This window comes from Rhinopithecus roxellana, chromosome 12 (genome assembly GCF_007565055.1).
Source record: "Rhinopithecus roxellana isolate Shanxi Qingling chromosome 12, ASM756505v1, whole genome shotgun sequence".
Taxonomy (NCBI): Eukaryota; Metazoa; Chordata; class Mammalia; order Primates; family Cercopithecidae; genus Rhinopithecus; species Rhinopithecus roxellana.
This window is the reverse complement of record NC_044560.1, coordinates 1,674,368-1,817,820: the sequence shown is the minus strand read 5'-3', so window position 1 is coordinate 1,817,820 and position 143,453 is coordinate 1,674,368. Positions and strand designations below refer to the sequence as shown.

The following is a 143,453-nucleotide window of genomic DNA, read 5'->3' as shown; positions in this document are numbered from 1 at the left end:
CTCTGTCGCCCAGGCTAGGGCGCAGTGGCACGATCTCAGCTCACTGCAAGCTCCGTCTCCTGGGTTCACGCCATTCTCCTGGGTTCACGCCATTCTCCTGGGTTCACGCCATACTCAGCCTTCCGAGTAGCTGGGACTACAGGCGCCCACCACCAAGTCCAGCTAATTTTTTGTATATTTAGTAGAGATGGGGTTTCACCGCGTTAGCCAGAATGGTCTTGATCGCCTGACCTCGTGATCCACTCTCCTCAGCCTCCCAAAGTGCTGGGATTACAGGCGTGAGCCACCGCCCCCAGCCTTCATTTATCTTTTTAAGTAGGAAGGGGTTTTATCATTTTAAGTAGGAAGGGGTTTTTCCTCAGGATCAGTTGTAGGAGCCTTTTTAGTCTGGGATGTTTCCTTCCAAAATAGGAGATGCAAGTCCTCCAGTGGTTCACAGTTGTATTGAGGCTGGTCTGGCTGATCTTGGGACTCCTGAGCTGAGGGTCCCATAGGTTCTTCAGGGGGTGTCCAAAGTTTAACTTGGCTGTGGTGAGTCCAAGATTCCACTCCTGCCACCTTAACTGAAGTAGGGGTAGAAATAATTACCAAGTATGGTCCTTCCCACAAGGAATTCATAGATGGGGAGGGAGAGGGGAGGGACTTGTCCAAGACTAGATCTCCCAGTTGGAACAACTCTGTTCCCTTGTCTCTGTGACATCCATCGGGTAGGTTTTTAAGGTTTTGTTGATATTTTGTCAAGGAAGTTATATCCTTGACCAGGTTGGCCATTTCCTGATCAAGTAGGAAGTCATTTGTGAGAAAATGTTGTCCATACAGTATTTCATATGGACCAAGTCCCATTTTGTGAGGAGAATTTTGGATTCTCAATAAGGCAGTAGGCAAGAGAGTAGGCCATGGGAGATGAGTTTCTTGTGTTAGTTTCCTTAAGTGTCTCCTGAGTGTTTCATTTGCCTTCCCGACCTTGCCTGAGGATTGTGGCCTCTCGGTGCAGTAAAGGTGATATTGTATCCCTAGCGCCCTGGAAATTCCCTGAGTTATCGTGGCTTTAAAAGCCAGATCATTGTCACTTTGGGGAAGCCCAAATCTAGGAATTATTTCATGAATTAGGACTTTAACCACTTCCTGAGCCTTCTCTGTCTTGCAGGAGAAGGCTTCTCTCCAGTTTATAGAGGTATCAACACAGACCAACAAGTGTTGAAATCCCCTTGACTTAGGCATATGCGTGAAGTCTAACAATAATAATTGAAAACTTATATACCTCTACAAGACTCTCAACTTAACCCACTCTCTGTTAAACCAATCTAACTGCCAGTCCTCTCCGGGATAGTGCCCTATTCTTTCTTCCCCCAGAGAGGCCTTATGATGGACCAAAGGATTATTCCTTCGGCACACCTCACAGGCTTTGACTACTTGTCAGATGATCTGGAGGAGATTTGGCCCTGTAAATAGGGATTTGGCCATTTGATGAGTGCTCTCAATACTCATATGAAAAGTTTGCTGGAGGGTCTTAAGTATTTTCCACTGACTGGCTTCGGGTATGAGTACCTTTCCCTCTTCTGTCATTGACCAGCCCCGAAGGAGAAAACTATGCCCCCGTGAAAGTCCTCATTCTGTTTCTGTCGGGAAATACTGGGGCTTAATCTCTTGGAGAGGGTTGTTCCATACCAAGGGTCCTTCCACAGGAATTTCTAATGGGAGGTTCCACCTGGCAGCAATTTTGGCCTCAGCGTCTGCCTGACGGTCTCCTTCTGCCTTTTCTCTTTATCTTTTTGATGGTTTCAGCAGTGTAAGACTGCCACCTCCTTGGGTTTTTGCACTGTGTGCAATAACTCCATGATTTCCTAGTGGTATTTAATCGGGGTTCCCCCAGAGGTTAGGCACTCCATTTCTTTCCATATTGCCGCATGGGCATGTAGGATTAGATAAGCATACTTGCTATCTGTATACACATTTATTATTTTTTCCTTTCCCAGTTCTAACACTCGGGTAAGTGCCACTAGTTCTGCTAAGTGGGCGCTGGTCCCTGGGGGAAGAGGCTTACTTTCAAGTACTGTTACGTCACTAACCATGGCATAACCTGCCCTTCGTATCCCATTCCCCACAAATGAGTTTTCATCAGTTTATGGGTTAAGGTCAGGATTGGCTAAGGGGACTTCTAAGAGATCCTCTCAGGCGGCATAAGTCTGGGCTACAATTTGTTTGCAGTCAGGCTAGATTGGTTCCCCATCCTCTGGGAGAAAAGTAGCAGGGTTGAGGGTCACTATGTGCATATTTGAAGCACCAGTCCGTCAAAGAGTAGCACCTGGTATCTAAGCAGGTGGTTGCCTGATAGCCATAAATTTCCTTTGGCACCTAGTATGCCATTTACATCATAAGTAGTCTAGTGAGATCCTTTCCTTGTATCATTTTGATAGCCTCTGATACTAAGATGGCCACTGCCACAATTACCCGTCAACTGTGAGGCCAGCCTTTTGCTGCTACATCAATTTCCTTACTTAGGTATGTTGCTGGTTGTGGAGTTTTCCCACAGTCTGCGTAAGGACTCCAAGAGCTATTCCCACTCTGTATGTGACATATACAGAGAAGTTTTTTTTTTTTTTTTTTTTTATACTTTAAGTTCTAGGGTACATGTGCATAACGTGCAGGTTTGTTACATATGTATACTTATGCCATGTTGGTGTGCTGCACCCATCAACTCGTCAGCACCCATCAATTCATCATTTATATCATGTATAACTCCCCAATGCAATCCCTCCCTCCTCCCCCCTCCCCCCTCCCCCCTCCCCATGATAGGCCCCAGTGCGTGATGTTCCCCTTCCCGAGTCCAAGTGATCTCATTGTTCAGTTCCCACCTATGAGTGAGAACATGCGGTGTTTGGTTTTCTGTTCTTGTGATAGTTTGCTAAGAATGATGGTTTCCAGCTGCATCCATGTCCCTACAAAGGACGCAAACTCATCCTTTTTTATGGCTGCATAGTATTCCATGGTGTATATGTGCCACATTTTCTTAATCCAGTCTGTCACAGATGGACATTTGGGTTGATTCCAAGTCTTTGCTATTGTGAATAGTGCCGCAATAAACATACGTGTACATGTGTCTTTGTAGTAGAATAATTTATAATCCTTTGGGTATATACCCAGTAGTGGGATGGCTGGGTCATATGGTACATCTAGTTCTAGATCCTTGAGGAATTGCCATACTGTTTTCCATAATGGTTGAACTAGTTTACAATCCCACCAACAGTGTAAAAGTGTTCCTATTTCTCCACATCCTCTCCAACACCTGTTGTTTCCTGACTTCTTAATGATTGCCATTCTAACTGGTGTGAGATGGTATCTCATTGTGGTTTTGATTTGCATTTCTCTGATGGCGAGTGATGATGAGCATTTTTTCATGTGTCTGTTGGCTGTATGAATATCTTCTTTTGAGAAATGTCTGTTCATATCCTTTCCCCACTTTTTGATGGGGTTGTTTGTTTTTTTCTCGTATATTTGTTTGAGTTCTTTGTAGATTCTGGATATTAGCCCTTTGTCAGATGAGTAGGTTGCAAAAATTTTCTCCCATTCTGTAGGTTGCCTGTTCACTCTGATGGTAGTTTCTTTTGCTGTGCAAAAGCTCTTTAGTTTAATTAGATCCCATTTGTCAATTTTGGCTTTTGCTGCCGTTGCTTTTGGTGTTTTAGACATGAAGTCCTTGCCCATGCCTATGTCCTGAATGGTACTACCTAGATTTTCTTCTAGGGTTTTTATGGTATTAGGTCTAACATTTAAGTCTCTAATCCATCTTGAATTAATCTTCGTATAAGGGGTAAGGAAAGGATCAGATGGATTCACAGCTGAATTCTACCAGAGGTACAAGGAGGAGCTGGTACCATTCCTTCTGAAACTATTCCAATCAATAGAAAAAGAGGGAATCCTCCCTAACTCATTTTACAGAGAAGTTTTGTCCTGTGGGAAGGCTTAAGGGTAGAACTTGTACTAGGGCCTGCTTTGAGGTTTTGAAGGCTGTTTCTGCCTCTGGTTCCCATCCTACTAGATGAGTATATAGAGGGATTACTGTCTCATTGATGGCCCTAGGTCTCCACTGACCATTTGGTTTTTACACTCCTAGAATTGGGGTGTTGCAGGGACTGCTGCATTTTCTTACTAAGCCTTGAATTTTAAAATGTCTAACAATATCCTGCAATCCTTTATGAGCTTCAGGCCTTAAGGGATATTGCCTTTGAAAAGGAAAAGTGTTGGGTTCTTTTAGCCTGATTTGGACTAGGCGGGCATTTTTCACCCTTCCAAATTGTCATTCCAATGCCCAGACTTCAGGGTTGATTCCCTCCTCAAGTAGAGGACAACAAATGGCTAACTTGTTCCCCATATTCATATAGATAATAGCTCCAGCTTTGGCTAATATGTCCCTCCCTAATAAGGGTGTGGGACTTTCAGGCATAACAAGAAAGGCATGTGAAAAGAGCAAAGTCTCCCAATTACAACTGAGGAGGCGGGAGAAATACCTGGTTACAGGTTGTCCCAGGATTCCTCGGATGGTAATGGACCCTGAGGACAGCCATCTAGGGCAGGAGATTAACATTGAGAAAGCTGTGCCAGTGTCCAGGAGGAAGTCAATTTCCTGGCCTTCAATGGTTAAACTTACCCAGGGCTTAGTGAGGGTGATGATATGAGCTGGCGTTTGCCCCAGGTGCCCTCAGTCCTATTGTTGGATCATCTGGTTGGGGGCTTCTGGCCCAGAGAACCTTTGTCCTCTGGGGCAGTGTGCCTTCCAATGATTGCCTTGGCATAGCGGACATAGGTGAGGGGGTGTCTTGTTTCTCATTGGACAAATGTCCTTGCAAACCACACTGATAAAAAGCCTTATCAGGTGATTGGTCTGCTCCATTTTCTGTCCTCTCTGAACCACCAAGGTTTGTTTGTCTGAGGACCATGACTAAGGCTATGGCCTTTCTCTTATCTTGCTTTTCCTTTTTGAACTGTTCCTCTTGGTCCCTATTATAGAACACCGAGGTTGCCAGGTTTAATAAAGCCTCCAAATTTTGTTCAGGGCCCCGGGCTAATTTTTGGAGTTTTCTCCTGATATCTGTGGCTGATTGGGTAATAAACTTAGGATCAATTGACCCTTGAGGGAGTCAGGTGACAAGGGAGTATATTTTTTTAAGGCCTCCCATAGGTGTTTGAGGAAAGTAGTAGGATTTTCTTCCTTTCCCTGAGTTATGGTGGACATCATGGAATAATTTATGGGGTTTTTCCCATTTCTCCTTAGTCCTTCTAGAACACAGGTCAACAGATGTTTGCGACTCCAGTCCCCATGATCTGAGTCGAGGTCCCAGTGGGGATCCATACTGGGGATGGCTTGCTGACCAGTAGAGAATTTGTCCCTTTCTTCAACTGTCATTCTATCATTTACTTGACTAAGAGACCAGGTATCTCCAAACTCTCAGGCTGCAGCTAAAGCCACATTTTTTTCATTAAAGGCCAGGGTTTGATCTAACAACAGCATGATATCTCTCCAAGTGAGGTCAAAGGTTTGCCCTGGACCCTGTAGGACATCTATGTACCTATCAGGAGCATCTGAAAACTTCCCCAGGTATATCTTGATCTGCTTTAAATCAGAGAGGGAGAAGGGGACATGTACCTGAATTGCCAAATTCCCCTCCCCTTACAGCTTGAGGGGGTCATAACTGATAGCCTGGGGTGGGGTGTTGTGGTCCCTTGGAGATTTCTTTGCTTGTTTCCTTCTGGGTGGGGGAGATTAGAGGAGGCTCATCATGAATAGGAAGGGGAGCTGTAGGGAGGTTAGGATATGGGAGTAAGCTGAGAGGTCCTCCTGTGGAATATAGATTGCAAGCTTTGCATAGTTGTGGATTATCTTTCAGTGAAAAGAAAGCTTGGACATAAGGTATTTCACTCCATTTGCTTTCCCTCTTACAGGACAGGTCAAGCTGCAGGATAGTATTATAATTTATGCTTCCCTCTGGTGGTCATTTTTCCCTCTCAGAGAGATAATAATGGGGCCAGGCTGTAGTGCAGAAAAAAATAAGCTGCTTCTTTTTCAGGGTTTGTAGGTCAAATTGGTCCCAATGACTTAGAATGTATTTCAAGGGTGAGCTTGTTGATGCCTGAGTGTTTCCTATCTAAAACAGAAAAAAACCACCTGCAGTTTTGGTCTATTTTTTCCCCCACCCAAGAACCCACAATGGTCCCTGAACCCTGCTGTTCGGAATAGTTGTACTCACCAAAGCAGCAGCAGAAACATCTGCTTTCCTCCTGACCACAAAGAGGACCGAGGAAGGTCAGATTTAGTGGCCTTTACCAATGCATTCTCAAATACCTGCACCCTTGCCATTCCTCTTAGACCACAAAGAGAACTGAGAAAGGTCGAATTTAGTGGCCCTTACCAACGCATTCTTGAAAACCTGCTAATTAGTCCTAAGCTTTTTCTCCTGTTGATATTGGGACCTTACCCTTGTCCTATAAAGATGATATTTCTCGAGTGGAGGACCATACCCTGAGGGAGGGAAGGGATCTCCAGGGTTGGAAAAGTGATGCCTTTTGTCCTCACTTCTCATCATATGACTAGGAAGGCTATCCCCCTCAATTTTGGAGTCTATAATTTTTTAGGCTCCCTATATCTTAGCTTCAGGAATAGCCTTTGTTAGACCTGCTAGTCTGACGAGGGATCCTAAAATTCCAGATTGTCCCCCCACAACAGGGCTTTGGGAAAAAATTGTCTTTCTGATTGGTAAGCCCAGGTGCCTAAAGAAGGGAACAGTGTCCCGAAATTTATATTAGAAATAATCCTTATAGAAGAAACTAGAAGAGCACCAGGGACAGGAAGTGGTTTCTAGATGCAGGACTAGCCTCAGAAAAAGAAGTGGGAGGAAGTTTGTCTGACAGGCATTAGGACCCAGGAGGCAAGGGTCACGATAGATAGGATAGATGGGCAAGTCTCACTTGGGCAATGCAACTTTGAGAGCTCCGCTCATGGCTTCAGGGTCAACCAACTTTTTTGTTGGGACCCTGGAGCTGAATGGCTTTCCTCTCTGTTGACCCTGGGCTCAGCCCAGAAATGCAGGAAAAGTAGAAGCTGGTTTCAGGCAAACCAGTGCTTCCAACTCCGAAGAGTCAGGAGATGTTAGAGGGCCCTTTCCCAGAAAGCCTGACACCCATGTCTTTAGTCCAGTAGCTGCACTAGTCGCTTTTAACCAGCTGATAGGTGCCCAGTGATTAGCCCTCAAATTCTAAGGAAAAATAGGACAGAATAGCAAGTAAAAGGGGTCTGATGGTACTCATCATGTGGTGAGATCCTGGACGAGCCCCCAAGATTTGTCCGTAGTTGGTTCCTGTCAGCGGGTTTGTGGTCTCACTGACTTCAAGAATGAAGCCGCAGACCTTGCAGTGGTTGTTACAGCTCTTAAAAATGGCACAGATCCAAAGAATAAGCAGTAGCAAGGTTTATTGTGAAGAACATAAAGACAGTCTCCACGGCATGGAAGGGAACCCAAGTAGATTGTTGCTGCTGGCTAGAGTAGCCAGCTTTTATTCCCTTATTGTCCTCTCCCATGTTCCATTTCTGTCCTATCAGATTGCCCTTTTTTCAATACTCTCCACTATTGGCTACTTTTAGAATCCTGCTGATCAGTGCATTTTACAATCCTCATATAAGACATGGAAGTTCCCCAAGTACCCACTCGACCCAGGAAGGCCAACTGGCCTCACCTCTCAACATGGTGAAACCCAAATCAGTTAAAAATACAAAAATTAGGCCGGGCGCGGTGGCTCAAGCCTGTAATCCCAGCACTTTGGGAGGCCGAGACGGGCGGATCACGAGGTCAGGAGATCGAGACCATCCTGGCTAACACAGTGAAACCCCGTCTCTACTAAAAATACAAAAACTAGCCGGGCGAGGTGGCGGGCGCCTGTAGTCCCAGCTACTCGGGAGGCTGAGGTGGGAGAATGGCGCAAACCCGGGAGGCGGAGCTTGCAGTGAGCTGAAATCCGGCCACTGCACTCCAGTCCGGGTGACAGAGCGAGACTCCGCCTCAAAAAAAAAAAAATACAAAAATTAGCTGGGCATGGTGGCAGACACCTGTAATCCCAGCTACTTGGGAGGTTGAGGCAGGAGAATTGCTTGAACCCAGGAGCTGGAGGTTGCAGTGAGCTGAGATTGTACCACTGCACTCCAGCCTGGGAAACAGAGGAATAATTTATCTCAAAAAAACAAACAAACAAAAAAAAAACTGGTGGAACTGGGCAGGATTCAAGGGTAAACCAGTGTGGAGAAAAGTCAGAGAGAGGGAGAAGAAGCAGGGAGGAGAGGAGCTGATATCCAGGATGTAAAGTATATGTTCAGAAGTAAGTCCTTACATTCTCAGCTTCTCTTCTATTTTTCCACAGGAGGTGGAAACTTCAAGTGCTGGATTTACAGGATGTCAGTGAGAACTTCTGGATGGTTTGGTCTGAAGTCATGGTCAGTGGGTGCTTACCAAATGATATGTGGAACAGAAAACCAGTGCAGGACTGTCCAAGGATGAGAGAACAGCAGCCCTTGACAGTATTCATAGACCTTTGCCTCAAGAACAGGGCTCTGGATGAATGCCTCACCTGCCTCTTTCTATGGGTCAAGCAGAGGGAAGGTTTACTACACCTGTGCTGTAAGAAGCTGAAAATGTTGGGAATGCCCTTCCACAATATCAGAAACATCCTGAAAACAGTCAACCTAGACTGTATCCAGGAGGTGGAAATGAATTGCAATTGGACACTACCTGTCCTGGCAGAGTTTACCCCATACCTGGGCCAGATGAGGAATCTTCACAGGCTTGTCCTCTCTGATGTGGATGTCTCTCGCTACATTTCCCCAGAGAAGAAGAAGGAGTTTGTTACCCAGTTCACTTCTCAGTTCCTCAAGCTGCGCTACCTCCAAAAGCTTTATATCAACTCTGTTTCTTTCCTTGAAGGCCACCTGGACCAGCTGCTCAGGTGAGGGAGGGTAGTGAGCTTTCTCTGCAGAACACAGCAGAGCCTTTCTTGTTAGAGTGGGCATCTACTGTGAGCCCGCCTATGAGGATGTAACAGTAAAGGGGACACTAGAATGTCAGTGCATTTCCCTGTTGGAAGCTCTGTCCTGAAATGGGTATCACACATTCATCCCAGTGAAGACAGAAGAATCAGCTGGGGTAGATGCTATAGAGAGGCTGCCATGCTAGGAAACTAGCTACTGGAGGGTTCAGATTTAGTGAGGGTGCATTTGTGAATTCTTCCTGAGGATGTGTGTCTAAGTTAAGATGACGAGAAACAGGCCAGGGATGCTGGCTCATGCCTGTAATCCTAGCACTTCGGGAATCTGAGGCAAGAGGATAATTTGAGCCCAGGAGTTTAAGACTAGTCTGGGCAACATAGCAAAGACCCCTGCTAAAAAAAGAATAACTAAAAAATACAAACAAGATAATTTTGCTTTCTCTGAGATGAAATTTCACTTTTATCGCCCAAGCTGGAGTGCAGTGGTGTCATCTCGGCTTGCTGCAACCTCCGCCTCCTGGGTTCAAGCAATTCTCCTGCCTCAGCCTCCTGAGTAGCTGGGATTACAGGTGTGGGTCACCACACCTGGCTAATTATTTTTGGTAGAGGCAGGGTTTCACTGTATTGGCCAGGCTGGTCTCAAATTCCTGACCTCAGGTGATCCACCCGCTTCGGCCTCCCAAAGTGTCAGGATTACAGGCGTGAGCCACCACACCTGACCCAAAAACAAGACAATTGTTAAGAAGATTATAGGAAGTAGGGAAGTGAAGTGGGCACTGAAGAGGGGAATGCTCAGCAAACCTGCACATTTCAGAATATAAGCTCTGTTCTCAACAGCTTGGTGAACACGAATTACCCATCTCTAATTCCCTGTCCTAATGGTTGTTTTAAGTTCCAGGTAAATTAATTACCTGAGAAATGCATGATTCTGAAACAGAGGGTCAGGGAGCAGGCACAAAGAATGACGAAAGAGATAGATGGTTTGCTGATGACACAGGCATGTCAGGGACGCCTGCAGCCTGCCCACCTCAGCTGATGTTGCATTATCCTGCCTGGATTTGTCCCTTCTGCCTGTGTCTCCACTGGGCTCCTGTAGCCCAGAGATGTGGTTTTTCTGCCTGACAGATGAGGAAAGGAAGCTTTAGGGATTCTGTGAACTTGATCCATTCCTATAAATGATGGTGAAAAGACTCAGCCTCAAATGGAATTTTTATTTCTTTTTCTTTTGAGACAGAGTCTCGCTCTGTCACTCAGGCTGGAGTGCAGTGGCATGATCTCTGCTCACTGCAACCTCCACCTCCTGGGTTCAAGCGATTCTCCTGCCTTACCCTCCCAAGTAGCTGGAATTACAGGCACCCGCCACCATGTCCAGTTAATTTTTGCATTTTTAGTAGAGACAGGGTTTTGCCATGTTGGCCAGGCTGGTCTCAAACTCCTGACCTCCAGTGATCTGCCTGTCTCAGCCTCACAAAGTTCTGGGATTACAGGCGTGAGTTACTGCTCCGGGCCTAAAATGGAATTGACCTCGGTGGCAAAGCTCTTCATCACGCAGCATCCTAAGTGTTGACCATCAGACAATCAGAATGACCCTTGGCTTGGGCAAAATGGTCTTCGTCCTTCACCTTGACATTCCCCACCACCCTCCACTCACCCCTATAATTCCCCAGAACTAACTTCTTGCTCTCTCTCTCTCCCCAGCTGTCTGAAGACTCCATTAAAGATCCTCGCAATAACTAACTGTGTGCTTTTGGAATCAGACTTGCGGCATCTGTCCCAGTGCCCGAGCATCGGTCAGCTGAAGACCCTGGACCTGACGGGCATCAGACTAGCCAATTTCAGTCTTGTGCCTCTCCAAGTTCTGCTAGAAAAAGTTGCAGGCACCCTTGAGTACCTGGATTTAGATGACTGTGGGATCGTAGACTCCCAAGTGAACACCATCCTGCCTGCCCTGAGCCGCTGCTTTGAGCTCACCACCTTCAACTTCCGTGGAAATCCCGTCTCCATGGCCACCCTGGAGAACCTGCTGTGCCACACAATCAGATTGGACAACTTATGTCTGGAGCTGTATCCTGCCCCGCGGGAGAGTTATGATGCTGGTGGTACTCTCTGCCGGAGCAGATTTGCCCAACTTGGGGCTGAGCTGATGGGGAGAGTGAGGGACTTAAGGGAGCCCAAGAGGATCTTGTTCTGTACTGACTACTGCCCTCGCTGTGGCAACAGGTCATTTTATGACCTGGAGTTAGATCAGTGCTGCTGTTGAATACCTGCCTATTTTGGTAGATATATCAAATTCATTTTTCTGGACACCTGAAAACTAAATCTAGGCCTTTTCACACCCAGGCTGGAGTTCAGTGACACAATCCCCCGCTCACTGCAACCTCTGCCTCCTGGGTTCAAGCGATTCTCTTGCCTCAGATGCACCCACAGTAATGCTGCTTAAATATTTCAATGACACATTTTAAAAGTTTCATCGGCCGGGCGCGGTGGCTCAAGCCTGTAATCCCAGCATTTTGGGAGGCCGAGAACGGCGGATCACGAGGTCAGGAGATCGAGACCATCCTGGCTAACACGGTGAAACCCCGTCTCTACTAAAAAATACAAAAATCTGCCGGGCGAGGTGGCGGGCGCCTGTAGTCCCAGCTACTCGGGAGGCTGAGGCAGGAGAATGGCGTAAACCCGGGAGGCGGAGCTTGCAGTGAGCTGACATCCGGCCACTGCAGTCCAGCCTGGGCGACAGAGCGAGACTCCGTCTCAAAAAAAAAAAAAAAAAAGTTTCATCTAGGCTGGGGACAGTGGCTCATAATGAAGCCACATAATGAAGTGCTTGTAATCCTAGCACTTCAGGAAGGCTGAGGCGGGCGACTCACAAGGTCAAGAGATGGAGACCTTCCTGACCAACATCGTGAAACCCCATCTCTACTAAATATACAAACATTAGCTGGACATGGTGGTGCACGCCTGTAGTCCCAGCTACTCAGGAGGCTGAGGCAGAAGAATCACTTGAACCTGGGAGGCGGAGGGTGCGGTGAGCCGAGATCGTGCCACTGCACTCCAGTCTGGTGACAGAGCGAGACTCTGTCTCAAAAAAATAAATACAGGCTGGGCACGGTGGCTCACGCCTGTAATCCCAGCACTTTGGGGAGGCTAAGGCAGGTGGATCACGAGGTCAGGAGATCGAGACCATCCTGGCTAACACGGCGAAACCCCGTCTCTACTAAATACACAAAAAATTAGCTGGGCGTGGTGGCGGGCGCCTGTAGTCCCAGCTACTCGGGAGGCTGAGGCAGGAGAATGGCGTGAACCCGGGAGGCAGAGCTTGCAGTGAGCCGAGATCGCACCACTGCACTCCAGCCTGGGCGACTGAGTGAGACTCCGTCTCAAGAAAAAGAAAAAAATAAATAAATACAAATAATCCATCTCAAAAAAAAAAAAAAAAACATCTTTTTGGGGAGCTGGGTCAGATCGATGAGAGATTTTCTCATAATGCCCCCCCTCTGGAGCCCTATGAAGGAAGAGCCTCTGGGAGGCGCCAGCACTTGACTTGTTCCCTGATGACTGGCAGCCCTTCTTGAATTAAACTGGTTGTAGCCAGTAAAGACAGCCACACTCCATTTAAGCAAAATATTAAAACTATACAGGCATCAAACACTTTTTAAATATTTCCATCTGACATTTAAAAAGTTTCATCTTTTTGGGGAGCTATGGCCAGATCGATGAGAGATTTTCTCATAACGCCTCCTCTCTCTCTCTCTATCAAAGAAGAGACTGGTGCAGCATGTTTTGGAATCGCACATCATCCAAGGGTGGAGAACGATCAAGTGCCTGTGGGTGATGAGTGACCTCCCTGAAGAGCCTCAGGTTCCCTGTAAAATGAGGATGATGATGTCCAACAGCTTATGGGACCCTGGTAGGATCTAATAAGATGGTTCATGTTTAGGGCTTGGCATGGGGCCTGGCATACAGTAAGATCAATACATCTTGTTCTTTTTTCTTTTCTCAGCAGAAGTCCCAGCATTTTCCATTTTTCTTTTCTTTTTCTTTTTCTTTTTTTTTTTTAAGACAGCATCGCTCTTCACCAGGCTGGAGTGCGGTGGCGTAATCTCGGCTCACTGCAATCTCCGCCTCTTGGGTTCAAGCCATTCTCCTGCCCAATGCTCCCAAGCAGCTGGGACTACAGGCGCACGCCACAATGCCCGGCTAGTATTTGCATTTTTAGTAGAGACGGAGTTTCACCATGTTGGCCAGGATGGTCTCAATTTCCTGACCTCGCGATCCGCCCCGATAGGCCTCCCAAAGTGCTGGGATTACAGACATGAGCCACCGCACCCAGCCGCATTTTTCGTCTTTCAATCTCACCTCTGATTCCTGGTAACAGGGAGGCAACAAGAACCCAGGGCATGCAGTGGGGCTCAGGTTGTAGACGCCGCCACAATTTCATCATGATTCCTCCAAACAGCAGAGCCGCTGGAGCCAGCAGGCGGCAGGGTGGGCAGTGCAGGACTGGATTCATTTCTAGTGATTGCTAAGATCAAAATTTCCAATCCATGGGTCTCGACTGCCATCTGCTGGTAGATCAGACCAGATGGTGTAATTTAGGGTTGCAAGAATTATATTTTATGGTATTTTTAAAATTTTACTATTATGTAAATACTATTTTAGTATAAATATTTGTGTTGTCATTTATGTATATTAAAGATATAGGACTTCTAAATGCAATGTAATATTTTAAGAATGGTTAACAACCGGGTGCGATGGCTCACGCCTGTAATCCCAGCACTTTGGGAGGCCAAGGCGGGTGGATCACCGGGTCAGAAATTCGAGACCAGCCCGGCCAAAATGGTGAAACCCCATCTCTACTAAAAATACAAAATATTAGCCAGGCGTGGTGGCACACACCTGTAATCCCAAGTACTCAGGAGGCTAAGGCAGGACAATCGCTTTAACCCAGGAGGCAGAAGTTGTAGTGAGCCGAGATCATGCCACTGCACTCCAGCCTGGGCGACAAGAGCAAGACTCTATCTCGGGGGAAAAAAACAGTCTGGGCGCAATGGCTCATGCCTGAAATCCCAGCACTTCGGGAGGTAGGCGGATCACCTGAGGTCAGGAGTTCGACACCAGTCTCGCTACATGGAGAAACCCTGTCTCTACTAAAAATACAAAAATTAGCCAGGGGTAGTGGCACATGCCTGTAATCCCAGCTACTCGACAGGCTGAGGCAGGAGAATCACTTGAACCCGGGAGGCGGAGGTTGCAGTGAGGTGAGATCATGCCATTGCACTCTAGCCTGGGCAACAAGAGCGAGACTCCATCTCACAAAAAACAAAAAAAAAAAGAATAAAAAAATGGTTAACTTAGTTTGCATTCTCAAAACGAAAAAGATTTTTAAAACTAATTTTAAAGACACTGAACAATAATCGTTTATTCTTTAAAATATACTTAGAATAATACAATTTTAGCACTGGAAGGAAGCATTACAGGTTTTTTTAAATATTGAGTTTATTTTATTTTATTTTGAGACCGGGTCTCACTCTGTCATCCAAGCTGAAGGGCAGTGGCATGATCACAGCTCATTGCAGACCTGACCTCCCAAGGCTCAGGTAATCTTCCTGCCTCAGCCCACCTAGTAACTGGAACAACAGGCGTGCACCATCATGCCTGGCTTATTTTTGTATTTTTAGTAGAGACCAGGTTTCACCATGTTGCCCAGGCTGGTCTTGAACTTCTGGGCTCAAGCTATCCCAAAGTGCTGGGATTACAGGTATGAGCCACTGTGCCCAGACTTCAGTTTGTTTGTTTGTTTGTTTATTTATTTATTTTATTTTATTTATGAGAATGAGTCTCCCTCTGTCGCCCAGGCTGGAGCACAGTGGCACGATCTCGGCTCACTGCAACCTCCGCCTCCAGGGTTCAAGCGATTCTACTGCCTCAGCTTCCCAACTAGTTGGGATTACAGGCATGCACCACCATACCTGGCTAAGTTTTGTATTATTATTTTTAATTTTAGTAGAGACAGGGCTTTGCCATGTTGGTCAGGCTGGTCTCGAACCCCGGACCTCAGGTGACCCACCTGCCTTGGCCTCCCAAAGTGCTAGGACTACAGGTGTGAGCCACCGTGCCCGGCCTATTATCATTTATTTATTTATTTATTTTTATATATTTATTTTGAGATGGAGTTTCACACTTGTTGCCCAGGCTATAGGCAATGGTGCTCTCTCTGCTCACTGCAACCTCTGCCTCCAGGGTTCAAGCAGTTCTCCTGCCTCAGCCCCAGAGTAGCTGGGATTAGAGGCGCCCACCACAATGCCCGGCTAATTTTTTGTATTTTTAGTAGAGACGGGGTTTCACCATGTTAGCCAGGCTGGTCTCAAACTCCTGACCTCAAGTGATCCACCTGCCTCAGCCTCCTAAATTGATGAGATTTCAGGCGTGAGCCACCACACCTGGCCTATTATTTTTTTTATAGCAGTTTTAGGTTCACAGAAAAACTAAACAGAAAGTTCTCATCTACCCTCTTCCCCCTTCAATATAGAGCATCCCCACAGGATCAACACCCACACCAGCGCAGAGCATTCGTCACAGTCAATGAGCCACATGGACACATCATTATCACCCAATGTCCACAGTTTACATGAGGGATCATTGCTGGTTTTTACATTCTATGGATTTTAATAAAGGGATAATGACATGTATCCACCATTAGAGCATCATGCAGAGTAGTTTTGTTTCCCTAAAAGTTCTCTGTCCTCTTCTCATTCATCCCACTGTGCTCCCAGCCCATGGCAACCACTGGACTTTCTACCGTCTCTATAGAAAAAGGCAAAAGTCTTTTCTGGAACATCTAACAGAATGAGTCTTTTCACATTGCCTTCTTTCACTTGTACAGTAAAATCATGCATTTAGGAAACTTTCCTTTGATTTTTTTGTTTTTTGTTTTTTGTTTTTTTTTGAGACGGAGTCTCGTTCTGTCGCCCAGGCTGGAGTGCAGTGGCCGGATCTCAGCTCACTGCAAGCTCCGTCTCCCGGGTTCACGCCATTCTCCTGCCTCAGCCTCCCGAGTAGCTGGGACTATGGGTGCCCGCCACCTCGCCCGGCTAGGTTTTTTTTGTATTTTTTAGTAGAGACGGGGTTTCACCGTGTTAGCCAGGATGGTCTCAATCTCCTGATCTCGTGATCTGCCCGTCTCGGCCTCCCAAAGTGCTGGGATTACAGGCTTGAGCCACCGCGCCCGGCCTTTTTTTTTTTTTTTAAACTCCCTTTTGCCTAATTCAGCCTATATTGTGGTGTCATCAGAGAACATTATAAAAGAGTAGGTAATGGTGGAATTTGTTTTGTTTTGTTTTTGCAGGGGCTCAAAATTGATTTTCCATGTTGTCATTTATTGGAGCTCTACTGAAGAGGATCTGGTCAGTGTGATAAGTAAGTTAACTAAGCAGTCATCTTTTCCCCCGCTTTTCATTGCTTTGTAGATGGATTTGGACAAACTCTTTCAGTTTCTCAGCAATTCTTTTTGCTAACAAATAGCTCCTTACTGGTTTCTGCTTTCTGAATAAATATGTATGCAGGCTGGTTTGTCCAAATGCACTTCAGGTCTATTTAAGGTGCTGCCTGGTCACAGATTGGGAGGAGTGTCAGAGAGAGATAAATCAAAGAGCTGTCACCTTCCACCGTAGCACATTGCAAGGGACATTAACTCACCTCCAAGCAAGACAGAGGTGGCCTGCCTATCTCTGGATAAAATCTCCCACTGCTGGAGGTTGGAGTGGGAGTTGGGACAAGGAGCTGTAATTGTCTGCATCAACCTTGGCTCTGGGAAGCTGAGAGCCAGGGAACCTCTCCTCTCTGGAGTTCTCTCCCTGCACCCTCCCTCACATTTCCTTGTACTACATTGGTTCCTTCTGGTCCTCCAGGTCTCAGCTTCGGTGCTACCTCTTCAGAGAAGCCTTCCGTGACCACCTCCACTGTTCCCACCACTCGCCCTGTTGATTTCCTCCATGGAACACAGGTGTCTCAGTTTGCCACGATGCACACTCTTTGTTTCTTCCAGATGGCCAGCTCTAGGAAGGCAGGGCTCACCCATCATATTCATCCGTGCTGACCGTCCACGCTCACGTTTCAGGAATTCGCGTGGCCCCATGGGAACAGCATCTCTGCTCCTTAATGTCTGGGGCCTCATGTGGGGAGGCCTGCACGGCTCCACTGGGGCCATTAGTGTGTGGCCTGGTCTTCTCCATGAGGTGTATACAGTGCTGGAGTGTCCAGGAGCTCCTTTGCTTACAAGTCTGGCTTCTTGGTGCCCCAGGTTTCTTCCTGTCTCTTTCCATGTGGCTTGTATCCACCAGAGTCTGCCCCACCCCCGGTGGCTGGGCTTCTCACAGCCTGGTGGTCTCAGGATAGCTGGGCTTCTGATATGATGCCAGATTTGAAGGGGCAAGAAGCAGAGCCTGCCAGGCCAGGTAGGCTCCTCCCCCAAAGCTGACCCAGCCTCACTTCTCGGTATACTATTAAAGCCGTCCCAGGGCCACCCCACACCCATAGCCCACCTGCCTCTTGATGGGGGCATGGCAGAGTCATGTTGCAGAAGGGCATGTGGGGGTGGGAACTATTACTGCAGCCATTTTTGGAAACTTCAATCTGCAACATAGAAAGTGGAGGGAAGGGGCCGGGCGTGATGGCTCACGCCTGTAATCCCAGCACTTTGGGAGGCCAAGGTGGGCGGGTCATGAAGTCAGGAGTTCGAGACCAGCCTGGCCAGCATGGTGAAACTCCGTCTCTACTAAAAAGACAAAAAATTAGCCAGGCATGGTGGTGCGCACCTGTAATCCCAGCTACTTGGGAGGCAGAGGGAGGAGAATCACTTGAACGCAGGAGGCAGAGGTTGCAGTGAGCTGAGATTGCACCACTGTACTCCACCCTGGGCAACAGAGCAAGACTCTGTCTCAAAAAAAAAAAAGAGAGAAGGGCTGGGCACGGTGGCTCACGCTTGTAATCCCAGCACACTGGGCGGCCAAGGTGGGTGGATCACCTGAGGTCAGGGGTTTGAGACCAGCCTGGCCAATGTGGTGAAACCCCTTCTCTACTAAAAAAAAAAAAAAAAAAAAAATTGGCCGGGTGTGGTGGCACATGCCTGTAATCCCAGCTACTTGGGAGGCTGAGGCAGCAGAACTGCTTAAACCTGGGAGGCAGAGGTTGTAGTGAGCTGAGATCATGCCACCGCACTCCAGCCTGGGTGACAGAGCAAGACACTGCCTCAAAAAAAAAGAAAAGTGAAGGGAAGAAATGTAAGGTACTTAGAGGAGGTAGCCTCAGTAAAGCAATAGTGTAGTAACAGGAGGTAGAGAGGTGAACACCCATGTGGCACAACGATGAATCGAAATAGGAATAATGCTTCATAAAATAAATATTATTTTTGAAGTTTGGAGGAGGTATTATCGAAACATCAGGAGTTCAGCCTAGGTTCTACTGCTCACTGCACAGAAAGTCAATCACTGAGTCAATTTTTGCCAAGGAAGAAGGCTTTAATTAGGTGCTGAAGCTGAGGAAATGGGAACTGGGTCTCAAATCCATCTCTCTGACTAAAACAAAGGGTTTATATAGCAAGGAAGAAATGTAGCAATGTGTCAGAAAACAGGAACTAGGGAGGGGCAAGGAAGCAATCATGATGAATGAGGGGTCCAGTGTCTCATTGTCTAGATTTAGTGATCTGGTGAGTTTCAGTTCTTTTATACTTCTTTTTTTTTTTTTTTTGAGAAGACTGGAGGAAAGAACTCAGATAAACCAAATGTGAGTGTCAAGCTGTAAGACCGGAAGGGTCAATTTCTATGTTTATCCAAAAAAAAAAAAAAAAAACCGATGGGACTATTGGTTTGGTTTCAGAGAAAGAGTTTACTTGTACCTAGGGGTACAGAAGGCCACTGCATTTGGTTGTACAGGTTGTGCACGGCACAACTCTTGGGGGTGGCATTTCCAGCTGCATGCAGCAAGCCCTGCAGAGGAGAATCCAGGAAACTTCATAGAAGAGGCAGCACTTGAGAGTAGGATTTCAATGGGTGAAAGAGGTTGGCAGAATGGCATTCCAGGAAGAAGGAAGAGTACAGGGAGCCCTACAGAAGGAGGGACCCTTGGGTGGCTACGGTTGTGCGAGCTCTCAGGTTTGGCAGGAATGTAGCATGGGAAAGGACAGTAAGTTGTGATAAAACTCAAAAAGGGGCTTCAGGGAAGATCACAGGAGGCCTTGAATACCAGGTTCAAACTGCAGTTTATTCTCTCGGCCTGGGGTCAGCCAATTACAGCCCATGGGCCAAATCTAGCCTGTAGCCTGTTGGAATAAGACCTGTGAACTGGCCGGGCACGGTGGCTCAAGCCTGTAATCCCAGCACTTTGGGAGGCCGAGACGGGCGGATCACAAGGTCAGGAGATTGAGACCATCCTGGCTAACACGGTGAAACCCCGTCTCTACTAAAAAATACAAAAAACTAGCCGGGCGAGGTAGCGGGCGCCTGTAGTCCCAGCTACTCGGGAGGCTGAGGCAGGAGAATGGCGTAAACCCGGGAGGCGGAGCTTGCAGTGAGCTGAGATCCGGCCACTGCACTCCAGCCTGGGTGACAGAGCGAAACTCCATCTCAAAAAAAAAAAAAAAAAAAAAAAGAGCTGTGAACTAAAGCCAGACATAGAAAGACAAATACTATATGATCTCATTTATATGTAGAATCTAAAATAGTCAAACTCATAGAAGCAGAGAGTCAAATGGTGGTTGCCATGGACCAGGGAGGAGGGGAGAGGAGGAGGTGATGGTCAAAGGGGATGAAGTTTCAATTATGCAAGACGAGTCAGTTCTGGAGACCTACTACACTGCATAGTGCCTGTAGCTAACAACGACACTGTACTGTGTCCTTAAAATGTGCTAAAGAAGGCCAGGTGAGGTGACTCACAACTGTAATCCCAGCACTTTGGGAGGCTAAGGCAGGCAGACTGTTTGAGTTCAAGAGTTTGAGGCCAGCCTGAGACATGGCGAGACCCGTCTCCACCAAACATGCAAAAATTAGCTGAGCCGGGCGTGGTGGCTTACGCCTGTAATCCCAGCACTTTGGGAGGCCGAGGAGGTAGGATGGCTTGAGGCCAGGAGTTTGAGACCAGCCTGGCCAACATGGTGAAACCCCATCTAAAAACACAAAAATTAGCTGGGCGTGGTGGTGCACACTTGTAGTCCCAGCTACTCAGGAGGCTGAGGCCCGAGAATCACTTGAACCCAGGAGGTGGAGGTTGTAGTGAGCAGTGACGGCACCACTGTACTCCAGCCCGGGTGACAGAACAAGACTCTGTCTCAAAAAAAATAAAATAAAAATAACTGGCCAGGCATGGTAGTGCACGCCTGTGGTCCCGGGAGGCTAAGGTGGGAGGTTGGCTTCAGCCTGGAAGGCAGAGATTGCAGTGAGCTGAGATAGCCCCCCGGCACTGCAGCCTGGGCTACAGAGCCAGACCCTGTCTCAAAAAATAAATAAATTGCTAAGAGGGTAAGTTCTGTGTTAAATGTTAACATACACACACACACACACACACACGTACAACCTGTACAACCTGTACATCAAATAATATATGTTATTTATATATTTATCAAATAGTAACGATAAAGGGACTGGGAGGAAACTTAGAGAGGTGACAGGAATGTCACTGACCTTGATGGTGGTGATGGTTTCACAGGTTCACACTTGTTCCCAAACTCACAAAATTGTGTGTACAGCTTTTTACATGTCCATCACACAACGATAAAGGGATTTTTTTTAAAATAAATAGTTGTAAAAACAAAATGAGAAATTATCAACAGAGATAGTAGATGGCTGACAAAGCCTAAAATATTGACCACCTGACCCTTTACAGGAAGTCTCGGAAGCTTCCACTGCTGTGTTTGACAGAGTGATTTGATGATGGATTCATCAGACACAGGAGAATAGAGGAGGCTGGGAGACCAGGTAAGATGCTGCTCTACTCCTGGTTCCAACAAGGGAGAACTTGAGCTAGGGAGGGTGATGACGGTCAGACTGCCAGACAAATGAGCCCTACCCAGGACCAGGTGCCTGTTGTCTCATTGTGGCTGATAGGATTGCTTTCTTCAACATCACCATCACACCTTACGGGGAGATGAGGGACGTGCCAGGAGGCTCCCCATTCTATTGGGTCCCCCATCTCCAATTTGCATCAAAGGTTCTTCATCAAGTTCTATTCAAGATTTTTTTTAGTGATATTTTGCTAAAACTATTTCAGTTGGAAATCATTGGCAGAAAGCCATGGTCCCCCTTTCATTTCCAGGAGCTGGAGGAGCTGTTGCTGCTGTTGTTGTTGTTGTTGTTGTTGTTGTTGTTTGAGACAGAATCTCGCTCCGTGGCCCAGGCTGAAGTACAGTGGTGAAATCTTAGCTCACTGCAACCTCTGCCTCCTGGGTTCAAGTTATTCTCCTGCCTCAGTCTCCTGAGTAGCTGGGATTCCAGGCGTGGCACTCCTGGCTAATTTTTGTGTTTTTATTAGAGTTGGGGTTTCACCATATTAGCTAGGCTGGTTTCGAACTTCTGACCTGAACTGACCTGCCCCCCTTGGCCTCCCAAAGTGCTGGGATGACAGGCATGAGCCACCACACTCAGCTGTCAGAGGAGCTGTTTCTAACAAAGGACTGCCTAGGAATTCTATCTTCCTGCCCACTCTCTCCAGAGCCCTTGGTTTCTGGGTGGTTCTAGGTGTTGATGGTGGGATAGCATGGTATAGTAGGCCTCCGAATGGATGTGTCTCACTGGGCACCCGGCTTCCCCTGTGAGCACAAGTGCTCCCCAAGGGAAAAACAGGGATAGAAGGGCTTGTCTCGGATGGAGGTTTGGAAGCTGTGTGAAAGGTACCTGGCTTGTGGCAGCAGGAGCTCACCAGGTAATTATTATTACGATTATTTTCATCTTCTTCATGGCTGACATCAGCCTAACACGTACGTCTATAGCCACATGACTTGGAGAATACCAGGGTTTAAAGAGATCTGTGCAGGCCAGGCGCGGTGGCTCACACCTATAATCCCAGCACTTTGGGAGGCCGAGGCAGGCAGATCACTTGAGGTCAGGAGTTCGAGACCAGCCTGGCCAACATGGTGAACCCGTCTCTACTAAAAATTGAAAAATTAGCCAGGCGTGGTGGCGCACACCTGTAACACCAGCTACTCGTGAGGCTGAGGCCGGAGAATCACTTGAACCCGGGAGGCAGAGGTTGCAGTGAGCCAAGATCGTGCCACTGCATTCCAGCCTAGGCGACAGAGCAAGACTGTGTCTCAAAAAATAAAAATAAATAAATACATAAATACATACAATTAAAGAGATCTGAGCAATATGAATCCCCAGGGCCTGAACCCAGCCCCATCTCCATAGTGATTTATAACAATTAGGTTGGTGCCCAGTTGGAATGGGCTGCCTCGTAAAATGTTGCAGGTGGGAGGCCGAAGTGGATGGATCACTTGAGGACAGAAGTTCGAGACCAGCCTGGGCAACATGGTGAAACCCTGTCTCTACCAAAAATACAAAAATTAAGCCAGGTGCACTCCTGTAATCCCAGCTACCGGGGAGGCTAAGGCAGGGAATTGTTTGAACCCAGGAGGCGGAGGTTGCAGTGAGTCGAGATCATGCCACTGCACTCCAGCCTGGGTGACAGAGCGAGACTCCATCTCAAATAATAATAATCATAATAATGTTGCAGGTGGTGCTCAGGCAGAAACCCTGCCACATCACCAATCATCAATGGCCAACCCCACCCAGAAATCCAGAGGGCAGAGCAGCTGGTTCCCTTTGGGAGGGTGAAATCCCATTGAGTAGGAATACTTAGAATCATTTAGAGCCATCATCTTCTGCTTGCTGACTCTGGGCTTCCCACAGCTCTTCTGATTTTGCTTCTATCTCAACGTTTCCCCCGCGTCTTCTTTTCCAGACTAAACATCATGAATTCTTTCTGCATTTGCTGTCTGCTGTTTGCATATTCTCCGGTGGTGAATATCTTTTTGTTCTTTCTGTCAGGACCTGCTTGTAAAGGGACTTGCTAGCCAGCTCCCGAGGCTGGGGGTGGGCTGCCAGCTGCTGGCTTTGTGTAAAGATGAAGGATTGCAGGACTTCTGCAAGGCACAAGGAGAAAGAGGAGACAGCAGCCATCAATTCTCGGTTATATATAACTGTCCACCCGCAGCGGAACCAGCCCTGCCAGGGCCCAGGCAGCTTTGCTCGCTTTTGCTAAGGCCCCACTCCAGAGGGTGGGGCTAGAGAGAATGGGAGACGGGGCTCTAGGTCCATGTGCTCAGCAGGGCTGAATGCTTAGCTTCTCAGAACAAAATTCTCCACCTTGCTACTTTACATCTTGTTCTTTGAATTTATCCCACCTCTTTCTTCAGCTTGGAGAGGGGCAAGGGGGAGAAGTTAGGTTGAACAGAACTGAGTTGAAGCACACTCATTGGCTGTGTGACTTTGGGGAAGACATTTAACCTCTCTGAGCTGATTTTTCCATCTGTTAAATGAGCTTAAATATTTCTCTTTCATGGGAGTATTGTAAGGATTAAATGGGTTATGTGTGTATCTGTATATGTGTACAGTCTTGCTCTCTCACCCAGGCTAGAGTGCAGTGGCGCGATCTCGGCTCACTGCAAGCTCCACCTCCTGGATTCACGCCATTCTCCTGCCTCAGCCTCCTGAGGAGCTGGGACTACAGGCACCCGCCACCATGCCCACCTAATTTTTTTTGTAGTTTTTAATAGAGACGGGGTTTCACTGTGTCAGCCAGGATGGTCTCAATCTCCTGACCTTGTGATCCACCTGCCTTGGCCTCCCAAAGTGCTGGGATTACAGGCATGAGCCACTGCACCCGGCCCAAATCATCATGTTTTATAAAGTCATCTCGAACACTGAATTATGAAATACTATACTTGTTTCCCTAGGAGAAACACAGGGCTAGGTTCTTTGAGCCTCTGGTCACATTTTTATCTATCAATACACAGCCTTGTTTTATGTATGTTACTGTTTAAAAATACCTTATTTAGTGTACATCATTGCTTCATTAACATCGAACTTCCCTACAGCACTATAACGCATGCCTGGATAAAAATTTTTTTCTCGCAACAGAGTGAGACTCCATCTCAAAAGTAAGTAAATAAATAAATAAATATAAACATGGGCTTAAGTAATCCTCCTGCCTCGACCTCCCAAAGTGTTGGGCTTACAGGCATGAGCCACCATGCCTGGCCTGGATGAAGCTTTTCTAACACACATATTTTCTCCATAAGGAACATCACAGGCTTCTTGCACTTAGGAACACTAGTCAGCACTTCACATGCGTGGGGGGCATCTTCTTTTTCTTTTTCTTTTTTTTTTTTTGAGAAAGAATCTCGCTTTGTCACCCAGGCTGGAATGCAGTGGCGCCATCTCGGCTCACTGCAACCTCCACCTCCCAGGTTCAAATAATTCTGTGCCTCAGCCTCCTGAGTAGCTGGAATTACAGGCGCACCACCACGCCTGGCTAATTTTTGTATTTTTAGTAGAGATGGGATTTCACCATATTGACCAGGCTGGTCTCAAACCAGCCTGACCTCGTGATCCGCCCGCCTCGGCCTCCCAAAATGCTGGGGTTACAGGCGTGAGCCACCGTGCCCGGCCTAACTGTGAAATTTAAATCTGCATCTTCTGTTTAGGACGCCCCAATGGGGAAGTCCAGAGGAAGCTCAGAGGCATTGAATACTGGTTTCACTGGACAGCAGTTTGGTGGAACCACCGTGAGCCCCTGAGAGCTGCCCACTCTGCTGAATGGGACAAGTTAACTTCAGGTGGGCACATTTTTGGATGGTGGGGATGAGGCTACTCAGGATATCCTCTTTTCTTTGATGAACTTCTCAGCTAACTTACTCTGAGGTTCTTCTGGTTTGGTTTTGTTTTGTTTTCTTTCATCACTCTGGAATTCTAATTCTTTCATGTAGCAAGTATTTATTGATTGCCTGTTATGTGCCAGGACTGTGCTAATCCAAATAGCACAGTAGGCTGGGTGCAGTGGCTCATGCCTATAATCCCAGCACTGTGGGAGTCCAAGACAGGTAGATTGCTTGAGCCCAGGAGTTCGAGACCAGCCTGGCCATCATAGCAAAAACCCATTTCTACTAAAAATACAAAAATTAGCCAGGCATGGTGGTGCACACCTGTAATCCCAGCTGCTTGGGAGGCTGAGGCATGAGAATCATTTGAACCCAGGAGGCGGAGGTTGTAGTTAGCCGTGATCACACCACTGCACTCCAGCCTGGGCCATGGAGTGAGACTCTGGTCTCAAAAACAAAACAAAGCCGGGTGCGGTGGCTCACGCCTGTAATCCCAGCACTTTGGGAGGCCGAGGCAGGTGGATCACCTGAGGTCAGGAGTTTGAGAACCACCTGGCCAACATGGTTCTCAAGCCTGTCTCTACTAGAAATACAAAAAAATTAGCCAGGCATGGTGGCACGCACCTATAGCCCCAGCAACTCAGGTGGCTGAGGCACCTGAATCACTTGAATCCAGGAGGTGGAGGTTACAGTGAGCTGAGATTGCACCACTGCACTCCTCCAGCCTGGGTGACAGAGCAAGACTCCATCTTAAATACAAAAAACAAACAAAAAAAAAGTCAGCACAGTGGACAAGACAGACCTAGTTCTGTCTTCAGTACTCCTCCTGCAGGGAGGAGGGATGTTCAACAAATGATATGGCATTGATTAGGCACAGTAGTGAGGTGAGTGGATCACTTGAGGTCAGGAGTTCGAGACCAACCTGGCCAACATGGCAAAACCCCGTCTCTACCCAAAATGGCCGATATTGCACCACTGCACTCCTGCCTAGGCAACAGAGCAAGACTCCGTCTCAAATATAAATAAATAAATAAATACCAAAAAAAATTGCTAATGAAAATATGTGCATCTAGGTATGTTTCTACTTCTGGGGGTCTATGTAGTCTTCACTTTTTTTTTTTTTTTTGATGGAGTTTCGCTCTTGTTACCGAGGCTGGAGTGCAGTGGTGAGATCTCGGCTCACCGCAACCTCCACCTCCCGGGTTCAAGCAGTTCTCCTGCCTCAGCCTCCCGAGTAACTGTGATTACAGGTATGTGCTACCACGCCTGGCAAGTTTTGTATTTTTAGTAGGGACAAGGTTTCTCCATGTTGGTCTGGCTGGTCTCAAACTCCCAACCTCAGGTGATCCACCCGCCTTGGCCTCCCAAAGTGCTGGGATTAGAAGTGTGAGCCACCACGCCCAGCCTAATAGTCTTCATTTTTAAATTAATTTTTTTTGAGACCATGTCTGGCTCTGTTGCCCAGGCTGGAGTGTGCAGTGGCACGATCTTGGCTTACTGCAACCTCTGTATCCTGGGTTAAAATGATTCTCCTGGCTCAGCCTCCCTAGTAGCTGGGATTACAAGTGCACACCACCACACCTGGCTAATTTTTGTTTTTTGTTTTTTGTTTTTTTTTAGTAGAGACGGGGTTTCACCATGTTGGGCAGGCTGGTCTTGAACTTCTGACCTCAAGTGATCCGTCTGCCTCAACCTCCCAAAATGTGATTACACACATTTGCGCCACCATGCCTGGCCAATGTAGTCATTTATCCTAGTTGATTAAAACTGAACCAGGGAGGTACCAGTCAGTGGCTTCATTATCATCAACTTGATGACTAAGGTCAAGCTTTTAGAATCTTCTAGAATAAATAATGTCTTACACCTCTAACCACATACACAGGTTTAAAAAAACAAATCTTTAACATAGGCTGGGCGCGGTGACTCATGCCTGTAATCCCAGCACTTTGGGAGGCCAAGACAGGCGGATCACCTGAGGTCTGGAGTTTGAGGCCAGCCTGACCAACCTGGAGAAACCCCATCTCAAAAATACAAAAATTGGGCCAGGCACTGTGGCTCACGCCTGTAATCCCAGCACTTTGGGAGGCTGAGGCGGGAGGATCACGAGGTCAGGAGATCGAGACCATCCTGGCTAATACAGTGAAACCCCATCTCTACTAAAAATACAAAAAATCAGCCGGGCGTAGTGGTGGGCGCCTGTAGTTCCAGCTACTCAGGAGGCTGAGGCAGGAGAATGGCGAGAACCCAGGAGGCGGAGCTTGCAGTGAGCCGAGATCGCGCTACTGCACTCCAGCCTGGGCGACAGAGTGAGACTCCGTCTCAAAAAAAAAAAAAAAAAAATTAGCCAGGTGTGGTGGTGCACGCCTGTAATCCCAGGTATTTGGGAGGCTGAGGCAGGAGAATCGCTTGAACCCGGGAGGCGGAAGTTGCAGTGAACTGAGATTACACCATTGCACTCCAGCCTGGGCAACAAGAGCAAAATTCCATCTCAAAAAAAAAAAAAATCTATAACATGTAGTTTCCTATAACAAACATTCCTAGGTTGTAAGTCACAGTCCTTACATCTATCATAACACATTTTCACTATTATAAGAAGGAGGCTCCTTTCTTGGTGAACAGACAACATACAGAGTACACTTAAATTTAACATAAATATGAAATGGTAACTGGAAAGCACAGACTTGCTGATCTCCACAAAAGCAAACTGTTCACTGAGTCGTTTGCATTCTCAAAATCAGAGTGTTATGTTCTCTTGAGTGTCCTGCTATAGTAACCGCTAATCATAATTTATATTCAGGCTAAATTCAAGATACATAGGGCTTGTCATGTTTAATTCTATAGTGCAAAGCACACCCCGGTTTTTTTTTGTTTTGTTTTTTTTTGAGACAGAGTCTTGCTGTGTTCCCCAGGCTGGAGTGTAGTGATGCGATCTCAGCTCACTGCAACCCCTGCCTCCCAGGTTTAAGCAATTCTCCCTGCCTCAGCCTCCCAAGTAGCTGGGATTACAGGCACCTGCCACCATGCCCAGCTAATTTTTTGTATTTTTATTAGAGATGGGGTTTTGCCATGTTGGCCAGGCTGGTCTCGAACTCCTGACCTCAGGTGATCTGCCCACCTCAGCCTCCCAAAGTGCTAGGATTACAAGTGTGAGCCACCATGCCTGGCCTTTTCTTTTTCTTTTCTTTTCTTTTTTTTTTTTTCTGAGACGAAGTCTCTCTCTGTCGCCCAGGCGGAAGTGCAGTGGCGCCATCTTGGCTCTTGGCTCACTGCAACCTCCACCTCCTGGGTTCAAGCGATTCTTCTGCCTCAGCCTCCCAAGTAACTAGGATTACAGGCGCCCGCCACCACACCTGGCTAGTTTTTGCATTTTTAGTAGAGATGGGGTTTCACCATGTTGGCCAGGCTGGTCTCTAACTCCTGACCTCGGGTGATCCACTCGCCTCGGCCTCCCAGAGTGCTGGAATTACAGGTGTGAGCCACTGCACCTGGCCCAAACTTTCTTTTTTACTAGTTTAGGCAAATGACTATTTCAAGACAGTTGCATGGTGGACATTTAATAAATATTTTGGACTAAATCAATGAGTGGTTGAATGAATGAACACATGAGAATTGAGGGGTAGTTTAGACTAAAGCTTGCAGAAGGGAATTTGAAAGCTTTTTGCAAAGAGGAAAAGGACTATTGATTTTAAGGGCTAGCCTGGTCCAATGAATACACCCCTGATCCAGCATCTTGGATTTTCGGAGCCGGGATCTCTTTTGTACAAAGCGTTTGAAGAGTATCCGGTGCCTATCACCGTTCATTCTTGTGACTGCCTTAGGTGAACATATACTTTCAAGACCTTCACTTTCATCTCAGAGCAAGATGCAGGGGTCACCCCGAGTGTCTGGGCTAGATATTGGCCCTGTATCTGCTAGGCGTCATAAATCAGAGCTCTGGTCACCCTCTGAACAGAGAGCAAAGAAGCCACTAACATCACATTTGTCACCCCGGTGCTCGGAACTGTCATAACTGCCGGCCAGCGTGACTCAGGCATGACCACATTCTCAGGTGTAACAAACCCCCAGGATGAGGCATGGCTTTCAGCAAGAGCCAGAGAAGAGGCAATGCAAAAGGAGCTACCCACAGGGCTCAAAGCCAGAGCAACAGAAGTCAGTGATCACAAAACACCCTTTGCCCTTTGACCGATTGCAAGGTTTGGACCTCTGTAGACTCTTCTGAAGATACCCTAACCCCCAAAAGGGGATTGTAGATCTGATTGTAACAATAATATTTAATATCTAAGCAGTTATTTCTTTTTTTTTCTTTTTTTTGAGACGGAATTTCACTCTTGTTGCCCAGGCTGGAGTGCAATGGTACGATCTCGGCTCACTGAAACCTCCGCCTCCCGGGTTCAAGTGATTCTCCTGCCTCAGTCTCCTGAGTAGCTGGGATCACAGGCATGTGCCACCACACCTGGCTAATTTTGTATTTTTTGTAGAGACAAGGTTTCTCCATGTTGGTCAGGCTGGACTCGAACTCCTGACCTCAGGTGATCCACCCACCTCAGCCTCCCAAAGTGCTGGGATTACAGGTGTGAGCCACCGCGTCTGGCCTCTAAACAGTTATTTCTAAGGAAGAAAGGATTTGGCATTCTTGCCTTGAGCAAGTTTCTCAACCTCTCTCTGCCTGTTTCCTCAAACAGGAAAATATGGAAAATAGAGTAATCCACTTTGTAGGGTTGTTGTGAGGATTAAATGAACAAATGTGCACACAGCACTTACAGCAATGCATGCTCAATGCACAGTAGGTGTTATCTGTTGTTGTTATTTGTGTGTGCGTAGAGAAAAAATTGGAACACAATTATTATTATGAGACAGGATATCCCTTTGACACCCAGGCTAGAGTGCAATGGCACAAACACGATTTACTGCAGTCTCAACCTCCCAGGCTCAAGCGATCCTCCTGCCTCAGCCTCCCAAGTAGCTAGGACTACAGGTGTGCCACCCTGCCTCACTCATATTATAATATTATTTCTGTTTTGAGGTTCAGGACAGAGCCTTGTGGTTCCCTATCATTTTACAGCCATCTTGCTGAGTTAGGCAGAGTGGGAAGAATGCGTGATCTTTTCTTCACAGTTGAGGAAAGTGGCTATATTGGTGTCATCGGTATCGCCTGTTCCTCCCCTCCCTGCCTCTCAAGGGGTTTGTCTGGAGCCACAGTGTCTGCAAAATTCTCTTGGTGTTCTCCCTGCTGCCGACCTCTGGGAGGCAGTGATCTCACTAAGAAGAAAAAGAAATTCAATGTCCAGCAAAGAAATCTCCAAGTTGGCTACCAAAGAACCAAAGAAAGAAATCCTAGTGCTAACGCTTTCGGGGCCAGATGGTGGTGGCAGTTTTCCAATCTGAGATTATCCAAGAGTATAAACCCCTAGGCTCCTCCAGCAACTCAGACAGGGAGCTGGCTCAGACAGTTCCTCCTATTGGCAATGTTCCTAATGAGTAAGTGTGAACTCAGTGACCTTGCCCTTACTCCACAGAATTAATGGGTGACGATTCTTTTTCTGTGCATTGACTAAGTAAGCCTTAGCTCCCATCTTTCAGATGGCCACATTGAGGCCTGGTGCGATGAAGGCCAGACAACTTTGCTTTTCTTTTTTCTTTTCTTTCCTTTTATTTTATTTTATTTTATTTTATTTTTTATTTTATTTTATTTTGAGATGGAGTCTCGCTCTGTCGCCCAGGCTGGAGTGCAGTGGTGTGATGTCTGCTCACTGCAAGCTCTGCCTCCCGGGTTCATACCATTTTCCTGCCTCAGCCTCCCCAGCAGCTGAAACTACAGGTGCCTGCCACCACGCCCAGCTAATTTTTTTTATTTTTAGTAGAGACAAGGTTTCACCATATTAGCCAGGATGGTCTCAAATCTCCTGACCTTGTGATCCGCCCGCCTCGGCCTCCCAAAGTGCTGGAATTACAGGCGTGAGCCACCGCGCCCGGCCTCATAACTTTGCTTTTCAATCTGATCAGGGTTACCAAATTCAAATTCAAAATATTACTTCCAAATTTGATTCACTTCATATCCAGTAAAGCCACAATGAGTATAAGTATGTCTTAAATTTTGGAAGAGATATACTAAAAAAGTTAGTGATTTTTTTTTTTTTTTTTTTTTTTTTTTTGAGACGGAGTCTCACGCTGTCACCCAGGCTGGAGTGCGATGGCACCATCTCAGCTCACTGCAAGCTCTGCCTCCCAGGTTCATGCCATTCTTCTGCCTCAGCCTCCCAAGTAGCTGGGACTACAGGTGTGAATCACTGCACCAGGCCAGTAATTCTTTAACTAAAATTTGAATTCCACTGAGAGTTGTGTCTTTTATCTGGAAACTCTACGTCTGCTTGTACCTCCATTAAGCTGGTTGTTTTAGGCAATAGAACAAAAAGAAAGATACTAAAAGGTGCTAGGCCAGTGTGTGAGCTCTGAGCTTAATCTACCTGGGTTTAAATTCTAGACCTATAGCTGGGGATGGTGGCTCATGCCTGTAATCCCAGCACTTTGGGAGGCTGAGGCAAGTGGATCACTTGAGGTCAGGAGTTCGAGACCAGTCCGGCCAACGTGGCAAAACCCCGCCTCTACTAAAAATACAAAATTTGGTCGGGCATGGTGGCAGGTGCCTGTAATCCCAGCTACTTGGGAGGCTGAGGCAGTAGAATCACTTGAACCTGGGAGGCAGAGATTGTAGTGAATCAAGATTGTACCCCTGTGCTCCAGCCTGGGGAACAGAGCAAGACTCTGTATCAAAAAAAAAAAAAAAAATCTAGATTTACCCTTTTCTAGCTTTGTGACACTGGATGAGCTGTGTACCCTCTCTGTGTCTCTTGTGTAAAATGGAAATAATAATTGTACTCTCAGGGCTTTGTGGCAAATTAAATAGTACCCATAATGCATATAGTAGGCACTCGACAGGTGATATTATTATTTATAGTATTGGGCAAGCTAGGATATTATGTAACTATGCCTGGGGTTCAGCTTCACTTCCAGTCTTCCCTTAGTTTTCATTGTCATTTGCTGACAATTCCAGACCCTTCACACATAGGCACAGTGGGCAGTGACCTCATTAGGACAATGTTCCATAATGTCCTAAATCAAGCTTGTCCAACTTATGGCCCACAGACCACATGGGGTTCAGGATGGCTTTGAATGTGGCCCAACACAAATTTGTAAACTTTCTTAAAATATTATGAGTTTTTTTGTGACTTTTTTTTTTTAGCTCATCAGCTATCATTAGCGTATTTAATTTAATTCAACTAATTAATTTATTTTTTTGAGACAGAGTCCCATGCTGTTGCCCAGACTGGAGTGTAGTGGCACGACCTCGGCACACTGCAACATCTGCCTCCTGGGTTCAAGCAATTTCCGGCTAATTTTTGTGTTTTTAGTAGAGATGGGGTTTCACCAGGTTGGCCAGGCTGGTCTCAAACTCCTGACCTCAAGTGATTCACTTGCCTCGGCCTCCGAAAGTGCTAGGATTACAGGCATGAGCCACTGCGCCTAGCCATTAGTGTATTTTATATGTGGCCCAAGATAATTCTTCTTCTATTGCAGCCCAAGGAAGCCAAAAGACTGAACACCTCTGTGTATAAATGCTAAACCCCATACCATCTTGGACTAACAAAAGCAGCTCGGGGCTAGCAGATGGGAGACCTCAGAAGAGAGTTCTGGATGCCTCTCAATACCCAGTCTCCCCCCTTCTCAGTTGAAAAACAACAGTAACATTTCAGCCAGTCACGTAACTCCCCAGCTAAATGACATTTCCCAGCCTCCCTTAAAGGAGTTATGGCCTGAAGGCCACGTTCAAAACAGTAAGAAACCCAGCTGTTGTGTGAGACTTTGGGGAAGTCCTCTTTCTAAAAATTTTTAATTAATTTATTTATTAATTATTATTATTTTTTAGGGGGGATGGAGTCTCACTGTGTCACCCAGGCTGGAGTGCAGTGGCGTGATCTCGGCCCGCTGCAACCCCTGCCTCCTGGGTTCAAGCGATTCTCCTGCCTCAGCCTCCCTAGTAGCTGGGATTACAGGTGCCTGCCACCATGCCCAGCTAATTTTTGTGTCTTTAATAGAGACAGGGTTTCACCATGTTGGCCAGGCTGGTCTCCAACTCCTGACCTCAGGTGATCCACCCACCTCAGCCTCCCAAAGTGCTGGGATTACAGGCGTGAGCCACTGGAGGTCCTCTTAAAAGGGAGTGGGGGTTCCCTCCCCCTCTTTCCCTTCAGTTCTTTCTTCTTGCTGACTAGAATGGTGAAGTGATGACTGTAGTACAGGCAGCCATCTTGGACCATGAGGTTCCTGGAAGCCAGAGCCACAGTGAAAAAAAGCCTGGGCTCCTGGAATTGTGGAGTGGCCAAGAAGCCCTCTACTGACCACCCAATCTGAGAGGGAAATAAGCTTCTGTCTCATTCAAGCCACTGTTACATTTTTTGTTGTTGTTTGTCTGTTACTATTTGTAGCCAGACTCAATCCTGAGTAATACACGGGGATTTTCCTCCTGCTTCACCATCAACCAGCTTTATTTATTTCTTTATTTATTTTTGAGACAAGGTCTCACTCTGTCACTCAGGCTGCAGTGCAGTGGTGCAATCTTGGCCCACTGCATCCTCTGCCTCCCGGGTTCAAGTGATTCTCCCACCTCAAGCTCCCGAGTAGCTGTGATTACAGGCACGTGCCACCACGCCCAGCTAATTTTTGTATTTTTGGTAGACACAAGGTTTCATCATGTTGGCCAGGCTGGTCTCAAACTCCCGGCCTCAAGTGATCCACCCGCTTCGGCCTCCCAAAGGGTTGGGATTACAGGCGTGAGCCACTGCACTCGGCCACCATTAACCAGCTTTATAACTTTACTGCAGTCATTTTACCTCTTTATGTTCAATGTGCACATTAGCAAAACAATGTGGGAATAAATTAGTAGAAATGAAGTAACTTTCTTGTTCTAAAATCCTAATTCCAATCAGTCTGAGACATAAGCCTTCCATAGCATGTATTCATAGGGTCATTTTCTTAAGGTAGATGGAAAGTAAGATGTGGTTGTCACGGAGATGCTCCAGGGATGTTGCTCAGTGCCAGTTGTAGCAGAGAAGATGCTCAATGCCTGTTTGCTGGACAAACGGAAGGACCTTGTGCCAGCGTGTGGTCAGAAAGCCACTAGTGGGCTTTATGATGAATCAGAAGGATGACAGCCTTTGTCCTGGCCAAAGAAAGCCATTGTTCTTGCCTCAGGAACCCAGGGATGGAGCAGGGTAACTGTTAAAAGTGAAGGTTTCTTATGCAAGAAAGCCAGAGATTGCTCAAACTAGACCACAGGCCTAGATGCCCAGAGGAGGGAGTTCCAGGACACCTTGAAAAATGGACCTTAGAGGTACAGCCCGTCCAATGCCCCCACTCCCAGCAGCAGGTGCGGCTTCCCTGATAGGGGGAGGGATGTAGCCCAGAAAGGGGTGGGGTTTCAGCTCAAGGGAAGGGCTTCCTTGCCCAGGTGACTCTAGGGCCAGGGGCTGCCTCCATCAATAGGTGTCCTCTCTGTTTTGGAAGTTCTAGCTGTTCATTTTATTTTATTTTATTTTTTGAGACGAAGTCTTACTCTGTCATCCAGGCTGGAGTGCGGTGGTGCAATCTCAGCTCACCGCAACCTCCGCCTCCCACGTTCAAGCGATTCTCCTGCCTCAGCCTCCGGAGTAGCTGGGATTACAGTCATGCCCCACTGTGCCCAGCTAATTGCTGTATTTTTTTTTTAAGAATGTTTATTCAAGACTTGGCAGGGTGAGGCGCTTATGCTTGTAATCCCAACAATTTGGGAGGTCAAGGCAGGCAGATTGCTTGAGCCCAGGAGTTCAAGACCAGCCTGAGCAACATGGCAAAACCCATCTCTACAAAATATAGAAAAAAATAGTGAGGCATGGCAGCACGTGCCTGTAGTCCCAGCTACTTGGGAGGCAGAGGTGGGAGGATCACATGAGCTCAGGAAGTGAGGGCTGCAGTGAGCTGTGATCGAGACCCTGCACTCCAGCCTGAGTGACAAAGTGAGACTCTGTCTCAAAAAAAAAAAAAAAAAAAAGAATTGCTATCTTCCCTTTCCATATGGGAATTGCATGGAACTATTGGAAACAAGACTTGGGGTTAAGCTGGCCAAGGAGATACAGAAGTGCTTCTTGTTTCTGTTTCTCTTTCTTTTCTTTAAAAACAACGTATTTCCATTCTTTTCTAGGGCAGGGGCTGCTCCCCCACTGCCTCCCCACTCTCAGCCCTAATCACCCACTGCACTATTTATAGTCCTCATGCAGGATCCCAGCAGAAAGGAGGGCAGGGCTGACAGCAGTCGACCCTGCAATTGCAACTGATCCTCTGTGTCTGCAACACCGGAGCTGAGTTCTCCTCCCAGCACCCCGACCGCTCAGGGCGATAGAGCTGCTGCCGCCTGTGAGGTCACGACCAGCACAGAGGGCCCCAGAACCTTGGGCTTTCCGACGTTCTCTCTCTCCACAAATTAAGATCTCAAGGAGATTTTTTTCAGACTCTGAGGCAGTAACTGCACAGGGAGAAATCCCAGGCTGGACAGGAAGGTCCTGGAAGACGTGCACAGTGTTCTGAATCTCAGGAAGAAAGACAGTTAGGCAGGTAGTGGTTCCTCAGGAATCTGGTGTCTATTTACCACTGAGGAAACTGAGGCCCAGAGAGATTGAGTGACCTTCTTAAGGTCAAAGAGCATTCCAGACCACTCAGCAATAAAAAGGAATGAACTGTTGATACACGCAGCAACACGGATGAATCGCAAAGTAGTCACACTGGGTGAAAGAAGTCGGCCCAAAGGGGAGAACGTACTCTATGAGTCCATTATAAAAATTTTAGAAAATACAAATCTAAAATCCCCTATAGGGACAGAAAGCAGATCAGCATTTGTCTGGGGATGGGATGGGGAAGAGGGAAGGATTCCAGGGTGGAAGGAGGAAAGCCTTTTGGATGGGGACTATGGTCATGATCTTGACTGTGGTGATGATTTCACAGGGATAGATAGATGATTGATAGATAGATAGATAGATAGATAGATAGATAGATAGATAGATAGATATAGAATTATATTCTTTAAACATTTTTACATGTCAAATATATCTTAATAAAGCTGTTAAAGGCTAGGCGAGGTGGCTCACACCTATAATCCCAGCACTTTGGGAGGCGGAGGCAGAAGGATTGCTTGTGCTCAGGAGTTTGGCACCTGCCTAGGCAACATAGCGAGACCCTATGTCTACAAAAAAATAAAATTAGCTGTGCAGCATGGTGGCATGCTCCTGTAGTTCCAGCTGCTTGGGAGGCTGAGGCAAGAGGATCACTTGAGCCCAGGAGTTCAAGGTTGCAGTGAGCTATGATCACACCTCTGCCCTCCAGCCTGGGTGATAGAGTAAGACCCTGCCTCTTAAAAAAAAAAAAAAAAAAAAAGGTTGGGCTTAGTGGCTCACACCTGTAATCCCAGCACTTTGGGAGGCCGAGGCAGATGGATCACCTGAGGTCAGGAGTTCAAGACCAGCCTGACCAACATGGAGAAACCCCATCTCTACTAAAAATACCAAATTAGCTGGGCATGGTGATAATCCCAGCTACTCAGGAGGCTGAGGCAGAAGAATTACTTGAACCCAGGAGGTGGAGGTTGTGGTGAGCCAAGATCACACCATTACACTCCAGCCTGGGCAACAAGAGCAAAACTCCGTCTCAAAAACAACAACAACAACAAAAATCTGCCCCAGTCAGTCTTCCTTAATCCACTCTCTCCTCATCCTTTCAAACAGCATTCAGAGAACAGATAATGTCTTTGATTCCAATCTCCTGATACTCACTGGCTTCTGACCAAGATGCCTTTCTCCTCCCACCCCCCTATCTATTAATGTGCTCTAATGAAATTACTACACATTTTGCAGCTTAAAAAACAACACCCACGTATCGTCTCCTGGTTTTAGAGGGTGGGGAGTCTCAGCAGAATTTAACCATGCTCTCTGCTCAAGGTCTCACCAGGCTGCAACTGAAGGGTAAGCCGGGGCTGGGATCTCATCTGAGGCTTGCAGTGGCAGAATTCACTTCCTCGAAGCTGTACAACTTAAGGCAGCTTGCTTCGTCAAGGCTAGCAGGAGACAGAGTCTCTCTTCAAGATCTTCCTTTACAGAGCTCACCCTATAGTTCAGACTCACCCAGGATAACTTCTCTTGGATTGACCCAAAGTCTTCAGCTGCAAAATCCCTTCACCTTTGGCCACATCCTGCATCCTTATCCAGAGCGTGAAATCCATCATATCGTCTGTCCCACCCACACTCAAGGGGAGGGGATTAGGCAGGGTGTACACACCAGGGGCTGAATCTTGGGGATGGTCTTAGAATTCTGCCTCCCTGTGGCGGAGCTTGCAGTGAGCCAAGATCACACCACTGCACTCCAGCCTGGGCGACAGAGCAAGACTCCTTCAAAAGAAAAAAAAAAAAGAATTATGCCTCCCTGCGATTCTAGCACTCTGTCTCTGGTAACATACAAGTAAACAAGTAAGTAAATAAAACCTTACATACACCACTTCAGAAAGAAGAGCAAAGCAGCTTGGATTCCCGCTCTGGTGGCACTGTCAACTCACTGCTTACCCTCCTTCATTTCTTTCTTGGTTCTGAGTTATAATAAGCTACAGTGTCTCCCTCACCTGTGAGTTAGCTTTCTGGGGTTCCAGTTACCCGAAGTCAACCATAGTCTGAAAATATTAAGATATTTTGAGAGGGAAGAGGCCACATTCATATGACTTTTACTATAATATATTGTTATAATTGATCTACTTTATTATCATTGTTCATCTCTTACTGTGCCTAACTTACAAATTAAACTTTATCATAGATATGTATGTGTAGGGAAAAACCTAGTATATTTAGGGTTTGGCACCATCCACAATTTTTTTTTTTTTTTTCTTTTTGAGACAGAATTTCGCTCTGTTGCCCAGGCTGGAGTGCAATGGCATGATCTAGGCTCACTGCAACCTCTGCCTCCCAGGTGCAAGCGATTCTCCTGCCTCAGCCTCCTGAGTAGCTGGGACTACAGGTGTCCGCCACCATGCCCGGCTAATTTTTTGTATTTTTAGTAGAGAAGGGATTTCATCATGTTGGCCAGGCTGGTCTCGAACTCCTGACCTCAGGTGATCCATCCGCCTCAGCCTTCCAAAGTGCTGGGATTACAGGCGTGAGCCACGGTGCCTGGCCGACTATCCACAATTTCAAGCATCCACTGGGAGTCTTGGAATGCATCCACCTTGAATAAGGGGGACCTACTGTATTGCATTAAAGAATACCCCCATCTTTTGAGGGATCTCAGGCCCCTCTGCTGGCTTGGAGTAGCCAAGAGTGCCTACCTAGACAGCAGGAGGTGACAAGACCTAGGGAACGCGTCAAAGCTGAAACCATACTGGGGAACATAGTCACTTTTCTGGAGACCAATGACACAAATGGCCAATTTTGAGGAGCCACAAGCATGGCTGGAGTTTGCAAATAAGGAGTCTTGACTGCAGCCCAGGAAACAGCATCAAGGAACTCAATTTAGAAGCAAAATGTGAAGAGTCAGTGATGAGCAGGAGGCAGCCCTTTCGCAGGGCAAGTGTACACCTTGCCAGCAGGGACTGTGAATTGGAGCAACCATTTGCTGCAACGCCTGCAGTTGGAGTTACATGCTAATGCATGCCTGTGCCATCAGGTAAGAGTATAGAAAGCCGAGGGGAAGGAGCTGCATCCCTTCCGTGGGTCTCCTGGTTGAGACCAGGCTCCCCCTTGCCCCAAGCCTTGCCCTCCTAAAAACAAGCCATCTTCACCCCAGCTGGGTCAAAGTAGGTGTTCTAAGACCTGCTTCCTTTCCCCAGGGTGCTGGCCTCCCTGTTGGGGCATGGTTCAGGACCAGACTCTCCACTAAAGAGAGGTTGTGACGATGAGGACAGGAAATGCTGCAGCCAGAAGGTTCTTTACCTGGGCCTCATTTCACCTGAAATGATTGGGCCTGTTTCACCTGAAAGAACCTGGACCCACAGCCTCACAGCTCTGGGTTACCTGCCCTGGTGAAGTGTTTCTCAGTGGTGCTTCAAGAAGAGCGGGGGTTGCAATCTGAGCCCCTGAGGTTGAGGCGGTCTCCTCAACTTATGACGTTTTCTTACCAGCCTCCAGGAGGAGCTGGAGAGGAGTCTGGTACCACTCTGTACATAAAGCCAGAAGCAGGGAGGGGTGAATGAGGATGAAGGGAAAAGTAGCCATGCGCCACTTCACACCCCCAGGATGGCTGGAGTCAAAAAGATGGACCATAGTCAATGGGGTCGAAGATGTGGAGAAACTGGAACCTTCGAATATTGCTGATGAGAATGGAAAACGGTGATGTCACTTTGGGAAACAGGTAGTTCCTCAAAGCATTAAACAGTTACCGCGTGATCCAGCAATTCCACTGCCACATGTACACCCAAGATAACTGAAAACATATGTTCATAATAACAATATGTACATAAGTGGGCCAGGTGGGGTGGCTCCCACCTGTAATCCCAGCACTTTAGGAGACTGAGGCAGGTGGATCGCTTGAGGTCAGGAGTTCAAGACCAGCCTGGACAAAATGGTGAAACCTCGACTCTACCAAAAATACAAAAATTAGCAGGGCATGGTGGGGCACACCTGTAATCCCAGCTTTTTGGGAGGCTGAGGTGGGAGGATCACTTGAGCCTGGGAGATTGGAGCTGCAGCGAGCCAAGACTATGCCACTGCACTTCAGCCTAGGTAACAGAGTGAGACCCTGTCTCAAAAATAAAAATAAATATATACAAATGTTCACAACAGCATTATTCACAAACCAAAGAGCAGAAACAATCCAAGCGCCCATCAGCTAATGAATGGGCAATCAGAATGGGGTCTATCCACACAATGGAGTATTATTCAACCATAAGAAGGCAGTGCCTATAATCCCAGCACTTTGGGAAGCCGAGGTGGGCAGATGGTTTGAGCCCAGGAGTTCAAGACCAACCTTGGCAACACAGTGAAACTCCTTTCCTAACAAAAATACAAAAATTAGCTAGTGCTATAACCCAGTCTCAAAGTAAACAAATAAAAATTTAAAAATAAATTTTGGTTAAAAGGAAGCACTGATCCATGCTGCAACATGGATAAACTTTGAAAAAGTGATGCTCATTGAAAGACGCCAGGCCGGGCGCGGTGGCTCAAGCCTGTAATCCCAGCACTTTGGGAGGCCGAGACGGGCGGATCACAAGGTCAGGAGATCGAGACCATCCTGGCTAATACGGTGAAACCCCGTCTCTACCAAAGAATACAAAAAACTAGCCGGGCGACGAGGCGGGCGCCTGTAGTCCCAGCTACTTGGGAGGCGGAGGCAGGAGAATGGCGTGAACCTGGGAGGCGGAGCTTGCAGTGAGCTGAGATCCGGCCACAGCACTCCAGCCTGGGTGACAGAGCCAGACTCCGTCTCAAAAAAAAAAAAAAAAAAAAAAAAAAAAGAAAGACGCCAGACACCCAAGGCCGTGTACTGTATGATTCCGTTCATAGATGTCCAGGATAGGCAAGTCCACAGACACAGTGGTTGCCATAGATTAGTGGCTGTCAGGGGCTGGGGAAAGCGGGGAATGGGGGTGACTGCTAACGGGTAGGAGTTTCTTTTGAGGTGATGAAATGTTCTGGAATCAGAGAGTGGTGATGGTTGCACAACCTTGTGAATACTAAGAACCATTGACTGTACACTTTAAAAGGATGAACTTTATGGTATGTGAATCATAACTAGATTTGGAGTTTTTTTAGTCTTCCTAGTGCTCCAAAGGAGTGGTTTTTGTTTGTTTGGTTGGTTGGTTGGTTGAGACAGTGTCTTGCTCCATTGCCCAGGCTGGTGTGCAGGGGCACGATCACGGTTCATTGCAGCTTCAACCTCCTGGGCTCAAGCCATCCTCCCGCCTCACCCTCCCGAATAACTGGGACTATGGGCGCATGCCACCACACCCAGCTAATTTTGGTATTTTTTGTAGAGATGGGGTTTTGCCGTGTTGCCCAGGCTGATCTCAAACTCCTGAGCTCAAGCAGTCCACCCAGCTCAGCTTTCCAAAGTTCTGGGATGACAGGTGTGACCCATCGTGCCCAGCCTAACTCTGTTTTTAAATGGGGGCTGGGGGAATGCGTCAGCAGCATCCTCGTGGATGCTGGGACAGCCCCAAAGCAGCCCCTCAGGGACAGGGCAGGGCAGGCTGACAGCCTGCTGGGTAGACCTGATCGGGAAGAGGGAAGGAGGCTGGATGGGTTGGGAGCAGCTCCAGTGAGGCCAAAGGCTCCTGACATCTCGGTGAGAGGCGGTCACTGGGGATAAAAAGGGCTAGGACAGCCTTGGGCCGACAGGGTGGACCAAAGACCTCCTCCCCTTTCTGACTCCAGCTTGTCCAAGCCTCTTTTGACTTCTCCCTTATTCTGTTTGGAACATTCTTGCCTGCCCTGCCTCTGTGCCTCACACTCACCCACGAAGCCGGACTAACTGCTGCTCAGCTTTCCAGCTTCAGACACAATGCCCCTCCCACAGCACCAAAAAGAAACAAAGCCAGGTGTGAGTTAAAGCAGTGAAAATGGATGATATCCAAACCGTGGCAGAAAGGGCTGAGCTCCATCCTGATTTGTGCAGACGGGACCCGGTGCTCCGAAGGCAGAGTGAGGGAGGGAAAGATGGGCTTAGTAGAGCCTAGAAGTAAAAAAATCACAAAAGGTTGGTCGATGTGAATGTGACAAGGCCAGTGTCTTCAGGATGGCAATGACTAAAGTCAGGATTCTAATTCCTACAGGGTCTGGGAATTGGAGGTACCATCCTTCCTGATTACATTTCAAGAAATGGCTGTAAGTCCTGGAGAAAGACACTTCTGAGTTGCAGGAGATACAAATGCATCTCAAAGGGACAAAATAAAGAGTTTATCATTAGCCCCTTTCAGTAAATGCTCTAAGAAAGGGAGGCCAGGGTCCTATGTCAGTTGCTGGACTGGCAACCCTGGGCTTTCCTAGGCAGGCATCTCAAGGAGGTGCTGGTGTCATGCCATAGTTCAGCTGTCTCTGAGTGCAGGTGTTTGGATGGAGTTGTTATGTGCCGAGAGTTCTGCAGTTCTTGCCAGGAAGCCTTTTCCTGATCCCTGACCCTGAGATGGTCCCAGTTCTAGGCTCCCCAAGCAGCCCATGTTTCCTATGGAAACTCATTACATTTGTTGTGAGCACTTGTTTATTTGTCTTCTCTGATAGAAAGATGCTTGTGGTTAGAAACTGTGTGTCCTGTTTGCTGCTCTGTGACCAGTCCCTTGCATGGGTTAATACTTAATAAATCACAAATGAATGAATGAATGAATGAGTCTCAAGTCAGAAGCATCTGGGATAAGGAGGATTTAGCCAGGACAAATGGGGGAAATGGGGGGAAAATGAAGACTCAAATAACATGGGTGCCTGTTACACCCTCCCTTGAAGCACTGGAGGGCTGGGGACAGGTACCGTGGGCATCAGGTGATGGTTTGAGGGGCAGTGGGAGCTGTGGGTTTTTTGTTTTGTTTTGTTTTGTTTTTTGAGAGAGTCTCGCTCTGTCGCCCAGGCTGGAGTACAGCGGGGCAATCTTGGCTCACTGCAATCTCCGTCTCCTGGGTTCAAGCAATTCTCCGGTCACAACCTCCCGAGTGGCGTGATTGCGGCTCACTGTAGCCTCCGCCTCCTGGGTTTAAGCAATTCTCCTGCCTCAGCCTCCCGAGTAGCTGGGATTGCAGGCGTGTGCCACCACGCCCAGCTAATTTTTGTATTTTTAGTAGAGACAGGGTTTTGCCATGTTGGCCAGACTGGTCTCGAACTCCTGACCTCAAGTGATCCACCAGCCTCCGCCCCCACAAAGTGCTGGGATTCCAGGCGTGAGCCACTGGACCTGGTAGTGGAAGCTGTAGGTTTTTATGCCACGCTTGAACTTCTGTACCGTGGGCTGGGTTGCTCCACGCTGGCCTTTCCTTGGATGTAAGAACCAGAGAGGGGACCCCAAAACAACAGAAGTGGTTAATTCCGCATGGCACAGATGACGAGGCGCATCCCCCCTCCCTCCTCCTGCTCCCACACTTGTTTCCCCCATCAGGCAATCAGTCACCAGAAGATTCAGGATTAGTCAAAGAATAAGCTCTTCAAGGGAACCTATCAGAATGACAGACGGACCTCAGTCATGGCTCAGAAGCTGAGAGAGAACAGATCGTTGGGAAATTGAATAACCTGCACCGTGTACCGCCTCCTTCCTCCAGGGACAGGTGGTGGACAAGGACAGATGAAGGACATCCCCTTCCCGCTGTCCCTGGGTTTTAAGCCCTTTTGGCACAGAAAGCCTGTCCAAGTAATTAACAGAAGTAATTAGAGGTCAGATGGTCACAAATGGAAATCACTCAGTACCCAGCCACCGATGCCAAGGCTGGCGGTGCCAAGGAGGCGGGAGGGCTCAGAAAGGAGAGGGCAGCCTGACCAGACATGGTGATCCAACTGAGGGGCTTATTTTCCCGGCCTCTCACAGGAAAGGCAGGCTGTGAAGTCTGGGGGTTTGTGTCTGTAACCAGCAGCCCAAGGTACAACAGGAATAGGCAACTGCCAAGAAAGGAAACACCACAAATGGCTCCTGCTGTTGCTACAGCCCTGGGTTCAGAACTGTGCCCTAGGGAAGATGAAGAAGAGGAATTTTTCTTTAACGAGCTCAGTATGAGTCTTGTAAATCCTTCTTTGGTCATATTTCTTATACATTATGTGTGACTTTCACATCTTTGGAAAGGATAGGACATTTATGACCTACCCATCTACCCATTCACCCATCTATCTACCCACCCACTCATCCACCCACCCACCCCTCCACAGGTCAGTCACCTACCCATCCATCCATTCATCCACGCACTCACTATCCACTTCACAAATATTAATCAGGCTCCTGCCAAGCTCAAGGCAGGTCTAGGCTCTGGGCATAGAGTAAGCAAGACATGCATGGACTCCAAAGGCCAGAGACCTGGAGTTCTGATATCTAAGAGTAGAATAAGAAGGCATCCTAGTGGCCAGGCGCAGTGGCTCACACCTGTAATCCCAGCACTTTGGGAGGCCAAGGCAGGCAGATCATGAGGTCAGGAGATCCAGACCATCCTGGCTAACACGGTGAACCCCGTCTCTACTAAAAAATACAAAAAATTAGCAGGGCGTGGTGACAGGCGCCTAGTCCCAGTAGTCCAAGTAGTCCCAGCTACTTGGGAGGCTGAGGCAGGAGAATGGTGTGAACTCAGGAGGCGGAGCTTGCAGTGAGCCGAGACTGCGCCACTGCACTCTAGCCTGGGCAACAGAGCAAGACTCTGTCTCAAAAAAAAAAAAAGCATCTTAGCTCCAGAAGCCAGAGGGAGAAGTGAATTTGCCTTTTCTCTGCCTTTTTGTCATGTCCCAGCCCTCAATTGATTGGTGGTGCCTGCCCACACTGGCTGAGGGCTGATCTTCCTTACTCAGCCCACTCACTCGAATGCCAGTCTCTCTGGAAACACCCACAGGCACACCCAGAAGTAATGCTTGACCAGCTACCAGGGTATCCCTTAATCCGGCCAAGTTGACACCTAAAATTAACCATTACAGAGAGTGGCAACAAATGAGGGTTTCTTTGGCAGGGACGGGCAGGGAAGGCCTCTTCAAGCCAAGACAGTGACCTGGAGGCCTAGAAGGAGCAAAGATCTCTGGGGAAAGCATCCCATGCAAGGGGATGTCCAGGTGCAAGGACCCTCTGGCTGGAGCAAACTAGGCCTGGGTCAGAAACCGAAGGAGGACTGAGGGGCTGAAGGACATAAGTGATGGGGACAGGGACAGGGCAGGCTGGCAAAGTCTGGGACCTCTCATGACAGCACTACAGAACCTAAGGGCCGGCTGGGTGAGCAGCGGGCTCAGCTCAGCTGCCCCCTAAATACTCAGGTAGAATGTGAATACTCTGATATTCGGCTTGAATCCTTTTAACTCTGCTATTCTAACACTTGGGTAACACTACTTCCAAATATTCTATTAGAACCACTTCAATAGTTGTGGGTTTCTGAAAAGATCAACTGCAATCAACTCTAGCTTGGGCCCCAGCTTGGACTCTGCCATGCCTCCTCAACCCACCTTGGACTTACTTCCTTAAGGCAGGCCACACGGTATGGCCCTCTGCAGGTTAGCAGCTGCGTCCGTGTTCCTCAGTTCATGCTATAATCGAGGGTTCCTGTCTGCCAAGCCTGCATCAAGGCTTGGTATTTACTGATGAGTGACACCCATTAGTCCTGACCTCATGGAGCTCACAGTGTAGGGCATCTCTGGGGACAGAGGATTCCATGGGGAGGAGGGGAGATGTCCCGTGGTGCCCCAGTCCCTGCGTTCCTCGCCGTTTCAGGCAGCAGCTCCTAAGGATGTGTGGAGTCCACGGCTTTCTGGTCACCAGCAGAAAGAACCCTGCAGCCTCCCTGGCGATCAGGAAGGAGCAGAGGTGCAGGCTCACAGCCATGCACTGTCCCACCTGAGCCTGCTCTGGAGTTAGGAAGCTGGCCAGCTGCTGTGGCTTCAGGATCTTCCCTGCCCCGGGGAACCTAATTTCTTACATTGATTAACCTGAGTGGAGGAAGCTGATGAAAGGGAGGTTTTGATGTCCAGAGAAGAGACTGGAGCGATGGGGAAACTGGGGTGATAGGAGGAAATCTGGCCCTGAGGTTGACCTAGGGAGTAGGTCTGACCTCGCGGAGGGGACACTGTCCTTGTTTCCGGGAGAAACACTGTGGTCCTGTGGGATGAGTACGAATCAAAAGGAAGGTCATTCTATGAGGGCACCTCCAGGGATTGGCAGTTTGGGATTAAACACCTGGGCAGGGGCCAGGTGCGGTGGCTCACGCTTGTAATCCCAGCACGTTGGGAGGCCAAGGCAGGTGGATCACCTGAGGTCAGGAGTTTGAGAGCAGCCTGGCCCACATGGTGAAACCCCGTCTCTACTAAAAATATAAAAATTAGCCAGGTGTGATGGCACGTGCCTGTAATCCCAGCCACTGGGGAGGCTGAGGCAGGAGAATCGCTTGGACCCGGGAGGCAGAGGTTGTAGTGAGCCGAGATTGTACCATTGCACTGCAGGCTGGGCAACAGAGCAAGACTCTGCCTCAAAAATAAATAAGTAAATAAATACCTGGGCAGGGTGGACAGTTTCAGGAAGGGGACCTCAAGAGGGCCGGTGGAGGCCATACTGCCCCAGGGTAAGGGTGAGCTCTCAGCAGATACCCTGCACACGAGTTAGGCTTGGCTTCAAGCCCAAGAAAGCCTCCCCATCCCCAGAAGTCCTTAGTGCCCACGGGCTGGAGCATGGAGCATGGGAAGGTGCACTTTCACTGGGGTGAAATCTTGCATTCAGGTGGTTGAATGACCAGGACAGCATAATTTGGACATTCATGTGGCCTCATTTGTATGCCCAGGTGAGTGGACTCTGGGGACGTGTGGGTCACATGTGTAAAAGCCGCCTCTGACATTTATGCAGATTCTCAAGCACTGAAGTGCAGCTGGGTCATTAAGCCAACAGCAGGGGGGCCTGGGGACTAATTATGAAACAGTACAAATGAGAACTAAGGTCTTCAGGCTGCTAGCTGTCCGTTCTGTTACCTGATGCTGGGATCTGGGCCTGGGCTCTGAGGCTAGGGTCCTCTTGCCACTGCATCCTCTTCCATCCACCTGTGAATTCTAAAGAGGCACCACCAGGATTCTGGAGGAGGAGAGAAGGGAACCCACGTTTGCAGGGAAGTCCCTCTCATTACCTCATTGGGCTCTCACTGACTGCCAAGCAATCAGTGTGACTGTTTACCAGAGGAGGACCTGTGGCCCTAAGAGAATCCATAGCATGTCCAAGGCCACTTGGCTGTGAGGACAGAGGGGACACTACACTGAAGGGCTCTGTAGGAGACCAGTTAACAGGCGATTGCTTCCTGCTGTGGTTATTCACAATCAGAGACTCAGACAGGGATGAGAGCTCTGTGCCGAGTGTCAAACTCTGAGAGAATGATTCTCGGAAAACCAACTCCCAGCTTGGGTTCCAGTGGAACAACAGAGAGCAAATGAGTTCATGACTACTGGTCCTGAATGTGGGTATAAAGTTTTACCCTAAAAGTACCTTGTATTTTTTTTTCCAGCTAAAATATAACTCACTGCTCCCTGGAAAGTTACGTTTATTAAAAAAAATAGATTGCATTTGCAAACAGTAGAGAACACTGCTCCTTTTTATTTAAAAAAAAAAATCTTTTCCATGTAAAAACAATGTAAAGTTTGCATGTGTGTTTATTGGTCTGGGGACTTAAAGAACAAAAAGATACCTTGTGGATTGCAGGCAAATGAAACCCACAGAGGTTTGCTTTGGGTAGGTTTCACCATACAGGTGTTTGAATAGACCACTTTGCAAATAATAAATTACTTAACACTCAAGGCCGCTAGAGGCCACTAAAAAGGAGTTTATGGCCAAGGCACAGGGCTGGTGGCTGGCTCTGAGCAGTAGCAGGATATTAATGAGACTCAGAGCCTGGATGTGCTCTGGGTCCAGTTAAATGTAATAGAGTTGGAAAACCACCTGCCCCCAGCCAGTGACTGCACCTAAGATTGGTGCCTGTCACTTTGAGCATCTGAGCCTGTAGTGACATTGGGGAGGAGAGGGAGGGTGAAAGGAGGCAGTGGCAACAGCAGCATGGATGTTCCATGCTGGTGCTTCTCTGTCACCAGGGAAAGCAGTCTGAGCACATGCATTTCTTAGCCCCTCTTCCAGGATAAAGCCTAGTTTGGACCAGCACTGCAAGGTTGAAGTGTTACTGCATCCTGGGGCAAGAGCCAGGGCATGTGGCCACCCCTTTGGTCCCTGCTGTGGTACCCAGAATCACCTGGAACATCTGTGAAGCCAGTATGAGAGTGCAAATACCCTCCAGATGCTGATATCTAAATCTTTACAAGTCACAAATGCAGATAAACTGTTAAAAAAAAAAAAAAATGTTCTATCCAGTTACCTTGACAAAAGTACCTGCTTTTTTTTTTTTTTTTTTTTTTTTTTGAGACAGAGTTTCGCTCATGCTGCCCAGGCTGGTGTGCAATGGTGCGATCTCAGCTCACCACAACCTTCGCCTCCTAGGTTCAAGCGATTCTCCTGCCTTAGTCTCCCAAGTAGCTGGGATTACAGGCATGCGCCATTACATCCAGCTAATTTTGTATTTTTAGTAGAGATGGCGTTTCTCCATGTTGGTCAGGCTGGTCTCAAACTCCCGACCTCTGGTGATCCGCTCACCTCAGCATCCCACAATGCTGGGATTACAGGCATGAGCCACCACGCCCGGCCGACAAAAGTAACTCTTAAGGACTTCGAAGACCAGGTTTAAATGGTAAATTATTAAATTCTTGGAAATCTGCTGCAGAATACGGCATTGTGGGGACAGCTGAGCTGATTGGAACCTGCTCCCTTTCTCTTCCCACCCCCAGCTCCATGCTGCACCTTAGGAGTCTATGCACACCTGTGTGGACATCCCACCCTCACATCCAACCTCTATTCACATTCCCCGCCACCATCCTGTGTGGCCACTCAGCCTGCTCTAAAGTAGGGATGCTGGGAAGATGCCCACATCCAAGCTTGCAATCATTTTTGCCAGAAATCGGGGGCCCCACGTACCCAGAAAATGTTCTAGAAAGGGACATGTGTGGGTGGCCATGGATTCCTTGCTCCCTAGGGAAGAGCACAGTTGGAGGACTGGAGCCGGGCCCCCTAAAGCCTGGAGGAGGACTGGAGCAGGGCCCCCTAAAGCACTGGACCCAAGATAGCGCCCCTCTTGCCCAGGTCCAAGGGCTGTACTAGTGGTATCCGCTGTCATCACAGCATTCATTACTGATGAATTTGATTGTGATGCTGGAATCCTCTAGTCATAAGGTCTTGAGAGCAAGACAGACATTTTGGTGGTTTTGCCTCTTCACTGGGGGGATCTGAGATGTTGGATTTGAGGCTCATCTTGGGTGCATATGGCAACTGCAGGCTGCTTTTCCAGAAGCTCAGCATGCAGCCTCAAGAAACATGTCCCTCCACGCTGCTCTTGCCAGGCCTGCACCTGCTGACCTAAGAAGGGAATGCAGGTGGCTAAGAGAGGCAGTGCATGCAGGGGTCAGAGCACCTGTGGCCAAATCCCACTCCGTCACTGACAGACTGCATCCCCCCCGGCAAGTTACTCCCAGACCCAAACCAGCTCTCTCAATGGCAAAATGGAAGTGATGGAATCGCAAAGACTAGGTAGTCATGGTACCTGCCTCATACAATTCGAGTGGTTTACAGGAGGAAATCCGCCTAAAGGCTTGGTCCAGCATCTCATACAGAGAATGCCTCTAATACACATGAACTATGAGCAGAACCAAGAGCACAGGCTTTGGAGTCCAATAGCCACACGTCTTTTTGGACGCAGTTGCTTCCTGTAATCTACCTGCTTTCTCTGAGCCTCAGTTTCCTTATCTACAAAACTGGGACGATAGTGGTTCTTACCTGGAGTTGTAAGGATGCGTACATAGACCTCAGGTTTGTGGGGTAGCTAGTGTGGCAAACCATTTGCTTGTTCTTTCAACCAATATCTATGCTGGCTGTGCCACTGCTATGTGCCGGGTATGGTTCTTTTTTTTTTTTTTTTTTTTTTTTTTGAGAGAGAGTCTCGCTCTGTCACCCAGGCTGGAGTGCAGTGGCATGATCTCGGCTCACTGCAACCTCTGCCTCCTGGGTTCAAGCAATGCTCCTGCCTCAGTCTCCTGAGTAGCTGGGATTACAGGCATGAGCCACCACACCCAGGTAATTTTTGTATTTTTACTAGAGACGGGGTTTCACCATGTTGGCCAGGATAGTCTCAATCTCCTGACCTCATGATCCGCCTGCCTCAGCCTCCCGAAGTGCTGGGATTACAGGGGTGAGCCACCACACCCGACCATGCTGGGCATGGTTCTAAATGCTGGGCACATGAGCTGCCCAAGTCTCTGCCCTTGGGAGTTAAATGGGAATTCATCCACTAGAACCTACTAAAACAAGGGTCTAGTGCTATTTCCCCAGCTTAGGGTACCACGTCCCCAGGACTCTTGGAGGTACATATTATGACCTTGGTGGGGGCCAAAACCCAGTTGGGTTCAGACCTTTGAGTCTCAGGTAGTGATGTTCCTGGGGTGGGGAGCGGGCCATGGCAGCAATTCCAACCCCACGTAGGTCTCAGCTGAATCTGTGGCCAGGCTGGGGAGGTGCTGACTTTAGATTGTATGTCTTGCATCTAAAACTCCCAGGGGGAGCAGTATGTGCACCGAGGGTCACAGACCATAGATGGCGCTCTCGCAGGAGCTGAGGTTACCATGGCGTCCTGGAAGATGCCATTCACTTCTCCGCTGGCCCAGGGTGAGAAGGCAGCCCTCCTGAGTCAGGGGTCTCTTCCACTGGAGACTGCAATGCTGGGGAGCAGAGGGGTGACCCAGAGTCTCCTCTAGGCTGAAGGGGAGAAGAGCGGAGAAAGACAGTGGGAGAGTAGGAAAGAAAGGAGGAGGTTAGGAGGCGGGAGAAGGGGGAAGCAGGACTCAGCCCAAAAGCCACCCAATCATAGGCCTTCTACGATGTGATGGTTAATTTTGTGTCAATCTGACTGGGCCATGGGGTGCCCAGATATTTGGTTAAACTATTTCCAAGTGTGTCTGTGTGTTTTTGGATGGGATTAACATTCGAACAGGTGGACTGAGTAAAGCAGATCTCATCTAATCCAATAAGGGCCTGAATACAACAAAAAGGTGGAGGAAGGAAGACTCCACTGTTTTTCTACCTGACTGTTCAGCTGAGTCTTCTCCTGCCCTTGGCCTGGGACTACACCATCAGCTCTCCTGTCTCCAGCTCACCAACTGCAGATCATGGACTTCTCAGCCTCCATCATCTCCTGAGCCAATTCCTTACAATAAATCCCTTTGTCTGTCTGCTGTTGGTTCTGTTTCTCTGGAGAACCCTAACACACCCCACAGCCTCCGCTGGAGTGTCTTCTCCCAGTGACTCTCTGTCAACGGACCTCGTTTATTTCCTTCATGATACTTAACTCGACCTGCAATGGTAGTTTTGTTTCCCTGGTTTTTTTTTATGTTCCACCCATAAGAATGTAAAGCACGAGAGAGCAGGGAACCTGTGTTTCCTATCCAATGCATAGCCACAGTGCCTGCACCAGTACCTGGCACTTAGCAAGCACTCAATAGCTATTTATGAGGGCAAAGACGGAAGGGAGCAATGGAGGAAAGAAACAGGAATATATGATAGGAAACAATGGAGAAATGATTCTCAAAAATATCTTGAGAGTTGGTGTGAGCCCCTCATCCAAGTCTTAGCCCCCAGCCTCATCCAATGCTGCTAACACAAGCTATCTTGTATTAATCCACTGGGGTGTAAGACTTGTTTGTTTCGTATTGTCTCTGAACCAAAGTGCTGCATTCCACATCCTGGAAAACACTGCCTGTCACAGCCTGGGCACCAAAGCAATGTTACATACACCCTAAGGGCCACTGATGGGAGTTTTTCAGAGGCTAAGTCCCAGTGTTTTGTTTTGTTTTGTTTTGTTTGTTTTTTTAACCATTTGGTTGATCCAATGCAACATGCTGCGTGGAATACTGGCCTCCAGGCAAGTTTACCCAAAGCTCTGGAGATGATGAGTCCAGAACTGTGCCAACATAGACAGCAGCTGGGAAGGGACTCAGGAAGCAGGTGATGGAGAACAACCTGTCTGTACTTCAGAAGGAAAAATGATGCTGAGCAGAGAGATCATTACAATGGTACAAAGCAACTAATCCTTCCTCTACAAGTCGCTACTGCTTAGGATAAAGATCAGGGTCTGAGTTATGTCAACTCTAAGTTTTCCCGACAAACTTACCAAAATTAACAACAGACACCCTCTTCCCAGTTCTTAGCTTCTTCATGGGTCCATTTCAGCCACTATAACAGAATACCAGAGATTGAGTGGCTTACAAACAACAGATATTTATTTATTTCTCCCAGTTCTGGAGGCTGGAAGTCTGAGATCTGGGTGCCAGCATGGTTGGGTTCTGGTGAGGGCCTGCTTCTCAGTTCACAGGCAGCTGATTTCTTGCTGCATCCTCAAGTGCTGGAGGGGTGAAGGAGCTCTCTGGGGCCACCTTTCATGAGGGCACTAATCCCATCATTTGGGCCCCATCCTCATGACATCATCTAAACCTAATCACCTCCCCAAAGCCCCACCTCCAAATACCATCACATTGGGGATTAGGTTTCAACATATAAAATTTGGGGGGAAATAAACATTGTGTCTATTGCACTTGAGTTTATTAGTTCTCAGTATAACATCCCAAGGTTGCTGAGGCCTATTATATAAAGATCAAAGTTCTCGCTCTTGTGGTGAATGACCTGAATTTGAATCTCCACTGTTTGAGCTGCTGTTTCTTGGAAGGAAGGCAGATGCTTCATGATCTCCCAGTACAGGTCAGAAAAAGAGTGGCGCAAAATCGTCTTTGCCATTGAAAAGCTACCAGTCTTCATATCTCCTGGGGGAGGATTTTAGTCATCAGCTATGAAGCCCAACTCGGTCATCCTCTCCCCCAACACACACCTCAATCTGAGAGGCAGGTTATGCTCCAGGAATAATTCCCTCCATCCTTCCTGGACTTCCCTGCTCTGCTGATTCTAAACTCTGAGATTGGTGGTCCCAGCAGATGTACCCAGGGGCCAAGACATGGAACAGGCTCTGTTCCGTTCACGGACAGTGGCCAGTGCTTTTCCATTTTCGGCATTTCCCTCTCTTCTTGGAGAGAGCTTCTGGTTCGGTGCTGGAGAGTAAGGAGCGGGAGGGAGGAGGTGGCTCACTCATCCTCGTCCTCATCTTCATCCTCCGCATCTTTGTTGGGTGCACATCTCTGGAAGCACTGCACCACGGTGGCCAGGAAGAAGCTAGAGATGATGGCCGCAATGGACACAGCCACGCCGGAGAAGATGATGATGAAGAGGTCTGTGAGCGACAGGCTGAACCTACACTCGCTGAAGCTGGCCTCCGATAGGTCGCGCAGGGATATCCTCCTGCTCTCCATGGGCAGGGAGCACTGGATTTCATCAAGGCCTGAGAAAAGGCAGGCAGAGAAGAGACGGGTTTAGACTGCAGCTCAAGGTTGCCTAAAAGTTGACAAGGCAGGTGCTTACAAAGCTAGCAATATGCAAGCATCCTCCCAAAAATAAAAGGGGAAAAAGACTAATTTAAATGGAATTTAAACTTCAAAAAAAAAAAAAAAGCCATAGAGTGATCACCATGGGAAAAACTGGAACGTGCTGGTCTTCACTGACCTATTTTCAGGGTTTTTTTTTTTTTTTTTTTATGAGACGGAGTCTGGCTCTGTCGCCCAGGCTGGAGTGCAGTGGCGCCATCTCGCCTCACTGCAAGCTCCGCCTCCCGGGTTCACGCCATTCTCCTGCCTCAGCCTCCCGAGTAGCTGGGACTATAGGCACCTGCCGCCACGACCGGCTAATTTTTGGTATTTTTCGTAGAGACAGGGTTTTACCGTGTTCACCAGGATGGTCTCAATCTCCTGACCTTGTGATCTGCCCGCCTCGGCCTCCCAAAGTTCTGGGATTACAGGTGTGAGCCACCGCGCCTGGCCTCTTTTTGTTTTGTTTTGTTTTTATGAGATGGAGTCTCTGTCGCCCAGGCCGGAGTGCAATGGCACGATCTTGGCTCACCTCAACCTCCACCTCCTGGGTTCAAGTGATTCTCCTGCCTCAGCCTCCCGAGTAGCTGGGATTACAGGCATGCACCACCACACCTAATTTTAGTATTTTTAGTAAAGACAGGGTTTCACAACGTTGGCCAGGCTGGTCTTGAACTCCTGACCTCAGGTGATCCACTCACCTCGGCCTCCGAAAGTGCTGGAATTACAGGCCTGAGCCACCGCGCCCAGTCAGGTTTAGTACTCTTTTGATTTTGAATTACTCAGTGTGGGGATGGAAGGGCACCATTATCTGTTTCAGGTTTAGGACCTCTGTAGACCCTAATCCAGACCCGGCTAGTAGCAGGGAGTGGAGGTTGGGGCAGATACAGTGGGATAGGTCAGTGCCAATTAGTGGATGGACCCTCCACTTGGTAATGCCATTTTCCAAGTTAGATACTGTCCTCCTTTTCACTGTCCTCTGAGTGGAAGTGAAAGGAGAGTTAGCATGGCATTGTGGGAACCCCACAACCCCGAAAGGATTTTCCCTTGACAGGGGTGGAAAACATAAGGATGTATCTGAAGGTGGCCTTCAAATAGTACTTGGTGCTTGGAAGCTTGGAGAAAGCTTCCATGTGCTTCGGAATCATCTAAAAACTGTTAAAACGCAGGTTCCGAGGCACCACCCATGGGGAATCTGATTCAGTAGGTCTGGGGTGGGGCTCCAAACTCTGTATGTTTAATAGGTATTTTTAATAACCAGGTGTTTCTGATGCAGTGTGAATCCTGAGGCCCACTTCAAGAAGCATTATTTTCTACTTGTCAAGAGGAGGATGGGAAGGGATTTGAGAACTTCTAGGACACTCACTTCCACTAGGACCAGAGAAGCCCTTTTTTTTTTTTTTTAATTTATGTACTTACTTATTTTTGAGACAGAGTCTCACTCTGTTGCCCAGGCTGGAGTGCAGTGGCACGATCAGGGCTCACCACAACCTCCACCTCCTGGGTTCAAGTGATTCTTGTGCCTCAGCCTCCCGAGTAGCTGGGATCACAGGCGTGCGCCACCATACCCAGCTGATTTTTGTATTGTTAGTAGAGATGAAGTTTCACCATGTTGGCCTGGCTGGTCTCAAACTCCTGACCTCAAGTGATCTGCCCACCTCGGCCTCCCAAAGTGCTGAAATGACAGGTGTGAGCCACCGCACCTGGCCTTAGAGGAGCCCTTTAAAACTGTGTTTTGTGTGTTAGGATTGTCTTCCCAACTTCACTTGAAGAGTGTTTGACTAATTTATGAAGACGTTTCAAACTCTCCAGCCTAGAAAAAGACCACAAGTGAGTGTGTGCTGAGCAAGAACTTTATAATTACTAACATATACACGCTACGTAGACCTTACCACAGGCCAGGCACTGCTCTAAGCATCTGGCTATATTGATTCATTTAATCCTTACAACCACTCCATGGCGGTACGTTCCATTATCATCCCCATTTTACAGACGGGGGAACAGGCTCAGAGTGGGAATGTAACTTGCCCAAAGCTGTACAGCTAGTAAGTGGCTGAGCCTGGATTACAAGTCAAGCAACCTGTCTCCAGAGACCTGGCCTGTAGCCACTATGTCTCCAAAAGGAAGAGAAAGGGGAAGAAAGCCAAGAAGAGAAGCGCCAGGGATGCAGGTGATGCAGACACAGGAAACTGATGCTTTCTTCCCGTGGCTGCCATCACATGCCAGTGACAGAAGCTGCCAGTCAGCTGGTGGTGTCCTAGCACAATGGGCTTGTAACATTTTAGAGACACCTCCCGAGGACGGTTCCCTTACCACTAAACTACCGCTGCTTTTGGGGAATCCCACCAGCCATCAAGTGCGGTAGAAGGCAGCTTTGAGAATTACAGACAGGTGGATTCTGTACCCTCCGTCTACTCATATGAATCAAAAGAGAGACCTGCCTGAGATGTGAGAAACTGGGCACCATGAGAGGTGGCTCTCCATATGCTCATGTATTCATTTAATGAAATGTACTGGCCGGGCGTGGAGGCTCATGCCGGTAATCTCAGCACTTTGGGAGGCCGAGGTGGATGGATCACTTAAGGTCAGGAGTTTGGGACCAGCCTGGCCAACGTGGTGAAACCCTGTTTCTACTAAAAATATAAAAATTAACCAGGCATGGTGGTGTGTGGCTGTAATTCCAGCTACTCAGGAGGCTGAGGGACGAGAATCACTTGAAGCCGGGAGGCGGAGGTTGCACTGAGCCGAGATCGCGCCACTGCACTCCAGCCTCGGTGACAGAGTGAGACTCCATCTCAAAAAAAAAAGAAGTATTGAAGATGGGGTTTCACCATGTTGCCCAGGCTTGAACTTGTACTTTTCCTGGGCCAAGGGGTTGGTGATATACAAGGCCACTAAGTCCTCTACCCTCAGAGAGTGTAAATTCTAGTTCAACAAGATAGATATTCATTTATGCCACCGATGTTTTTGAGTATTTGCCATGTACTAGGCCCTGGGGATACAGCGGGACACAAAACAAAGCCTTCATGCGGCTTACATTTTAGACAATAAATGAATAGTTCAAGACATATGTAAAATGTTTAGGATGAAACATCAGAGTAGAATGATAAAGAAAGTCTGGGACAAATAATTGTCTTTAGAAGGGATAATCAGGAGGTATTATTTCAGTTAAGGTTGAAAGGATGAGATGAACCAGCCATGAGAAGAACAAGGCAGAGACAAGAAGCTGGGAAAGAGGCCGGGTGTGGTGGCTCATGTCTACAATCCCAGCACTTTGGGAGGCCAAGATGAGAGACTCACTTGAGCTCAGGAGTTCGAGACCAGCCTGGGCAGCACAGCAAGACCCTGTCTCCACAAAAAATTTAAAATTCAGCCAGGTGTGGTGGTACACACCTGTAGTTCAAGCTACTCAGGAGGCTGAGGCAGGAGGATCATTTGAGCCTGGAAGACTGAGGCTATGATCACGCCACTGCACTCTAGCCCAGACAACACAGTGAGACTCTGTGTCAAAAAAAAAAAAAAAAAGTTGGGAAACAGCTCAGCATTCGGGGAACACAATGTAGCCAGGGGTAGCTTAGTGAACATAGGATAATTTAGCGTTAGCTTAGGTGAGAAACACAGCATGTGTCGAGATGAAGCTCCTGATGGTTAAGGTCTCTGAATAAATATTATGAACAGAGCACCCCTACCCATCCCCATTACCAGCCCTCCTTGGACATGAACCAGAGAAATAGCTTATGTGGTACAGAGCTGCTGAAGACTGTTTGTTACCAAGCATAATCATCCTGACTGATACACAATACAAGCTATGTTCAAATTCAAATGATGACCATGATTTTACAAACCTCAGTAATAAGAGAATGAATGGTATTAGAATGCATAAAGAGCTCAGATCTTTTGTTTCTGATCTGGAAGAGGAGAGAAAAATAAAGTAGTAGTAACTAATAGTCATGTTGCACTTACTATGTGCAGATCTTGTTCTAATCGCTACATGTTTTTACTCACAACAATCTTATGAGGTTAAGTACTGTTATTATGCCCATTTCATGAATGAGAAAACTGAGAGCATTTGCATAGCTTGACTTTAGCAATACAGCTTCACAGTGATGAAGCCAGGATTTGAACCCAGCCATTTGGCTGTGGAAGCTTACTCTTATCCTTTGATTAACAAGGTGCCCTTTTCCCAGTGAGAATAGCCAGAGAGATGCAAGGACGCCATGTTGACATGAAGCTCAACTGCCTTCAGCCACTGCGTGTCTCTGTCTTCGTTCAACTCTCAGGAAAACCTTCACCTACTCTCTTTTTTAGTGCTTCCAGGTTTCAAAAAGCTGACCCTTAACCCATTTCCAGCATCATGTGAAAATTGAAATGATGTCTTCACACCTCACTAATTAGCAGGCTTCTGTCCTGCAAAAAGCAGCCCTGCTAATTACACAGCAACCCTGCAACCACCCTGGGGGGTTTTGTGTGTCTTTTCTTCTCCATCTCAGAAACTGAAGATAGAGGAATAGTGTCTGAGCATCCTCCTTCCTTCTGTCCTGCCCCATCTTTTATGTAGTTTACAGCCAACCCATCAATGCTTCTGTCCCATGGGAACCATTGCCTAGCAACAAGACTCTGCTGTTCCCTCCTTTCCTGGAATCAGTGTCTGCTTTATATACCCACGGAATTAGCTGGACCAGAGCTCTGCAGGCCTCCTCAATTTACACTTGATTACTGTTTTTGACTGGTTCTTTTTCTTAAAGAGACTAAACTTCTGTCTACTTCTGAGAATTTTAAATGTATTTGAATAAAACAGGAGAGCTTTATCTTTTCAAAAATAAAAATAAAAACGGGAGCACTTTAAAACAAAGTTATACTGGGCTTTTTTTTTTTTTTTCAGACACTGATGTCTTCAATGAAAAAAACGGAAAAACATCAATCAACCTGCCTCCTAACAGCCCACCCCAGCCAAAAACGTTATGAAAATAAATAAGATGGACATCAACAGACTGTGTGAAGCACAGACAGTTTCTAAAGCCAGCAGATTATTTGCAGCCTCCAAACAAGTGACAGATCATTATTTAGCTGGAGAAATTTTCTACAAATCCTCATCTTCAGGAAGCGGTATCAACCGGAAAACAACCACAACCCAACAACGTAGGCCCACAGCGCCTGCCGTTTAAATCCAACCTTTGCAAGCCACGACTTCCCAAGTCAGTTCTGGTGCCTTGAGATTCATCTTGGCATCTTTGCAAAGTGACAGTTTTAGAAAATGTCATCTCACATTTCTGTGTGGCTAGAAGAAATGGACTTGTTTGGAAAATGGTGCACACAAGCCCACCAGGGGTGGGGACTTTGGAATGGCAGTGCTTAGTGGAGCTTTCTTGATAAGATCCACTGACTTGATGAGCTTTCACAGCTCACAAAGGGCAGAGAAATATGAAGAGTTGGACAAAGAGAGTCTGCCAGGCAGACAGGGCCCAGCACAAGGCTGAGGGTATTGCTACAAAAGCTGTCTACAAAGGCTGGGAAGCCAACAGCACAACTCTGGACTTGGCATAGGCAGATTCCAGGGTCCCATCTTCTCCCCTAGCGGACCCTTGTTTAGACCAAGGTTTCTCAACTTGGCCATTACTGACATTTGGGACAGGATCATTTTTTGACATAGGGGCTGTCCTGTGTCCTGTAGGATGTTTAGAAGCATCCCTGCTGGCCTCCACCCACCAGATGCCAGCAGCACACCCCACCCAGTGTGACAATCAAAACTGTCTCCAGTCCGGATGCAGTGGCTCATGCCTGTAATCCCAGCACTTTGGGAGGCCGAAGCAAGTGGATCACCTGAGGTCAGGAGTTCGAGACCATTCTGGTCAACATGGCGAAACCCTGTCTGTACTAAAAATAGAAAAATTAGCCAGGCATGGTGGCACATGCTTGTAATCCCAACTATTTGGGAGGCTGAGGCAGGAGAATTGCTTGAACCCAGGAGGTGGAGCCTGCAGTGAGCTGAGATCATACCACTGCACTCCAGTCTGGATAACAAGAGCGAAACTCTATCTCAAAAAAAAAAAAAAAAAAAACTGTCTCCAGACACTGCTACATGTCTCCTGGATTGGGAAGGACAAAGTCACCTCAGTTGAGGACCACTGCTTTAGACGGAAATGCTCTACTAAGTATACAGCTATTATGTAGACTTTTAAATTTTTTTGTAAAGATGGGGTCTCGCTATGTTGCCCAGTGATATGGTTTGGCTGCGTCCTTACCCACATCTCACCTTGAATTATAATAATCCCCAACTGTTACGGTGGAGATAACTGAATCATGGGGTCGGTAGGTTTCCCTCAGACTGTTCTCCTGGTAGTGAATAAGTCTCACTACCGTGACGTTTCTATAAAGGGGAGCTCCCCTCTACCTGCGCTCTTGCCTGCCACCACGTTAAGACATGAGTTTGCTCCTCATTCGTCTTCCACCATGATTGTGAGGCCTCCGCAGCCATGTGGAACTGTGAGTCCATTAAACCTCTTTCCTTTATAAATTACCCAGTCTCAGGTATGTCTTTATCAGCAGCATGAGAACGGACTAATACACCCAGGCTGGTCTCGAACTGCTGTTCTCAAGCAATCCTCCCACCTCAGCTTCCCAAAGCTCTGAGATTAAAGGCGTGAGCCACCAGGCCCAGCCATTAGGTGGCTATTATGGACTAAACATTTAGATCCCCAAAATGCAGATGTGGAAGTCCTAGCCCCCAGTGTGATGGTAGTTGAAGGTATAGCCTCTGGGAGGCAGTGAGGGTTAGATGAGATTAGGTAATTAGGGTGTGGATGTCCTGAGGGGATTAGTGTTCTTCCTCCCCACCCCCCCCAAAAGATGGACTCTCACTCTGGAGTGCAGCGGCGCGATCTCGACTCACCACAACCTCTGCTTCCTGGGTTCAAGTGACTGTCTTGCCTCAGCCTCCCGAGTAGCTGGGATTACAGGTGTGTGCCACAAGGCCCTGTTCATTTTTTTTTTGTATTTTTAGTAGAGACAGGGTTTCACCATGTTGGCCAGACTGGTCTCAAACTCCTGCTCTCAAATGATCCACCCACCTTGGCCTCCCAAAGTGCTGGGACTACAGATGTGAGACACCACGTCTGCCCAGGGATTAGTATTCTTATGGTTGTTTTTTTTTTGAGATGGAGTCTCGCTCTGTCACCCAGGCTGGAGTGCAGTGGCGCAATCTTGGCTCACTGCAAGCTCCACCTTCCGAGTTCACGCCATTCTCCTGCCTCAGCCTCCAGAGTAGCTGGGACTACAGGCGCCTGCCACCTCGCCCGGCTAGTTTTTTGTATTTTTTGGTAGAGACGGGGTTTCACCGTGGTTAGCCAGGATGGTCTTGATCTCCTGACCTCGTGATCCACCCGCCTCGGCCTCCCAAAGTGCTGGGATTACAGGCGTGAGCCACCGCGCCCGGCCCCGGCTAATGTATTCTTATAAGAAGAGACACTAGAGAGCTCTCCCAATATGTATCTGTCTCTCACTTTCTTTCTCTCTCTCTCTCTCTCTCTCTCTGCCATGTGAGGACCCAGCAAGAAGGCGACCATCTGCAAGCCAGGAAGAGGGCCCTCTCCCAGCCCTGCTGGCACCCTGATCTCAGACTTCCACCCTCCATAACTGTGAGGAAATAAATGCCTGCTTGTTAAGCCACCAATCTATGGTGTTTTCTTATGGCAGCCTGAGAAGACTAAGATAGTAACCTTCTAAGACAGACCTATTTTTAATCAATAAATAGACATTTAGTTATTAAATGGCTTCCTTTAATTCATGCATTTAGCGAAACAGGTGACGCTTCATGCTACATGCCATTCAGGATACACAAGGAAGGAAGGGAGGATGGAAGGGAGGCAGGGAGCGAGGGAGGAAGAGAGAGAGACAGAGAGAGGTGGCCCTGGCCTCATGGAGCTTAGGTCTTACAGAAGAGGCATCAGGACACAGGCACAAAAGAGAACATTTAAAGTAGAAAGTGCAAAGCCCTGCCAGGCACAGTGGCTCACGCCTGTAATCCCAGCACTTTGGGAGGCCGAGGCCAGTGGATAGCTTGAACTCAGGAGTGCGAGACACCCCGGGCAACATGGTGAAACCCTGTCTCTACTAAAAATACCAAAAAAACTAACCAGGTATGGTGGCGCACACCTCTAGTCCCAGCTGCTTGGGAGGCTGAGACAGGAGAATCTCTTGAGCCCCAGAGGCAAAGATTGCAGGGAGCCGAGATCACGCCACTGCACTCCAGCTTGGGCTACCAAGTAAGACTCTGTCTCAGAAAAAAAGAAAGTGCAAAGCCCCACAGGAGAGGTCAAGGGCAAGCCCAGAGGGGGCTTTGGGGGCTGGATCAGCAGGACAGTGGAAGGATGGGCTGGCAGGCGGCATGTGGAGGTAAGGATGGGACCCCTGCAATGTTCCTGCTTGACCTTGGAATGTTCTTTTCCTGACACATCCCTTCAGCTGTCTAAGTTAAGAATAGCGAAGGAAAGCCAGTACTTCACAGCACCTGGTGTGTGCCTGGCACACTTGAAACTTCACAGAACGTACTCGCCTTGTTTATGCCTCAGGCCAACCCGATCGGAAGGCCACTGCAAGTATCCTCATCTTACAGCTGACCAAACTGAGGCACAGAGAGGGCAAGTCACTTGCCCGGGGCCACGCAGCAGGGAAATGCCAGAGCTGGGCCTGACCCCAGCTGGTCTGGCTCTGCAGCTTGGCCACTGCATCGTGCCTCCCACTCTCCCAGGCACGAGACCCAGGGCTGCACCAGCCTGGCCCAGCCCCTCCCAACAAGCCCCTTTGAGGCACAGTATCTTTTTTTTAATTTTATTAATTAATTTATTTAATTTTGAGACAGAGTCTTGCTCTGTAGCCCAGGCTGGAGTGCAGTGGTGTGATCTCGGCTCACTGGAACCTCTGCCTCCCGAGCTCAGGCAATTCTCCTGCCTCAGCCTCCCGAGTAACTGGGATTACAGGTGCATGCCACCACCCCCAGCTAATTTTTGTATTTTTAGTAGAGATGGGGTTTCACCATGTTGGCCAGGCTGGTCTCGAACTCCTGACCTCAGGTGATCCACCTGCCTCGGCCGCCCGAAGTGCTGGGTGAAGCCACTGAGCATCCAGAGAGCAGAGTTTCTGGAAACCCTTGTCAGAAGGGCTTCCTGGATGCCCTGAAAAACAGAATGGAGAGATGCTGCCCATGTTAGGGTTAGGACGGACCCCAGGCAGGGCCACTCTACCACCTGGTGCCTGTGTGACCCTGGGACAGGCCCAGCCACCCTGAGTGCCACCTGGAGATGACACTGTGAACATGAAACAAGGGAATATCTGAAAAGCTCTCACCACAGTACCTGGCCACACACGTACTCAAGAACCGTGTGGTTAGCATTGTTCAGATTTTTGAAGTTGCAGACTGAGCCTGCATCTGACTCCAGATATATGAGGAGGGTGCCCATATTAGGGTGCTCCAGAGAAACAGAACCAACAGAGAGGAGAGGAGCGGGGAGTGGAGGAGCAGGGAGGAGTGCGGAGGCGAGGGGAGGAGAGGGGAGGGGAGAGGGAGCGAGCAGGTGTGCGTGTGTGTGGGTGCGTGCGTGCGTGTGTGTGTGTAGAGAGATTTATTATAAGTACCTCTAGTCATTCCTCTGCTCAACAACCCTCAGTGGCTCCCCATCTCACTTAAAATGAAATCCACAGTCCGTATCACCCCTGCTAAACCCCTCCACTCTGCCTTGCTTGCTGTTCCTCAAACACCCCAGCAGAGGCCACCCTCAGGGCCTCTGCACCTGCCTGCTCTGCCTGGCTCACTCCTTCCCTTTCTTCAGGTGACTCTAGGCAGTCACCTTCTCAAAGAGGCCTCCTTGCCTTCATTCAAAGCAGGTGCTCTCCCCACCCTCTTTAGTTTTCTCTGCGCAGGTATTTATTTTCTGCCTCCCTGTTCCTCCCCCACCCCCATGTCGGCTATGTGAGGTCCAGCATTTTGTTTTGTTCCCTGCTGTATACCTAGGACTAGAACTTGTAAATGATATTTTTGAATCAACATATGAATAAAGACAGGATCAGAGAACATGGCTTAGATGTGTGGCACAAAGAAGTCCTGAAGCCAGCTCCCCTATCAGACAGACACATCCCCAGTGGCCGGTGGTGCTGGACCGGCACAGGCCCCTGCCTTCCAGGACAAAAGTTCTTTCCCCCAAATTCACCAGCAGGTAACTTGCAACTCTCTGGAGGAGAGAGAAGCTGTGTATGTTTTCATGCTTTCCTCTCTTGGGAGGCGGAAATTCTCATTGATCTTTGGAAACAGAGTGGAGATGCATCAGCCAACCTCTCCTGCAGCCTCACCACATGCCAAATATTCTTCTAAGCACTCTGCATTGCCTGCACGCCTTTAGTCTACGAAACAAATTCTGCGGCTGGTCCTGGGATGATCCTGGTTCACAGATAAGCAAACTGAACAGTTATGTTACCTGCTTGAGGTTATCCAGCTAAGAATGGAAGAGCCAGGATCTAGAATCAGGTGATCTCACCCTAGTGCCTATGCAGTTAGCCAGTACCCTTTCCTGTTGCCTTAAGAATGTTTGCACAGGCCGGGCGCAGTGGCTCACACCTGGAATCCCAGCACTTTGGGAGGCTGAGGCAGGCGGATCACTTGAGGTCGGGAGTTCAAGACCAGCCTGACCAACATAGAGAAACCCCGTCTCTACCAAAAATACAAAATTAGCCAGGCGTGATGGTGCATGCCTGTGATCCCAACTACTCAGATAGCTGAGACAGGAGAATTGCTTGAACCCGAGAGGCAGAGGTTGTGATGAGCCGAGATTGCGCCATTGTACTCCAGCCTAGGCAACAAAAGCAAAACCTTGTCTTAAAAAAAAAAAAGAAGAAGAAGAAGAATGCTTGCACAAGTTATTGCCAGGACACTAAGAACCAGAGGGTCCTATAATTATGCCAAATCTGCACAATGTCTTGTCAACCTGGTTTGGGGCCCATGCTACCTCCATTGGTGGCCTGAGCCTGGAGTACTCAGGGCAAAGAGCACTAAAAGGTCATTCTAGGAGGGTTGAATGCTGTATTTGTTTTTTGGGCTGCTGTTACAAATTACCACAAACTGAGGGGCTTAAAACAAATTTATTATCTCATAGTTTCGGAGGCCACGATTCTGAAATCAAGGTGTCAGCCAGGCTGGGCTCCCTCCAAAGGCTCTGGGGAGAATCCTTCCTGGCCTCCTCCAGCTTCTGGTGGTTGTTTTTTTTTTTTTTTTTTTTTTTTTTTTTATTGAGATGGAGTCTCGCTCTGTCCCCAGGCTGGAGTGCAGTGGTGCAATCTCAGCTCACTGCAACCTCTGCCTCCCGGGTTCAAGCGATTCTCCTGCCTCAGCCTCCCGAGTAGGTGGGACTACAGGTGCCCGCCACCACGCCCAGCTAATTTTTGTATTTTTAGTAGAGATGGGGTTTCAACATGTTGGCCAGGCTGGTCTCAAACTCTTCTGGTGGTTCTTGACATCCTTTGGCTTATGCCTGCCTCTCCCTCTGTCTCCATACGGCCTCTGCTCTGAGTCTCCAATTCGCAAGTCTCCCTCTGCCTTTCCCTTACAAGGACATCTGCCATTGAATTTGGGACAGTCCTACCCTCAATCCAGGATGACCTCATCTCCAGATCCTTCATTTAATTACATTTGCAAAGACCCTTTTTCCAAAAACAGGTCACATTCAGAGGCGCCAAGGCTTAGGACTTGGACAAGCCTTTTCAGGGGATGCAGTTCAACCCACTATAGGTATCACATATTTCATAGCCACCTGCTGCCCCCTGGCTTCTCCCCCTTCATCTCTCCTGAGGCAAATTCTTTTGGGGCAATCACTTCTCACCCATTAAATATGTCTTGGTGCAGCTTTTTTTTTTTTGTTTTTTGTTTTTTGTTTGTTTTGAGACAGGGTCTCACTCTATCACCCAGGCTGGAGTGCAGCGGCATGGGCATGGCTCACTGCAACCTCCACCTCCTGGGTTCAGCCAATCTTCCCACCTCAGCCTCTCAAGCAACTGGGGCTACAGGCACGCACCACCACACCGGGCTAATTTTTGTATTTTTAGTAGAGACGAGATTTCACCATGTTGCCCAGGCTGGTCTTGAACTCCCGGACTCAAGTGATCCACCTGCCTCAACCTCCTAAAGTGCTGGGATTACAGGTGTGAGCCACTGCACCTAGCCTAACTTTCTTAAAATGTGTGGCGCTCTCCTGGCATAGAGGTTGGTACCCAACCCACACTGAGCCAGAGTCTGTCTGTCCCAGGACACTGAGTCTTGGGTGGACTGACTGAATAGAAGGCTGGAACCTGTTCAGTCCAGCCAGCATCCCCGCCCTGGAGAAACTGTCCATTCGTTCTGCGTTCTCCACCTGCAGAGCTACCCCATTCTCTTCTAAGCCTGCCTCTCCAGGCTTCTCTTCAGTTCTGTGAACTATCTGACATCCCTGCAACAAATTCCTTCCCTCCCTCCATTAGACAGAGTTGGCTTCTGTTTATGCTCAAGACACCCAACCGATGGATTCTAGGATAATGGAATTCAAGAACGAATTGGGCTCCTGTCCTAACTGTCAGCCTTTGTCCCACAGCCACAGAGCATTTAACTGGGTCCTGTTGTTCTATAAAACCACGTGCGTGGTGGCACGAGGGCTTCAGGAGGCAGCGGGAGTCATGCAGCTCACCTCCCCACAATGGGCAGGCTCAACTAGTGGGAAGTTGACTTCCTACCTTTCATCTTGTGATGGGTCTACCTCCAACCCACTGAAACCCAAGTGGGCTCCATCTCATTCTGGCCTAGGCAGTACAGGGTCCGCAGCGCCCTCCCCTTATAACCACGACTTCCTTCTCTTCCAGGGCACATTCAGAAGAGATAGGCATCTCCCTTGTGCAGGGCGGCTCGGTGGCCTGCCTGTCACCACCTGTCTGGACTCCCTCCCCTTGAGTGATGACTTCTCCCCAGCAGCTGACACCTGAGCTGGAGAGGGTGAGGAGCTGCCATTCTCCAGAAATAGACAGTGACACAGCGGATGTTAGATTGAGATTAATCTCTTACACCGGACCAGCCCCTTGCCAACAAACAGGCCTGCAGCCAGAGGATCTCTCAGGGCCTTTCCCCTCATCTGGCCTCCTGGGAACTGCGTAACTCAGATTAACAACAGGCTCTGGTAAGCACTTTTTGTCATTAAAAATATTTTTTTGTTTTCCTAACTCCACTTATTTGGCAAAGCTCACATATATACTGAGACAATAAAAATAATCAAAGAGAAGGTAGAATTTAAAAAAAAAAACAGTTAACACTTGGCTTATACCTTTCTAGACTCTGTGTGTGTGTGTGTGTGTGTGTGTGTGTGGTGTGCATGGATGTATGTACATAAAATTACCAAGTAGAAATATACTCCACCACTCTGTCGGATAACCATACTGGGAACATCTTTCCATTCAACAAATATATCATTTTTAATGGCTGCAGGGTATTTTACTGTGTAGACGAGCCATGATTTACTTACCCAACCCCAGGATGTTTCCTCTTAGAACTAATGCTGTTTTCTCTTAGAACTAATGCTGCTATGAACAGCCTTGCACACATTTTTTTTCTTTTTTCTGAGACGGATCCTGCTCTGTCACCTAGGCTGGAGTGCAGTGGTGGTGGGATCTCAGCTCACTGCAACCTCCGCCTCCCCGGTTCAAGCAATTCTCCTCCCTCAGCTCCTGAGCAGCTGGAATTATAGGCACTTGCCACCATGCCTGGCTAATTTTTGTATGTTTAGTAGAGACGGGGTTTTACCATGTTGGCCAGGCTGGTCTTGAACTCCTGACCTCGTGATCCGCCCGCCTCGGCCTCCCAAAGTGCTGGGATGACAGGCATGAGCCACCGCGCCTGGCCGAACACATTCTTAATTATTTCCCTAGGATACATTCCCACAAGTTGAAGGTTGTGGGTGAGTCCTTGAACTTGTGCCAACACTGGATTTTGTCACTCTTTCATCTTTATCAATCTGATAAGCCATGAAAGGGTATATTGTTGATTTGGTTTGCATTTATCTGATTATCGGGAGAGCTGAACATTGTATTACGTGCTTACTGGAAACTTGGATGTGTCCTTCTGTGAACTGCCTGCCCAGGAGCTGTGACATGAGCTTTGCAAGTCTTCCCAAGGTGAGAGGCTGTCGTGCAAAGGGGGAATTGGAGAGAAATATGGTGGATCCAGCCCACCCAACCCCACCCATTTCCACAAACTTCAACTTGTGGGAATGTGTCTTGGGGAAATCATGAAGAACGTGGGCAAGGCTGTTCACAGCAGCATTGCTTCTAGGAGAGAAGACTGGAAACCTCCCGGGGCTGAGAAAGTAAATCGTGGCTCATCTACACAATAAAATACCCTGCAGCCATTACTGCAGCTATAACTTCCAGGGAAGGCAGGTTCTTCCTCCCATGGCCTAGAGGAAGGGCCAACATGGAAGGTTCTCCAGGGACCACTGGGCATTGGTCCCTCTGCTCTTGGCAAGAGCTTACTACTCCCCGTCACTCTCTTCTGCCTTCCCCTCCCTGGCTAAGAGAGCCCAGCCTATGCTGGTAGAATACCTTCCCCTGCCCTCCCTGCCAGCTTCCAGGAACTCCAATCCCAAAGGCCCAGGAAATAACAGCAGCTTTTTGGCCTTTCAGGCCACAGGCAGCCTTGGTTTCACAGTATCATAGAGGATCTGAAGCCACCTTTGGTATCTCTCACTTCTCCTCCCTCCCTACCCCTCTCCCTCATTTTACAGATGAGAGGCCCAGAGAACCTGGGCAATTTGTCTAAGGTCACTTGGAGTCTAGACTGGAACACAGGTCTCCTGACTCCCTGTGTGGTGCTCTGCCCAGGCACCAGGTCCTTAATTCGCCCTGAGCATCTGGGGAAGCTGCACGTGCTACAGTCGCTGCTGCAGCTGCTTCAAGCCACAGAAAAATGTTATTTGTAAGGAGGCAGCTGAGAGGGGACCGCAGGGCTTTGTTCCTCTCCTGGGGACATGGGTGCCAGGAACACCAGCTCTAATTTCTGATAGTGCTGACCTGTGTTCTCCACCACCACTTTCATTAAATATCGACAGTTGCACAGGGGAAAAATTCCCAATTAAACTCCCATCTCGTCTCCACCGCAGACACTTTATCTGATTGAGTAATAAGCTGATTTTGCTAAGAGGAAGCTGCATCTGCAGCTTTGGGTCAAGGGCTCACCCTGGCTTGTCCTGGCTCCACAGAGTGTGTCCTGTAGAAGGGGCAGTGCAGTAACAGGGACCCTGCACCAGGGGTGTGACCTGTGTCTGAATGCCACATGCTAGCCTGAGTCCCACCCCTCATCTTAAAACACTGACATCAGTCACACACATAAGCAAGGAAAACCGACTGACTGTTCATGTGATTTTTGTAATCCATCCTTCCCCTGGTAAGAAACGAGCAGAGGATGATCATAGAATTTTCTTTGTTTGTTTTTGAGACAGAGTCTCGCTCTGTTGCCCAGGCTGGCATGCATTGGTGCAACCTTGGCTCACCGTAACCTCTGCCTCTCGGATTAAAGCGATTCTCCTGCCTCAACCTCCTGAGTAGCTGGAATTACAGGCACCTGCCACCATGCCTGGCTAATTTTTGTATTTTTAGTAGAGACAGGATTTCACCATGTTGGCCAGGCTGGTCTTGAACTCCTGACCTCAAGTGATCTGCCTGCCTCAACCTCCTAAAGTGCTGGGATTATAGGCATGAGCCACTGTGCCCAGCCTTATAGATAATTATACTCTTGGGAAGGAAGCAAGAGTTTCCACTATTCCCACTGATGTCACCATCACCCCTGTCATCTCAACCATCCCTGCCACTGCTGCTCCTATCACCTCCCCATGTCCACCCCCACCCCCACCCACTCCATCATCCAAAATAAACACTTCCTATGAGTTGAGCCCTAGGCTGAGTACTAGGGATACTAACCTGTGTCTGGTGACTACAGATGATCTGGCTAGAGAGAACCTTCTGGTTAGGCAGTGTGAGGAAATCCAGGAATGGTCCATGAGTCTCGTACCTCCCATAGGTTGTCATGGTGCTCAGAGCTCCACACGGCCTCTGGGTGGTCAGGCACCCACTGTGGCTCCCTCCCAGGCCTGCCCTTCTAAAGTCTCCATTGTCCCAAGTTCATCTGTAACGGTGGGCTCACCGGCACGCTGGAAGCAGAGACGTGTTGTGTGTCTCAGGATATGCAGGGGTGTGTGTTCCCTCCCATGACACTGTCAAGCAGGCATCCTAATGGGAAGTAACATTTCTAGAAACTCCTGCTATTTACCAGGAACTACAATGAGGACTTCCCAGTTACCATTTAACCCCCTTGCCCAACAACCCTTCAGGGCATTGGTTCTCCGCTGGGGGTGATCTTGCCCATCAGGGGGATTTGTCGATGTCTGGAGACATTTTTGGTGTCACCCTGGGTGGGGCGCCAGTAGCATCTGGAAGGTGGAAGACAAGGATGCCATGGAACATCCCATACTGCACAAGACAGCACCCACAACACGGAAGTAGCCAGCCTCACTCACACAGCAGCTGTGCTGAGTGTGAGATGCCCTGCCTTGGGGTATTTTTTAAATCCAGTTCAACAATTTTTATTTTTCATTTTTTAGACAGGGTCTTCCTCTGTCGCCCAGGCTGGAGTGCAGTGGCATGATCTCAGCTCACTGCAGCCTCGACCTCTTGGGCTCAGGCGATCCTCCCACCTCAGCCTCCCGAGCGACTGGGATGACAGTCATGTGTGACCCCACTCCTGGCTAATTTTTTGTATTTATTTGTAGAGAGAGGGTTTAGCCATGTTGCCCAGTTTGGCCAAAACAATTTTTTTTTTTTTTTTTTTTTTTTTTTTTTTTTGAGATAGAGTCTTGCTTTGTCGCCCAGGCTGGAGTGCAGTGGCACAATCTCGGCTCACTGCAAGCTCCACCTCCCGGGTTCATGCCATTCTCCTGCCTCAGCCTCCCGAGTAGCTGGGACTACAGGCGCCTGCCACCACGCCCAGCTAATTTTTTGTATTTTTAGTAGAGACAGGGTTTCACCGTGTTAACCAGGATGGTCTCGATCTCCTGACCTCGTGAACTGCCCGCCTCGGCCTCTCAAAGTGCTGGGATTATAGGCATGAGCCACCATGCCTGGCCCCAAAAATAATTTTAATTGTGGTAAAATTTATAACACAACAATGTGAAGGTAGCTTCATGCTAGAGAAACAAACTGTCCACTTGAAAATGGCAAAGATGATATATTTAAATCTTAACTATTTTCTTTTTTTTTTTTTAGATGGAGTCTCGCTCTATCACCCAGGCTGGAGTGCAGTGGTGGTATTTCGGCTCACTGCAACCTCTGCCTCCCAGGTTCAAGTGATTCTCCTGCCTCAGCCTCCAGAGTAGCTGAGATTACAGGTGTGTGCCACCATGCCCAGCTAATTTTTGTATTTTTAGCAGAGACAGAGTTTCATCATGCTGGCCAGGCTGGTCTCGAACTCCTGACCTCAGGTGATCCACCTGCCTCAGCCTCCTAAAGTGCTGGGATTACAGGTGTGAGCCCCAGCGCCCAGCCAAATCTTAGCCATTTTCAGGTGGAGAGTTCCTCTAGCGTTGTTACATTCACATCGTTGTGCAATCATCACCACCATCCACCTCCAGAACTCCTTCCATCTTCCCAAACTGAAAGTCTGTTCACATTAAATACTAACTCCCCATTCCCCCTCCTCCCAGGCACAGGCAAATATTATTCTACTTTATCTTCTATGAGCTTGACTACTCTAGGTACTGCATAGAAGTGAAATCATACAATATTTGTCCTTTTGTGATTAATTTCACGTAGAATATTGTCCTCAAGGTTCATCCATGTTGTAGTGCATGTCAGAATTCCCTTGCTTTTTAAGGCTGTACAATAATCCATTTCATGGATAGACAATATGTTGTTTTTACATTTAATTGGAGGAAAAATATAATGTAAAAAATAGAGAAAATTTTCATTCTTAAAAAAAGCACTTTTGGCCGGGTGCGGTGGCTCACGCTTGCAATCCCAGCACTTTGGGAGGCCGAGGCAGGTGGATCACTTGAAGTCAGGAGTTCAAGACCAGCCTGGCCAACATGGCGAAACCCCATCTCTACTAAAAATACAAAAATTAGCTGGGCGTGGTGGTGGCAGGTGCCTGTAATCCCAGCTGTTCGGGAAGCTAAGGCAGGAGAATCGCTTGAACCTGAAAGGCGGAGGTTGCAGTGAGCAGAGATCGCACCACTACACTCCAGCCTGGCCGACAGAGCGAGACTCCATCTCAAAAAAAAAAAAAAAAAAAAAAATGAGGGAGGGACTTTAAAAAAACATACCATTACCCAGCCCTGAAACTCTATGAATTCTTCTCTTACTCATCCAGGACCTGTTTGACTGGCACCTCTGTAGACCCAGCAGATCTCAAAGTGCAGACAAGCCAACATAACATAGCGTTCACAATTGTATCATAAAAGATGTAACGCATCTTTGCTCTGCCACTCCCCTCTCTCCTCTGACCCAGGCCTATCCTCTGACCACGTGAGGCCTGTCTCTCTTGAGAGTTCCCTGGGAGCCACGCTGTCCCTGGGATGGGGATTCTCCCTCTGTCTCTGTGCTGTGTGTGAGTTATTCCACAGATATCTTCCTGTGAATGCAGGCATCTCACCCTCAGCTCACGAAGTGCTCTCTATGCTTCAAATAGCTGCAAAACAATTTACCAGTAAAAGGAATTCTGGGCCGGGCGCGGTGGCTCAAGCCTGTAATCCCAGCACTTTGGGAGGCCGAGACGGGCGGATCACGAGGTCAGGAGATTGAGACCATCCTGGCTAACACGGTGAAACCCCATCTCTACTAAAAAATACAAAAAACTAGCCGGGCGAGGTGGCGGGCGCCTGTAGTCCCAGCTACTCGGGAGGCTGAGGCAGGAGAATGGCGTAAACCCGGGAGGCGGAGCTTGCAGTGAGCCGAGATCTGGCCACTGCACTCCAGCCTGGGCGACACAGCGAGACTCCGTTTCAAAGAAAAAAAGTAATTCTGATTTTCTTGGCAAGTCGGAAATCAAGTTGCTTTTTTGTTTTGTTTTTGTATTTATAGTTTTTCTAACAGCAAGGGCCATGGTAGACCTAGGTTCCCAGCAGCAGATATCTGCACCTGGTGGTCTTCAGCGGGGTTCAATACTGCAGCAACTGCTGTCACCAGGGCCAGAGTTGTGGTAAGGGAAGTGACCTCGAGGTGGGGCCTTTGGGGTGGACGAGGGGAGGTTTCATGAGAAATGCGCCTACACAGGTGGAGAAGACTTCGCCATTATCTGACCTTCTACTGTCACGGTGGGGACACAGCAGTGAGGTTACTTCCCTGGAGGAGATACACACCGACCCTCTAAGTCGTCCACATGCTAATCCTCAGAATCTGTGAATATGCTGCCTTGTAAGGTGGAAGAGGTTTTGCCGATGTGATTAGATTAAGGTTCTTGGGATTGGGGGATTATCCTGGATTTGTGGGCAGTCCTGATAGAATCACGAGGGTCCTTATAAGAGGGAGGCAGGAGGATCAGAGTGGGAGAAAGAGATATGCCGATGCAAAGAGAGGTCACGGGGAGGTGCCCGAGAGCCGGGGGGTGCGGGCACCCTGTAACCTGGAAAGGCAAAAGGACACAGACATCGTGATTTTAGCCTATAAAACACATTTTGGGCTGGGCACGGTGGCTCACGCCTGTAATCCCTGCACTTTGGGAGGCTGAGGTGGGTGGACCACAAGGTCAGGACTTTGAGACTAGCCTGCCCAACATGGTGAAACCCCGTATCTACTAAAAATACAAAAATTAGCTAGGTGTGGTGGCACGCTCCTGTAATCCCAGCTAATCAGGAAGTTGAGGCAGGAGAATCACTTGAACCCAGGAGGCAGAGGTTGCAGTGAGCCGAGATGGCACCACTGCACTCCAGCCTGAGCAACAGAGGGAGACTCCATCTCAAAAAAAAAAAAAGAAAAAAAAAGACGCACTTTGGACATCTGACCTCCAGAACTGGAAGATAACAGATTTGTGTCATTATAAGCCCTACAACGTGGTAGTTTGTTCCAGCAGTAATAAGAAACTCACACATACCCCTAGGTCACACAGTGAGTCAGTGGCAGAGCTGAGCCCGGGAGCCAGGTGTCCGCACTCTCAGTTCCACCCGTGTTCAGCAGTTCGTCACTGAGACACATCTGTGGCTCAATGTGAGCCTCAGGAACTGGGTCCTTTGAGTGTTAACACTGACTGACTTCAGTGACAATAACAGTGGCATTGACATGCTCTGTGTGCCAGGCACTGTGCTAGACTTTATTTATTTATTTATTTATTTTTCATTTCTTCCTTGCTGTATAACGTGGTAGGCTTTTTACAGGGATTCTCTCTCTGGCCCTCATGGTAGATTTGTGAATTTTTTTTTTTTTTTGAGACGGAGTCTCGCTCTGTCGCCCAGGCTGGAGTGCAGTGGCGCCATCTCGGCTCACTGCAAGCTCTGCCTCCTGGGTTCACGCCATTCTCCTGCCTCAGCCTCCCAAGTAGCTGGGACTATAGGCACTAGCCACTACACGCGGCTAATTTTTTTATATTTTTAGTAGAGACAGGGTTTCACTGTGTTAGCCAGGATGGTCTCGATCTCCTGACCTCGTAATCTGCCCACCTCGGCCTCCCAAAGTGCTGGGATTACAGGCGTGAGCCACTGCGCCTGGCCTTGTGACTATTTTTGTCCACTTTTTATACATAAGAAAACTGAAGCACATAGCAGTGAAGCAGTTTGCCCAGGCTCACACAGCTGGTAAATAAAGGCACTGAATTTAAACGATGGTGGATCGAAATCAAAAGTCTGTGTTCCTAGCCACTGTGATGTATCTATCCCCCTCTAAGGGGTGCCATGCAATATGAGGGGAGCAGTGCTGAACCTGGAACTGGGGGGCTTGGCTCTTGCCTCGGCTTCTCGCTAGTTCGCTGTGTGACTTTGTGCAAGTCACTTGGTCTCTCTGAGCTGTGGTTTCCTACCTGAAAATGAAGAAAGGCAGGTTACGTGACCCTCCAGTCTATGCATATGTCTTCTGGAACGTTGGCTCCACAAGGGCAGAGCCATGGTCAGCCTCGCTATGTCCTAGGCAGCTGGACTTAAATTTGCTTTCAGCAGGTGTTTGCTCTGCTCTGGTTTCTGCTTATATGTTCGGGTCACCTTTGGTTTAGCCCCTACGAGGCCAGGTTCTGAAGCGGGGAGGCTAAGTTTGGCTCTCAGCCTAAAGCAGGAGCCATGGACACAAGGGGGTGGGGATACAAGTTTCTGCTATGCGATTTGAGACCACAGAAGGATCAGGGACAAAGATCCTGGAACTAGTCTCTCTGGAGCATGGAGCAGAAGCAAGACAAATATTCATGAAGGAAAGAATGAAGATGAGCTGGTGACATACACGGTGGGACAGCCCCAGCGTGTCTGGGAGCCCAGGCTGCACGGGCCCACAGGAAGAGCTGTAGAAGGTCAGTATTCTGGCTCAAGGGGAGCTGAACATAAACTAGATGTACGTGATACATATTTAGAAGCTGATTCTGGTTGCTGGTGGGTGATCCAATTTCTGACAAGGATCCGGTGTGAGCAGAATGAGACCTGAGACGTGCAAGAGGCTGGGAGCTTTGCATGTCCTCTGCTGCAGGCTTAAGGGCTCTGTCTATTTAGGTTCAGAAAGGAACGTGGTGGAGACGGGGAGGGAGGGAAGAGGAGTGACTGCTCTGGATATCAAAGGAGGCACAGTCACTGGTTTATAAGCACCCTGGACCCTCCTTCAAGACCTACTCCTTTGGCCAGCAGAACCAGAATAGGAACCCCAGAAAGAATCACAGGACTCAAGCACCCTGGGCAGAAATCCCACCTGATACCTGATGCTCCTTGCAGCACCACTAAAAAGTGGTCATCTGGACTCTGCTCGAATGCCCCTAGTGATGGCAACCTCATTACCTCCCAAAGGCAGCCCATTTTCAGAGCCCTAATGCGGTTAGACAGTTCTCATTATGGTACATCGAATTCTGTTTCCCTGTAGCTCCCAATCACGGGCCCATCATCTGAGGTCAGAACAAGTCTCCGGTGTTCAGTGACAGCCCCTCAGGCGCCTGTAGACAGGCGTTATGTTCTTCCAAGTCTCTACTCTTGAGAGTTGAACATCAATTTTCCTATATCAGCACAGTCTTACTCTCCGAATACAAAGAGTGTCTGACATTTTCTAATGAACAGGAAACCCAGGTAACGGCTTACAAATTGTGATTAGAAGGGGTCTGGGGGCCTGAATCTTCCTACTCTCTGAACACCCCATCCAAGCATCACCATGTCTGAGAGTCTATACAAACTCATGCCTCAATGATCAGCAGCGCTTATCAGATATATATTATATTATATATAATATATTATATATTACATATTATATATAACATATAATATATACATTTATACACTATATATCTATATATTATATATGTATAAATTACATATGATTATATATACATATATATTATATACATATATTATATATAATATATATTATATATATATAACGGAGAGAGAGAAAGAGAAAGAGAGAGTCTCGTTCTGTGACCCCAGCTGGGGTGCAGCGGCAAGATTCTAGCTCACTGTAACCTCAAACAATCCTGGCCTCAAGTGATCCTCTTGCCTCAGCTTCCCAAGTAGCTGGGACTACACGTGTGTGCCACCAAACCTAGCTATTTAAAAAAAATTTTTTTTTGTAGAGATGGGGTTTCACTATGTTTCCCAGGCTGGTCTCAAACTCCTGGGCTCAAGCAATCCTCCTGCCTCAGGCTCCCAAGTGCTGGGATTACAGGCGTGAGCCACCTCGCTCAGCCCCCTTCTGTCTTTACTGCATTTATCTCTGGTTAAGCCTCAAGTTGCTAACACTCCAGCAAGAACCAGTTGACCATACTGGCTTCTCTCAGCAAGGGACAGTTCTAGAGGCCTATTCCTCTCTGTTTCTCCTCCCTTTGCCTTGGCTCAGCATCCACCCACCATGTCATTCATCCCTTCAACACGTAAGTATGGAACACCTATTACCCGTAAGCGCGGTCCTAGCACTGTGGCTAAAACACTGAACAGACAAGTCCATGCTCTTGTGGCTATAACTGAGTGAAACAGATGATGGGTAAACGAGTAAAATGTTTAATATGACCCACAGGGACTGGTGCAACAGGAAGAGGAGGAGCAGGGGGACAGGGAAGGAGAGCCAGAGGCGGTGGGGTACAGGGTTCAATGCGGCTGCAGCTCAGGGATAAGGTGGCATTTGAGAAAGGGTCTGAGAGGAGGGAGGGGCCAAGTCATGCTGACACCCAGAGGGAGGTCATCCTGGCAGAGGAAGTAGCAGGTGCAAAGGCCCTGAGGTAAGGAAGTACCTGATGAGCTTCAGGAATGACAAGAAATCTGGGGTGCCCAGGCCAGTGTGAATGAAGGGAGAAGAGCAAGAAATGTGATCAGAAAGGAACTCTAGGAGGAGGACAGATCACAGGAGGCCTTGTGAGCCGCTGGAAGGACTTTTACTTCTGCTCTTCACGATACGGGAGCCCCTGGAGAGCTCTGAGCCGAGGAGGAACATGACTTGATACCTGACAAGCAGGGAGGGGTCACTGCTCCAGAAAAAGCTCTCATAGGAGAAGGTAGAAGTCAAATTTGTTTTTAACACGTGTTTAATCCACTCTGGTTTCCACTAATATGGTCAAGTTACCTTTGGTTTACCTCCCTCCAAGTCAAGGTTCTGACTCAGGAAGACTCACTGAGTTTGGTTCTTAGCCTGAAGCAAGCATGGGAGCTCATGGCTAAGGGACTCTAGTTTCTGACGTGAGATTTCAGGGGCCACAAAATGGTTAGCAACAAAGATCCTGGAGTCACACCTCAGCTCTGCCACTTCTTGCTGGTGACCACCTTGGCTTCCTCTCTGGGCGAATTGCTCCACATAAACTGGAGCGATTCTGAAGACTTCATACGAAAAAAAAAAGGAAAAATAGCTCATGATTAATTTTTCTATTGATTACAAGTTGAAATGACATTTTGGGCCGAGCACAGTGGCTGATGCCTGTAATCCCAGCATTTTGGGAGGCCGAGGCGGGCAGATCACCTGAGACCAGCCTGACCAACACAGAGAAACCCCGTCTCTACTAAAACTACAAAATTAGCTGGGTGTGGTGGCACTTGCCTGCAATCCCAGCTACTTAGGAGGCTGAGGCAGGAGAATTGCTTGAAGACTGGAGGCAGAGGTTGCCATGAGATGAGATTGCACCATTGCATTCCAGCCTGGGCAACAAGAGTGCAAAACTCCATCACACACACACACACAAAGACATTTTGGATATGCTGGATTAAATAAATTATCCAAGTTCATCTCATCTGCTCATTCTTCTGTTTTAAATATGGCTGCTGGAACATCTGAAATTATCTCTGCAGCTTGCATTCTATTTCTATCAGGCCGCGCAGCCCGAGAGTTTTCAGCTCAGCGCCTGGAATCGAGCAGATAATTGACAAAATGAAACCAGGGGAGGAGCCTGCTCCGGGGCAGGAAGCGGAAAGGACCCCCAACCAAAAAAAAAAAAAAGAGCCCAGTTTGTGTTTTAGTGCTTATTTCCCCACATGCAAACCAAGGAAAGCAACTTATTTGGATATTATAAAATCTGAGGGCTGAGAGGCCAGGCATGGTGGCTCACACCTGTAATCTCAGCATTTTGGGAGGCTGAGGTGGGCAGATCACAAGGTCAGGAGTTCAAGACCAGCCTGAACATGGTGAAACCATGTCTCTACTAAAAATACAAACATTAGCCAGGTGCGGTGGCGCGCGCCTATAGTCTCAGCTATTCGGAAGGCTAAGGCAGGAGAATCCCTTGAACCTGGGAGGCGGAGGATGCAGTGAGCCAAAATTGTGCCACTGCACTCCAGCTTGGGTGACGAAGCAAGACTCTGTCTCAAAAAACAAACAAACAAACAAACAAAACCTGAGGGCTGGACCCATTCTGGAGGCTGTAAACCACTGCCTGCCTCTGACAAGTGAGCTGTTAGCATTACACCCTGCAGGTGTTTCCTGGGGTGGCTGCAATACAATACCACCAACTGGGTGGCTTATACAACAGAAATGCTTATCTCAGAATTCTGCAGGTTGAACATCTGAGATGAAGGCATCGGCAGCGCTGGTTCCCTCCAAGGGCTGTAGGAAGAATCTGTTCCCCGCCTCCCCACTGGCTCCAGTGGTTTGCTGGGAATCTCCGGCTTTCCTTAGTTTGTAGGTACAACACCTCCACCTCTGCCTTCCTCTTCACAGGGCATTCTCCCGGTGTGCGTGTCTGTCGCTATGTCTGTCCAAATCCCCCCTTTTCATAAGGACATCAGTCATACTGAGATACTGAGTTCAGGCTAACATCTGCAACGATGATCCTATTGCGTTTTTTGTTTGTTTGTTTGAGACAGAGTCTCACTAATCTCACTCTGTTGCCCAGGCTGGAGTGCAGTGGCACGATCTCAGCTCACTATGCAACCTTCGCCTCGCAAGTTCAAGCAATTGTCCTGCCTCCACCTCCCAAGTAGCCGGGATTACAGGTGCCCGCCACCACACTCGGCTACTTTTTGTACATTTAGTAGAGATGGGGTTTCAACATGTTGGCCAGGCTGGTCTCCAACTCCTGACCTCAAGTGATCCACCCGTCCCGGCCTCCCAAAGTGCTGGGATCACAGGCATGAGCCACCGCGCCTGGCTGGAAGATCCTATTTTCTAAACAAGGTCACATTCTGAAGTATTTAGGGTTAAGACTTCCATGTATGAACTTAGGGTTGACAAGGAGACACAATTCAACCCAGAGCATCCTTTTCCATTGCTCCTTGCTCAGAAATCTACAAGAATTTGCTTCCTTTGTCAGGATCCCGGCATGGCCCTCTCAAACAGGATTATTTGAAGAGAGTCTAACAAAGGGGTTGGTTACAAAGGTATGTACTGGATTTAGAAAGTCAACAGGGATACTGCAGTACCCCAGGGCTCAGGCTAGTGGGAGGGGTGGTCTTACAGCCCCAGCCTGAAGAGATAAGGGGAGTGGGCAGTTATGTAAGGCAGAGAGGCAGCAGGACTGGAGCTGTGTGCGGCCTTCCAGACCACAGTGTGACCCACGGGAGGTTGCTCGCAGCAGGTATGCACGCTTTCTGTATGTGTATTGTGAAAGGAAAATAAACCTCACCCAAATTACTAAGCCAAAGGGAAAAGTCAAGCCGGGAACTGTGTAGGGTGAACCTGCCTCCCATTCTGTTCCTAAAGAAGATAGCTACAAAGATTGGCTGGGCTCGGTGGCTCATGTCTGCAATCCCAGCACTTTGGGAGGCCGAAGCAGGCGGATCACCTGACGGCGGGAGTTGGGAGATCAGCCTGGCCAGCACGGAGAAACCCCGTCTCTACTAAAAATACAAAAATTAGCCAGGTGTGGTAGCACACGTCTATAATCCCAGCTACTTGGGAAGCTGAAGCAGGAGAATCACTTGAACCCGGGAAGCAGAGGTTGCAGTGAGCTGAGATCATGCCACTGCACTCCAGCCTGGGCGACAGAGTGAGACTCTGTCTCGGGGAAAAAAAAAAAAATCTACAAGATTTAAAAAGAAAAGAAAAAAGCTACATACCTCCCTCACAATTTGCCCACAAGGAAATTCTCTGTGGACAAAGGGCAGGCAGAGCTCAGAGTCATCTCTCTGCTCATATGAGACAAATGCCCATATGATTGCTTCCTTTAACCTACTCTTCCACTCAGACAGACTGTGGCATAAGTGACTATTCCTATAAATCGTGCATTCAGCAAAAGACTAAGCAGAAACTTGAAAGAATGAAACTGTTTGTCTCTTACTTACCTATGACCTGGAGGCCCCCTCCCCACTTCAAATTGTCCCACCTTTTCGGACCGAACCAGTGTACATCTAACATATATTGACTGATATCGCATGTCTTCCTAAAAATGTATAAAATCAAGCTGTGCCCCAACCACCTTAGGCCCATGTCATCAGGACACCCTGAGGCTGTGTCACAGACACATCCTGAACCTTGCTAAAATACACTTTCTAAATTCACTGAGACCTGTCTCAGATCCCTTTGGTTACGGTGTTATACTAAAATAAAAGGTTATAAAGTGAACGCCAGAAGGCATACGAAAGAGAAATTTTAAATGATACGACATTCTGGAAAAGGCAAAGCTAGAGGCAGCGAAAAGATCAGTGGTCACCAGGGGTTGAGGAGGGAGGGGAGAGGAATGAATAAGCGGGGCACAGAGATTTTTAGGGGCAGTAAAACTATTCTGTGTGATTCTATGATCGTGAAGGATGACATGACATAATCCACTTGTCAAAACCCATGGACTATGCAACACAGAGTGGACCCTCATGTAAACTTGCTGTGGGCTTCAGTGAATAATTACGGTCACATTGGTTTAGGCAATATATGGTACGGATGTGGCATACTAATATATATACGCATATGGATTAGTATATACTAAATAGTATGTGGCATACTAATATATATATGAATATATACAGCATATATATAGAGTATATGTACTATAGATAGTACTTAGGTATTTACGGTACAGAGGTGACATATTAATGTAAGATGTTAAAATAGGGGAAACTGCAGGGTCAGGAGTAAAGAGAAATCTTTACTGTCTGCTTAATTTTCCATAAACCTCAAATTGCTCTTAACAAAGTCTATTATTTATTTATTTAGAAACAGAATCTCACTCTGTTGCCCAGACTGAGGTGCAGTAGTGTGATCTTGGCTCACTCTAACTTCAACTACTGGGTTCAAGCAATTCTCCTGCCTCAGCCTCCCTACCAGCTGGGATTACAAGTGCGCGCCACCATGCCCAGCTAATTTTTGGGTTTTTGGGGGGTTTTTTGGTTGTTCTGTGTGTTTGTTTTGAGACGGAGTCTCGCTCTGTTGCCCAGTCTGGAGTGCAGTGGCACGATCTTGGCTCACTGTAACTTCCAACTCCCGGGTTCAAGTAATTGTCCTGCCTCAGCCTCCCTAGCAGCTGGGATTACAGGTGTGCGCCACCATGCCTGGCTCATTTTTGTTTTTGTTTGTTTGTTTTTTGAGACAGAGTCTCACTCTGTCACCCAGGCTGGAATGCAGTGGCACGATCTCGGCTCACTGCAAGCTCCACCTCCCAGGTTCACGCCATTCTTCTGCCTCAGCCTCCCCAGTAGCTGGGACTACAGGCACCCACCATCATGCCTGGCTAATTGTTATATTTATTTATGTATTTTGAGACGGAGTCTTGCTCTGTTACCCAGGCTGGAGTGCAGTGGTGCAATCTCAGCTCACTGCAAGCTCTGCCTCCCGGGTTCACACCATTCTGCCACCTCAACCCCCCCAACAGCTGGAACTACGGGTGAATGCTGCCACGCCCAGCTAATTTTTTTTTTTTTTTTTTTTTTTGTATTTTTAGTAGAGACGCGGTTTCACTATGTCAGCCAGGCTGCTCTCGATCTCCTGACCTCAGGTGATCTGCCCGCCTCAGCCTCCCAAAGTGCTGGGATTACAGGTGTGAGCCACCGTACCCAGCCAAAGTCTATTAATTATTTTTAAAAATAAAATAAAACCACCTTTTCAGCCAGAGAAAATCACTGTTGACACTAGGCTGTCTATCCCTCTGGTCAGTTTTCTAGGGAACTTACTACTTTCCCCTGACCTCAGTGCTCCCATACCTGCCCCCACTTGCTTCCCCAGCCTTGCTGCTCCCAGGCACTGGCCAAGAGGGTTCCTCACCCCCTCACCGCCTCCTCACACACAAATGAACGCTGGAGCCGGGGTTTTTCATCAGCAAGCAGTTCTTGTGGCCTCGACCATCACCCTCTCTCCTTGTCTGGCTGCCCTGTTGTTATTCTGTGGCTTGCCATGTGACTTGGAAGGCGAGATGAGGAACAGTCTATAAACCACTGTCATTTTACTGAGCTAACATGAGCCCTCCTCATTTGCAAGCACTCCTCCATTCTCTTCTAAAGATCCTTCACATCTGTGTTTCCTCGATCCTCTTGACAAACCTCAGGATGACAGGCAAGGGAACAAAAACCCAGGGAAGTTAGGTGACCTGTCAAGTCAACAAGGATGTCCTGATCCTCGGCTCTAAGCCCTCTGCCCCCTCCAGGCGACCACCTTCAACTTTCACTTCTGATGTAGATGATCACTTATGATGGTAACATCTAAAAGCACACATCATCTCATTGAGGTCTTATGAAAAAGCAATGCTATTCTTTCCAATAACTCAAGGAGGAAGGTATTTTTTCTTTTTTTTTTTTGAGGCAGAGTCTCGTTCTGTCGCCCGGTCTGGAGTGCAGTGGCCAGATCTCAGCTCACTGCAAGCTCCGCCTCCTGGGTTTACGCCATTCTCCTGCCTCAGCCTCCCAAGTAGCTGGGACTACAGGCGCCCGCCACCTCGCCCGGCTAGTTTTTTGTATTTTTTAGTAGAGACGGGGTTTCACCGTGTTAGCCAGGATGGTCTCGATCTCCTGACCTCGTGATCCGCCCGTCTCGGCCTCCCAAAGTGCTGGGATTACAGGCTTGAGCCACCGCGCCCGGCCGTATTTTTTCATATGAAGACAGGAACATACTCTTGCACCTCCTGATTTGAAAGAGATGTCCTGGGGTGGTGGGACACTGCCACAGGAACCCACCCAGGGGACCTTTGCTGGGAGCCTCAGACCCTTTCATCCTGTGCCCTGCAGGAGGCTTGCACAAGAGGACCCAGCTCAGCTTACATCAGACCGAAAAGCGGCCTTCTTGGTCACCTAGAGCAGGGATCTACCACAGTGGGAGGAACATGTTTTGGAGTTCAGCCAGCACTCTACATTGTTTGTTTGTTTGTTTGTTTGTTTGTTTGTTTGTTTTTGAGACAGCCTCGCTCTGTCGCCCAGGCTGGAGTGCACTGGCGCGATCTCGGCTCACTGCAAGCTCCGCCTCCTGGGTTCACACCATTCTCCTGCCTCAGTCTCCCAAGTAGCTGGGACTACAGACACCTGCCACCACGCCTGGCTAATTTTTTTTGGTTTTTTTTTTTTTTTTTTGTATTTTTAGTAGAGATGGGGTTTCACCATGTTAGCCAGGCTGGTCTCGATCTCCTGACCTCAGGTGATCTGCCCGCCTCGGCCTCCCAAAGTGCTGGGATTACAGGTGTGAGCCACCACGCCCGGCCCACTCTGAATTGTTTATATACCTATATTCTCTGCTGACTCCAAACCGGCTGCTTCTCCTGCTAACCTCACCCAGCTGACCCAGGGGCATCTGGGGTCTCACTCCTTCACTCCTTATCTGGGAAAATCCACTCTCTGGGAGATGAGAAGGGTGAAGCCGAGAGAAGCACGTGACTCTTAGATCCCACTGGGAGCTAACGCTGGAGCTGGGATTGGGACCACGGTCCTTGTCTGTTCGCTTTCTATTGGCCTTTGAGAAGCTGCCCCTTCATCTTGAATGGCCCACAGCGCCCTCAAGGTCCTGACTACCTGACCTTGACATTTACCACATATCCAGCTGGGAGGATGGAGAAGATGGCACGCCAGGGGACTCTTGATTGGCAGCCTCCGAAGTGCGAGAGCCGGCCGAGAGCCGCGGGGAGGACGTGCTTTCCCAGATCCTGCTGTCTGCGTGGGTTGTCACACGTTTGGGATTTGACAGGCAATTCCTTAGTTCAGTGGGTTTTGTAAGTCTGTATATGTATCTGGTCTATTTGGCCACATTTCTAAGCTTTAAACAAAAACAAAATAATAACAGCTTCTATATGTGGTGATGGAGGAAATCGCTCAAAAGCTTCTTTATATGACTATCATTTGAGGTCAAAGGAGAGACGCTATCACCTACATTTGACCAGGGGACACTGAGGACCAGGAACATCAGGGGACTTATCTGCCATCAGACAGCTCATTGGAAGCACAGACAGTCATGGACACCTGGGGGTGGCCTGCCCAGCCCCGCCCCAGACCCATGGTAACCACAGTACATATTTTTTGCCACACGGATAGGAAAACAGAGAAAGCCCATCAATACACAGAGAGAAAACTAAGAAAACAGCATGAGGCTGGGCACAGGTGGCTCACGCCTGTAATCCCAGCACTTTGGGAGGCTAAGGGGGATAGTTTACTTGAGGCCAGGAGCTTGAGACCAGCCTGGCCAATGTGGCAAAACCCCTTCTCTACTAAAAATACAAAAAAAAGCTGGGTGTGGTAGTGTACACACCTGTAATCCCAGCTACTCAGGAGGTTGAGGCACGAGAATCGCTTGAACCTGAGAGGCAGAGGTTACAGTGAGCCGAGATTGTGCCACTGTACTCCAGCCTGGGCAACAGTGCGAGACTCTGTCAAAAGACAGAGGAGAGGGGGAGGGGAGGCGAGGGAAAGGGAGGGGGAAAGGGAAGGAAGGAAGGAAGGAAGGAAGGAAGGAAGGAAGGAAGGAAGGAAGGAAGGAAGGAAGGAAGGGGAAGGAGGAAGGAAGGAAAATGTAAGATAAAAGGAGGAAGAAAGAGAGAGGAAAAGAAAGAAACGAAAGGAAATAAAGGAATAAAGAAAAAAGAAAAGAAGAAAGAAAGAAGAAAAGAAAAGAGGAACAAAGAAAGAAAGAAAAAACAGTATGAGAAGCAGAGACAAGCATATCAGCGAGGAAAGGGGGTGCTGTGTTTCCTGTGCCCCAGTTCTGCTCCCACGACTTCCTGGGGCTTGGCTGCTGAGGACCAAGGGTTCCTGGCCAAACCTGTGTCTTTAAGGGTAACTCTCCTATTTGCTTACTCCAGATGACATTGGTTTCTGTTTCTGTGAATTGATAAGCAAAGCTGTCCAATTCAGCTGGGGTTAAACTGAGACCTGTGGCCTCGGCATCCTGAACTCTGTCCATCACCACTCCCCGCTGTGCCTAGCAGAGGAGGGAAGAACATTGCAGCACCTCTCCAGGACTCCTCTCCCCTCCTAGCACCACTCCCGCAGATGGGGGCAGAGTAGCCGCTCCCTCCCTCCTGCATAGCAGGAGGCTACCAGGGATTTGACCAAGATCACAACAACCCAATCTCGGAAAGAAACCCTGAGAATGTGCATTCTGGGCCCTGCCTTGGCTGAAGGCAATCCGGATATGCTTTGCCGACTGAAGTCACCGAGGGGTATTTGCTGAAAACAAAAACAAAGTCCAGTGATTTGGGCCCGTCCTTGGATGACCCTTAGGAATGTGCATTCCTTGGCTCACTCACTCCCACAGCCCCACTGAGACCCTCCTAATCTCCTACGCAGGGTGTGGCTAACAGCAGCAGGCTGGAGGTCCTGAGGCTTTTGATGGTTGGTTGGTTGGTTGGTTGGTTGGTTGGTTGGTTGGTTGGTTTGTTTATTTTTTGAGACAGAATCTTACTCAGTCGCCCAGGCTGGAGTGCAGTAGCATGATCTCGGCTCACTGCAACCTCCGACTCCCAGGTTCAAGCGATTCTCCTGCCTCAGCCTCCCAAGTAGCTGGGATTACAGTCGTGTGCCACTGTACCCGGCTAGTTTTTTGTATTTTTAGTAGAGATGGGGTTTCACCATCTTGGCCAGGCTGGTCTTGAACTCCTGACTTCAGGCGATCCGCCCGCCTTGGCCTCCCAAAGTGCTGGGATTACAGGCTTGAGCCACCACGCCTGGCCCTGATGCATTTTCACAGCCCGCACCAACCCAAAGGTTGATAAGGCTGGGCAAGCACCTCATCCCTGCAAACTGTGTTCCAGACCACAAGATGCTAGGACAGTAGGAACCACACAGCCACTTGGCTTAAAGGGCTTAACACCTTGGGTAACGGAGTCGGCTGGAACTTGCCTGCTGTACCTACTGGTGATACTGTCCTCTCCAAACCAAATCCCCTCCTGGGTCCCCCTGGGGCTATCTGTCCACTGTCTTATGTTGTTCAGCAAAAAGGGTTCTTATGTTGTTCAGCAAAAAGCCTCGGTGAGGCTGCCTTAGGTGAAACTTGCAGTTGGCTTGGCACCAGAAAGCCAGACCACAGTGCCCATAAGAGCTGGCACCTGGCTCCTGGACACTGATAATGGTGAGAAAGGTGACACCCCAGTGACTCAACTCTAAGAGAGAAGTTAAACATGCAGTGAACTGTGGCACACAGGACATGCACCGACTCATCAACAGCAGGACAGTTTTCACTTGCATGAAAACTGAGACCTCAGTAAGCCTCTGCCCAGGAACACGGCTCTCTCAGGTATAAACACACGCAAAATGTTCACTTGACCGGTAAGCAAATAACGCAAATTAAAGCAATAAGGAGATGTTGTTTTGCCCAGCAAATTGAAAAACATTTTTTTAAAATGAGAATAAAAAATGTTGGGGGCCAGGCACGGTGGCTCACGCCTGTAATCCCAGCACTTTGCCAGGCCGAGGTGGGCGGATCACCTGAGGACAGGAGTTTGAGACAAGCCTGGCCAACATGGTGAAACCCCATCTCTACTAAAAACACAAAAATTAGCCGGGTGTGGTAGCATGCACCTGTCATCCCAGCTACTTGGGAGGCTGAGGCAGGAGAATCACTTGAACCTGAAGGTGGAGGTTGCAGTGAGCTGAGATCGTGCCACTGCACTCCAGCCTGGGTGACACAGCGAAATTCCATCTCAAAACAAACAAAAGCAATGGGGAAGGTGTGGCTGCACCTGTCCTCTCTGCTAATGGTACCAGGCAGCTGGCACCATTAAGGCATTCAGGGGGTTAAAAAAAAAGGATAGACTTGGCTGGGCTCAGCGGCTCACGCCTGTAATACCAGCACTTTGGGAGGCCAAGGTGGGCAGATCACCTCAAGTCACGAGCTCAAGATCAGCTTTGCCAACATGGTAAAACCCCATCTCTACTAAAAATACAAAAATCAGCTGGGCGTGGTGGCAGACGCCTGTCATCCCAGCTACTGTGGAGGCTGAGGCAGGAGAAGAGCTTGAACCCGGGAGGCGGAGGTTGCAGCGAGCTGAGATCGCACCACTGCACTCCAGCCTAGGCAGCAGAGCGAGACTCCGTCTCAAAAATATAAAAAAAGCATAGACTTATACCCTGTGTTTCCACCCCAAATAAAATAGCCAGAGGTTTCCACAGACTTTCCATGTGTAAGGATATTCAGCTCAGCACTGCCTACATACAAAAATAAAAGGCAACAACCCACGCTTCTAGCAACAGGGGATGGGTCCAATTCATAAATCTATCAAACGACCTATTCTCAAGGCCATTTCAAGTTAGATCCTCCGACAACTCTAAGGACAGGAAATGCTCCCAATCCAGTAACAGAAAAAAATCATTTTGCGAATGTATAGTATAATAACAATCTGTTTAAATATACATCTATGTAAGAATACAGCTAGAATAAAATACAGCAAAATTTTAATAGCAAGGGGATTCTGGATACCTTTTATTTTCTTCATGATACTTTTGGCATTTCCCCAGTTTAATAACAGGAGCCTGTTATTTTTATCAACAGGAACATAAAGCTGCTTTTATTTTCTCAAAGAAGAAAAAGAAATAGAGTCACCCGGGAGAAAGGACCAGTGTGACCTTCAGGCAAGCACCGGGTTTGTCCCTTAGGCTGAAATACCATTTATGCTGTCAGTATGACAAGAACTCCTCGTTCCTCTGACCAACCCAGGCCCTCACAGGGTCTGACATCAGAAAACAGAAGTGGAGCTTCGGGGAGATGGGGAGCGGCTCCCCCAGCAAGCCCCAAGTCAGGCCTGGTAAGCTGATGGGGTTAAATGATGTGACCTGCCTGCCATGATGCCCTTCCTAGACAGGATGGTGCCTTCGGGGTCTGCCTCATGGGGCACCCAAGCCCCTGAATGCTCAGATGCTCCAGACGCTCTTTAGTGGATCTCTTCTGGGAAGCTGTCTCCACCCAGGAGCCAGGGTTCACCACAGACCCAAGGCATGACATGTGGTTCTGTTTAATTCCGCCCCAGTCCATCCTTCCTCCCAGCCTTGCCCTCCCTACACCTCCACGCTTCAAGGTCGTAAAGCAAGAGAATCAGCTCGAATCTCTTTCCTAGTGCTGTAGGCTGTGATCTTCAGGCTACACGTGGCTGCGGCTAGAAAGGGAGGTGCCAGAGGGTGCCTGGGTGAATGCAGCCTCCCACCTTGACACATGCCAAGTGCCCCTCCTGTGATACACTCCCAGGCATGCTGTGGGCTTGTCAGCTGCTCTGTGCCCCTGCCAAAGCCAAGCCCAGAGTCTAATGACCCCTACCAAGCCTCATGCCCACTGGCCTCGGTTTCTCAAACCCAGCGGCATTTTCTCCCTATGGCCCAGGACCAGGGCTAGGGACAGCATATATAAAGTCCTTCCACACTGTGACAGCATTTCAGGCCCAGGAGCCCAGAGCCCCAGTGCACCCAAGAGCTCTGCCCTCCCAAATGCACAGAGACTACGGCCCCCTAAACTCCAGCAGAGGGGTCTTTGAGGTCACCTCCCCTGGGGCCCTCGACTTCCTAACTTTTAAAACCAGGTCAATCTCCCCTTCCCTAAAACTGTAGAACTTCAGACTTGGAAGGAGCCTTATGGTCTTCCTACCTACACTCTTTGTTTATAAGAGAAAAATCTAAGGCACAGAGGACAGGCAGCTTATCCACAGTCCCCCAGTGAGTGAGTTACTGCACCACAGAGCCAGGGAAAAGCCCCCGCTCTCTCATGCACAGGAATCCCCTGGAGGTGTGGAGCTTGCTAAAATGCAGATCCCCAGGCCTCAGCCCCCTACCCCCAAGCCCTCATTCAGTCGTAGATCTAGGGGCCTGTGAATCAATCTGTACTTCACACAAGCTCCCCTGGAGATTCTCATGCAGGTGGTTCTCGGGTGACACTTTGAGAAACACCATGGTGCTCCCGACTTTTGTGTCTTTATCTCCTGCCCACTTCGCTGGGCTGCTATGCAGAGAAGATAATGTGACGACGTGAAAGGCTTTGAAGATCACTGCCAGGTGAAGACAGTGTCCTTGTACTGCTTCCTGGTCTCCTCTGAGCCCTCCTCACTCTCCTGCTCTGCCTTTGCTTCCAGATCTGGAGCCCTTTCTAATACTTAAAAAGAGATCAGCCGGGCATGGTGGCTCACGCCTGTAATCCCAGCACTTTGGGAGGCTGAGGCGCAATCACCTGATGTCAGGAGTTCGAGACCAACCTGACCAACGTGGTGAAACCCCATTTCTACTAAAAATACAAAATTAGCCGGGTGTGGTGACGCATGCCTGTAATCCCAGCTACTCGGGAGGCTGAGGCAGGAGAATCGCTTGAACTTGGGAGGCGGAGGTTGCAGTGAGCCGAGATTGCGCCACTGCACTCCAGCCTGGACAAAAACAGTAAAACTCCATCTCAAAAAAAAAAAAAAAGAGATCATCACTGTCCTTTTGGCGATACACTGTCCTAAACTGCCTGGAACCCCACTGTCTCACAGGAGAACCACCAGACTAGGCCACTGTCACCCAAATGGATCAGTGATGTCGGGGGCGGGGCGTGCTGGAGATACTCTCATTCTCCCTCTTTTTTTTTTTTTTTTTTTTTTGAGACAGAGTCTCACTCTGCCACCCAGGCTGGAGTGTAGTGGTACAATCTCAGCTCTCTGCAACCTCTGCCTCCCAGGTTCAAGCAATTCTCCTGCCTCAGCCTCCCAAATAGCTGGGATTATACGTGCCCACCACCATTCCCAGCTAACTTTTTTTGTATTTTTTTAGTAGAGACGGGGGCCTCATCATGTAGGCCAGGCTCATTTCGAACTCCTGACCTCAAGTGGTCTGCGTGCCTAGGCCTCCCAAAATGTTGAGATTACAGGCATGAGCCACTGCGCCTGGCCTCATTCTCGTTTTCTATGCCTATCAGAAAGAATTGGGTGTGGGTTCAACACTCCTGAATTCAAGCTCACCTCAGCCACTATGTAACCTGTGCAAACCTCTTCACTTCTTTGTACCTCTTTTGTTTCTTGTTGGGTAAGCCGTAGGTAAAGGTATCTGCTAGGCACTGCTGTTGTATTAAAAGAGACAGCACTTGTAAACTACAAGGCGGCTTGTACCCATAAGGTAGGGTGGTAGGGTTGCCAGATAAAATACAGGATCCCCAATTCATGTTAAATTTCAGAAAAACAATAAATAATGTTTTGGATACATCCCAAATATTACATGGGACCTACTTATACTAAAATATTATCTGTCATTTATCTGAAATTCAACATTAATTGGGCATCTTGGGTGTTTTGGTTTGTTGCATTGTTGTGTTTTGGTTTTTGCTGATTGGCTGCTGGGTATTCTGGCATCCCTTGGCCCTCCTCCCACCAGCAAGGCAGTTCCTCCTCAGTCCTCAGACTCAGATTCCCCCAGCCCCTGGACCATGGAAGAGCCTGGATGGAGGGTACCACTGGGCCTTGACAGCCTTTTCTTCCTCCCCTCTGCTGCATGCTCTGGGGCTGAGTGCTCCCCATCAGCCCTGTGGCCACAGGGGGAGGCTCACCTGGCAGACAGCACAATGTCTGCAACTGTCACAGCTAGACAAGGTCACAGGGAGAACGCTCTGGGCTCTGTCTTGCTTATCTGGGGGACAAGGGGGCAGGGAGGCAAGGGAAAGCAAGGGCAGGCCCTTCTTTGCTCCTTCCTTCAATTTCCTCCCCTGGAAGAGGCAGAAGGCCTGCCTAGAAAGCCCTGGAACTTGTACCCTAGTGGAGCCTGGTTTTCTCTGTCAGGAAGTGGGTGGTCCTCATGGAGGAGGTGCTTTGAGCCAGGAGATCCTGGTGCACCCCCAGCTCTGGGTTTAACTCTCTGTGTGATCTAAGGCAAACTACATCACTTCTTTAGTCAAAACAGGGTAATAACAACAGCGCCAATTAAAACACTGATATAGTGCACACTGTAAGCCAAGCACTGTTCTCGGTCCTTTATAAACAATGCCCTTTTAACCCTCCTAACAAGCCTAGAAGGTGGGTACTGTATCAGCCCCATTTTACAGGTGAGGAAACGGGTACAAAAAGATCACACAATCAGTAAGAAGTAGAGGCAGGATTTGAAGGCAAGCAGCTTGGCGCCGGTCTGGGCTCTGAGCTGTCTCTGTGAAAAGTAGCAAAAGCACAAATGCAGGAGGAGGAGGGAGGGGGCGATGAACACCTATTGAGCACCTACTGCACGCTAAACAAGACAGTGTCCTTTACAGAGGTGATCTCATTTAAATCTCACAGCAAGCACGGCAGAGGACACCATTACCACATTCTGAATCCTGATGCAGAGAAGCTGAGGCTTGGAGAGGTCAGGGACTTGCCTAGGATTATAAACCTGAGTCCAAACCTGAATGTGGGTCTCACTTCAAGGTATGTGCTGGGACCTCCACCACCCACCCTGCATCTGGCTCACAGTTTAGGAGACACTCTCGGGCCACACAGCGTGGACAGTGGCAGTGAGACCAGAGCTGCTCGTGGCACTGCACCCTGTGAGGTGCCCTGGAGCTGCGTCTATCCTTTCCCTACTGGCTGAGACAAAGCCACACCCCCAACCCCTGTTTCCAGGGCCCTGGACACGGCTCCTTGCTCTGAACCTGTCCATCCTTCCTCCAGTCTTTCCCATCTTAGTCCAGTTTCTTCCCCACATCACAGAGAGCAGGAGGAGGAACATTTTGCTTCCATTGCTCTTATTACTCTCACCCACATCACCTTGTTTGGATCCCGACAACCACTGGGTCGGATGGACTACACAGCATTACCCATATCCTGATTTCACTCAAAGGGAAGGTGAAGCTTAAAAAAGTGGAGTGACCCGGCTGGGTGCGGTGGCTCACGCCTGAAATCCCAGCACTTTGGGAAGTCGAGGTGGGTGGATCACAAGGTCAGGAGATCGAGACCATCTGGCTAACATGGTGAAACCCCGTCTCTACTGAAAATACAAAAAATTAGCTGGGCATTGTGGCAGACGCCTGTAGTCCCAGCTACTCGGGAGGCTGAGGCAAGAGAATGGCTCGAACCCAGGAGGCAGAGCTTGCAGTGAGCCGAGATTATGCCACTGCACTCTAGCCTGAGTGACAGAGCGAGACTCTGTCTAAAAAAAAAAAAAAAAACTGAGTGACCCACCCAGAGTCCCCCAGATTTTAGGCCAGGACTTAAACCTATGTCTTCAGACTCCAAATCCAGGGCTCTTTGGAGATCTTAGAGGTCAACTCAAGTATTCCAGAGATGAGGAAACTGAGGCCTACATGGGACAAGCAGTCTGTTCAAGGTCACAGCCACCATGGCAGAACTGAGACAAACCCACAGCTCCTGACTTCATAACACCTTGCCTTCACTTGGAAGACAACTGGAGCCGATAAACCAACCCAACCAACAACAGGGGTGAATAGTTCCAACCCCGCTGAAAATGAAAGGCAGAAGCAAGCAGAATTGAGGTGCACCCCATCCCACCATGAGCTCTTCATCCGATCACTCCTGTCTCCAGGACTGAGTCTACTGGTGGGGAGGGTCTGGGGAGCCAGACAAGTGGATGAGGACACAGTTTAAAGGTGGGGACTCTGCACCCTGCAGGCCAGATCGTTTTCGGAATTTCAGCCAGCCTGGGCTGAAAGTGCTGGCTCAGGGGCCTGCATTTGCTGAGGAGTGAGCACCCCGAAGCATGGGGTGTGTTTGATGACAGTTGGGAATGAAGATACGAATGAAGATAGGAGTTCAGCACACAGATGAACAGCATCCTTGATTTCTCCATAAATGGGGGAAAAATATATTCTGAAGCTAAATCTGCATGTATGTCACCTTTGGTGATGTGTGCCTTGCAGCTGTGGTTCCAATTCTGCTGAAATCTTGGGAGCAAGGTGGGAGACAGAGTTCAGCTCTGAGAGGTCACTGCGGGCACTGGTGCTCACAGGGTCACAAGTGGAAGGCTGGAATCCACTTGGGGGAAGGACACCCACCTGCCACCTCACTCTGGGTACTCATCCCTGTGGATGACCTGGGGTCCCCTCCTTCTCAGCTCCACCCCTGCTTCCTTCCTCTGGGCCTTAATGGGGTCCCTTAACTCCCTCTGCCCTGGTGTTCCCGTCTGCCAAGCGAGTATGTATGCCCATGCTGCCATTGGAAGGGTGCACCAGGAAAGCAAAGGGGGCATCAGCCCCCTACATTTTGGTTCAGCTTTTTCACATCTGGCTGAAAAGCCACAGAGAAATACAAATCATTACTGCATCATTGGCTCTTAATGGGCTGCCATTATTCCTCACCAGAAATCTTCCTCACCCATATTAGACAGAAGAGCAAACTGGAGCAGAGAAGCTGAGAGGCCAGGTTAGGCTCGGAAGGCTGCTGGAGAGCCCTTGGAACTGGCTGACTCCCCGTGCACGGTACTGAGAATAGGGCCTTTTTCCATACAGTAGGCTGCGTTCTGCTTACCAGAGACCTACAAGTGATCCACACCCGCCAGTCCTAGGACCCAAAGCCCAGGGAGATGATCCGGGGCATCCCGAGAACGGGAAGGTCCCTAACTTGGGAAAGTGAGTTACTGGAGAAACAGGGGAAGAAGTCCAGCCTCGGGGTTCAGAAACTCCAAAGAATTTCAGATGTGTCCCTCTCCACCCACTTCCTCAGCGGAGACCCAGGAAAAGTTCAGGATCCCCCAAGCCTCCTCTTCCAAACTCAACCCAAGGCTCCTCGCACCCAGACTGGGGTCTGGGGTGGCCTCTCCCTGGCCCCCTCCCTCCCCCAGCCCAGCCGGCCCGGCTCACCTTTGGGCAGTTTGGATGCGTTTTCCTGGATCCAGGAGAAGAGGTGGGCGAAGTCACAGTCGCAGAGCCAGGGGTTCCCGTCCAGACGCAGGGAGCGCAGCGCGGGCAGCGCGGCCAGGGCAGCCACGCTGAGACTGCGCAGGTTGTTGTCGTTGAGCTCCAGCACCTGCAGCGACTCCAGGGTCTCGAAGGCGGCCTCGTGCACGCCCGCCAGGTTGTTGTTAGCCAGACTAAGCTTCACCAGCCTCCCGGCCGAGCGGAAGGCGCCGGCGCCCAGCTGGGTCAGGTTGTTGTAGCTGAGGTCGAGGAATACGAGCTTGGCCGAGCCGCTGAACGTGCCCTCCTCCAGCGAGCGCAGCGAGTTGTTCCTGAAGTCCAGGTAGACCAGGTCGCCGTAGAAGATGAAGAAGTCCTCGGGGATCTGCTGGATGCGGTTACCGGCCACCAGCAGCTTGCGCACGTCCAGGGGGAAGGGGTCGGGCACGCTGGGCAGCCCGCGGTCGCGGCAGTCCACGGTGTGCGGGTCGGTGCAGGCGCAGCCTGCGGGGCACGCGTGCCCGGGCGCCAGCAGCAGCAGGAGGCTGCAGAGCCCGAGCGCCGCGGCGGCGCAGGCTGGGGCGCTGGGGCGCATGGCCGGGGGGCCCGCGCCGGCCGCGGCGACACTGAGGCGGCTCTCGGAGCGAGTCCTGGCGCGGGGCGGCGCGAGACGGCGCAGTGAGGCACTGGCTGCCGGGCGCCAGGAGCCGGAGGGCGGCCCGGGCGGGGAGGGCGTGCGCCCGGGCGCGCGAGGGCTATGGTGCGCGGCGCAGGACTGGGGGAGCCCGGACAGTAGGGATGGAGAGAGGAGGGGCGGGGAGGGAGGGGCGAGGGACTCACCAAAGGATTTCCCCGGACAGGAAATTAACCCGCTAGAAAAATCCCTTGGGAGAGGCAGGAGCAGTAGAGGGGGCCGGGGGCCGTCGCCAAAACGCGGCCCCACCCTGGCAGCTGATTTCCGAGATCGGGAAGTAAGACGCCGCGTGCACTGGGCCGGCTGCACTTGACGTCTAAGTTCAGTTACCAAGCCCAGGAGCGGTTTCTGTAAGGCGTGTCCCGGGCGTGCGCCCTGCCCCCTCGCGCCCGCCTGGTGCCAAAGCACGCTCCCTGCACGCCACTCCATGTCGCCAAAGGGAGTGGGACCTGGGTCACTCTGACTCTGCTCCGGGGGCAATCCCCGCAGTCTCTTGGGTGCCGCGCCAGGGGCTGCTGGTCTGAATATGGGCGGGGTTCCAAGGAGAGACAGATAGTGGCTGGTCTTCCCTTTTCCCTGCCCCACCTGCACTTGAACCATCTTAGGTCGGAGGGTGAGTGAGGCACGTGGTTGCCAGGGCCCCCGCTGTGGCCCAAAGGAAGGCCAGGGCCAGTCAGCACTTTCCATGCTGGCCCCGAACTTCTGGATGGAACCGGCATCCACGCAAGGATCAGCTGCCGGTCTGACAGGTCCAGCCGCTGAGGCTCTGAGGCCTGGAGTCACCAGGTCTGGCTTCCAAGCTGTGTGGCCTCAGACCAGTGCCTCTGCCTCTCTGAACCTGGTAGCTCCATTTGTGAAATGGGAAAGGGTAATATATATCTCACCAGCTTTGAGGGAGGACCAAGAAGTCAAAAACAAAGTTCAAAAATTATCTTTTCCTCTCTCCCCCTCAAAACCCCACCTTGGATAGCCTAGGGAGGCAGTTGGGAACGTGCCAAGGCTGAGATGAAAGGACAGTGAAGAACTGCTGATATCAGTTTCCGACACTGGCAGGAAAATTCCCTCTTCAGCACTCCCATGCCAAACTCCTTTCCTTCTCATTCTAGAAACTTCTGTATGGAGAGGGGTCCCCACAGAGCTACCAAGAGATTGTCCTGCTGTTGGCTATTTTGGTCCAAAAGCCCTGGAACTGACAGACTCCCACTAGACCAAAATAACCCAGGGAACAGCTGTTGGGCAACAGGCCCCCAGAGACCCTGCCCTGGCCCCTGGCCGTGCTGGGGATTGGTGGAGCCTCGGATTCTGAAGCCATAAAGCTAAGCCCTCGGCCTTCTTCCAAAGGTACAGGCCGACTTGATGCCTCTGAGCCATGGGATGAAAGCACTGATCCACTGGGATGGAGCCAAGGGCTCAACAGATGAGCATATTTGCAGGAGCCCTGGGGAAGAGGCGGGGGAGACCCAGGGGGAAGCTTTGAGGCACCTGGAGTCCTACAGCTCTTCCCCTACTTACATTCCAGGCCACTAAGCCAGACCTCCCTGAGTTCTCCATCTCTGTCTCCACTCTCCCAGGGTGCCCAATTTGCCGTTGCCATCCCCAGCTTCAAGGGCTCAGCTTCCCCACCCCGGTCTCATGCTCTTAAAGAGGCAGGTGCCCGGGGGAGTGGTCTGAATGCTCCCAGAGTGGATGAAAATGCTTCTGCCTACATAAATGATGCATAAATTACAGAAGAGTCACACAAAGTGCAGGCAGGTGGCAGAATAAACACATCTCCCACCCTTGCAACTCTGCAAAAGCAGCCTGAACCGAACTGTTGCACTCTGCCAATCTCAGGCTTGGTTTTGGCTGCTCCCTCCTGTACTGAGGGGAACCTATTACTGGTTTGAGCCCTTAGCATCATTGTTTCATGACCCCCACATTTGGCTGGGCTGCCATCTTGCATGTGCATGCCATGTATCTGTATGGCTGAGTGTGTACACAAGCCCTTTCTGCCAAGTGGTCTGGTTGGCTGGAGCACTGGCCTATATGAATCAAGACCCTGGGTCTGGTCCTGGCCCCACCATTAGCCACAGAATCTTTCACAAGCCACTTGATCTCTCTGGGGACTTCTCAGCCCGGGTCCCCAGATACTATGAAGAGGAGGTCTTTTCAAAATTTAAAAAAGTCTGGTGAAAATGAGGCCTTTATCTTTGAGGAGGTCTCCCGCATTAAATTCTGCAATTCTTGGCAGTGAACTTAATGGTAGCGCTAGTCCTTTTGTGCAGAACTGGCATTCATAGGTGACTTTAAGAAAAACAGAGATGAATTTCTACTTAATAAATGCAAGTATTTAGTTGGCAACGGCTTGCAAAACAGGGGAATGCATGGTAGTAAAATATTAAAAGGGGCTCTTGGTAACAAACCTGTTGAGAAATACCACTCCTAGCCTTGATTTCCTCATCCTGAAACTAAGGAAAAAATGCCTTTCTTCTTCCTTTCCACAGACAACGTGAGGGCCACATGGAGAAGTATTTGTATGGGAACATGATTTGAAAGGTCTTCGGAGAAATATTGCAGATAAAAGTGGCCACAAATCTTGCCATGGCAAGAACGACTTGTTTCCTCGAGTGTCCCCCAAAGTTCCTTGGATCCAAATGTAAGCATTCTTTTCATTCATATCAGCAGAAGGAGACATGGTTGGGCTTTGTGGGGAGCAGGAAGGTATCTCAGATTCCAGAGCTCTCATCCCTTGGGGGAAATGCAAGCTTCGCCACCTCTAATTTTTTCCCCCGACAAATAACACAGAGCCATGACCTCAGCAAGGTCACAATATGAGTCAGTGACAGGCGCTGGAAATAGAACACAGGCATTCTGAGCCCTCACCTGCGCCACTCACCAATTCACCCACTCACCCCTTCCCCAGGAAGGGAGTCTCTTATCCTTGACAGCGAACACTGCAGGTAACAAACATTGCAGGTAACAGAGAGGAACCTTGGGAGATTCCGCTTGTCAGCTCTGTTTCCGTATGTATTCTCAGAGTCAGCACACCTTGTAATTCCTATTCAAGAGGCTCGAAGCAGGAGTGTGGCAAATACCCGAGGTATCCCTATGACTTAAAAACCTGATGTCATGCCTTCCCCAACTCCCACCCCCAGCGGAATCCTCACTCCTCTCTGTGTTCTCTGAGCTACAGAGCACGTCATGTCTCACTTTCCACCCTTGTCCAATTCCCTATGAGGCTGGGCCTTGGGAAGCTATGTGCAAGGCGGTACCCAGGAAACTCCACCATGCGATGCCTGGTTGCTGTAAGCAAGAACAATTCAATAATAAGAATATCCCGCTTTGGTCACCAGACTGACATTTAGCCAAAATCCTATGCCTCGAGTTGAAAACAAGATGCTGCCAGTATTTTATGTGTAGAAGTTGAAGTGCAAATACTAGGTTTGAATGATAAGAGTATGGCTGGTGTTTGGTGATGTCATTTGCGTTACTGGCGTGTTTCACCTCTGAGCAACACCTGGCTGACCTGGCCAGGGAGCGTGAGGACATCCCATGGGCCCCAGGAAAGGAGACACGCTCTAGCCCTTTACTTGGGGCGGCCTGCCTCGATGGAACAGGCTCCCTCGTCCACGGACACAGCTGTGTCTTTGTCATCAGCCCGTTAACTGGCTGAACCCAAGCAACTCCAACTCCGTGTTCCCGTCGTACGGCCGCTGCCCTTTTTAGCTACCACCGCTAGGGGGCACCACCTGCTGCCTGCACTGCTTAAAACTGAGCGCTTCTCTCAAAGCAGTTTACTCTCTGGAGCAAGGCTGGACCCACGTTTTAGAAGAAAAACTCTCGCCTCTAGTTTCGCCTCTGGCAGCGGGAAATGAATCTTCCACCAGCCTAAATTGGAGCCAGGATGGTGGTAGCCGTTGGGAACATAGGTTTGAAATTAGATAGATCTTGGGCAAGTTACTTAACTTTTCTAAGCCTCAGTTTTCCCATCTAGGAAATGGGATAATACTAATGTCTACTTCACTGGGTTGTTGTGAGAATGAAATGAGGTGTCTGTCGAGGGCTTAGCAGTGAAACTGACACGTAGTGGAAACACAGTAAATGGTAACTGCATGATGATCTATTTATCCACATGGAGCAAATAAAGGTTTCATGTAGACGGATATTCTTCAGATAAAGAACTTACGTGTTTATTTCTCTGGAATATACTAACTAGTGATGCCCTAACATTTTAGGGTCAGTTGTAGGAACTCTCCCTACCCTGAACCACTCTCTGCTCCAAGTGTAGCCCATTTGAGACAGACACACACCCCTACACCCACACCCCTGAGCCCTCTCCAGCTCTGGCTGACTCTGTGATCACAGTTATAGGGGAGCAACTTCCCTCCCTCTGGCCTGCTGGCTTGGTTGGTCTGAGCGTGGGCAGGCTAATGAGATGGAGGACACAGGGTCAGTCCCTCAGCCTGGCACAAGGAGACATCTGTTCTCTACTCACGACCGGGGCTCCTAATGCTGGCCAGCCATCCAGAAAATGTGTGACCTTGAGTAGGGTTGAAGAAGGGTGGAGAGAGTTTCACCCTGTCCCAGGAGGAGAAAAACGAGAATCCAAAGCGCCATCCTCCCATAGGTAGGAGTTGCAAGCCCTGGGAAGCCCAGGAGTCATCCCCAGTTCCTCATTACGTGACCCTCTCTGGATCCACTGGCAAGCCCCCCTTGGCTCTGCTTCTCTGAATCTCCACCACTACCTCCTGAACCCAAACCAGCATCATCTTTTACAGCAGCCCCTGGCTGGCCAGCTGGCTCCCACTCTTGCCCATCTCCCCACCCACACAATATTTAAGAAAGCCAAAGTGACCCTTTGAAAATACACATCAGATCAAGTCACCTCCCTTCTTAGACACCTCCAGTGACTTCCTGTGAGTGGCAGGCAGCCTTCTAAGATGACCCCCAATGATCCCCACCGCCAGGTATTCCTCGAGTGGAGATAGGACCTATGACTTGCTTCTAACAAATAGAATACGGCAGAGGCAGTGCAGGTCAGTTCTGTGTTCAGGTTCTGTCTTGCCGGCAGACTATGTCATCTCCCTGAACAATTTGTCTCCTGCACAATTTGATGAGGAAAGCTATTCTGTTGCAGAGACCCTCATGGCGAGGAACAGGGTTGGGGGTGCTCAGATTGACAGCCCCCTGAGAAAGTGAATCCTGCCAACAACCATGGGAGCTTGAAGTGGGGCCTTCCCCAGTTGAACCCAGAGAGACTACAGCCCAGCCAACACCTTGACTGCAACCTGTAAAACTCCCTGGAGGAGAGGACCCAGAGAAAGCCTGCCCAGACTCCTGACCTGCAGAAACTGTGGGCTTTGAAATGTGTTTTGTTTAAAACTGCTAAAAGGAGGTCATTTGTTACACAGCAACAGCTAACTGATACACTAAGGAACTTGGAACAAGAGCCCACCAGATCCTGCATGACCTGGCTCCATGTTCCTTCCCCTAACCCCCTAATTTGGGACCCCTCTTCTCTTGGTTCACCACACTCTAGGCTTTTCATACACCTAATTCCTCATGTTTGTTTCCACCACCAGACTTTTGCCCTTTGCTGGGCCCTCCACTGGAAGTGCTTCCTTCCCAGCTCCTGGCATGGTTGGTGCCATTTGGTCATTTGGGCATTCTCAGCCCAAATGTCACCTCCCCAAACTGGCATTCACTCCTATCTTTCTCCAGTCACTCTCCCTTGTCTCCCTAAGTTGCTTCCCTTCTTTTCCTGGCTTCAACATGTTTATTACCCCCTGGCATTACCCAGCTTGCTGGTTTGATTACTTATTCACACTACCTTCCACTACTAAAATGGAACATTTATAAGGGCCAATCTTTTTATCTTTTCTTTTTATTTATGTATGTATGTATTTATTTATTTAGAGATAGGTTCTTACTCTATCGCCCAGGCTGAAGTGCGGTGGGGCAGTCATGGCTCACTGCAGTCCCAATCTCCCAGGCTCAAGAAATGGTCCCACCTCAGCCTTCCAAGTAGCTGGTACTACAGGCACATGCTACCACACCTGGCTAGTTTTTCTTTTCTTTTTTTTTTTTTTTTTTTTTTTTTTGACTTTTTGTAGAGATGGGGGTCTCACTATATTACCCAGGCTGGTCTCAAACTCCTGGGCTCAAGTTATCCTCCTGCCTCAGTCTCCCAAAGTACTGAGATTACAGACGTGAACCACTGTGCCAGGTCAGGCTCAATGCTTTATCCCAGTGCCTAGAATCAGCCCCAGAACACTCAAGAATTGATTAATTAACTAATTGTCACCTGTAAATGATGTTTGTCAACTAGGCTACCAGTTTCTCAGCAGCATCTCACCTAGAGAAGCTCATTCATCATTTCTGGTAGAGCAAGGAACTTCATCCCTCCAAAGACAGCCTTGGTTTCTTTCCCCTGGAAGGAACGAGATTTCCATGGGGAACACAAAGCACTCCAACTGTACCCCTGAAGTAGCCTGGGAGTTTGGGGCTCCCCCAAACACATATCTAGCTCCTCTTCATCAAAAGCATGCGACACCCCATAAATGATGTCATCACATCCACTTTTGCACCTTTATGCATACCCTCTTCCTGGCTTGCCTCTGACCATGTTCCCAGTTTGCTTAAGGAAGTTTGGCCTCCTCCAGGAAGTCCTTCTAGAATTACCCTGAACAATTCCCTGGTCCCCTTTATTCTCCATTCCAGGAGAATCAGTGCTATGCTAGGTATGGAGCACAGAGAGGGCACAGGTGTAGCCTCATGCTCAAGGAGCTCAGGGCTCAAGAGGGAGCCACAAGAAGAAATAACCACTGTTACATTAAAATTGGGACTTAACATTTTGGTCTCTAAAACTCGAATTCATATAGTGTTATTAAGTATACCAAAATAGAAGCTGTACATTTGGGTAGAGTCAGAGCTAAAAACATTGGCCCTTGAGCCAGTTAGCTCGTATTCAGATCCTGGCTCCATCCTTTCTGAGCTGCTGTTCTTCTGCAAGTGAAGTCATTGCCATAAACCTTTCATCTGTAAAATGGGGACTCGCTGTATCTACCTCATAGGGTTATTGTGAAGATTCAATGAGATAATAGACAAATTAGCATTTGGCACAGCACCTGTGGGATTCTCAATACCTAGTAGCATCTGAAGGTGGGAACATTCTCATCCACTTGGATACCTCCAGCAAAAAAACTTCTCTTGCCTTCTTAATATTCCAAAGGAAGGCATTCAACTGGGTCCCCGGGAGACAAGATAGAGTAGACAGCCTCAGTTCTCAGGTGACTCACAACCTCCTTGAAGAGACAGGCCACACGCAGCAAGGACTTGTTCTGTACAGTAACTGCCAAACAAGTACTGTGGGTTAATAAACGTCACAGGCATTTGGAGGAGTCAGGGATGTCTGGGCCAGGATGATTGGAGAAAGCCACATCTTGACACAGCAGACCGTATTTTCCGAATCAGATCTCGGAGCATACGGCCATGCAGCTCCATGCTTCTCTACCCCGGCACACAGGGTTCCCTGCCAGTCCACTTGGCAGGCCCCTGCTCACTCTCCAAAATGCCATGCATTCCTCCATAAGGCCTTGACCTTCCGAGGTACAGCCAAATTGTTTCCTCTCTTGTATCTTTCCTCCGTTGTGTTACTGTCCCTTGCATGCAGTGTGGTATCTACTGATAACATATTTCTGTCCTTTCCTGGATTATTACTCGGCTCTAGTATGAGAAAGAACAGGTTCTCCTGAGCAAAGACTGTGTCTTCTCCATGTTTATATCCGGGAACCCAGCACAGGACCCCACACAGGGCAGGTGCTCAAGGTATCTCTGCCAAATGAATGAGCGCATGCGTGACAAGCAAATACCTCTGCCATGTGGAATGATCGGTAGACAAAGCATTTGAGGATCAGGATTGCCTTGGAAGGCTCTAGAGGCGCAGGTCTCTGTGATGCCGCTGCTGTGATGATCTGTTTAACCCCGCAAATACTGCAGAAGGTGGCCTCGGGCCTTCCCCTCCTTGCTCATGATCTCCTTTCCTGATAATAATGATAGTGACCTGAGCACTGTCACAGCCATATGCAACACTGCAAAGACCTCTCACACCCATGCTCTCAAGTGAGCCTCAGAGCAGCTGTGTCGGGGGCTGGTCGGCCCGCACCTTTGTGCCCATTTTACAAAAACCCCTGGTGGGTGGCTGGTTACTCACCCTTTCACAGCTGAGTAGCCCTAAGGATACTTGACATTTCAAACCCAAAGGCAAGTTTCCTGTGCTCCTTTTGCTGCCCTTGGGGCCTGCACCACAGGGTTATCTAATGATGGGAGGTTATTAGGGGGCTGTTGATCACATGGACTGACTGATTAGAGGTAGGGCCTCAGAGCCTGGAATTTTACATTTTATTTTGGATCAATAAAAATTTGACAGCTGAAACACTGCTCAGCAAATATATCTGATTGCCAAGCAGTATTTCCGCTGTCATGACTGGCTGCTGAGCAGTATTTCCGCTGTCATGACTGGCTCCTGAGCAGTATTTCCGCTGTCATGACTGGCTGCTGAGCAGTATTTCCGCTGTCATGACTGGCCTCCTCTGCCCTCCCCTGGCCCATCCTGCAGACGTGAGCACACATTCACATGCACGCACCTCCCTCCTTCCAGGTAAGTCTTTCTGAGACAGCAGAACAGAAAATGGCATAATCCAAAGGTAGAATGGTATAAAGCCACCAGAATTCTCTCTAGTACCTGCGGAGGCACACACACAAGGCTGTTTTATATAAATTTGTGTGCAATTTGCATATATTTGCATATGCTCCCAAAGCTATCTCATTGAGTTCTTGAAACAAGTGACAGGTAAAGCCACTCCACCTACGCCAGCCAATGGCAGAAGAAGAGACACGTTTGCCATCCAGGCAGCCATGGCTTCTTCTACCCTGTAAGTTATTCTAAATTAGCATAAAATCACTGTTAAGTGTTGATATTACTGAAGATCCCAAAGGCTGGAGAAAACATGACATGGATGCAATCATAATAATAGTGCTGCCAGGTGCGGGAGCTCACGCCTGTAATTCCAGCACTTTGGGAGGCCGAGGCGCACGGATCATGAGGTCAGGAGATCGAGACCATCCTGGATAACGTAGTGAAACCCCCCCTCTCTACTAAAAATGCAAAAAAAAAAAATTATCCGGGAGTGGTGGCAGGCACCTGTGGTCTCAGCTACTCAGGAGGCTGAGGCAGGAGAATCTCTTGAACCCAGGAGGCGGAGGTTGCGGTGAGTCAAGATAGCATCACTTCACTCCAGCCTGGGTGACAGAGCGAGACTCCGTCTCAAAATAATAATAATAATAATAATAGTGATAATAATCTCTAATACTGAGCACATATATGTCAGGCATTTCTCTATGAGCTTTGAATATATTATCTTAATCTCCTCAATAATCCAAAAGGTAGGTCCAATTTTTACCATTTTACTGGTGAGGAAGCTGAGATCCACAGGGTTGAGGCCACATGGCTTGTCAGTGATTCAAACACAAGCATTCTGACTCCATTCATTTATGTGCCAATATTAGTTTAAGCACCTACTATGAGCCAGATATTATTCTAGGCACTAGGAACACTGCAATGAAGGAAAAAGACCGAGTCTCAGTTGTCACAAAGCATTACTATGCGTAAGTTAGGGTAAGGTTGGGTAGGAACAAAGAGACCCCAAAATTTATTAAGGAGCAAAGGATTGAATTTCTTTTTTTTTTTCTTTTTTTTTTTTTTTTTTTGAGACAAAGTCTCACTCCATGGCCCAGGCTGGAATGCAGTGGCACCATCTCAGCTCACTGCAACCTCCACTTTCCATGTTCAAGCGATTCTCCTGCCTCAGTCTCCTGAGTAGCTGGGACTACAGGTGAGCACCACCATGCCTGGCTACTTTTTGTATTTTTTGTAGAGATAGGCTTTCGCCATGTTGGCCAGGCTGGTCTTGAGCTCCTGACCTCAAGTGATCTGCCTGCCTCGGCCTCCTAAAGTGCTGTGAAAACAGGCATGAGCCCCAGCACCTGGCCTGAATTTCTTGAGTAGTAATTCAAATTGTATGTCCCAGATTGATGGACAATCTTGCTCTAGCCACATGGTCACATGGAAAACCCTGGTCCCTTGCACATCATTGCTCTTCTAAGCACCTAGGACACTGTCTTCACCAGCTTAGGTGAGGCTGGGCTGCCGCCACATCCTTGTGTAGCCACAGGAAGGTGGAAAGGAATTGGGAGAGGCCACACCTACCATGCCGAAGCCAGGGTCTGGGAGGGGCAGCCATTGTTTCTGTTTCCTTTATGTAGGTGAGAACCGAGGCCTGTGGACCCATCCTACTTTAAAAGGGGTTTAGTCAAGAGCCAAGGAAAAAGGGAGAATGGATTTGGGTGGGCAACCAGCAGCCTTTGCCATGAAATGACATTCACAAGGCAAATACATTTGTTGGATGTCACAGAGCAATAAAGGCAACGAAGATAAACAAAGCAGAGGAAAGGCTGGAGAGGGATGGGGTCACATTTTTAGACACAGTCATCAGCTCTTAATCACTGTCCTTAACTGACCCCCGATTCCACCCATGCTCATGGTGACAATGAGGAAGGCTTAGGAGAGCCTCAAGCACTTCCCGAACCAAATAAGGTCAACTTATGTCCAGCCGAGTAGTCAGGTACCCTGGCCAAGCAAGAGTTTACTAGACTAGACTTGACCTTCAGAGAGTCTCTCATGCCTTTTGTCAAGGAATTTTTATTTATTAGTCATTTTATTTTCATTAAAAAAAAAAAAAAAACTTTCAAGGTAGCTAGGGAAGGTATTGTCATCTCCCTTTGATGAAAGGAGAACTTGAGGCTTGAAAATGTTCAGTTAAAATACAAACTATTAGGCCGGGCGCGGTGGCTCACGCCTGTAATCCCAGCACTTTGGGAGGCCAAAACGGGTGGATCACGAGGTCAGGAGTTCAAGACCAGCCTGACCAATATGGTGAAACCCAGTTTCTACTGAAATACAAAAATTAGCTGGGCATGGTGGTGCATGCCTGTAGTCCCAGCTACTTGGGAGGCTGAGGCAGGAGAATTGCCTGAACCGGGGAGACAGATGTTGCAGTGAACCGAGATCACACCACTGCACTCCAGCCTGGGCTACAGAGTGAGACTCCGCCTCAAAATATATATATATATATATATAGCTCCTGTATTTATATCCCAAGGCTCCAGTGCCTCGGGATACAAAGGCAAATGGGATGTGGTTCCCTAGACAAGTTGACGAGTAGTGTGGTATGCAGACATAGAAGCAAGTAATTTTTCAAAATATACAATGATAAAAGTATGCACAAAATATAGCAGTACAGAGGAGGAAAGGAATAATAATTCTACTTGGGTGGGAAGGATCGAGAGAAGGTATTATAGTAGAGGTGATGGCTGACCAGGGTTTTGAAGGATGAATAGGAGTTCTCTAAGCAGATGGGGAATCTGTTCTAGGTAAGGAAAATATGTTCCAGAGAGGGAAAACTGCATATATAAAAGCATAAAGGTCTAACAATGTGAAATGCTTCATGAATTTGGCTATGAACATTTGAGAAAGGCTCACTAAACCTTTACAATGGGTGCCAGAAAATAACCCAGGTCTCCCAATTCCTTTTTTTTTTTTTTTTTGAGTTGAAGTTTGCTCTTGTTGCCCAGGTGGAGTGCAATGGCGCAATCTTGGCTCACTGCAACTTCCACCTCCTGGATCCAAGCAATTCTCATGCCTCAGCCTCCTGAGTAGCTGGGATTACAGGCATGCACCACCATGCCTGGCTAATTTTGTATTTTTAGTAGAGATGGGGTTTCTCCATGTCGGTCAGGCTGGTCTCGAACTCCTGACCTCAGGTGATCTGCCCGCCTCGGCCTCCCAAAGTGCTGGGATTACAGATGTGAACCACCGCACCCAGCAGGTCTCCCAATTCCTAGTCCATACTAGTTTTCGACCTTCTTTTTTTTTTTTTTAAGACAGAGTCTGGCTGTGTCACACAGGCTGGAGTGCAGTGGCGTGATCTTGGCTCACTGCAACCTCCGCCTCCTGGGTTCACGCCATTCTCCTGCTGCCTCAGTCTCCCAAGTAGCTGGGACTACAGGCGCCCACCACCACGCCCAGCTAATTTTTTGTATTTTTAGTAGCGACAGGGTTTCACCGTCTTAGCCAGGATGGTCTCGATCTCCTGACCTCGTGATCTGCCAGCCTCGGCCTCCCAAAGTGCTAAGATTACAGGTGTGAGCCACCGCGCCTGGCCTAAGTTTTTGACCTTTTTTTGCAGCCATCCCAGGGTCCAATGAAAAAAATCCCTGGCTATGCACAAGCATTTTACACTTAACCTTTGCCAAAGGGCCAAGAAGCAGTGTGTACAAGCATTTTAAAAGCTGTGATCTCGTTCACCCAACAATGCCTACGAAGTGCTTTCTTTTTTTTTTTTTTTTTTTTTTTTTTGAGATGGAGTCTCGCTTTGTCACCCAGACTGGAGTGCAATGGCACAATCTCGGCTCACTGCAACCTCTGCCTCCCAGGCGTGTGGATCACGAGGTCAAGAGATCGAGACCATCCTGGCCAACATGGTGAAACCCCGTCTCTACCAAAAATACAAAAATTAGCCGGACATGGTTGTGCACGCCTGTAGTCTCAGCTACTCGGGAGGCTGAGGCAGGAGAATCGCTTGAACCCAGGAGGCAGAGGTTGCAGTGAGCTGAGATTGTGCTACTGCAACCTCCGCCCCTGGGTTCAAGCGATTCTCCTGCCTCAGCCTCCCAAGTAGCTAGGACTACAGGTACATGCCACCACACCCAGCTAATTTTTTGTATTTCTAGTAAAGATGGAGTTTCACCATGTTGGCCAGGCTGGTCTTGATCTCTTGACCTTGTGATCCACCTGCTTCAGCCTCCCAAAGTGCTGGGATTACAGGTGTGAGCCACCACACTCGGCCAGCAATCCTGTTGGTTTATGTTATTTATGGCCGGGTGTCGTGGCTCACACCTGTAAGTGATCCCAGCACTTTGGGAGGCCAAGGTGGGAGAATCAGTGGAGCCCAGGAGTTCGAGATCAGCCTGGACAATATGGTGAACCCCTGTCTCTACTAAAAATAAAAAAATTAGCCAGGCATGGTGGCACACTCCTTTAGTCCTAGCTACTTGGGAGCTTGGGAGGCTGAGGTGGGAGGATCACTTCAGCCTGGGGAGGTCCAGGCTATAATGAGCTGTGATCATTCCAACTGTATTCTAGCCTGGGTGACACAGTGAGACCCCATCTCAAAATTTAAAAATAAAAAAGGAAATATTGTTTTAGAAGACTAGTGATATAAAAAGTCATACAACTAAGTGAAAACGGTTTACAAAACCTTATGTGGGGTGTAGTTCTAATCTTGTTTTATAGACACACAAAGAAAATAAAATAAATATTAACCGAGCATATCTCTAAGTGGAATCTGATAATCCAGAAAAAGATCTTCAAACCAAAGGAAAAACTTCTCCTGATTCAGCTTCACCCTTAAAGTGAGTCCAAACACTGATCAAAGATTTCAGTGTCCAGATGTGACCTCATGAGGACGGGGTCTTTCTACCTTCATCTCTGGCCACCCTGTCTCCTGCTCACCAACATGCTCGTCATTCTTCCCTCTGTGCCTTCACCATGCTATGATTCTGACCCCCTCTTGCCTGCCTGGGATAGAACAGGACAGGAAAGGACAGAAAAGGTGTGTGGGGTGAGACTTCAGGGCGTGTGGGGAGAGAGGGTTGGAGCCTGGAAACAGTTGTGCAGAATTAAGCAAATTAGAGAGAAGAGAGCCAGGGAGAGAGAGGAGAGAGAAACAGAATGTGCCTAACCCGGCCTCTTTTCTCTTTTTTTCCTTCGGAGGCTTGTTCTCCTCCCACCTGGGGGTTTGCAAAGGCGGCTCCACCTTAGCAGTGGGGACGCCCGCGCTGGCCCTACTCTGCCTATACCTGAGCAGGTACAGCTGTCTGTTTCCATTGCAGAATATGCGCTTGCTTTCAGATTTAAATAACTTCTTCTCCATTGTCACCTATCTGTGTTCCCGTAGTGCTTGGTACTGACCTCTAATGCACCTCTAGCCTCACTGAGCTGTAGAGATTTGTTTATGTGTCCGTGGCCTGCACAAAATCGTGAGCCCTGTCAGGGCAGACTGCAGAGACTGTGACTCGCTCTTCTCATCAGAGCCTGTCCCAGCACCTGGCCCATTACAGGTGCTCAGAAAAGGCCAGACCTGTTTTTGTTGTCGTTGTTGTTGTTTGAGACAGAGTCTCACTTTGTCGCCAGGCTGGAGTGCAGTGGTGTAATCTCGGCTCACTGCAACCTCCGCCTCCCGGTTTCAAATGATTCTCCTACCTCAGCCTCCAGAGCAGCTGGGATTACAGACGCAAGCCACCATGCTAGGCTAATTTTTGTGTTTTTAGTAGAGATGGGGTTTCACTATGTTGGCCAGGCTGGTCTCAAACTCCTGACCTCAGGTGATCCGCCCGCCTTGGCCTTCCAAAGTGCTGGAATTATAGGAATGAACAACCACACCCGGCCTGTTGTTTTAATATTTTGGATAATCCAATTATAAGCCAGGAATACAGGCAAAGAATCTCTGTGGTGTCAAATTCAAAGAAATGTCATCACCATCTTGTAACCTAAAGTAGCTAAAATATAAATTCAATCTTTGCTGGCAATTCTTGAATAACATTAAGGAGTCTCCGAGTAATAAGCCTCAGTAACTCTTCAAAAACCTCTCCTCTCTCTCTCTCACTCTCTCTCTCTTTCTCTCTGGTTCCCTTCTCTCCAGTTTCCTTAAATCTGCACAGCTGTTTCAATGCTCCACGTCTCTCACTCCACTCTGTCTGAGGTCTAAGCCCACTCACCTTCTCTGTCCTTTCCTGTCCTGTTTTGTGACTTTCTTTACTCATTGTCCCAATTTGGTATCTCAAAAGCCCAGAAACCAGGCTAGAAAAGGCAGAAGTCAGGCCAGGCATGGTGGCTCCCGCCTGTAATCCCAGCACTTTGGGAGGCCAAGGTGGGCGGATCACCTGAGGTTGGGAGTTCAAGACCAACCTGACCAACATGGAGAAACCCCGTCTCTACTAAAAATACAAAATTAGCTGGGCATGGTGGCACACGCCTGTAATCCCAGCTACTCGGGAGGCTGAGGCAGGAGAATCGCTTGAACCCGGGAGGCAGAGGTTGTTGTGGTGAGCCGAGATCGCGCCACTGCACTCCAGCCTGGGCAACAAGAGTAAAACTCCATCTCCAAAAAAAAAAAGAAAAGAAAAGGCAGAAGCCTCCAAAGGAGGTGAAGGAGAAGGCAAAGCCACAATCACTACTCAGCCCTGGGGCTGCAGGCATGAAAGGGGACTTGTTTCTCTCTAGTTCCTGTTTATGAGATTGCACGTCGCGCTGTGCTGAGTTAGACACAAATACAGGGCCCATTTAGAAACAGGTTGTGCAACCCACTCCCCCCAACACCCCCACCAAAGCCATGCCAGCCAAAACCCCCAAAGAGCTGATATTTCTGTTGGGGGTGATGTTTCCTGCTAGTGAGGGAGCTGCTCTTGGCCTTGGCACCCATTCCTCCTGTGGGAAGAAGAGTAGCTTGGAGAAACTGAACGTGCCTAGCCCGGCCTCTCCTCTCTCTGTTCCTTTTGGGGCTTGTTCTCCCATCTGGGGGTTTACAGAGGCAGCTCCACCTTAGGAGTGGGGAGGCCCATGCTGGCCCCACTCTGCCTATATCTGGGCAGGTACAGCTGTCTGTTTCCATTGCAGAATGTGCACTCATTTTCAGATTTCAGTGACATCTTTTTCATGGTCAGCTTTCTTAATAATAAAAAGAATGCTTCAGTCCTCTGTCCGCTAACAGCTCTGTTATTTCTCCATTGATCTGAGCCCTGGTAGGGACGAGGGATGGTATTAATCAGGTCTCCCCAGCACCTCCCTGCTCGTGCCTCCCTCCCTCTACCTGTCTACCAGTTACCAGGAAGCCTGATGCGTGCAGCCTACGCTTTCTTACTTTCTTTTCTAGCTATGCAGTTGTTACTGACAGCTGTAACGGTTCCTCCCTGAAGTGACCCTCTTCATCTCCGGGCATCGTGATTATTAGAAACTTGTAAGTGCAGGCCGGGCGCGGTGGTTCACACCTGTAATCCCAGCATTTTGGGAGGCCGAGGCTGGCGGATCACGAGGTCAGGAGATTGAGCCCATCCTGGTCAACACAGTGAAACTCCGTCCTCTACCAAAAAATACAAAAAAAAAAAAAAATAGCTGGGGGTGGTGGCGGGAGACTGTAGTCCCAGCTACTCGGGAGGCTGAGACAGGAGAATGGCGTGAACCTGGGAGGCAGAGTTTGCAGTGAGCTGAGATCGCACCACTGCACTCCAGACAGAAAGAGACTCTGTCTCAAAAAAAAAAAAGTTGTAAGTGCACCTCCCTCCCCCTTTTATCAGTTGGGCCTTGCTTGTCTTCTGGCTGGAATTCAAATCTGACTCCTCCTGAAGTTATATGAAGAGAGATGAAACAGCCTCTCCCTCCAGGCCCTGGTTTCCTCACCCCATGTGGAATATTCCAACAGCACCCTTTTCTCAACTTTGCGGCAATGCTTAGACTGGATAATCTGCGGAGCTCCTGGGAAATTCTAAAATGCTTTGCAAATTAAGGCCCGTTTTCTCCTGTGCCTCTGAAGGCTGTGACACACTTATCCTTCCTTCACATATACAAGAGCAGAAGAGTTCGACACACCTGATTTTTTTAATTTGTTTTTAAACTTTTTTCTTTTTTTTTAGAGATGGGGGTCTTGCTATGTTGACCAGGCTGGTCCCAAACTCCTGGCCTCAAGCAAGCCTCCCATCTCAGCCTCCCGAAGTGCTAGGAATACAGGCATGAGTCACCGCACCTGGCCTGACACACCTGATTTCTATTGAGAAGTTCTCTTCTTGGGGCGGCTTGAAAAATCAGATGAGCTCTGTGGAGGCACTTTGAACTGATGCTTTTGCAGAAATCCTTCCATTCTACTTAGCATCATGCTTTTAAGGTCGATCCATGTTGTTGCACGTATGGATGCTTCATTCATTTTTAAAGCTGAATAATATTCCTTTTTTTTTTTTTTTTGACGCTATGAGAATACTTTATTAGGCAAAATCATATACTATAAAAATATAATATTCCTTTTTATGGATATAGCACACTTGATGATGTGCTTCTCTTGACAAGCATACAAGGAAACTATAGATTATTTAGGTGCTCATTTGTTTTGCTCCAAATTTGCTGTAACACATGCTAACCAAGATGCAAGGGTTGTTTTGTTTGTTCATTTAAACATTAAACAACTTAGTTCCCTGACTCGTCTCTGGGAGGCAAGGAGATTTGAAGAATACACGGTGGCTCACACCTGTAATCCTAGCACTTTGGGAGGCCGAGGCAGGCAGATCACAGGGTCAGGAGTTCGAGACCAACCTGGTGAAACCCTGTCTCTACTAAAAATAACAAAAATTAGCTAGGTGTGGTGGCACACGCCTGTAATCCCAGCTACTCCAGAGGCTGAGGCAGGAGAATCGCTAAACCCAGGGAGGCAGAGGTTGCAGTGAGCCGAGATGGTGCCACTGCACTCTAGCCTGAGCCACAGAGGAAGACTCCATCTTGAAAGAAAAAAGAAAATACACTGCAGAGTGCTCCTCTTTGTGGAGAGAAGGAATTTGTTTCCACTGGCAGATGGAGATACATGGAACCTACTTTTTCCATCCAGTGCCAGTCGCCCTTACTCTCTATGCTGCCAACATTTTGTTTCTGGGTCCTGAAAATAATTTATGATAAATTATTGTTGGAATATTCTAAATTATCGTAAGTGCTGGGACTACAGGTGTGAGCCACCTTGTTCAGCCAATTTATGATAGTTCTAACGGGGTTGTTGCATTTGAGGAAAACTTTGATAGACATTACCCATTTTTTAAGTTGGACCCCATCATGCCTGGAAATGTGTTGTGACCAGCCATGCACTTTTAAACGTTTCCTGATTCTCCTGAAAAAAAGAAAATGTATATTATATGTATACATAAATAAGTATCAGTTTTGCTGATGTAGAGGATGTATACAATAATTTATAAGTAATAATAAATTATACAATATTCTTTACTGCATAAAGAATAAATCCCATATAGCCAACCAATTCGTACAGAATATTCTGGCTAATTTTTTGCTGAACTCTTGATCTGTAGTCAGCCTATGGTTGCTATTAAACCAGGTCGTGCCAAAATTGGACTACAAATCGCTGCTTGATCGCTATCTGATTCAGCAAGGAAGATGCTTACATCATTGACTACTAAGGACAGTTCCAGCATGAACGCTGATTAGTCTCTTCATGTGCATTCGTTGAGTGAAATAAAGATACATGTGAGAACCTCATTAATGATACAAACAATTTCTTTGCTAAATTAGGTAACAGTTTTCAAATACTAGAATATTTCCTCAATTGTTTTGCTAATCACAATGTAACAGTTACAGATACAACACACTTTTCAGTTTAACCTGCATTATTAATATTTTCTCCATCTGTTTCTTTTCTTTTTTTTTTTTTTTTGAGACAGAGTCTTACTCTGTGGCCCAGGAGGAAGTGTGGCAGTGCAATCTTGGCTCATTGCAACCTCTGCCTCCCAGGCTCAAGCGATTCTCATGCCTCAGCCTCCTGAGTAGCTGGGATTACAGGCATGTGCCACCACACCTGGCTAATTTTTGTATTTTTAGTAAAAACAGGGTGTCACCATGTTGGCCAGGCTAGTCTCAAACTCCTGACCTCAAGTGATCTGCACACTTCAGTCTCCCAAAGTGCTAGGATTACAGGTGTGAGCCACTGGGCCTGGCCATATTTTCTCCATCCCTTTCTTAACTGCACATGGTTTTTTAAAAAACAATGTATTCAGTCCTGATATGTACTGCTTTCCAACTGCTGTGGTGTAAATACTCCCACCATGGCTGGTTTCAAGCCACCAAGATGCTGTCACTGAACATGGAGCTGGGAATAGATGTGGATTTTTATTTTGCTCATTCTATTCTATTCTATTCTGTTCTGTTCTGTTCTGTTCTGTTCTGTTCTGTTCTGTTCTGTTCTGTTCTATTCTATTCTATTCTATTCTGTTCTATTCTATTCTGTTCTATTCTGTTCTATTCTATTCTATTCTATTCTATTCTATTCTATTCTATTCTATTCTATTCTGTTCTATTCTATTCTATTCTATTCTGTTCTATTCTGTTCTATTCATAGAATTTCTACCGTACAGATACACGGATATCAATAATCACAAAAGCACAGACAATACTAAAAGCAGTAAAATGATGAGGACAAGATGGGTTTTGAGTATATGTTACCTTTTCTATTTTTTTCATTCTAATCATTCCTTTTTTTTTTTTTTTTTTTTTGAGATGGAGTGTTTCTGTCACCAAGACTAGACTGCATTGGTGTGATCTCAGCTCACTGCAACCTCTGCCTCCAGGGTTCAAGTGAATCTCCTGCCTCAGCCTCCCGAGTAGCTGGGATTACAGATGCACGCCACCACGCCCAGCTAATTTTTTTTGTATTTTTAGTAGAGACAGGGTTTCACCATGTTGGCCAGGCTGGTCTCAATCAAACTCCTGACCTCGGGTGATCCGTCCACCTCAGCCTCCCAAAGTGCTGGGATTACAGGTGTGAGCTACCGTGCCTGGCCCCATTCTAATCATTTTATTGTGTACAATTCAGTATTATTAAATATATTCACAGTGTTGTACAACCATCACCACTATTTAGTTCCAGAACTTTTTCATCATCCCAAACAGAAACTGCCTAGTCAGTAAGCAGTCATTCCCAATCCCTTTTCCTCTGGCAACCACTAATCTGATTTCTGTCTCTTATCAATTTGCTTATTCTAGATACTTTGTAAAAATAGAATTATATAATATGTAGCCTTTTGTGTCTGTCTTTTTTCACTGAGCATAATGTTTCCGAAGTTCATCCATATTATAGTATGTATCACTGCTTCATTTCTTTTGATTTAGAGATAGGGTCTTGCTCTGTTGCCCAGGCTGGAGTGCAGTTGTATGATAGTGGCTCACTGCGGCCTCAGCAACCTCCTGGCCTCAAACAATCCTTTCTCCTCAGCATGGGTAGCTGACACTATAGGTATACACCACCATGCCCAGCTTATTTTTTTTCTTTAATTTTCTGTAGAGACAGGATCTTGCTGTGTTGTCCAGGCTGGTCTTGAACTCCAGGCAGGTCTTGAACTCCAGGCTGGTCTTAAACTCAAGCGATCCTCCTGCCTTGGCCTCCGAAAGTGCTGGGATTATAGTCCTGAGCCACAGTGCCTGACCACAGTACTTCATTTCTTTTTATAGCTGAGTAATATTCCATTGTATGGATAGACCACATTTTGTTTATCCATCTGTTGCTGGCCGTTTGAGTTGTTTCCACCTTTTGGCTATTGTAAATAGTGCTGTTATGAACATCCATGATTACTTTCCTTTTTAATATAATTCACTTAGTTGTAAGTTTATATAATTTAATTTTTAATAATAGCTGTGTTTATCAACCACCTTGCAAAATTCCTGGACATCTAATGATTGGCTTATAGGAGGGGCAGGAGTTGACCCCAGCACACCGATGGTTGTCACTATCTGTACAGCTCTGGGCAGATGACAAAGCCCAGAATTATGAGTCAGCAGGTCGGCATTGTGGGGCCAGTGCAGCGTCTAACTCACTTGTCATTTTGAGCACATCACTCACCGCTCTTGTCTTCTGTCTCGTTTCTAAAATAAGGCTGTTGGGCTCAATGATGCCTAAGGTTCCTCCCCAGGGGATCTTCTGTCTAATAAGTGGCCGGATTAGGTCAACAAATGAAATAAGCCCACAGTTACTTACCACCCAGCAGGTCAGAGAATGGTACACTCACTGTTCATCTGAAGTTGAGGGTTGTTGGTTCCATCCCAAAAACGTGTTTCCATTGTCTTCTCACTACGCTTGCTGTCTTCTCTTCCCAACATTTTTCCTGTCCTCCCCTGCTCCCCCAACTCTTTGGCTATAAATGCTCACTTTTCTTTTTACTGGGAATTAAGCCAGTCTTTCTCCACTACTGCAAAACCCCATCACAGCAATCCCTATACCTGTCTTGATAGTCTGGAATAAAGCCTGCCTCACCGCTTTAACAATCGTCATGAATGATTTTCTTTAACAGACCCCATCCTATGTCCAGGTGATGGGCTCAGAACACACGTCCTAGCAGTTTACAGGTGAGGCCTTTGATGAACAAGGTAGAGCAGGACTTGGTGGGGACTGAGTGGCAGAAGGGAAATAAGTGGGGCATGACAAGCCTGAAATCACCCAAGAAAAGGAATAGATTAAGCAAAATGAGCAAGTTGTGTGTGTGAAGAACCACGTCAGTCTGTAAGCATTTATTGAGCACCTCCTGTGTGCACACAGAGCCCTTAATCAGCCCTGGACCAAGTACTTGGGAGGAAAGGAAGGTAATGGAAGGTACAATTCTTTTAGTTGTTGTTGTTGTTTTGAGACAGAGTCTCGCTCTGTCGTCCAGGCTGGAGTGCAGTGGCGCTACCTCGGCTCACTACAACCTCCGCTTCTCGGGTTCAAGTGATTCTCCTGCCTCAGGTGCGTGCCACCACTCCTGGCTAATTTTTGTATTTTAGTAGAGATGGGGTTTTCGCCATGTTGGCCAGGCTGGTCTTGAACTCCTGACCTCAGGTGATCTGCCCACCTTGGCCTCCCAAAGTACTGGGATTACAGGCATGAGCCACCACGCCTGGCTGGCAGGGACAATTCCGGGGACCCCAGGGCTCAGTCCCACAAGACTGTCCCCACTGCAGAGGCCAGTTCCATGGGTGTGAGTTCTCGGTTCCAACAGTCCAACTCTAATCCGGACATGGTTGGCTCATCAAGGAAATGCTGTTAATCATCTCTGGGTTTAAAAGGAAGCACTTAGAGCCACTCAAATCAGATTGGAGACACTGAATTTGGAAACTGTCCAGTGTCTAACAGGAGGCTAGCCGTCTGATTCCTTAGGGAGTGAATGACCTCAGCAGAGGGTGGATTTTATCTCTGGAAAGGATGAGAGGAGGTGAGGGGGAATGCCTCATTGGAAGTGACACCTAACTACCAGTTTCCCATCCTGTTTTCAGGCCCTGCAAAATAGAGTCCTTCTGGGTATCTGGTCTGCCCTTCACCTGCAAATGCAAGACATACATACAAACAGGGTAAATCAGGGCTGTTTCCCCAGCTTAATCACGAGCTCCTGTAAGGACAGAAAATGACTCTCGCGTTGTGACGCTCCATTTCCCACTCCTGCTTAGTTATTCGGGAGCTGTTGATGGGTGACACTTGCCTCAGAATTGTGATGACTTTCAATACCCCTAAGTGTAGAATTTAAGGAGGAAGCCGCTGCACAGAATGATAATGCATATTGGGGTGAGGGGGGGATTGCTGTCTGGAAAATAGGTATATATCTTAGATGAGAAAACACCTTGCTGAGACTCTCAGAAAAGAACTTATGAGGTGATCGTTTTTGCTAAAACATACCCATTGTCCGATGATGAAGGAATGGATGAGCAGAAAGGGAAGGAGGCGACTTCTCATCTCATCTGGGATATACATGCCCTCGCTTCAGGGATGAGATGTGTTCCTGGAAAGGTAACTGCAAATTGGAATTTTTATAGCCCGAATCATGTTTTCCATTACTTTCCTTGCAAAAATGAGTCCTCAGAATATTCTTAGGCTCTAGGATGTAATAAAACCGCAGCTAAGGCTCTAGCAAATTTTTTCACGTTATCACTTTTTAGCTGAAACTGACCGTTTTCTTATATTTAAAAAATCACATTCTGAAAAACATGACATAAAATAGCTGGGGTTATTTCTCCATGTGGTACAATCATTTCAGTGTCAACAACCGTTTACTGGAGAGCCTGTAAGTTTGGGGCACCTGGCTAAGCATTTTCATACAGTATCTCATTTAGCTGCCGTCCCAATTCTGTGAGCTAGATATTACCTCCTTTTTGGGAGAGGTAATAATAAAGTTTAGGAAAATTGAGGAAGGGATCCCTGTTCACGAAGCAGCAGTGGCAGAGCTGGAATTCAAACTCAGGTTTGAGCAAGTGTGGGTCTGGATACTTCACCTCTACCACAGCTGCCTAATTTAAGGTGTTAAAGTAAGAAACCCAAACAACAATAACCCCAACAGTAACAACCTCAGCTATGATCTGAGATAGGACGCGGCCCCGGTTTCTAACAGGTTGCTCTTTCGAGGATCCTTTAAGAGGGTAAGGAAACCAGCTTTTGCCGTTCAGACCTCAGGTCCAAACTCTTTCTGAAATCTGCTGCCCAACATAACAGCTTGGGCAAGACTGAATGGGTGGTAAGACAAGGGCCCAACCACTGAAAGCCAATGTGGAAAGGACCAGGAGGAGTGTACATCTCTAGCACACCTGTGAGGCGTGAAAGAGCTCAGCTGCTGAAACTCCTGAAGGCCTGAAGGGTCCAGGAAGCCCAAGCTAGCAGATCCAGCAATTGACCTCCACATTTGCTTTGCTTTGCTTTTTTTTTCTTTTTTTCTTTCTTTCTTTCTTTTTTTTTTTTTTTTTTGAAATGGAGTTTCACTCTTGTAGCCCAGGCTGGAGTGCAATGGCACGATCTTGGCTCACCGCAACCTCCAACTCCTGGGTTCAAGCGATTCTCCTGCCTTAGCCTCCTGAGTAGCTGGGATTACAGGCGCCCGTCACCATGCCCAGCTAATTTTTGTATTTTTAGTAGAGACAGGGTTTCTCCATGTTGGTCAGGCTGGTCTCAAACTCCTGATCTCAGGTGATTTGCCGGCCTCAGCCTCCCAAAGTGCTGGGATTACAGGCGTGCACCACCACACCTGGCTAATTTTGTGTTTTTAGCAGAGATGGGGTTTCTCCATGTTGTTGGTCAGGCTGGTCTCGAACTCCCGACCTCAAGTGATCTGCCCGCCTCCGCCTCCCAAAGTGCTGGGATTACAGGCATGAGCTACTGTGCCCGGCCCCAAATTTGCTTTTCTAAGGATGCCAGTACTCCTTAGCTGTGTGGTGGTCAGCCTCTAAGATGACCTCCAATGGTCCCCCCTCCTGGTATTCACACCTGTGTGGAATCCCCTCCCACACTGTGCTAGGGTGTTCCCTATGACCAACAGCGTATGGTATGCCAATTCTGATATTAGGTTACAAAAAGACTGCAACTTCCAGCTTGGATTCTCTCTCTCTGTCTCTCAAGTCTCTCTGGGGAAAGTCAACTGCCATGTGGTGAAGACATTAAGTCTGTGAAAACTCCCATCTGACAAAGAGCTGTGGTCTCCTGTCAACAGTCAACAAGAAACTGAGGCCTCCTCCAAAAGCCACATGAGTGACCTTGGAAGCTAATTCTCCAGTTCCCAGAAAACTGCAGCCCCTTCTTTTTTTTTTTTTTTTTTTTTTTTTTTTGAGACGGAATCTTGCTCTGTTGCCCAGGCTAGAGTGCAGTGGTGCAATCTCGGCTCACTGCAAGCTCTGCCTCCCGGGTTCACACCATTCTCCCACCTCAGCCTCCCAAGTAGCTGGGACTACAGGCGCCCGCCACCATGCCCAGCTAATTTTTTGTATTTTTAGTAGAGACGGGGTTTCACCGTGTTAGCCAGGATGGTCTCCATCTCCTGACCTCGTGATCCACCCGTCTCGGCCTCCCAAAGTGCTGGGATTACAGGCATGAGCCACCGCGCCCAGCCAACTGCAGCCCCTTCTGATGTCCTGAACACATTCTCTGGAGAGATCTGGAACCAGAACCATCCAGTGAAGCTCCTCCCAGATTCTTTTTTTTTTTTTTTTTTTTGGAGATGAAGTCTTGCTCTTGTTGCCCAGGCTGGAGTACAGTGGCATGATCTTGGCTCACTGCAACCTCCACCTTCCAGGTGCCTCAGCCTTCTGAGTAGCTGGGATTACAGGTGCCCACCACCACACCCGGCTAATTTTTGTATTTTTAATAGAGACGGGTTTTCACCATGTTGGGCAGGCTGGTCTCAAACTCCTGACCTCATGTGACACACCCGCCTTGGCCTCCCAAAGTGCTGGGATTACAGGCGTGAGCCACCACGCCCGGCCACTCCTGGATTCTTGACCCACAAAACCTGCGAGATCATAAATGTGATTTCAAGCTGCTAAACTCGTTTCCTTTGTTCTACAGCAATAGCTAATACAAGTTGGATCAAACCATTTTCTTTCCTATTGTTAGCATTGAGCCCTTTCTGGCCAGGTGGTGCCCATCCTTGATAATTTCCCTCCTACCTCCGGCTCATTTTACCCTCTCAGCCCCTTTATTTTGAATGACCTCATTAAGGCAAGGAATCTCAACTGAGGACCACTGCATAGAGTAAGCGTGCAATTAGCCATTGCATGACTGCAGGAGATAGTAGTTTCCATGAGTGGTGCCCCCTGGAGGTGTACGATATATAACCTGCACAGTTCTATGTGGCAGTCCAGCCAGCAATATACCTGAAAAAGTGTCCAACGCCAGGTTTTTCTGCTGGACAGAGCAAATGGGGCAATTCCTCCAAAGATCACAGACAAGAGAGGTAGCAGAAGGTGGTTAGTTTTCACGCGGGCTGGCTGACCCATCGTGAGGTTGCAGGCAAAGCCCATGAGTTTGGGTCATTTTCTTTCTTCCCGACTCAGGAAAGAACCTGCAGGGCATGATGGGGTGGTGGTGGATGAACCTGGACCCTGGAGTTAGACCCATGGTCCAACTGTCCATGTATTCACTGGGTGACTCCTCACATAACTTCGCACTCAGGAAGCCATGGAATCTAGGAATCTAGCACTCAGATTCCTCAGCTGTCAAATGGGAATCATCATAACGCCCCTAGAGAGTGGCTGAAGGACACGGTAAGCTCACACACATATTATACCGACGTCAGTGTCTGACAGTGAAACAACAGATGAGGTCTTGCTATATTACCCAGGCTGGTCTTGAACTCCTGGCCTCAAGTGATCCTCCCACCCAAGCCTCCCAAAGGGCTGGGATTATAAGTGTAAGCCACTGTGCCCACCCCAACAGCAATTTTTATTCTCTTTCATTTCCCCCCAAAGTGAGCCTCACACTCTGCTTATTCCAGAGTGGAGGATCATTAAGGATTTCTTGAATGAATTAAATAAGAGGCTCCATCTCTCCAAGAGGGAGACAGTCCTATCTTCTAGTCCTGAGTGAATCAATAACCAACAACAACAATCCTAATGAGAAAGGCACATCCTTAACTGAACAGTACAAAGCACACAGTACCATTTGAGCCATTTGCCCTCACAAGCCTTCAGTCACTTTTTTTCAGACTGGAGAAATTTCAGAAGAAACTTCATCCGTTAGCAAAACACAGGCCCAGAGGCAGCAGCTGTGCAGTTTCGGATGTCCTTCAAGGGCTCTGCTGCAGAATGACTCTAACCTGGAGATGCACAGGCGAACATTGAGTCAATAACTCAAGCCTGACTTAACTTGCATCAAGCTGCCGAACGCGCAGAAGCTATAAACAGCCCTGCCTGGATGGACAGCCCTTCCTTTGTCGCCGGGATTGGGTCTGAGAGGCTCCCAGTTGGAGAGAAAATGCCAGCCTGTTTCTTCTCTGGCTTAAGGACACAGTCAGATCAACCGCTGACGTCAGAGGAGAATTCCCTCCCCCCAGTTATCCGACCCAAAAGGTCGTGCCAGGTAATGGGACACAGAGCAGAGCAATGCTGGTGTGGTCCAGGGGAGCTGCCTTGCCTGGGCCTGCACTCTAAGGCTGAGCAAAGATTTTAAAAGAAGAGAAAACAGCCTGACTCTAGTATCCGTTCGTGGAAAAAGAAGCTCAGATCATCAAAGATAAACAAAACCCACCAACCAAACAGCAGTCAAAAAGGCTGAGCATGGTAGCTCAGGCCTGTAATCCCAGCACTTTGGGAGGCTGAGGTGGGGGGATTGCTTGAGGACAGAAGTTCGAGACCAGACCGGGTAACCTAGCAAGAGCTCCATCTCTACAAAAAAAAATTAAAAATTTGCCTGGTGAGGTGGTGTGCACCTGTAGTCCCAGCTACTCAGGAGGCTGAGGCAGGAGGATCACCTGAGCCCAGGCAGTTGAGGTTGCGGTGAGCCATGATCGCTCTGCTGCACTCCAGCCTGGGTGACAGAGTGAAATAAACTGTCTCAAAAAACGAAAACAAAAACAAAATCACCCTGGACCTTCCTCCTCCCGAGTCTCTGATGCTGGCGCTAACCGATCTCTAGGTGGACGGTGGGTGATTGTTCTAGCGATGGCTCTGGGCCTCCTGGAAGGAAATCCTGCTGAGTGACCCGCAGGGAGAAACACAATGATCCTGCACTGCAAGTGAAGAGGGTCCTACTACAGACCAATGAAATGACTGCTGACTGCACTCAGAGAGGGCAACTACTCCATAGGGCGTAAGCAGAAAGCCCACCGGCCCCTTGACCACTCCTTTCTGAGCCCCCCAGGCCTCCCCTGCCCCATCGGACCCACCACCCACCCGCCTCCCAAGGCCTGTCCTCTTCATGCCACTCACGGGCACCAGGTGCTGACGGGGCCGCCAGCTCTGGGCTCTGAGTCGGGGACATCACTGCAAGCAGGTAGGTATGAAACAGGGCAGACAGCAGACAGGGAGAGAGCTGAAGGATGGGGTCACTTTGGGTGGTATGGTGACGTGAGGAGAAGAAAGTAGTTCTAGGATGGAGGGAGACCAGTGGGGCTCCTTCAGACAGATGACCAGGGAAGGCCCTTCGGAGGAGGTGACATTTGAGCAGAGAAGACCTGGCTGACTGAAGGAGCCGGGCCCACAAAAAGTAGCACGTTCTAGGTAGAGGCAGCACTCGCTACACATTCACAGGGCCCAACGCAAAACTAAATGTGAGACCCCACTCAAAAATTATAAGGAATTTCAGGATGGCAAGGCAGAGTGTTCAGGGTCCATGCCCGAGAAGCAGGCCCTGGTAGAAGGAACAGTAAGTCCTATAGCCCTAAGGCTTGGAAAGTTCCAGAATTCGAAAGGAGGCCAGTGTGTTCTAAGAGGAAGAAGGCATGAGAGGCTGTCAGAGGGCTGTGCAGGAGATATCTGTGGGGCAGACTGTGGTAGCCCCTGAGACCAGTAAGCTGGGAAACCACTGGGGGAGCTTTGCATGAGGGATGGGCTTGATAGAATTAATTTTTTTCTTATTTATTTTTTACAAAAGAGAGGGGGTCTTGCTATGTTGGCCAGGTTGGTCTTGAACTCTTGGCCTCAAGCAATCCTCATGTCTTGGCCTCCCAAAGTGCTAGGATTACAGATGTGAGCCACTGCACCTGGCCAGGATTAATTTTTATTGTATTTTTTTTTTTTTTTTTCCTGAGACACAGTCTTGCTCTGGCTGTGTGCAGAAAGAGCCAGGCTGAAGTGCAGTGGCGTGATCTTGGCTCACTGCAACCTCCACCTCGCAGGTTCAAGCAATTCTCCTGCCTCAGCCTCCCAAGTAGCTAAGAGTAGCACGCACCACCATGCCCAGCTAATTTTCGTATTTTTAGTAGAGACAGGGTTTCACCATGTTGGCCAGGATGGTCTCGATTTCTTGACCTCGTGATCTGCCCACCTCAGACCCCCAAAGTGCTGGGATTATAAGCGTGAGCCACCATGCCCGGCCCAGAATTAATATTTTTTAAAGAACCCAGCTAGCTGCTGGGTGAGGCTGGTGTGGAGTGGGGGTCTGAGGAGAAGCAGGGAGTCAGACTAGATGGCCGGGAGGATGGTGGCTCAGGCCCAGCGATGACCTAAACTGCCCATGGCCGGCTCCTGACAGCCAGCTGAGTGTCGTGGCTCATGACCCCGCCTCTGTCTGAAGTTTCCACTCCCCTGGCACCCTTAGGACATTCACTTGCACCATCAGGTCCATCCTTCAACCCTACTTCAGTGACACCTGGCCTCACTCCTACCTATGCCCCCACTGGCACCCACCTCCCCAGCTTCCCCTGGGAAGTCCTTAGCTTTCCTGGTGTCCCCACAGAGTGCCCGGCTTGTCTCGATACTGAGCAGCCTGGTATGTGCTCGAAAACTTGCTGCCCAGTGAGTGAATGCATTTATTACTTCATATTAGAAGAAACAGGGCTCTGTTCCAACCAGGCAAATCTCAACCTAGGTCCTGACCTGAAAAAGAATTCTATTTCCAAACGCCTGGCACATTTCCCTCTTGTTAGATTTAAAAAAAAAAAAAAAAAAGTCAAAAAAGAAAGAGAAGAAGCTGGCCTCCAAGGCTGTGGCACTCAAATTGCAGCCTTTGACTATTGTTTACGTTATATTTGTCCTGTCTCCAGGCATCACGCTGGGGGACAGAAAGGAAAATGCCAAACCATTTCTTCCTGGCCTGGCACCTACGGCGGAATGTTACCCTGCTGCCGTCTCGTGGCCAGGACAGTCACTGCAAATGTCCCAGAGTGATCATTTCCAGAGACTGCAGGAAGAACAGACTGGTTTTGATGGCAAATGATTTAGCCAGGAGAGGTCCAGGCTGGTGGCCTCCAGTAACCTGGCTGTTATTTATCCTGGGTGGTCTTACAGTCCTAGAATTGCCAACTGCACAGTCCCTGGATGACAGCTCCCCTGGACAGATGACTTGCAGCCCTGGCTGAGGCCAGAAACACTGAGCCTTTACAAATCTTTTTATGGTTCCTCCACAGGACTGTTTTATTTACCTGCTGTGCAGATGAAGCCTAAGAAAAACCCAGACCAAACGTATAATTTGGAGCTAAGTACATGATGGATGCCCAGAGATGTAAAATTAGTCGAGTAAACTTAATACTGGGGCATTATGCTTGCTTTCCAGCGCCTGAATGTCTGTTACGGATGCATCACTTGGGAATAGCTCTTGATAAAATAAGCAGACTCTATTCTCCCTGGAAATTAAAAAAAAAAAAAAGGATCCACTCTGAAGGGGACCAGTTGTCTCAGATGTCCTCCAACCAAATCAGGGAGGAGAGCTTGTTGTCTGTGCACACTCATGTCCAATGTATGGGATCATTTGGTGGTTTGCACAAATGACAGTGAGATTTGGGCTGATTTTCAAAACATAAATATGTATTCACTATTTTATTTTGTTGTTGTTGAGATGGAGTTTCACTCTTGTTGCCCAGGCTAGAGTGCAATGGCCTGATCTCAGCTCACTGCAACCTTCGCCTCCTGGGTTCAAGCGATTCTCCTGCCTCAGCCTCGGGATTACAGGCGTGAGCCACCAAGTCCCACTAATTTTTGTATTTTTAGTAGAGACAGGGTTTCGTCATGTTGGTCAGGCTGGTCTTGAACTCCGGACCTCAGGGGATCCGCCCACCTCAGCCTTCCAAAGTGCTGGGATTATAGGCGTGAGCCATGATACACAGCCTTCACTATTTTATAAGCACATCCCGCTTAGCTTGCACAACCAAGGTCCTCCCCTCTTCCCCACCCTCCAGAAGGATGAATGATAGGTGGGGTGGGGTGGGGTGATGAAAGGGTGTGTCCCCCAGCACTTTCTGTGAGTTCATGATAGGAGACTGCAGAAATTCATGTTAATAGCTCACACGTGAGGGAACTTTCACCGTTACATTTTTTACATGCGTTATTTCATTTGATCCTTACAACAATTTCATGAGGTAGGTATTACCACCTCCATTCACTAAATGGAGAGCCTGAGGCTTAGAGTGCTGACATGGCTTGCCTATGATCAGGCAGGAGGAAGTGACTGCAGAGGATTCCAGCTGCAGGATGGATAATCAAATACTCAGCACTGTTTTCATCCACACTAGGAGTAGTCGACCAGGTGTTACACCTCTGATCTCGTCATCTGTTGAAATTGTAGGGAGCCAATCAATAACACTCTTCTTTTTTTTTTTTTTTTTTTTTTTGAGACAGAGTCTTGCTCTGTCACCCAGGCTGGAGTGCAGTGGTGCCATGTCACCTCACTGCACCCTCCGCCTCCTGGGTTCAAGTGATTCTCCTGCCTCAGCCTCCTGTGTAGCTGGGACTACAGGTGCCCACCACCACGCCGGCAATTTTTTTGTATTTATGACAGGGTCTCACTGTGTTAGCCAGGATAGTCTCGATCTCCTGACCTCGTGATCCGCCCGCCTCAGCCTCCCAAAGTGCTGGGATTACAGATGTGAGCCACTGTGCCCAGCAATAACGTCCTTTAATCCCCTTCAGAGTACAGCAACAATTGAGACATGCACTGTATTAGTTATCTGTAACAAAGGATCCCAAAATTTAACAGCTTCAAGCCACAGTAGATATGTATTGTCTCACAGTTTCTGAGAGTCAGGAATCTGAGAGTGGATGTGTTGGGTGATGAAAGGGAAGGGACTCTTAGGAGGCTGCAGTGAAGAGATCAGCCAGGGCTACAGTCAGCTCAAAGCTCAGTTGAGGCCGGAAGACTGTATTTTTTTTTTTTTTTTGGAGACAGAGTCTCGCTCTGTTGCCCAGGCTGGAGTGCTGTGGTGCGATCTCAGCTCACTGCAAGCTCCGCCTCCTGGGTTCACACCATTCTCCTGCCTCAGCCTCCCAGATAGCTGGAACTACAAGTGCCCGCCACCATGCCTGGCTAGTTTTTTGCATTTTTAGTAGAGACGGGGTTTCACTGTGTTAGCCAGGATGGTCTCAATCTCCCGACCTCGTGATCCGCCTGCCTCGGCCTCCCAAAGTGCTGGGATTACAGACGTGAGCCCCCGCGCCTGGCCCAGAAGACTTGACTTTAAGCTCGTTCATTTTCCTGTGGGCAGAAGGCCTCTTCCTTACCATGTGGTTTTCTCTCTGGGGACGCTCATGACGTGGGTGCAGGCTTCCCCAAAGCAAATGATTAGAGAAGGAGGGGTGGAGAGAGAGAGACAGAACCCAGCAGTGACATACTATCATTTTTGCCATATGCTAATGATCACGTAGACCACGCCTCATACACTGTGGCACTATGCAAGGGCATGAGTACCAGGAGCCTGGAATTACTGGGCACCATCTTGGAGGTTGCCTACCACATGGACAGAAAAGTTGGCAAGATAGAGAACAAAATGATGGCTTTAAAACTGAAATAGTTGCATCAAAGGAAGTGGCATAAGATGTGTGGGAACAGGGGCTTCTTAGTACTTCATCTCTGAAGTAGAGACACTTAGCCACCTGGCCACAGGTGGGGCTAGAAAACCAAAGCCTCTCCTGCGGGAGCACAGCAGCCAGGTGAGGCTTAAGGCATGGAGCAGTAGAGAACCCCCACTGAGGACCAGACACTCTACAAAGAGAATGTGCTGAGCTGGGAAGGCTCGGCAACGTCTCCCATTGGCCAAACCCAGGTCATGCCTCTCCTCTCCCAGGAGGCTGCAGTGCTTCTCTAGAAGACATGACCAACATGAACATATGGCCAGTAAATGGATTTCTCACTCCACCATCCCTGGCCCAATCCACTCTCTTCCACCATGGACTGCTGCATCTGATGGATGTTTTATGGACCCCTGTGAGCAAGGTCTGTTTCTCATTGATGTGGATGTCCCCAGAATCTATCATGGTGCATGACATGTGCCATCTTCCTCCTTCCCTTCTTCCATCATTGAGTGCCTAGCATGTGCTAGGCAGTGTACTAATTCCTTCACAGGAATGATCTCATTCGATCACCATCACCCTCTGTTATGTGGCAGGTACCAGTACTATCCCCACTCAACGGATAAGTCAGCATTAGAGAAGTTAATGTGCCGATGGTTACAAGTTAGCAGGTGGCACAGGTGGGATTTGGTACCAGCCAGTTTGACTCCACTGCCACGCTGTTAAACTCCACGCCAGAGAGGCTGTTCAGTAAATACTTGTTAAAATAGATTCATTCAAAAATAACCATTGACTTAAAAAAGGAAAGAAAATCTAAGCAAGTAAAATTGTTGGACCATAGCAAGTTCTAGACAGAAGCTAATCCCCACAGTTCTTTCTCCAGGTCCCAAGAATAAACTTAAAGTGGAAAAGAAGGACATCCTGCAAATAAATCATTAGTTTCCAAAAGGCAAAAGCATAAGCCAGGAAACCACTTCATTTTCAGCATAGACCCTCTTCTCATTCCCATATACTTCTGTAGATGCTGCTTCCATGATTAAAAGAAGGGCTACTGATGAGACCTTAGCAAGCAGGAGTAGGTGAGAGCCTTACTCCCCTAAATCCGCACCAGAAGTTCAGCACGACGGTCAGTGCTGATGGCTTGTTGGCGCTGAGCATCGGGAAATGGGGATGGGTTTATATTCCACTTTCCAAGAAACACAATTTCAGAGTTTGTTTATGAGACAAACAAATGAAAGGCCAAGAGCCAGACTGCTCAGGGCATTAGCGCCTCCACTCAACTTGTTGACTTGTCTGGAAGCAACAACTCATTTGCTGGTATGCAGTGGTGCCTGGCCTGCTGCTTAGCTGCTCCCCACAACCCCACCCACTCATCTGATTATGTCAACTCATGTCACAGTTCCCACACCAGAGCAGACCAACTGCCACGTGTGCACCAACTATGAGTAAGGCATAAGGTAAAGTTTCACGGGGACACAAGGTCTCATGGGGAGACATGAGGAGATAAGATTTCATGAAAATACAGGCCAGGCATGGTAGCTCACACCTGTAATCTCAGCACTTTGGGAGGCAGAGGTGCGTGGATCATGAGGTCAGGAGTTCGAGACCAACCTGGCCAACATGGTGGAACCCCATCTCTACTGAACATACAAAAATTAGCTGGGCGTGGTGGTATGTCTGCAATCCCAGCTACTCGGGAGGCTGAGGAAGGAGAATTGCTCGGACCCAGGAGGCAGAGGTTGCAGTGAGCCGAGATCTTGCCATTGCACTCCAGCATAGGTGACAAGAGCAAGCCTCCATCTCAAAAAAAAAAGATTTCATGAAAATACGAGATCACATGGGGAGACATGGGGAGACAAGGTCCTGTGGGGATACATGGATACATGGGCAGACAAGGTCACATGAAGATACATGGGGAGCCCAGGTCTCACAGGGAGACTTAAGAAGACAAGGTCATGCGGGGAGACATGAGGACATAAGGTCATGTTAGGAGACGAGGTTCCATAAGGACACATAAGTGTACAAGGGCACAAGGGGCGAAGTGGTGTCTTAGTTCATTTTGTGCTCTGAAACAGAGCACTTGAGACTGCTTAACTTATAAAACAGACATTTATTTTCTCACAGTTCTGGAATCTGGGAAGTCCAAGATCAAGGTGCAGGCATCTGGCGGCTGCTGTCCAAAGGGCAGAATGCAGTGTCCTCACAGGGTGGAGGGTGGAAGGGCAAGAGACAGTGAGAGAGCAAACTCCCCTTTTCAAGCCTTTAAAACAGCATTCATTTATTCACAGGAACAGAGCCCTCATGACCTAAACACCTTCCACCAAGTGCCGTCTTCCAACATTGTTGCATTGGGGATTAAGTTTCTAACAAGAGAATCTGGGGGGACACATTCAAACCACAGCACATGGGGAGATAAGGTTTCATGAAGAGACATGGGGAGGCAAGGTCTCGGGGGAGACAGAGGAGAAAGGGAGCACTTCCCCTATTGGGACTGGATTTGGGTTTTCATTTGTCCTCCCTCTAGGAGCTTGCTTCAGTCTTGGGGTGAATTGGGGTGCAGGGCACATGACAAAGGGATGATTAGCAGGAGGCAGGCTGAGAGGCACTGGCCACAATGCTTTCTTTCATCACTCAGAGAAGGGAGGGGGCACTGGGGCTGGACTGCAAAGGGAAGTTTTGACCAAGGACATGGAGCCTGGGAATTGGGAAGATACAGACCAATGTTTCCCAGCCCTCATTCTCATATGACTTTTGCAATAGTTGATGACAACCTGTACTATTGTTTATTTAACAATTTATTTAAATTGTATCTTTTTTTTTTTTTTTTTTTGAGGCAGAGTCTTACTCTGGCACCCAGGCTGGAGTGCAGCAGCACCATCTCAGTTCACTGCAGTCTCTGTCTCCTGAGTTCAAGCAATCCTCCCACCTTAGCCTCCAGAGTAGCTGGGACTACAGGCACACACCACCACATCCAGTTAATTTTTGTATGTTTGTAGAGACAAGGTTTTGCCATGTTGCCCAGGATGGTCTCAAACTCCTGGGCTCAAGCTGTCGACCTACCTTAGCCTCCTGAAGTGCTGGGATTACAGGTGCGAGCCAACATGCCTGGCCCATTTATATCTGTATATACATATATAAACATATACATATATACACATATGTATGTATATACATATACACATCTATATACACACGTATGCATATATACACATATATGTATATGTGTATATATACACATGTGCATACATATATGTATATGTATATAGACACACATATATGTATATGTATATAAATGGGCCAGGCATTAAATTAGTTTGTACATATATATATATTACTTCCTCTTTAAAGGAAACTTCCTATCTCTACAGTAAATGGAGAACCAGTATCACTTGCCATAATAGAATGAAACCATAGGATAAACACAATGCAAACAAAACAATTGTATTACATTCTAGCTGGATACTGTTGCTGGTGTAGTCTCTGGCTCTTAACAGGTGTTAAAGAGGTGTTTAAGACATAACAACACATAATTCACACAAGAACACATAATTCAGACTTTCTCCTTGATATGATCCAAAGATTAAAAATGAACTGAATTTCTTTTCAAGAAGTATGGCATATCAGTTCCTCTGAAGGCTCCTCCTCTGTAATATAACTAGGTCTTAAGAAAATTACAATAAACATAGTTTTATGCACTGCTAGGCTTATATGAAAATAAAGGCTCTCTAAGGTTGGTGGGGGGATGGGAGGAGAATACTAAATTGACAGTAGATTGGGAACAGTCAGCAAATGTAACCAGAGGAGACAGTGTGAGTACCAGCCCTGGAATCTGCACACTAAGCCTAGAGCTCTCTGTGAGATGGGGAAGCTAAATCTGAGACTCTTGCCTTAAGCCCTGATTCTTTCAAGGGAGCTTAAATGTATCCAGTGTGGTAACAGCCTCTGGCTCTTGAAAAAAGCAAACACAAATTCTCTCTGGACTAAAGCATCACCAATCTATGCTCCCAGGATCCCTACAGATTATGTTCAACCAATTAAAAAAACACACACACAATAAAAAATTCACAATAAAAAAATTACCAAACACGCCAGGAAACAAGCTTCGCTGAGTGAGATCAATAGAATTATCTAAATACAGATTTAGAATCATATGAATTTCTGTTACTGGAACAGTTAGATACAAAATATGAAGTATGAAATGTTTACAGAAAAAAAATATGTAACTAAAAACTGAACAAAGACCAAGAGGCCATAAAAATTGATCAGGCAGATTGGAAAGAAACCACATAGAACTTTCAGAATTGAAAACTATAATCACTGAAACTCAATATACTTGTTAAGCATCAAATTAGAGAGAGATCAGTAAACTAAGAGACAGATCTGAAGAAATTATCCAGAAGGCAAAACAGAGACAAGGAGATGGAAAATGTGAAAGATAAGGAAATTCCAATGAGAAAGCATTATACACACCACATTAAAATAGTTAATATACGTAAACACTCAGAATAGTGCCTGGCAATTAGTATCAACAAAGCCAAATGTTGGTTCTTTGAGAAAATCAAGTGTTGGTTCTTCTGATGATAACAATTTAAAAACCTCTGGCAAGAGGAATGGAGAGAAATAAAAAAGACATTGCCCAAATAAACAAGACCTGGCATTAGCTGAGACAAAAAGATAAGCATATACTATAAACATTATGGTAATACATTGGAAAATATAGATGAAATAGGCAAGATAATAGAAAATGTAATTTACCAAAACTGACTAAAGGTCTATGAAAGTCTATGAAAGAATATTTTTATGACCTAGAGATAAGGTAAGAGTTTTTTACATGACTTAAAAAGAAAAACTTGGGGGCCAGGCGCGGTGGCTCAAGCCTGTAATCCCAGCACTTTGGGAGGCCGAGACGGGCGGATCACGAGGTCAGGAGATCGAGACCATCCTGGCTAACACGGTGAAACCCCCGTCTCTACTAAAAAATACAAAAAAAACTAGCCGGGCGAGGTGGTGGGCGCCTGTAGTCCCACCTACTCCGGAGGCTGAGGCAGGAGAATAGCGTGAACCCGGGAGGCGGAGCTTGCACTGAGCTGAGATCCGGCCACTGCACTCCAGCCTGGGCGACAGAGCGAGACTCCGTCTCAAAAAAAAAAAAAAAAAAAAAAAAGAAAAACTTGGCACTTTGAGCTACATTAAAATTAACAATTTCTGTTCATCAAAAGATACCATAAAGAAAGTGAAAACCAAGCCATAAATTGGGGGTATATTTGCATACACATAACCACAAATAAGTGGCAGCATATAAAGAATATAGATATGTATTAAATTTTGACAAATCAATAATAAAAAGACAACCTAGGAACAAAATGGACAAAAGATATGAGCAGACCTTCCAAAGAGAAAATGCATATGGTGGATAAACATATGGAACAATAACCAATCTCATTAGTAGCTATACTAATTTGCATTTAGCATCCAAATGAACTGTACTATTTTATACCCTCTAGGTCTGCATTGTGCAGGAATCAAGCGCACAGACTCTGGAGCCAAATCCTGGCTCCTCCATGGACTTGGGAAGGTGGCAACATCTCCATACATGCCTCAGTTTTCTCTATGGAAAAAGGAACATTAACCCAGCAAAATCCGATTGGAAGTTGGCTACCATTATTCCCCCAGCTCCAGTTTCCATTCTGTCAACTTCAAATAGTGCTACCTAATATCTTAATTGGATTTTTTGGACTTCATTTATAGGAGTATGGCAGGATTTGACTGTGATAACTAATTCATAAGTATCGTATGAAAATTAATATATAATGAAACTGTGTCACAGTCATTCTCTACCCCAGTGGGCTTCAAATTTTTATTTTGCTTACATATATTTAAAAATAATCTTGAAAAATTATATACCCTCTCTGCACACTTTAAAACTTAGATTTAAAATTCCTCAGCACGGCCAGGTGCAGTGGCTCACGCCTGTAATCCCAGCACTTTGGGAGGCCAAGGCAGGCGGATCACAAGGTCAGGAGTTGGAGACCAGCCTGGTCAATATGGTGAAACCTCATCTCTACTAAAACTACAAAAAAATTAACCGGGAGTGGTGGCAGGCACCTGTAGTCCCAGCTACTGGGAAGGCTGAGGCAGGAGAATAGCTTGAATAGGTTGCAGTGAACCAAGATCATGCCATTGCACTCCAGACTAGGCAAGAGAGCAAGACTCCATCTCCAAAAAAAAAAAAAAAAAATTCCTCAGCACAAGTTCAAATAGTTGCACAAGATACAATTTTACACCCAGCATAATGTAAATGTTGACCTTTTAAAATAAATTATTACATTACTCTTTTAAATGCACCCAACAGAATCTGAAAATCTGCAATTAGTTGCCCTTCCATATTAATTTAAAAAATCATATATGATGAAAAAAATCTTTTTTTTGTTTGTTTCTTTTTTTGAGACGAAGTCTAGCTCTGTTGCCCAGGTTGGAGTGTGGTGTCTTGACCTTGGCTCACTGCAACCACTGCCTCCCGGGTTCAAGCGATTCTCCTGCCTCAGCCTCCTGAGTAGCTGGGACTACAGGCGCCCGTCACCACGCCCAGCTAATTTTTTTGTATTTTTAGTACAGACGGGGTTTCACCATGTTGACCAGCCTGGTCTCGAACTCCTGACCTCGCGGTCCGCCCGCCTCAGCCTCCCAAAATGCTAGGATTACAGGCATGAGCCACCGCGCCCGGCCAAAAAAAAATCTTATGTTGATGGCACTACTATGTGTCTCTGCAACAAAAGTATAGCTAAAAATGGAAATGGAAGGCCGCAGTGGCGCCCGCCTGAGGAGAGGAACGCCAGCCCGGTCAGGCCTCGGCGGGGCCCACAAGCTTCGCTGGATCACTCGCTCCCGCCTCCCGCCCCGTGCCCGGCCATGGCAGAGCCCTTGTCCGCCCAGCGCCCAGTGCCCCTCGCGGAGTCGGAGCTGTACTTCCTCATCGCCCGGTACCTTTCGGAGGGCTGGTGTCGGAGAGCGGCCCAGGTGCTGGTGCAGGAGCTGGAGCAGTGCCAGTTGCTGCGGAAGAGGTTGGACTGGGAAGGCAACCAGCACAACAGAAACCACGAGGAATTCGTCTTGTCCAGTAAGCATGTGGCTCCTGATCATCTATTGCAAATCTGCCAAGCGCATCGGTCCCATGTTGGATAAAGAAATCCTGGCTGGGTGCCGCGGCTCACGCCTATAATCCCAGCGCTTTGGGAGGCCGAGGCGGGTGGATCACCTGAGGTCGGGAGTTCGAGACCAGCCTGACCAACGTGAAGAAACTCCATCTCTACTAAAAATATAAAAAAATAGCCGGGCGTGGTGGCACTTGCCTGTAATCCTAGCTACTCGGGAAGCTGAGACAGGAGAATCGCTTGAACCCTGGAGGAAGAGGTTGTGGTGAGCCAAGATTGAGATCGGGCCATTGCACTCCAGCCTGAGCAACAAGAGCGAAACAACGTCTCAAAAAGAGGAAAAAGAAAAAAAAAGAAATTCCACCCAGTATTTCAAGAGTCGCTTCTTTGTTTGGTGCAGGAAGGCAGTCTTTGCTACTTACAGCAAAAGGTGACTTAATTTGAAGAAGTGCTCTGCTTTGTATTAATAGCTTAATAATGACTATAATTGTGAAATAATGTAAGCATTGTGGAAAAAAGGTGATCATGTAACTATAAGTCATGCAGTGCACTATAAAATTCTCTGCATTTAGCATAGAACATTGAATTTTATTACGTAAGTGTTTAACGGGCCCTTCCGTAGGAAAAAGTTGACAAAGACGTAGGTGTTAAGCTAAAAAGCTTGAGTTTATTCTGAGATGTGTTTGAGGTTTTACCAATGTGAGTTCTTAATTTTCCATTTTGTAGCTCACTCATAACTTCATTGAATGTAATTGTATGTGTCTAAAAAACTCTTTAAATGCTAGAAGTATTTCATTTGATACTTGGATTCTGAAAGCCCTTTGTTATAAAGGGAAATGATTTTTCTTTTGCAAAGTTATGTGCTAGCAAAATGTTTGAAATTGCTATTCTTTTTCTGTTAGCTTGGTATATATGATTTCGACTAAGTATATGTATGTGATATAGTCTATGCGTACATGTGGCTAAACTGCTAAGGGGCAAAGATCGTTGGGTCTTCTGATGCTGAGCATACATCAAGTTCACCCCATGATTATTTTTTATTACGAGTCATTGCTGACATGATGCTACCTCTTGGATGCACCACCAATATAAAGCTTAACTGAGGCCAGGCACAGTAGCTCATGCCTGTAATCCCAGCACTTTGGGAGGCCGAGACTGGTGAATCACAGGTCAGGAGATCGAGACCATCCTGGCCAACACGGTGAAACCCCATCTCTACTAAATATACAAAAAATTAGCTGGGCGTGGCGGCGGGCGCCTGTAGTCCCAGCTACTCGGGAGGCTGAGGCAGGAGAATGGCGTGAATCCGGGAGGCGGAGCCTGCAGTGAGCCGAGCTTGTGCCACTGTACTCCAGCCTGGGGGACAGGGCGAGACTCTATCAAAGAGGAAAAAAAAAAAAAAAGCTTAACTGAGAAAGAACAACCCTCCCTCTCGGTTCCATGCCAGCTGGTTTGTTAGCTTTAGTTGTTTCTTAGTGCTCTAGCCATGCTGCCCTGTGGCACTCATCAGGACACTGTTTATATTCTTCCTATTCACTTTGTAGTTATTCTATTTTAGCTGGTTCTATGGTTGTAGTTATTTGGTAGCCTGTTTTCCTTTGTTTTCTGTACTTGTGTGAAGCTCCACGTCATTGTTTTGTGATGAGCAGTGATTGAGAGGTGGCAGATCTGGGAAGGGACTTCAGCAAGCTGCCCTAGGGTGGGGACCATATTCTCTATTTGTTTTGTACTAGTGCTACAAAAGGATGCCTTGTAACTGCTCTGTGGTCACAGTAGTGGTAATGAGTCCATTCATGTAAAATACAACATGGCTGTTAGTTTGGGGAGGCTCAGTAGATGTTTAGTATGATGCATTCCCTCTCTTCTCTGAGTTGTGAAGAAACTGATTTCTGGCACAGTGTGACTGCTTCAACCTATGTTCTGCTGTTATCTCCTATAAAGGAGAGCAGACCTTTTTTTTTTTTTTTATTTTAAGTTCATTGCTGTTTGGTCAAGCAGGGGTGGACTTTGAATTAGTGTTCAGACTTACAGATCCTGCATGTGTGCTGTCCAGTAGAGGATTTTCTGTGACCCTAAAACGAAGAGAAAGCTGTATAATTTATCACTACTTCCTAAAGAGAGAGACTAAAGTCATGGCAGTATTGGCCAAATTAATTTTAAAACCGAACAAGCCATGAATTTTCATAGAAATCAAAGAAATTAAATTTTTCCTTATCAAAGCTTCCATTTTTGAGAAGTTGGATCAGTTGTAAGACCTTTTATTTTTAACACTGTATGGTATAATTCTGCATTGAAAACATAAACACTTATGGCTGGGTGCGGCAGCTCACGCCTGTAATCCCCGCACTTTGGGAGGCCAAGGTGGACGGATCACTGGAGGTGGGGAGTTCGAGACTAGCCTGACCAACAAGGAGAAACTCCATCTCTACTAAAAATACAAACTTAGCCAGGGGTGGTGGTGCATGCCTTTAATCCAGCTACTTGGAAGGCTGAGGCAGGAGAATCGCTTGAACCCAGGAGGCGGAGGTTGCGGTGAACTGAGATTGAGCCGTTGCACTCTAGCCTGGGCGACAAGATCAAAACTCCATCTCAAAAAATAATAATAATAAAGTAAAAATAAACACTTACTTGGCATGAAATGGGACTTGGAGTCAAAAGATCTGGTTTTCTGGTCCATCTTTACCAATCATTTGCTGTGGATCTCTTTAAAGTTCCTGGAACCTTTGAGCCAGCCTCAGTTACCTCACTTGTAAATTGGTAAAAATACCTACCTCACAGAGTTGTGAGGATCCAATGAGCTAATGTATGCTGAAAGCACTTTGTGAATTGTAAAGTGCTACACAAATGTTAGTTGTCCTTGCTGCTGTATCTGAGATGTCTTAATTTTTTTTTCCTTCAGAAATAGTCTAATAAACCTCCAGGGCTTTTCTGTTATAGTATATTAGTCGGTAAAATGTTGACTAAACAAATTCGTTACAATATTAAAAAATGGAAATGAACAGTTTTCAATTGTCTAAGTTAAATTTTTTCTGGATTGAATTATTGCAATTTTTTTTTTTTTTTTTTTTTTTGAGACGGAGTTTCACTCTTGTTGCCCAGGCTGGAGTACAATGGTGCAATCTCAGCTCACCGCAACCTCCACCTCCTGGGTTCAAGAGTTTCTCCTGCCTCAGCCTCCCGAGTAGCTGGGATTACAGGCATGTACCACCACGCCTGGCTAATTTTGTATTTTTGGTAGAGACAGGGTTTCTCCGTATTGGTCAGGCTGGTCTTGAACTCCTGACCTCAGGTGATCTGCCCACCTTGGTCTCCCAAAGTGCTGGGATTACAGGTGTGAACCACCGTGCCCAGTCAAACTATTATATTATTATATAATTGATACACACTGATATAAATATTACCAATTTTAATAAATAATATTACCAATTTTAATAAATAACTAAATACACTCTTATTATTTACGCTAATAATAAAAAAGCAAAAATAATAAAAGTAAAATCTTATTGGACATATAGCACTTAATGAGATGAGTATCTCCCGCAATTAACTCATACCCGTGGATGTCTACTACTCATTGCTAGAATAAGATAGGAGTCGATATTAATTTATTCCAATTGTAAAGTTTGTATAACTGTAAGTTTGAGGAACCATGTTCACATAAATACAAATATTGGAATAAAAGGAATGTTGTTATCTCACTTCCTTGAACTCACGAATTTATCAAAGATAAATTATTTATTAAAGATTAGGGCCGGGCACAGTGGCTCATGCCTGTAATCCCAGCACTGTGGGAGGCCGAGGCTGGCGGATCACGAGGTCAGGAAATCGAGACCATCCTGGCTAACACGGTGAAACCCCGTCTCTACTAAAAATACAACAAATTGGCCAGGCGTGGTGGTGGGCGCCTGTAGTTCCAGCTCCTCCGGAGGCTGAGGTAGGAGAATGGCGTGAACCCAGGAGGCGGAGCTTGCAATGAGCTGAGATCAGGCCACTGCACTCCAGCCTGGGCGACAGAGCGAGCCTCCATCTCAAAAAAAAATAAAATAAAATAAATAAAAAATAAAAAAAAAAGATCGGATGGTGATCAATCGTTAAATGACAAGTTAGTATTAGCAATTGGATTAAATTTTGTTGGAGAAAAAAAGAATTGGAAACATTTTGGTTTGCAAAAAGACATATCTCTGAGTCATTTGAGTCATTTTCAGCTTCTGGAAAGCAAACCAAAAGGCCCAGCGGTCCCCTTTGATCCTCAGGGAATACATTTTGAGATTCTCTAGTAGATGTCTGAAACCTTGAATGAACCTCTGTACAGCCAGCTCCCCTTAGTTACGGGTTCTGCATCCATGGATTCAACCAACTGAAGATTGACACTGGGCTCAAGGCGACTCACTCCTGTAATCCCAGCACTTTGTGGGGCCGAGAAGGGCGGATCCCTTGAGTTTAGGAGTTTGAGACCAGCCTGGCAAACATGGTGAGACCTTGTCTCTATTAAAAATACAAAAAAAGGCCGGGCGCAGTGGCTCACGCCTGTAATCCCAGCACTTTGGGAGGCCGAGGCGGGCGGATCACGAGGTCAGGCGATCGAGACCATCCTGGCTAACACAGTGAAACCCTACGTATACTAAAAATACAAATAATTAGCCGGGCGTGGTGACGGGCGCCTGTAGTCCCAGCTACTTGGGAGGCTGAGGCAGGAGAATGGTGTGAATCCGGGAGGCGGAGCTTGCAGTGAGCAGATATCGCACCACTACACTCCAGCCTGGGCGACAGAGCAAGACTCTGTCTCAAAAAAAAAAAAAAAAAAAAAAGCTAAGCGTGGTAGTGTGCACTTGTGGTGCCATCGGGAGGCTGAGGTGGGAGAATCACTTGAGCCCTTGGGCCGGAGGCTGTAGTGAGCAGAGATCACGCCACTGCACTCCAGTCTGGGTGACAGAGCAAGACTATCTCAAAGAAAAAAAATTTTTGAAAAATAATTGCATCTGTACTGAACATGTACAGACTTTTTTCTTGTCATTATTCCTTAAGCAATATGGTATAACAACTATTTACATAGCATTTACATTGTATGAGGTATTATAAGTAATCTAAAGATGATTTAAAGCGCATGGGAGAATGTGCATAGGTTATATGCAAATACTACACCATTTTATACCAGGGACTTGAGGATGCAAGGATTTTTGTATCCCTGGGGGTCCTGGAAGCAATCTCCCATGGATACTGAGGGATAACTATATATGCTATGCTTATCCTATACATACATACATATGAACATACATACATATGATAAAGTTTAATTTATAAATTAGGTGCCGTAAGAGATTGTTAGATATGAGTTTTAAATTCCTTTTCAAAAAATTAATATGTCAGTATGTTCAGTTCTTTGCCTTCTACTTTTAAACTTAACTTCCTTATAAAGCATCCTTTTTCTTTGTTTTTGTTTTTTGTTTTTTTTGAGATGGAGTCTCGCTCTGTCGCCCAGGCTGGAGTGCAGTGGCCGGATCTCAGCTCACTGCCAGCTCCGCCTCCCGGGTTTACGCCATTCTCCGGCCTCAGCCTCCCAAGTAGCTGGGACTACAGGCGTTCGCCACCTTGCCTGGCTCGTTTTTTGTATTTTTTAGTAGAGACGGGGTTTCACCGTGTTAGCCAGGATGGTCTCGATCTCCTGACCTTGTGATCCACCCGTCTCGGCCTCCCAAAGTGCTGGGATTACAGGCTTGAGCCACCACGCCCGGCCTAAGCATCCTTTTTCAATTACCTACTCCACTCTGACTCATTCTGATCACCTGCTGCACCCTAACTCATTCCAATTACCTGCTACCTGCTGGGCCCTGGCTCCCGCCAAAGCACTCACTCCATCCTTCTCTTTAAATTAGCCAATGGGAATTAGTTGAGCCTGTGCAGTCTAACCCTAGCCAACAGGGGGGTGACACAGCAGCAGGGGCCACCTGTGTCAGGAATAAGAACCCTTTCCCCTCCGTTGTCCGAGTGTGCGCTCACCATTGTTCCATCTGTAAAGGCGTACCCTTCTACAGAGAAGTAACTTGCTTTGCTGAGAATTAAAAAGAAAATTTTATATTCGAGGGCTATTTCTTTTGCGGCACCGAAACTTTGTATATAACAATTCGAGGTCTCCCCCCGGGGTAACATTCTCCTCTGAGGACGGCCTCTGGTGCACCCCGCCCTATTGTGGCGGCCTCAGGGGTGAGAAATCAAGACCCATCCAGTGCGAGAAATAACCTGAACTCTCAGCAACGTGGAAAAAAAAACAAACAAACTGGCCAGCAACCTAGCTTAAAGGATCCTCACATAGGGCAGCGACAACTCTGTGCACAGACCAAGGAAGGAGAAGCCGCGACAGCTGGTCAAGTACTTCCTTGGTGGTCAGATTCTGGAGAGCTAAATGTGTGTGTGCATGAACGATCACAAACGACCCTGCTTGCGGTGTTGTTCATGTGGATGGTGACAAGTCCTACTGCTGGGTGGGAGTGAGTGGATCCTCTCTGTGATTCCGTAGCTACCTCATATGGCTTAGGGCGGATCCTGCCTTGGGCACTCCAACACTAAGAAGGACCTGATTCTTCCTTGGGGGAGCGGCCAGAGAGGACAGCATGAGTAGGAACTCTGCAAAGGACCTTCAGAGAGGGAAAGGGGAGAAAGGGATCAACATTCCAGGACAGGCAAGACACCCCCTGGTTTTGTTATGCCCAGACCGTTTATTCCCCGAAGAAGACCACCAGAGTCCAGAGTCAAAGCCAAGCGGCAAGGATCTTTACTGCAAGTTCGAACTTGGTCCCTCTGCTCCACAGCATACAAGAGGGCCCTGAATGATGCATGTGCTCGCTTTTTATAGCCCGATGTAAACAGGATATGTAAGGTTACAGAGAAACAAGGGAATTCTTTGGGTTACAGCATTACAATTGGTTAACATTTTAAGTTATACATTTAGCAGTGTTTTTATTGGTTCCCGCGCTTTCAGTAAAACCACTCCACAAACGGTTGTGACCTTATCGGGGACTCTCCAGGTGGAGTTTTTCTAAAGTTGAGACAAATGGAGGAATGTTTGCACTGGGCCCAGGAAGTTGAGACAAATGGAGGAATGTTTGTACTGGGCCCAGGACTGAGATATATGGAGGAATGTGTTTGTACTGGGCCCAGGACTGAGATATATGTTTGATTTCTTACAGTTTGAGGCGTTGAGCTGTCAGGCCTCTGAGCCCAAGCTAAGCCATCACATCCCCTGTGACCTGCGGATATACATCCAGATGGCCTGAAACCACAGAAGATCCACAAAAGAAGTGAAAATAGACTTAACTGATGACATTCCACCATTGTGATTTGTTCCCGCCCCACCCTAACTGATATGATATATTCTCCCCGCCCCCACCCTTAAGAAGGTACTTTGTAATATTCTTCCCCTCCCACTTAAGAAGGTACTTTGTAGGCCGGGCGTGGTGGCTCAAGCCTGTAATCCCAGCACTTTGGGAGGCCGAGATGGGCGGATCACGAGGTCAGGAGATCAAGACCATCCTGGCTAACACAGTGAAACCCCGTCTCTACTAAAAAAAAAAATACAAAAAACTAGCCGGGCCAGGTGGCGGGTGCCTGTAGTCCCAGCTACTCCAGAGGCTGAGCCAGGAGATTGGCATAAACCCGGGCGGTGCTTGCAGTGAGCTGAGATCCGGCCACTGCACTCCAGCCCGGGCGACAGAGCAAGACTTCGTCTAAAAAAAAAAAAAAAAAAGAAGGTACTTTGTAACATTCTCCCCACCCTTAAGAATATACTTTATACGCCTATCCCAAACCTGTAAGTACTAATGATAATCCCACCACCCTTTGCTGACTCCTTTTTCAGACTCAGCCCGTCTGCACCCAGGTGAAATAAACAGTCTTGTTGCTCACACAAAACCTGTTTTGTGGTCTCTTCACAAGGACGCGCATGACATTTGGTGCGGAAGACCTGGGACAGGGGGACTCCTTCGGGAGACCAGTCCCTTGTCCTCACCCTCACTCCGTGAGGAGATCCACCTACCACCTCAGGTCCTCAGACCAACCAGCCCAAGGAACATCTCACCAATTTCAAATCAGGTAAGCAGTCTTTTCGCTCTCTTCTCCAGCCTCTCTAGCTACCCTTCAATCTCCCTCTCTCACTATACTTCAATCTCCCTGTCCTTCCTATTCCAGTTCTTTTTCCTCTTTAGTAGAGACAAAGAAGACACATTTTATCCGTGGACCCAAAACTCTGGCGCCGGTTACAGACCCGGGAAGACAGTCTTCCCTAAGTGTTTAATCACTGCAGAGACACCTGCCTGATTATTCAACCACATTTCATTGGTGTCTGATCACCATGGGGACGCCTGCCTTGGTCATTCACCCACATTCCCTTGGTGGCAAGTCAATTGCGGGGACACCTGCTTTGGCTGCTCACCCACATTGCAGCCCAGAGCTGCTCACCACCCTCTTCTCTGTGTCTCTACCTTTCTCTTTAAACTTACTTCCTTCACTATGGGCAAACTTCCGCCCTCCATTCCCCCGTCTTCTCCCTTAGCCTGTGTTCTTAAAAACCCAAAACCCCTTCAACTCACACCTGACCTAAAGGTAAACGCCTTATTTTCTTCTGCAACACCACTTGGCCCCAATACAAACTCAACAGTAGTTCCAAGTGACCAGAGAACGGCACTTTCGATTTGTCTATCCTACAAGACCTAGATAATTTTTGTCGAAAAATGGGCAAATGGTCTGAGGTGCCTTACGTCCAGGCAATTTTCACACTTTGTTCCCTCCCTAGTCTCTGTTCCCAATGCGACGTCTCCCAAATCCTCCTTCTTTGCCTCCCACCTGTCCCTTCAGTCCCAACCCCAAGCATTGCTGAGTCTTGTGAATCTTCCTTTTCCACCAACCCATCTGACCTCTCTCCTCCTCCGCAGACTGCTCGTCCTCAGGTCGCTCCCCACCAGGCTGAATCAGACTCCAACTCTTCTTCAGCCTCCACTCCCCCACCCTCTAACCCTTCTATTACGTCCCCTCCTCACACCCGGTCTGGCTTACAGTTTTGTTCTGCAACTAGCTCTCCCCAACCTGCCCAACAATTTCCTCTTAAACAGGTGGCTGGAGCTGAACGCACAGTCAGAGTACATGTGCCTATTTCTCTATCAGACCTTTCCCAAATCAGCCAGTATTTAGGCTCTTTCTCATCAGACCCCATTAAATATATACAGGACTTCCAATATCTAACTGTCCTACAGTTTAACCTGGAGTGACTTAAATGTCATCCTAACTTCTACTCTTTCCCCAGACGAACGGGAAAGAGTTTTTTTCTCTAGCCCAATCTCATGCTGGCAACCGCCAGCTTCATGAACCAGGCTTCCAGGAAGGCATTAGAGCAGTTCCCCGAGAGGACCCCAATGGAACATCAGGCAGATTCCCCAGGTATAGCTAGGTGAGATTACATGGTTTCCTGCCTAGTTGAAGGGCTTAAAAAGGCAGCATACAAAGTTGTTAATTATGACAAGCTAAAGGAAACTACCCAAGGTAAAGACGAAAACCCAGCCCAGTTCATGGCCTGCTTAGCAGCAACCCTTAGACGCTTTACCGCCCTAGACCC

General features: G+C 48.0%; 3 protein-coding genes across 3 annotated transcripts in view; 2 read left to right on the top strand and 1 right to left on the bottom strand.

Annotated features, from left to right (window-relative positions):
- Positions 1 to 11,287, top strand: part of LOC104677786 (PRAME family member 20) — a 12,298-nt gene extending 1,011 nt beyond the window's left edge. Inside the window, exons 2-3 of the mRNA XM_030913289.1 lie at positions 8,407 to 8,988; positions 10,726 to 11,287. Of these exons, the coding sequence (XP_030769149.1) occupies positions 8,407 to 8,988; positions 10,726 to 11,287 (1,144 nt within the window). The remainder of the gene's footprint in view (positions 1 to 8,406; positions 8,989 to 10,725) is intronic.
- A 40,639-nt stretch (positions 11,288 to 51,926) lies between these two features.
- Positions 51,927 to 94,936, bottom strand: LRRC38 (leucine rich repeat containing 38). The gene is made up of 2 exons (XM_010382921.2): positions 93,895 to 94,936; positions 51,927 to 53,054 (listed from the first exon to the last, which is right to left on the bottom strand). Exons 1-2 carry the CDS (start codon positions 94,523 to 94,525, stop codon positions 52,801 to 52,803), a joined length of 885 nt encoding a protein of 294 aa, XP_010381223.2. The 5' UTR covers positions 94,526 to 94,936; the 3' UTR covers positions 51,927 to 52,800.
- Positions 94,937 to 133,537: 38,601 nt separating this feature from the next.
- Positions 133,538 to 134,296, top strand: LOC104677785 (bromodomain and WD repeat-containing protein 1-like). Its single transcript, XM_010382919.2, has 2 exons — positions 133,538 to 133,867; positions 134,191 to 134,296. Exons 1-2 carry the CDS (start codon positions 133,611 to 133,613, stop codon positions 134,294 to 134,296), a joined length of 363 nt encoding a protein of 120 aa, XP_010381221.1. The 5' UTR covers positions 133,538 to 133,610.
- Positions 134,297 to 143,453: the final 9,157 nt, after the last annotated feature.

What these genes read in the sequence shown, in the direction of transcription:
- LRRC38 (XM_010382921.2), bottom strand. Translation starts at nt 94,525, where the DNA reads ATGCGCCCCAGCGCCCCAGCCTGCGCCGCCGCGGCGCTCGGGCTCTGC. An exon ending in CGCATCCAAACTGCCCAAAG is followed by an intron (nt 53,055 to 93,894) that starts GTGAGCCGGGCC and finishes GCCTTTTCTCAG; the next exon opens with GCCTTGATGAAATCCAGTGC.
- LOC104677785 (XM_010382919.2), top strand. Translation starts at nt 133,611, where the DNA reads ATGGCAGAGCCCTTGTCCGCCCAGCGCCCAGTGCCCCTCGCGGAGTCG. An exon ending in CAAATCTGCCAAGCGCATCG is followed by an intron (nt 133,868 to 134,190) that starts GTCCCATGTTGG and finishes TCTCAAAAAGAG; the next exon opens with GAAAAAGAAAAAAAAAGAAA.